General features: G+C 40.8%; 1 protein-coding gene across 1 annotated transcript; it reads left to right on the top strand.

Annotated features, from left to right (window-relative positions):
* The first annotated feature begins 45774 nt into the window (after window positions 1-45774).
* CPXM2 (carboxypeptidase X, M14 family member 2) lies at window positions 45775-124804 on the top strand. Its single transcript, XM_064464346.1, has 13 exons — window positions 45775-46607; window positions 73041-73150; window positions 80419-80558; window positions 94893-94977; window positions 95502-95652; window positions 104238-104326; window positions 109462-109585; window positions 111076-111272; window positions 112138-112317; window positions 113315-113612; window positions 117567-117706; window positions 118222-118321; window positions 124212-124804. Exons 1-13 carry the CDS (start codon window positions 46280-46282, stop codon window positions 124463-124465), a joined length of 2196 nt encoding a protein of 731 aa, XP_064320416.1. The 5' UTR covers window positions 45775-46279; the 3' UTR covers window positions 124466-124804.
* Window positions 124805-126630: the final 1826 nt, after the last annotated feature.

Below are 126630 nucleotides of genomic sequence, written 5' to 3'. Positions count from 1 at the left end.
CGTTCCTATGCTTGACAAGCCTTTTGGTGAAGAAAGTTTTCCTAATATCCAAACTAAACCTCCCCTGGTGCAACTCAAGGCTGTTTCCTAATAATTATATGACTTGGAGAAACTATGTTGGGTTGACTGGGAAGGTATCAGCTGAGCTCACTGCAGACATGGCTTTTGTTGCATGCTGCACTGGGAGATTTAACCTCAGAGTCAGGAGGGGTGGGGACGGGATCTGCAGAAATGTGGGTTCCTCATCTCCCTCTGCTCAGCTCATACAACAGAGTCCAACATTTAGGCTTGGGAAGGAGCAAACTATATTAAAGGGAATAGAACAATCATTGAGGGGGAAGGACTAAAATAAGAACAGGAGCTACTTGACTGGATTAAGAGTCTAAAAGAGAGGATAAACACTGCATTTATCGCTAAGAAGAGAAAAGGGTTGGCATTAGGAGATTTCTCAGGTATCCCCCATCCTTGCATGCAGGCTGTAGATGGGAGGACACATATAAGGGCAGGACTCTGGTCCAGGGGGTGTGTGACAGATGGCAAAAATATAATATGCCTTTTACTTTAGCCTCTGTTTGTAGGAACCACATTGGTGATTTTAAGTGGTGGGGCGTGATGCTGCTGATGGACGCAGCGTGGGGCAGGAGCAGAGAGGTGGGGTGCAGCACGGCGCTTGCCGAAACCCAGCAGCCTGCAGCGTTTGCACGGTGCCACCCCATCCCCTCCAGCTGCAGCTTTGAGGGGTTACCAGGCGTTTATTTTCCAGGGGTATAAGACCAGAAAAAATGAGGTGTGATTAGGCCAGCAGCAGACCACAAGAGGGCAGGGCATATCTGGAACTGCAGCTGCAGCTGGCTGGGCTGGTGGTGTGAATGGTCAGCCCCAGCTCTGCTGCCCTGCAGCACAGCCACCGGGAAGAACACCTGGGAGACAGCAAATGAAACCCAGGGGAAAAGGAGGGGCATGTCTGATGGTGACTGCAGCCAGGTGGGCAAAGCCTGCCGCTCTGGCTCGCAGCCTGCGAGAGGTGTGCTCACAAAAAGCTTTTATCAGAGATTTCCCCAGAACTGCACCGAGTAGTGGAGGGAAAACAGTTCTGATGCTACATAACACAAATGTATACATAACTTCATAACTCCTATATAACTCAACATAACCCAGTGTAGCTCATACATAACTCTTCCACAACACAAAGAGCACTAGGAGACTTAGGCAAGAAGACCTAAACATGCCCAGCAGTACAATTTACACAGAGCGTGGCATTGGCATCGTGATCCTCCTTCTGTCTCCTGGATGAGCCTACCAGGACTGCTGTAGCCTTGCACCTTCAAATTCACTCTGATCCATGCTGATGAATACAACCTCAGTCCAACTAATAAGGTGTTTGAGGGTACCGAATAAAAATCCCACGTCCTTATTGTGACTGTCAAACATAAGCCCAACTTCTATGAATGTATTATTTCAGTGCCTTACTTGGTTTTCCTGTGGCATGATCTATCAGGAAAAGGCTATATGAATGATTCATCCCCACTGTAAAATCCTTCTGACAGTTGCACACTAAGCAGTCAGATCGGTATTTATTGCATCATTAAACAGTATTTGTGAAGTTCTCTATTGCCTCACAGTGATATTACCAAACTGAGTAGTGCTGAAGCATCTTTTGCTTCAGTAGTACTATGAAAATATGAAAAAAAGTTTCTGAGATTGAAAAAAAATGCCTTATATTTAAATAACACCTTCCAAAGAGGTGCATATGAGTCAGTCCTTGACGGTGCTATGTCATACAGCCCAGTGTGAATCCTGGAACATTTGTTCCCAGCTCAAAGCCAAGTGTGCCTGATGTCTGGCCTGATCCAACAGTTAATATATGTCTTTCAGAAACTGGGTTACAAAATGTGTTTCATTTCAGCAGGTGGTGCTGCAGAGCAGTCCTGTCCTTCTAAATTGGCTGAGCTTTTGTAATACTGTATTTGAGAAGTACTGAATTTATACACTTAAATTAAGCTGATTTTAAATAGTTTTCCTTTCTTCTACGTGTGCTACAGGAGTATGTATTACTTAATGAACACCCTGGCAGGTACATGTTGCTGTGTAATTAAAGGCTGGGAGGCTGAAGGCAGCACAGCATGAATTAAGGCAGGTATTTGAAACAGAACAATTCGGCAAGCAATCAAAATCCTGAGCTTGTGAAGCCAGAAGGTTCAAAGCACTTGGACCGGCATAAGCGTACTAACATGAGTATGATAAAACCTCAGGAAGCAAAAGCCGTAGGTGTCCAGCACTGCGGGAGGCAGGATTTGCTGAAGTTAACTGCTGGCAGAGCCAGGAAATTGGGAATTTTAACACTGTGAAGTTCAGGACTGAAGTGCTGGAGAACTGGAGAAGTCGGGACAGAGAGAGATGAAAGACTCCAAGCACAACCCTAGCAGGGGTGGGGGTAAGTTGATTTATTTCAGAGAAACTGTGGCTTGTGCCAGAGTGATTTGGTCCTCCAGCTGTAAAGGGAACCAACTACCGAGAAGTGTTCACTGTTCACTATTGACTTGGCAGGTATCTAAGAAATTTTAGACTGCAAATCTACAATTTGTAGTGCCCTCGGCTGTGGGTGTTTAAAAATCTGTTCCTGCTCTTAGGACCACTTTTTTGAAAAGTTGCGTATTCTTCATTGTTCACATTTTCTTTACTGTCAAGAACGTTGCATCAGGGATTTGCCCCAGACAATAAAATACCCAGCTTGCAGTTGTAGTCATCAAACCTAAAGGAAAGGAACATGATCTTGCAGCTAACGCCCTCCCTTGGGACTCAGAAGATTTTAATGACCTTGTCTTCCCGAGGCCCCCATCAGACCTTGAGGAAACCTCTAACAAGGCAGTCCTGGGCTCACCTTGCTTGCCCTTGAGACTGGCAAATATCAGGAGGCAAATCAGCCACATTGGCTGGGCATTATGCCTAAACGGATATTCCCCCTGAGAGGAAAAGATTGCCAAAAGTTCCTTGTCTCATGAGGTAACCTGGCACTGGAAGAAAAATAGAAGGCTACTTAGAAAACCCAGCCTGTGGATGGGCAGAAGACCACATGTCGCTCCTGGTGGGAAGAGTGAAGGACTGTCCTAGAGAGGTTGACAGGGCTTGTGTACAGGCATGGGAAGAAATTCCTCTGCTGCACGGAACCAGCCTGGTATTTGCTTGACTGGTTGCTTCAAAAGGACAAGGCAAAGGGGAATACGAGGAATGTAACTGATTAGAATAAGTAGCTTGAACAATATTGTGAGATTTTCAAGACAAAGCTTTGTGAAGGTAGCCAGAAACTGCTTGTCTCTAAGGCCAAGAACCAAGAAAATACTGGGTTATTTTTTTGTATTTTTGTTTTCCCTTTTTTTTGATTTTCTATACTTTGAAACATGCACAATTTTCAGGATGTGTAATTTTTCATGCTTCTCCCTATAGCCATCCCCTATCCTTTTTTTCCTGATAAACAGTTAGCTAGATCCTCAGTGAATTTCACAAACAGGGGCCTGCTATCTTGGGGCTATGGCAAAAGAGAGGGGAAATTTCTGTATTCATAGGTCAGAAGACCAGAAATCTATAGATTACACAAAACTCTGACACTGTTTCCATTTCCACAGCAAATACTGAGTTCCAGGCTTTTACATAGCATAGTTAGTGCTGTGTTACGGCATCAGTTACCAGTGCCACATCTGAAGTTGCATCTTTGCAATATTCACATAGGTACTTTGCAATATTCACATAGATACAGGAGCTTTCAGCATTACCTCACGCAGTCTTTTAGGAGGCTTTCCAAATGACATGATATTACAATATCTACCATGTGCTTAAGAAGAAAAAACCTCTTAATTTACTAGAGGATTTTATAACATATTTTCAGTCTTATCATGAAGAAATACCACGTTTTTATTTAGCCTCATTCAGGCCTGGTTTTCCTAACCTGTTTGTCCTACTTTCCCCCAGAGTAACTGATTTCTAGACACATGCTGCAGATTTTCTGCTCTGCAGCTCACACAAGTCCCCAGAATAAGCTGAGCTGGTTCCTGGTTATCCTCACAGCACTTTCACACTAGCCCGGTTTTAATGAGCAGATGTAACACAAATAACACGGGCTCAGGTTTGCAGGTTAGGCTGATGCAAATACTCGCACTACACCTTTCTTCAAGATGCCACTTGAAGAATTCATCAATATAATGAATATCCCCTAAATAAAGTGTAAATTGTCTTTAAACACAAACCCAAGACTACTGAGCTGAAAGGTGGATGTGAATGCTCCTGACAGTGCCAGCATGATCACAAGAGCCAAGCTGGATGCCCGGACAGGGACCTGGAGCCGCTACCTCACAGCACATTTTGATGTCAAAGTCTTTTTCTGCACTCTGTAACACATCAGGAAGAATAACAAAATACAAATATTTTTCCCCTGAATTACAATGCTTCAAAGTTATTCCATGTTTAGGATATGGAGAATGTATACATTGAGATACAAGCCCAGAGAATATTAACCAAGAAAAGCATCTCTGAGTGAGTCACAATAGGAAACTTAAATGCCTAAAATGTACATGTAGTTATGTTCATTGCAGTTTAAAAATCATTTCACATGCTTAAAGTTAATTTTAATAGGACTGTAAGGGGCAGCAACACTTATTTCCAGCATCTATCATCACATTTTTGTGATTTATTGAATAGATTTGGGAAAACAGTCGTTTTCAGATTGTTCCAGCATGGAAATCAGGTGAAACCCACCCCTGCAGACTGGAGCTGAAGCCCTGCACTCCCCTCTGCATTGCAGTGATACGGTTTGCATGTGGGAACCCTTTGCCTTCATGAAGTGTGCGAGGCAGTCCCAGGGAAGTGCAAAACCACCCTGCATCCTCCTGTGTGATGGGTGTCATGCTCCCTGGCGAGGGATGGAAATGAGGGAAGAGGTATTACTTTCAGGCTGCTCCTCTAATACAGGCAGTTCCTTTTCTGCACATTTTTTCTCAGTGAAGGAAAAATCCATTTGGCTGGCTACTTGTCCTGCTTTTGCATTTGCAGGCTTTATGGCACTTGTGTGATGGGCGGTTGGGTTTCAAGGCACTCTTAAAAGCAGCGGCAGATACAGATCACACCACCAGTCAATCCCATCTTGGATCTTAACCACGTTAGCTGCCACCATGCAGCCACAGCTGAGACTCACGGACCTTGAGCTGATTTTTTCCTCCCCATTGGCACATGCTGCTCCAGTTAAACACTTGCCACCCACCATCCTCACCAGCAGGGAGAGAAGTGGGACCTGGGGACAGGAAGGGCTGAGTGGAGCTGAGGGGCTCCTCATCCACTGTCCCCTCCCTAGCCCAAACGTGAGCTGGTTCTTGCTCTAATGATCCCAGCCTGGGGAAAGGTAGAGTAGCAGGAAGGTTTCCCATAGCAGTGAGTTGTGAAGTTGCTTTAGAGCAGGGCTCTATGCAGACAGAACTCCAACTCAGCTGGTTGGCAGCCCCTGTAGTAAGGATTTTGTTGCTTGATCTGAGGCCAGTATTAGTGGGGACTTAACGAAGTGAGGCCCTCTCACTGTTACTCCTCTCTTTGGAGCAAGGGGGAAGCAAGGAAAACTAAAGCAGAGTATCTGTCAGGGGCTGTGTGGGACCTAACAGCAAATCTGTGATTTCTGTTTCAGTACATTCACCTGCTATCTGTTGCTGATTATTGTGTCCAGATCAACCTGCAGAGAAGCATAGTTCTGCTAATTCAAAGGATTTCTTACTGGCTAAGGATTAAGCAAAAATTCAGTCAAAATCACAAGACAGTATTTCAATGGCAACCACTTGAAGTTTCAGTCTGAAAATAAAGACTACAAAAAATAACACTGCAGGCTTTGCACTGAAAAATGAAAATATGTACTGCAGTCACAATAAAACAAGGAAAAAGAAGATTCCTCTATATGCCTGTTATTGCTTAACCCCACCTGGCAACTCAGCCCCATGCAGCCGCTCGCTCACTCCCCCACGGTGGGATGGGGGAGAGAATCAGAAGACGAAATGTGAGAAAACCCATGGGTTGAGATAAAAGCAGTTTAATAAGCAAAGCAAACCACGGAATCCCTTCCCTCCTCCCCTCGGGCAGGTGAATGCTCAGCCATCCCCAGGACAGCAGGGCTCCATCACTCCTAATGGAAACTGGGGAAGACAAACGCCATCACTCTGTATATTCCCCCCCTTCCTTCTTCTTCCCCCAGCTCTATGTGATGAGCATGACGCCATGTGGTTTGGGACAGCCCTGGGGTCAGTTGGGGTCAACTGTGCTGGCCGTGTGCCCTCCCAACCCCTTGTGCCCTCCCAGCCTACTTGTTGCTGGGGTTTTGGGAGAAGCAGAAGAGACCCTGACTCCATGTAAACCCTGCTCAGCAATAACTAAGACATCCCTGAATTATCAACCCTGTTTCCAGCACAAATCCAAACCGTAGCCCCATTCTAGTTATTATGAAGAAAATTAACTCTATCCTAGCCCAAAGCAGCACAATTCCACCCCTACAGACATGAGGAGTAGTGAAGTGCCAGGATCTGCAGAGTCTCCTCTGCCCCTTCTGAGCACAGGTCGGTAACACCCAGCAGGCAGAACCAGAGGGTGGGTTGCCAAGTTCTAGGAGCAGGACTTCTCCATGATTGTCAGCCTGGGTGTTATGTATGCACATGTCCTGTGTTGGGTAAGAGACACTGCTGCTGCATTGCTTCACATCAGCATGGACACCCCTCCTGAAGATAGACCCCAGATGTGCACCACAGGGTACGTGGGCTGGCTGCACAGGGACAGCAGGAGGAGGTGGGGCAGTGCCAAAGTCATCTGTGGAGAGAACAACAGAAGCTCCTGGGAAGCTCTCCAAAGCTCTGACCTGGGCCTCCTCTGGGTATTTCTTTTAGTGAAAAGAGATTTTCTTTCTTCTCTACTAATGTGCGAGGGTGGGACATTATGAAGCCTGCTCCCTTGGTCTGCAGGGACCTGGTTGGTTCTTTGCAGGTGTTTCCCCGGTGGTGGTCCCACCACGCGCTGGGGAAGGTCACAGCTCAGCAGGTCCTGAGGAAACAGATATGCATCCAACACATCTGTTGGCAGCCGTCTGGTGAGTGGGAAGGCATTTGGCTGTTGCTGGAGGGGCATTTTTCACAGCAGAAACTTGTTCTTATCAGTCAGCAAATCCAAACAGAAAGTGTGGGTTGCTGTTTCGGCCATGTGAGTCGATAGGCTGAAATGGCCTAGTTTTAATAGAAGAGGCACTTTTAGGTGAAATGTTGAATCTTCTCAACCCCAGGAAAACATGTCTCATCAAAATTTTATATGGCCTTGGGATCTTTGTGCTTTATAAACAAGGCATTTCCAGATGCATAAATGAGAAAGGAGTGGACTATCACAAATTGCTCATCTGGGGAAAAAAATAAATGAAGAAAGAAAAGTTCAGGAACTTACTTAAAATATATATGGAAATCTATATACATGTTTGGGAGTTTTATCCAACAGCAATACTGTTGCTCTTGCAGGGACCTAGAGTAACTGGGAATTTCCCACATTGTTCCTTCTCTCTTCCTGGGGCACTTCTGAGTTGTAGTCCTGAATGTGTTGCTGGAATAGATGGTGTAGTGTGGGGGGTATAAATCACCTTGGATGGGGTTTAAGGGACCCTTCTGAGCTAAACATCCATCTATACAGCTGCCTTGTACTACATGGGACAGGGCTTGATGACACAAGTGGTCCCTTCCAGCTTCTCATTAAAAAAAAAACAGTGAAAGAAAAGTTTGTTGTTCTAAGGCTCTTTTTAATTGCCATGAGGAAGCACTCATATAGTAAAGAGATTATTATCAGTCATAATACTGTAATGCTAAAAGGAGGTTTGATATCTTTGTACTTATCATCTGCCTCCTTAGTGAAAAATAACATGCTTTCCTTTACATGAAAAATAAAGCAAAAATTACTATTTATGCTGAGTTTTTCTGCAGTCAAACTATACAGAAAGTAATTTTCCAAAACTATAAAATTTATTTCAAGTCTTTAAGGAAAGAATAAAATATATTTGTGCTGGTGTTGCTAAAGTACTCTTTAATATGCCACGTTAATTCCCATGCGTGCTTTTCCATCCTTTCTGGATATCCTTGCAATGATTCAGATTGCCTTCTTTATTGTGTTTTGCTATTGTTCATAGCCAGGGGTGCTAAGGAAGGAGTAAGGCCCTGCAGTGCTTGTTGTTGTGCTAACACAGAGTGGTAGAGGCAGCCTCTGCTGAGGGTGTCCCATAGCCTCTACACACACACACACACACTCATACACACAAACACACACGTGGGCTGATGCTGGCATTTACTAACTTCTGAGGCTTTTTAATCACAGTGCTGTTCCAGTATGGGTTTGGGTATCATATAGCCATATTATCCTTGGCAGGCAGTTGTACAATGGTCCTGATCAAAAGAACACTGCAAGTTTTGGAAGGAAATGTCTTCCTTTTAGAAGAACAAGCTCCTTGACTCCTTTGGATAACCCCCTCCTAGCATCTACCAGTGCGAGGTTGCTCCCCTCTTTGGCTCGGCTCTCATAGTATTTAACAAGTACGGTTGTTCTTCTGGCAGCAATACTGCAATTTTCAGAGCCTCTGCTATACTGTACCCCATACAGCTACTTAGTGAACCTGGAAGTTATGGAGTGCAGAACACCAGGGAAATGCTTGGAAATGTGCTTGCTTGGGAAGGCTGGGTGAGGTTTCCATGTCCAGCTTCCTCCAAATGCCACTTGTCATCTGAAAAAGTTCTGATCAGGTTATTAAATCACTCTGATGCTAATGTGCTCCAGGTGGTCCTGCACTGCTGGGAGCTGACATGTGTTTCATCAAGGAGGGACACAGCAGTAAGTGCTTATGAAATGGAAACACAGCAAAGGCTGACAGTTGTCATTTGTTCAACAAGCAGAATGGTCAGCGCTCATTATAATGCACCACCACACCTCTGATGCAATCCCTGAACCCCAAACATATTGTTCAGTGCCAGCAATCATCTGTATCCTTTGGCAGTCTAAGCCCTTCAGATTTGTAGGGATGTTGTATGGAGTAAGAAGAGATTAAGAAACCCCTGGCCCAGGCTGGCTCATCAGAAGGAAGCCACAGATATTTGTGATTGAGAAAGCTAAGGCCTATTGTTAAATGTTTTGGGTTTTTTTTACTCTGAGTTTTTGACTAAAATTTTCAAAGGCATGTAGCTACTGAGGAGGACTTCCAAGAAGTCCCAGGCAGGATATAGAACTGTGTTTCCCATGGGTGGAGTAGTCCTAGGATGCAAAGAGATCCAACAGAGAGTAAAAAGAGCTTTCTGACGCCAAGTGTGGAGCACTTCAACCTTTCTCCTGAACATAGCCCATGGCAGGCAACTCTGGCTGGTCGAATGTTGGCTGAAGGATAAGGAGATAGAAACAGGCAGTAAGTGGGCAGGTGTGTTATGCTCTTCCCTGGGCCTTTCCTTCTGCAGGGCTGGGGGTTGGTCCTTCAGCCAGAGCACAAGTGATGCCCTGGGGAGGGTCAGACACCCCATGACCTCCTTCCCCTTCCCACACTATATCCGTACCTCATCCCAGAGTCTGGTATAGATTATACAGCCAGCATGGAGATCAGAGCACTTCCAGTAGTCAAAAATGTATTTTATGGCAATGTCACCACCCAAATATAAATTGTCTTAACAGAGGAAGTTATCAGCCATGAGTATCTGTGACCAAAGGCCTTTTTAAGATCCAAAATATTCTGAGTTAGCCACTATAGATAAGGGAACAAAAAATATCTGTCCTTTTCTCTGGCCTGATGTTAGCTGACAATTTTAATAAATTTCTTGCTGAAGCTTCTGCACCTCAGCAGCATGCCTGTGCTAGTGTGGGCTTGGCACCCTGGCCATTTAGCTGGTGCATATACTCATGGTAAATAAAGCCCCCTGCACACCCCTCCCCATTTTCTGACCTTGCAGTACAGCTCAGTTGACGTGGATACACCACAGCTGAAGGGCTCAACACCTTAGGGCTGAGAGATGAGGGTAAGTAAAGCTTCCCCTACCCTTTTTTTAAAATGGTAGATTAAAAATTATTGAATTGAATCCCTTTTGTGTGGGAGATCATCTCTTGTAAAAGCAATTCCCGTTGTAAATATCTGGATAATAGAATACAGAATACCAACATACCTAGTATCTCCTCCATTTAACAGCATATGAACAGCATAATTTTAATGGCAAGTTCATTATGACAGTTCCTCTTCTCTTGTAAACCTCATACCACAGCCCTAAATACTGAGCTATCTTTTCAGCCACTAAATTCCCCCCTCCCTTTCTTAAAGTATCAGAAATGTCTGTTTGAGAGAATGAACGTCCAAATGTTTTCCAACTGTTTCACTGCATTTGTCAGCTTGCTGGTTAAAAGTATTTGAAGCCAGTATTTGTTTCAGTCACACTGGAAATTTGTTTTCCATCAGTTTCTCTCTGCTTATTTCTGGCATTTCATCTACTAAATTGAAACTACATTTCTCAGTCTGTTTGTTAGGAGTTGTTTTTTTGGCTTCAAACTGTACACTAACTAGCTACCGTAACTAAGTGCTATACAAACTATTGTACTAAAACTAAAAATGAACCATTTGTTCATTAAACTGTCTTTAGAATGGGCGAAATTTGCAAGCCAAGGGATAATTTTCTACTGAAATCTCACTGTTTGAGGAAATTTGCCACTGTTTCTGTCTTTATAAGCATTATAGCCAGGTTTAAATTTTCCTTTTATAAGGAATAAGGTTTTTCCACGTCAGTATTGCCTCATTTGGATTTGGTCTTGTTTCTATTCAACTCTGAATTCTCCTCAAATTATTTGAGACCCACTATGTTTTTAGCTTAATTGTGACTGTGTTCCGTTTGATACCATTTCCGAATATCACAGTCATCATTATAATTATGCCTTTCATCCTCAGTGCACTAGTCATTAGTGGGAGGAGTTATACATAAGTATTATGCCAAACAAGTATTTTTCAGATGTCAAACTGCAGCAGCAATAGGTCTGCACATCACCTCAGCGTGCAACCTAGGTGCAAGCACTGTGCCAGCTTCTGGGTCTTCTGAGAGGGAAAAAGAATAGCACTTCACCACAACTCTGCACGTTCTGCATCTTGAGATTTATCGATCCAACTTTGTCCTTTAATAATCCTGTTTTTCATCTACTGTGCCTTTTCAGGTGAGGAGGAGTCAAGTTCTGCATCTGTTCAGTTTTTTGGGTAGTATTAACCATTAATAAGAGATTTGCACTTTTATTTTCCAGGGCAATTTATTGTACTGTATCTCCATGCTAAGTGATTGATAGGAAATCCGGTTTAATCCATTGCTTGTGGAAGAAAAATCCAACTAGAATTTTAACTAAATGAAGCAAATGTGAATTATTTTACTGCTTCTAAGTGGACTGCACACAGGTCCAAAGTAAAAAATGTCTTTGAAACTTGACTTGGCACTGCTGATACTAGACTGATTCTATTCATCTATCCAAAATACTGGATTTCATTGACAGTATCAAGTACAAGGCTAATGTCTCTTACTAATCCTCAGCTCCTAGCAGTGTCTGTTATCATACAACACCTCTGGGTTTGTGTGTGAAAACCCAGGAAAGCATCTTAACTTTTACAAAAGAGGTGTTTCAGCCAAAGCATCACTAGGACATGTCATTCTGTAAAGGTACTGCTTCAGACCTCTGACAGATGGCAGTTTTACTGGGCACTCTTGGATAAGGTTGGAGATCTTCACTCTTGGACCACGGTGTAGCTGCAATAAAACATAAAATCTCTAAAAAAATATTTGGTCACATAAGAAATACAGCACCTTCAGTTAATTCAGGTTTAATTAAAAGAAAAAATATTATATATTGCACGTGAACTGTTGCTAATCTCAGGTATGGAAAAATGTAAGTCCAATCCCATGAAATGTGAGATTAATTCAACATTTGGGGTTTTCCTGAAGCTTGCATTTCCCTGTTATCCACAGGTTTCCTATTTCATCCTCATGTTTGCCTTCCCAGCCATGTGGGCTAGAAATGAACTTCTTTTTAAAAGAAAGTTGAGACTCTTGCACATTAAATAAGTTTAGCTGATGGACCTCTAAAGAAAATATTCATTACCAGGAGACTTGTAATAACATCTCTCATCAATGGTATGGTGTGTGCAGTGTTGTTCTTCATGGGCTGGCTTCTTCGAGTGTTTGCTGTGCGTTGCTCTTGGGCGGTTAGCTGACCTCCTGCCCTCTTCCAGGGTCAAGGCAAACACTGGAAGCCTACACAGTGAACACAAGTCCGTGGATTAGCCTCATCATTGCTGGAGGCAAGTTGGTTACTCTACAGGTAGTGTTCCTCAAAAGTCAAATACTTGTATTCATCTATTTTCACAAGAGATTCTGCTTATGCTTTTGACCTTAAAACAATGCCTTTCTATACTTTTACCATGACAAACACTAAATAAATAAAAATGCATTTTTTGTTCTAACACCTGAGACTCTTAGGAAATATCAAATCTATGCTGAGTTAAAGGAGGAGGAACTGCAAACACAAGAAAATAGAGCAGGCCTTGAACCAATTAGCATCACATGTTTTAATTTATTATATTTATTACAGTTCTTATTAAAAAGCCAGCACTTTCCCAGTTACATAATGCTATCATTTTGTGATGGCAGGACTGGAACTGTCTTTATAAAATATGATATTGTTTTGGCTCATCATTCCAAGAACTTTTTCACTTTGCTTCTGCTAAGTCAAGCAAGCAGAATGAGGCTGATCCTGATAGTTTAAAGGGAAACAGGTACAAATTTTGTAAAATAATAGTTGGGTGCTAGTTGAACAGGTGAAATGAAACATACAGGAAGACATGGTCACAATTCCAGTTGCCATCATAGAACCCATTATAGAATGGTTGGAGTTGTGAGGGACCTTAAAGGTCATCTAGTTCCAACACCTTCCACTGGATCAGGTTGCTCAAAGCCCTGTGCAGCCTGGCCTCAAACACTTCCAGGGATGGGGCATCCACAACTTCTCTGAGTAACCTGTTCCAGCGCCTCACCACCCTCAGAGTGAAGAATCATGTTGCATTGGACACCATTGATAGAGAAAGTGGAACAAATACATAAATCAAACGACTTTACTGCTGTTCAGGGTCATGTCCAGAGACTGCAGCTGGTCTCTTCTTTGTATTTTATCTTGCTCCAAATTATGCAAGCTCTTCCCCTCTCTCAGCACAAGCAGGATATTTGCCAACATCAGCTGATGTCACTAACTAAAAACTCCCTGTGTTGTGGTTGAGGCTCTCAACAAGGTAATTTTCTCCAGGCTGCAAAGGTGTCAGCATGTCATCCTGAAGTGATAGCCTAGATTTCCCTCAGACTCTTAAAGTAACTTTCCATGCTCCAGATTATCAAAATGTAGGCCTGCAAAGCACCTTCTCAGCACTGGCCAGGGAGCTTAAATGGATTAAGCCTCAAACCTTAACCTTTATCACCCCTTGCTGCTGTCACAGGCCCATTCCCAGTCCCTTAAGGCAGTTTTCTGAAGGATGGTGGAGCTGGTGAGTGACTTGCTGAGAGTCTGAGAGGGGAATGCTTAGTTACCTATGTTGACATTGCTGAGCTGTTATCAATGTACATCCACGGATTTATGTCATCTAGAGATCAAGGCTTGGGATGTTCCCATATATTAAGAAAACAATACATCTCATTTTGATCTTGCCCTTCTCTTCTCCTTTCCTCCCACTCTTTTTTATTTATCCCAACCTCTTGTTGCAACTTCCCCTCCCCTTCTGACACCGTTTTACATAGTCAATTACATTATACTTATTTTTGGTACATATATCATCTCACCATACACATTTTCATACATGTTTCTATATAACATACAATTTCCATTTCTAAACCTTGACTTACATGAAGATTAAAAGGAATAAAGTCAGATGTTTGGTTAAAATTTTCAAAGTTTGATTTAAAAGTTAAAGGAAGAGTACAACTATTTAAAAAAGAGACAGGAAGAAACCACATTTCAATACATCATTCTGAAGCCTCCTGTCTCTTTGCCCTGCTTCATGGTTGAACTGTTTGTCAAGATCCTCTTCAAAATGGTCTTCTTGGATCTACTCTCTTTGCAGAGCTGGCATTTTACATCTGAAAACAAGCACAGAAACAGGAGTTTGAGTTCCTGTTGAATATAAGACCAATTCCACTGATTTTCATGGCATTACTTGAGCAATAAGCAACTGCTTGATATTATTTTTTTAAAAAAGGAAAATTCAGATCTAAAATCTGAATTGAGATCTCTTTTCCAATGAAAAATGCTTTCAATGTCTGATTCATTCTGCTTAATGCAGACCATGCTATACACTGAGTCCTTATTACTGAGAAATTTTTATTTACATCACCACAAAATCACAAATATCTGCAAATAGAGCACTTGAGGTTTTCTGCTGTTCAGGACAAGGACTACACCCACAATGGCCTGATTTTTGAGTATATGGTTTCTTGGCTGTATCATTCTAAGTTAGTTAAATAGAACAGCGGGGTTTTGAGGACATTGTCTCTGGAAATTCCTGTAATAGTTACTGCGGATTAGCACATAACATAATCACAGTCTTATAAGTGTTAATTGTTCTAAAAAGTAGAATAAAGATTATATTCCTGACACACAGCCAACTACAAAATTACCCTTTTATTAATGCTCTAACCTGAGAAGAAAAAAACTGTGACTCAAGACTCATTAGAACATTAAGAAATATAATAGGATCTTTTCTTCTTTTTGTTCCCTTTCCTTCAGTGATAATGATAATAATAATAACACCACAGGCCCTACGATTTATAAAATTGAATATATTCTCTTGGTTGCAACACAATGACCTTGCTTAGCTTGCCTGGACTCAACACTGCATTTTTTAATGTAAATTTTTATTAGCATTTAAGATTAATCATATTGTTCGGGTATTTTTTTTTTTTTGGGTAATCAGAAAATTGGATTAATTTTTCTTCTTTTCACATGAAAGCCCTCTCCAAAGGAAGTCAATGGGACACGTGTCACTGACTGCAGCTCTAACACCACCAAGTTCAGTACACGTTACCTATGTCATGTACCACACAGCACAGCTATGGCATGAGGACTTGGTAAATTCAGAGGTGGGCCAACAAGCTGCTCCAGGTCCCATGTCCTTGGGGACCCATGTCGTTGTACTGAGCACAAGGACAGAAGGATGCTGAGAAACACCATGGACCTGTTCCTCCCCACACAGCTGCATCTTCTGCTGGGGACTGCAGGGTGATGAGTGCAGTGGTCAAGCACAGGAAGACTTTCGGGCAGGTCATCACCTTGGCTCCACAAAACCTGCGCTCTGTGGGTACTGCATTGACCTCTTCTCAAGAAATCTTCACAAAGGTATTTCCTAGGCTGGACTAGGGGAATCAACAACGATCAGGATTCGAAGCCATACAGATTGAGGAGTGCTACTGAAATCTCTCTGCTGAGCTGATCTTGTTTGTTTTCCTTTACTTCACCTAAGAACATATCTGGATGTACTTTTGTTACTGGAACAACCTCTGGAAAGCATACAGTGATTGTAAGTAACAAAACATATTTTATTAATGCACTGTGGGTTATTACCAAGACATGATTGCAAATTTGGAAAAACCTGTTCTTATTTAAATATAATAAACAAGCTAGGTTTGAGATTTGCAAAAACTGTTTAATATTTCTGTCTCCAACTCTGAGTTTGTTCATGCTGATAAATATGAAGAATAACTTTATGGAAGTTGTACTGAAGAAAAAATGGGTGTAGGAGGAGAACTAAGGAAAGGAATCCGTAGCAGAAACCAGATCCTCGTGGAACAGGAAAAAGGAAGTATCTGCTGTAACTTGTATGGGAAATTTTTCTGTTGCACTGACATTTTGAGGCTCTAGTTGGGGGTGCTTTGAGAGTAAATATGTTTAAAAAAAGCAAAAGAGATTGTAGGGTCCTGACAAAACTAGATGTCAGCAGTTTGATTCATTACATCAAGTAATTCCTGCATGTAAACAGAAGCCCCCAAACCCACTCCCTACATACTACTGACAATGTTCACTGTTTTGTTTTGTCACCTGGATGAAAGTCATGTCATAGTTGTTTAAAAAAAAAAGATTCTTATTTCAGAAAACATATTCACCAGTAAGACACAAGAGACTAGCCTGTACAGCAGAGAATGCAACAACCTGAGATCAAGGGCCACCAAGATGATCAGAGGACTGGGAAGCTGCCATACGAGGATAGGCTGGGACAGCTGGGTTTGTTCAGCCTTGAGAAAAGGAGGCTCAGAGGGGATCTCATCACCGTGTACCAGTACTTAAGGGGCAGCTACAAAGGAGATGGAGACGCCCTTTTTACACAGAGTCCCATGGAGAGGACAAGGGGGAACAGACACAAGTTGCTCTTAGGGAGATTCTGATTGGACACGAGAGGAAAATTTTTCACACTGGGGACAGTCACCATTGGAATAACCTCCCCAGGGAAGGGGTTGACTCGGCCACGTTGGACATCTTCAAGACTCAGCTGGACAGGGTGCTGGGCCATCTTGTCTAGACTGTGGTCTTTCTAGAAGGGTTGGACTAGATGATCCCTAAGGTCCCTTCCTACCTGTGATTCTGTGATTCTGTGTGATTCTGTGATTCTGTAATCCTTACCCTGAGAATACATGGGTAAACAAAATAAATTTTTCTAACTTACAAAATATCTGCCTTCCTTGAACACATTGTATGATGAAGCCACAATGGTTTTACCTTTTAAAATATGAACAGAATTCATTAGGAAAAGAAGGAAAGGCTTCCATTTATGTTCCTTCTCTTGAGTCTGTCCTAGGGGTGTTATTTATTCTTTGTGTTGCTTCATCCACATCAACAGTGTTTGAATTCAGTGATACTTGCACACAAAATCTACCTACCTTTTCTAAGAACCTTAGATATTATGTCACAAATGTACTGGTGACATTTTCTTGGGGAGCCATGATATTTTTGCCTTTAAACTCTCCCTACTAATATCTGAATATTTAAATTCACATGCTCTTTGGGATCTGCTATATGCATTTCAGACACATCCTTTACCACTTAGTGCTGAGGGTAAAGAAGAAAAGACAAATCAGCCAGAAAATGTCCAACTCCTCCAAGAGAACAGTAAATAGGACAACTCAACTTCAATTACCCTCTTGCATCTTGGAAGCATTCTGAATACTTCTGGCTTGGAATTTTCCCAAAAAGTCAAAATTGTTCAGACACGCTAAGGAAAAAATAGAGAACAATCCATTTCATTTCTAACTGGGGCAGATCAGAAAACACTCTTGGCATTTATTTTTCTTGTCCAAATCTCAAACAATGTCCCTCAACTCTGTGTTTTGGTTTTGTGAGACTGAAGTCAGACAAAGAATAAAGAGCAGCCAAATATTGAATAAACATTTCTGAGGGATGGTGGCTGTGATAGCCGACCCATGATAACGCCCTGGCTTACTCTCTTTTTAAACTCAGTGGAAAACCTTTCATTACATAATAATTTTCTACAGGTTTTTAAAGAAGTGATTTACAGCCAATGAACACCAGCCTTTTACAATTCTATCAAAATTCTGTAGATTTAAAAGATGTCGTAGGTATTTTCCGATTAGCTGAAAAGAGAATCACTTGAATAATCTTTTTTCAAATTAAGATTTTTTACTAAAAATGGATGCTTCCATTAAAATATTTTCAGTTTTCTCTCTTTTTTTAAGATTGGCTCAATGCCTGTAAGGGCAACTCTGTGCTTGTGGGATGCATAGGCTATGGCCTGAGATGGAGTTCTGCCAGTTTATCATTCCAGTAAAGCACTTTCATTAGAATATAAGGGACAGGCAAGCAAAAAGAACTTTATTTTGATGTTTCTGAAAAGAAAACAAACCAACCAAACAGGTCACCCAGGCTGAAGAACAATGACCAGACTGAAGACACTAAAATTAAAGTAGGTTTCTCACCTGGCAAAAAGTCTAAGTTGGCAAAGATTTGCTCTCATCAGTTTGTATTCAAAGCACACTCACTGCTTTTTTTTGCAAAAAAGGCTGAGTGCTTTGCAGGTAGTAGGTTGAAGTCAGCACCTCACTAAGCCTTTTTCAATAGCTGTCTTTGCCACCATGTACTAAGAAGATGATTTTTGTTGCCAGAGAAAGCAGGAGACTGCTGTTCAAACACAGCGCTCTCAAAAGGCAGCTGCAACTCCTCACCCAGCAATTTCTTCCTTTGCTTATGAACCTGAGATTTACTCATTTTCTCCTTATTTAGTCATTGGAAAAATCTTCTGACTTACATAGTTAAGGCATTTTAATCAGAGGAATGGAGAGAGAAGAAAACAGAGGAAAGGAGAAAATTATTTTGCCTAACCCTTATTTATTCATTAATTGAGATAGAGGCTGCTAATTGCCTCACACATTCCTTCATGCCACATGTTTCAGCAAGATCACAGGCTCTCTCCCAAACCATGCCAAAGCATCAGTCAGCACAAACGATGTCAGCCCACATGGCCTCCCCCGCCACCATTGCCATCTCCACAGAGCTCCTGTGGTTGGACGAGTGGTAGGACAACGTGCCCAGCTTTATCCCCACAGCTTCGTTACACTTAGGGGGTCAAAAGTGAACATGCCATAGGTCTGAGAATTGCTTTGAGTGCATGTGGTGAAATTGGCAGGTCTCAGTTCATCACCCTGGTCTAATGGCACCAGAGAGGCAAGCTCCATCGAGGCACAGCATGGCACAGCTGACTCATAGTGACAACCACAGCAGCACAAGGTTGATGGTGAATGTAAAGGAAAATTTCCTGCACGTTGCAAAACTTGTGCCACTTTGACAAAAGTTGCTATTTTCTTTCACGTTGGCTGATGCTAGAGAGTCCCTGGAGGCTGCTGGGTCTCCAAGCTGGTGAGCTCATGATACTTTTAATAATCAGAAGATATTCCCATGTGGCTGGGCTGATAGACAGATTGACAGGATCTGCCTTCAGGGTAGAAATTGCTCTGAAACTGTAACAGCAGCACTGAGGGATTGATGTGGAGAGGTGCTGGGTTTTCTTGGCTCCCCCGGAGTCTTCAGGGGTAGGATTGCTCTGTGCTGTGCAGGATGAGAGCTGGGCAGAGAAACTGAGCTAGAAACAAACCCAGAGCTTCTATTCTTTGCTCTTTTCCAGGAAGCAAACCCTCTCAGCTGGGGACTTTTGCTGGAAGTTGTTCAATGCAATGGGATTATTTAATTTCTTTCTTTTTTTTTATTTTGTGTGTTTTGGGTGCTTTAAGTCAACTGGACCAGATTTCTGCCTGTTACAGCCACGGCAGTGCAGCTGCCACAACACAGCTCCGCAGTGACAGCCACCTTGGGGCTCAGGGCAGTGTCCTTTGGGTTTCTTCAAACCACCATGGGCTTCTAGGGGAACAGGGGAACCATCAGCCCTACTCAATTTCAGATGCTGCAAGAAGGGGGAGCCTGTGGTCTGCAGCCAGGGTGGCTCGTGACCACAGATTACAAGGCAGGAGGGACATTGCTGTCCTCTCCATCCCCTCGGTCTTTGTGTCCACCCCGGCTGCTGGAAGGAGAATCTTTCCTTTCCCCAATTTGTTCCTTCTAATTTTCACTGTTTTCAGCATGTGGATTTTACTGTTAATTTTATTGCTTCTTCAGCTATGCTGTTTTCTTCTTATCCCCTGAATTCCCTAAGCTTTACATCCTAGCGGGGTAGCTGTACACTTTGTTTATGCTGGTAAATTAAATTATATTCCTTAACCCCATTTGCATGGAAGATAAGTAGCAAAGCTGAAGAGAGGCGGTAAGTCAATCAATGAATTAACCTCCTGGTTAAGTGCCATAGCATGTGATAGGACAAATGCATCATGATCCCTCTTTGGTTTAGAAATGTAAATTTCAACAAGGGAGATTAGCACAGTTTATAATGTCCCAGAATGTTTGCCTTAAAAAATGATACCCCAGATGTTGGCCAGCAGACAAAGATTCAGCCTCCAGAGTCTCAACAATGTGCTTGCAACATGAAAAATGTGCTCTTATCAAGGAGTGGAGACTCCAGGCTCAGTATTGATTTAAATTTATGAGCATATTTCAAAGGCAGCAGAGGGTTTATTTAGTGCAGACGACTGGCTGAAAATAATATTTAGATTGCTTCCTAGGGCCAAGCAGGGAGGTGTATGTGTAAAATTGTACATATAAGGCTGTTCCCACGCTGTACCACCCCAAATCCTTCCATTCAAATGACAGAGAAGACAGATCACCCCTTAGCCTTGATGGAGCAGCTCTGGCACAGAAGCTTTTCTTTGAGTCCACCTGTCATATTGGGGAATTAGCTGTGGTGACAGCTGGAGTCTGGGCAACTCTTCAGTTTTGAATCTGGAAGGAGAGAAGATAGCTGATCCCTGGTGGCACCTAGATGAGCTTCTTGGTCATTAATGAGGGCTGAAGAGCATCCTATCCCTTTCCTTGCATTCTTAAAGAAGAGGCAGCTTATGAGAATGACTAGTGAGGATCAAAGATTTACTGTAAATGTCCCCGTTTCCCTGTGGATTGGCCAACTGTGGCAAGGAACTCTTTCCAAGGACACATTCTTAATTGCCCATCATGGATTGTCTCATGGCATCCTCTTCAGCAGGCTTACACCATTTATTTTAGCTGGATGTAAACTGCCTCACAGGTCAATGTGACAAGAAATTAGGCTAAAGCAAAACCTTCGGCTTGCAAAAAACCCCCTTAGTATTTTACTTAGTATTCATTGTACTGTCCCAGACTTTTTATTTCTATTTCAAAATGTGTTTTTAGGAAGGAAATCTAAATTTAAATGTTGATTGAAGCTTATACACTCTTACATACATGTTTAAAGCCTGAGAGAGATTTTAAGTTTTCTTTAAAAATTAGAACCTTCTTTTTCACTTTTCAAGATTGTCAGATACTGCTTTCCCCAAAGTCTTCAACTTTCTAGGTGTGTCTTATTTCTCACCATTAGTTGGCATATAGGTTTATCCATGACAAAATACTGGAGTTGAGTTCTCAAGGATTAATCTGACCATTTTTTTTCTCTTTGATTTGCATTTCAATGAATATATATATTGTTAGGATGCTTTTTAAACATCAGAAGCATTATATACATTTTAAAATGTACAAAGATGTGCACCTTGTTAAATATGATGACTAGAAGTCCAGATGTCTTAAACTCTGCCTTTTATAACATTCACACTGGACAAAATTTACAAAGGTCCCCTTGATATCTGAGCCTATCCAGGATAGACAACTCTAGGTGGAGTTTAATAACAACCTCACAAGTTTTCTTCCTTCACCCAGATAACTCAAAGGGAAAGAGAGAAACAAAAGATGGAAGTATAGAAGACAATGAATATAACTCTGAAATACAGAAACTATAAAAATAAATTACTAACGGAACAACCTAGCTAATAATTATATGGTCCTTAAAAACCATAAGGCAGTTTTCAGGAGCAGAATCTTGTCAGCTTTTAGAACGAGATTATTTTTACATTTAAGTGAGATTGAATTAGTCATTTTATAAAACTGGAGATCTGTAAAAAGGATAATAATTTAAAGGAATCCAGTTCCTACTGGAGTCTTCCTAGAGAAAAAATATCCACTCTGACCACAGTGAGAACACTAGCATCTACAAGGAAAACTGCCAGAAGGAGTCCAAAGCTAGAGCATATCCACTGCTGTACATCTGCCATTGACGTGCCTCAATATCCAAATAATGACATCCATCCCAAACCACAGGAAACTAACTATATCTAGAATTGAATTAAAATTAGAATTAAAACCCAGTAGTTTGAATTTTTAAAGACCTTAAAGAAAAAAAACATTTAGGGGGAAACATAAAGACACTGATTTGGTGTGCAAGAGTCACTTGCCAGGTAGCAAGGTGGAGAAGGAAATAGTAGTGAAAAGTAATACGGTAACAAAGAAAAATGTGGTGGATGATGCTGAGTTTGTACATAACTAAATGAAGAGTCCCTTACTCTTTGCCTTTTGTGAGACCTCAGAAAGTGAAGCTTATATTTGTAATCACTTTGCTTGTATTTACATTGCCGCACTTCTCACCACAAAGTTCTGCCTGAAACTTCATAGATTAAATGTTTCTCAACCCTTCTGCAACTCAGAAGCCATCGACTAAAATTTGTCTTCTGGTCTGAGTGGAAATCCATTGCTGCTTCACTAGAAAAGTTGAACTTAAATTCTATTTTGAGAGCTTGTACCTGTCCTATGTATGAGAAAAATTTCAACCATCTCCAGATACATCAGAGGCACTATGTGACAGAAAATAGTGGAGAAAATTAATGGTTTAGATCTACACTTAGATTCAACAGCTGGTGATTTAATCTAAATAAAAGCATTTGGAAAAGCAGAACATTCTGAGTAGAAGGGCCAATTACTTTTCTAAGTTTTTTTAGATTATTTTAATAATTAAACAAATATTTATTTTCATGACTTACAATTAGAAAAAAAAAATCTGGCTTCTTTCTAAAGGTGTATTTTCTCATTGCAAATGCATCTGTAGTTAATACAAATCAAAACCCCCACAAAATTCTTCATGGCAATCTAGGGGAGGTTTAGAGGGGCAAACAAATTGAGATTAAAGACATGGCATAAAAAGTTAAGCTTGTTAGTTAACAACTTCATAATAAAGGTCTTTGCTGCTCATAAGACTTTCATAAGCATGACAGGAAAATACAACAGCTCTGTGCAGTAGTAGGTACGAAGTGTCTGGCTTTTCAGTTGGGACCATTCTCCTAACCCATGAAGTGTTACAGCATAAAGACACTCCAAACTGAGCTATGCAGATATATGTATATTATATACTACACTCTGTTTTGCAGATAGATCTTGCAGAAAGAATTTCTCACTTAAAGGGAGACTAATTATATGACCTTTGTATTTTGAGGATCCATCTGGACAATTTTAATCACTCGGACAGCATGAATTGTTCTAGTCAGCTCTACTTAAAATCAGTTACAATGTGTAAGTGTATTTATCGTTAGCACAAGCCAGCAAAAAAGGCACCTTGACAGAAACATCCCAGTACATCCCAGTTCCCTCCCAGTACATCCCAGTACATCCAAGTTCCCTCCCAGTACATCCCAGTTCCCTCCTGTTTACACTGCATGCTATAATATTCATTAAGTTTTATCTTTTTCTTGATATTAATCATGAAATCAGGATACCAATCCTGATCAATACCTAGCAGCAGGGACAATGTTAGGACAAGCTGGAACTGAGAAGCAAAGCAACATATTTTCCAGTTTAAGAACACTAACTTCTATTGACTTTTTAAAAAACATTTTGTGGGATACGCTGTGCTCTTTCACACAGCTGTCCAGTGCCATAAACCTCTCCAGCATCCTTAGTGAAACCATCCTGTTACTCAGACCACAAAAGCCAAAAGAGCACAAAGGAGCCAGCACTGATGAGTGTAACTTCCAAAGGAGGCAAATACACTCTTTGAGGTCTGCTCTGAAGGAGCTAGAAAAGAGGGTTTTGCAGGGTCACCTGTCAGCTAAGATAGATCTAGGCATCCTCCAGCCTCTGAACTATACAAAAGCATCGCCTTTTGGTCCCCTTTGGACAGAGAAACACAGTCTGATGAGAAAGACAAAGAAGGAGATGGGATGCATAGAAGAGAGGCTTTGAATGGAGAAATTGCAGTTTGGATGACAACAGAAAAGGAAGAAGATGAAAGACATGAGTGGAAGTGTTATGAAATGTTTGTGCTACCTCCACTCTATGGAGATTTTATATGTAGCTGTGCATTTCACACAGTCATTAATAGTCACCAGACTCAGGAAAAAAGCTTTGTATGTCTTTTCATAGGCTTGCCAGCTGAAGAGACTGATAAGATCACTTATCCCCTTTCTAAACATAGAATGGATTAGGGATAACTTGATTATCTCCATAATTCACAAAGATGTTTTCAATGCAAACGAGAGACTCTCAGTCTTCATTAAGCGGAACAAACATAAAGTTTCTCATCATAAGGCATACCTTTTAGACTTTGAATTATGTATTACTTTTTAAAAGTTCTGCTTCTTTTCCTTTTCTTTGTAGAACTTACATTTTGCTATGGAACAGCTTACTCCTAATTCCCATTAAATAGAGGGCATCAAGCTACTTTTGAAGATCCTGGCTTAAGAGCTTACAGGTTTCACCAGTTACATTCCTCGTTTCACGTTTCTCCTCTGATACCTCACATTTGATAATATGGAGCTACCTCAGCCACATGGTCTGAGATTCATTGAATTATCACTGCTTAGCTTATTAAAATGTATAACAGGTACTGTGATGGCTACTGCTTAAGAATAGGCTATTACTGGTTTTCTGTTCCACTGCCCTGCCAATAGCTTTGTTCCTTATTCAAACACTGTAAGTGGTGAGGTGTAGAAGGCAAAAGCCTTTTACGCCATCAGAAATGCGAAGTAGCTTCATTCTTTTGTTCTGGAGCAGTTCAGTAAATTTCCCTAAAAGATTAACTTGGCTTCCCCATCCTTATACAGATAACAGATTTTACTGTTCGTTATCAGAGAAGCAAATACTTACACAGTATTGACTCACAGATAAGAAAAGGCCACAAAAGGACAATTACAATCTTTGGCATCATTGGGAGCCTCAGACAGAAACTCTTGCAATATTATGGCACTAACGATGTATATGGGTTTTAGGAAGCACAAGACAGGCAGGGCTGTATCTCCAGCCCAAGCAGATTGCATATCAAAATACTGAAATTGAGCTCAGCTCAGAAATGGCAGTTATCTCACCTTCTAGACATGGCAGATCCTTAGACCTGGTCTCATGTGATGCTTTTTCTTCCCAGATGAATCTAAAACCAAAGGGAACGTATTACACAATTCCGCTTGGACCACGGGTCATGAATCAAATGAATAGCTCATCCCTGAGCTTTTAGTAAAAGGGGGTTTTATATACATCATATTACCAGATGATTTTGCAAGAAGTCCTTTGTTATTTTCTTAAATATTAGTTCAGCCTCAAGAAAAAACAAGAAAACATTTGGAGACTTTATCATCATTATTTCAAGACCTAATTTTGATCCCCGTATCTGGAGCTGAACAAACATATTTCCCTTATTTATAACTCCATACGAAGATATTTCATCATCATGTAGATAAACTGACACAGAGCCAAAGAATCTCTACCTCTGCACATCTCTTCTGTTTTCTGCTTTTCTCATGAGAACATGTTGAGGCAAGACAATAAGAGATACAAATACCTGCTCTGAAAATTCATGCAGAGGTGATCTAAAAGGTTATTTCTTTGACGGCCCGTTGCCCTATTGATGTAAGAACTTTCCATAGCACATTACAAGGCTTTTGCCAACTCTGCTACAAAGATGGTGATCTCTAGTGGCTGTGGAGGCAGCACATCCTGGCCTCTGCAGAACCTGTGGGGTGGAATTCTCTGGGAATCACCCAGTTCTAGGTATGCGCATAAATATGGAGACACCAGCAGTAAAAGTTGGGCGTGAGGATTCCCTAGTATAGTGCATCAAACCTGTTCAAATCTAAAAAGATGAGCGCTTCCCCTTATTGAACTGTCAATTTTGATTTGATCCTCTTCAGCATCCAAACCTAAGACCAGAAATTCTTGTTACAGGCTTAGGGATATCTATGGTAGTAATAAAAATATTAACACATTGCTAATTTGAAATACATTATGATTTCATTTCCAGAGACAGACTTTGCTATCTGCTGGCGATAGACATGAGTGAAGCCGGTAGGTGGTTAAAAGCAGCATTTATGGGGTAAGTATTACCCAGGCCTTACACCCCTATTGCTGATCACATTGGAAAACATGCTGATGTAGCTGGGGCCTTAGAGAAATTTGAGTCCTGTATTCCTATAGGGGAAAATTAATTAAATAATTTTCTGCTTCAACAGCTGTAGGAAATGCTTAGATGTACCCTTTAATTTCCCTCATCAATCAGTTCAGATTGTTTTTAAATGGGGATCATAGGGGAACCATATGCTCAAAGATATTCTTAACACATTGTTCAGTGGAACAGAATTGAACTTGCTCCTTAGGAGGCTGATTTTTCACTGTAATGCTGTGTTCTGATTGAATTTCCTAGCAGTTGGTGGTCCGTTACATTGTACGACATGGGCCATTTCAGTGAACTCCAAAATAAAGTGGCAGAACAGCTCATCTCGCTTTCTTCTAACTGCTTAAAACATCTCCATATGCGAACGACAGCGCAAAGGTTTTGCAGCAAGCAGTGCTAAGGGTAGCTGATCAGATCAAAGCAGAAGATTGTTGTGAGATACTGTATTCATTATTTGAAGACAATCTTTCCGTTGTCACAAGACCCATAAATGTAGCTCGATCTGCCTTTTGCTCTTAAAGGGAGAAGGGGTCCTTCTTTCAGCAGGTCTCACCCCTCTGAGCACTCAACAAAGTCTGTGAGCTCCACCCTATCTTTCCCTTTAATCTGTAAAGTCCTCTTCTGTGGGGTTAAGCTCTGCAACATTTAGAATTTGAAGATCATATGGACAGGTCCTGCCTCGGATCCCTTTGTGTAGGAAAAAACCGTGTGCTTCCAAAAGGAGCAGTTAGCTCTGAAAAATTGCTGGCATTGAAATGCCCACAGTTGTTTTGAGAGAGAAATATTCATAGATGCCCATTTCTTCCCAGCTTTTTATTGCTTATGAGCAAGGCCCTTGGAAACAGAAGGGGAAGAACCTTTCAAGTCAATTGCAAAGTCTCCAGCTCTGTTCCCTAAAGCCACTCCTTCCTCTTGGGAAGGCTAAAGACCAGGGTAGATCTTCAGCCACCAGCTGGTTCAGCACCTCCAGCCATGAATGTTGCTCACAGGCGACAGCTCTGCAATACATCAGGAAGGTGCAAAGTGTGGTGTCACATTGTCTGCAATGAAATACCCCCGAATTGAAAATGTTCTCTTTTTCTGATACTATTTCTTTGTGTGAAAGCAGAGAAGGTGAGCCCAAGAACATATATGGAAAGAATCAGCAACAAAGGCAAAGTTTGTGTCCCAACTTAAGGCCAATAACTTGTTAATTTTTTTGTGAAATGCAGTTGCACCCTCTTGCCTGGGCAGAGCAGCCCAGGAGGGAAGGACAGCAATTCCCTTGCTCTTGCTCTTGAAAGGGAACAGGTTTCTGCATCAGTCTCAGCCCAATGAATGGTTGGAAGCTAAAAGGTGACGTTACCTTGAAGGAAGAGGAGAATGAACTGTCTTCAAGGCTAATGGAAAAGCTGGCACTATGCATTGTATGAACATAGCCTGGTTCTTCTTTCAGGGGTGTGTAAGTCAAGACTGAATTCATTCTGAAATAAAACATTATAAACTGGTGTATATAGAAGGAAAAATGGCAAGAGCACTGTTTCTTGTGCTAATGGCATGTGCTCTTTACAGCCTCTAGTAACAGCTCTCAGCATGGGAGATATTTTATATAACAATATCTGGTTACATAGTGCAAACAAAGCAACAATTTACACAAGGGCATGTGAAAAGGTTTGACATATGGTATTTATTTATTAATTTCAAAGAGCTGCCTGTATTTAGTTTTCATTCAAATAATCCTTATGTCCCATGAAGAAACCCCAGGTATAGGTTGTATGCATGATCAGATAATTTTGGTGTATTTAGGCATGATGCTGAGCTAAGGTAACCTCTAACTGGCAGACTCAGATTAAGCAGAGATTAATCACAATTTCCACACAGTACAGAGAGATCCAGCAATATTTTCTACAATAAATATCAGTAACAAGTTGAGAACTGAGAAAAAATTATCCTGACTCATAGAAAAGGATTATCCGCCAAATACATGCTATTTACTTTATTGTAAGAAACTTCTTGATATGACCTTAAGCATCAAACATGAATACCTAATTTTGATCTAGAAGTGGTGTGGAGTCTCCCATTAAGCAGGACCACTTTTTATTGTTAAGATAGAACATATATCAGAGCAATTCCTAATACTTGCCCTGCTGAGAGAAGATAAAATGTGCCTAATAATATAGAAGCCATATCCATGCCAGTCATCTGGCTGAGATCATGATGAAATCAGCCACCACAAGAGTATAAACTTTCTGCATCTACATGCACATCTGCTCATTTCTGCTCTTTTTGTCCAAGATCCTGAGGCACGAAGTGGCCTTGGGAATAAAAGACACATGACTAGGTAATGGTTGTTACTAAATTACAGGTCTTTAATGTCCATTTCATGCCCCTATGGGAAGAAAGTATAATTCTCCAGTGACCGAGAACCCCAAGTTAAGTGATTTCAACTACTTTACCCTGATTTCTCTCCACATCTTAAATTCAAGCCTCAGATGGTATAAGCAAACACTTTGTAAATGTATCAGGCTGGTGAACTTGTATACTAAAACCCAACCAAATGTGAAAATTTTGTGGATGACATTTCCATCCAAACACATTTCTAGAATACCAACATTTAAAACCTAAAAATTAGAACCATGTTATCCTCCATCCTCATCTTATGACATTTTCCATAGAGGAATGAGAAGCTGTAAATTTGGGATGGATTTTTGTGGTTATCCGTTTTGGTCTACTACAAAATACAGGCTAGAAAAGGAGTTTTACTGGGTTATTTCTACTACAAAATTAATAACTTTTAAATACATTCTCACTTCTTTATCACATCTGTCACCAGTTAAGTTGTTCCAATAAAGTTTAGCCTTGCCATTAAACATTCATTTCTGTTGTGCTTGTTGTTTGTTTTATCATTTGGTTTCAGCTACTAGAGCTGATAATTCTGTCACTTGCTGAGCCAAAAGAGCCCTCTGCTGTTGGAAGCTTACTTCTACCCAGGGAACTTCTAGCCCACAATCAAGTGTGTGGTCACACAGTGCAGAAAAACAGGGAATTTTTTGTTTTTGGAAAGCAGTATTTCTTGTGCTGGCATCTTCCTTGTGGCTCTGTTCTGAAACATTTCTAAAATTGCCAACAGTTCCGTGGGCTGGCATTGCAAACACGGGCGTTTCAATCGTGGTGAAATTCAAAAATACTTTCTCCCCTGTCTCTGTTTCTCAAATTTTTAAAGTCTCAGATTTCACCTTGAAATAGTTATTCTTGAAAACAACATAAGAAAAATGGCTCAAGTTGAGACATTGTCTTTAGTGGGAACTGAGCAGCCGCAAGTAAAGATGTGTACGTGACACTGTTCATTCTTACAGAGAGGGCACCTTTCTGCAGTGATGCTTTGGACTATATGTCAGAGCATAGTCACTCCATCCAGAGTGGAAGACATGAAGTTTTAAAAATGTAAGACGCTAGTGCCTGCAAATGTAGGCAAGGCTAGAAACAGTCTGAAGGCTGAAGCATTCTAATTTATTTTCATAGCTGTCATAAAAATATGGCTCTCATTAGAAGTGTGGAAATGGACCTTTAACAAAAGCTCTGCTTCTGCAAAGTGAAAGCAGTTTGCTGGCTGAAAACCTGGGTTTGTGTTCTTTGAATGGTAGCTATGAGAGCTATTTCTATTCTGGCTGCTGCCGCCCTCACCCTGACATCTGGGCCTGGGTCCCCTTGGGCTTTCCCTTGCGTCACCCAGCTGAATGCTCCATCCTGCTCTGGGGGCTTCCTGGGACTGAGTCGTGCAGAAAAATCCATGGTGAAGCTTCCGAGGGAGAAATGAGGAACCCTTCTGACAGGCAGAAGGAGTGGCACAGCCTGATCCATCCCTCTGCCCACCACAAGCATTAAGGGGCACATCAAGGAAGAGAAAAGAAGAATGGAGAGAGCGCGCTGCCTGCAGACGCATTGTTAAGGACAGTCTTTTTTTCCCTCCGTCAGCTTGGACAGCAAACTTACTCAGTGGAAGCCATGAATGGGTCACCTATTCCAGAAAACCTAGGCAGCCAGAATGAAATACTAATTTTATCCACACCAGATTTACAGCAATTTATACCTACGTGTGCTTCAGTCATGTATGATAGGTTCAAAGCAGCATGTCTGGTGTATGTAGCTGTGGCAGCACTGACGGGCCTCAGCGTGAGCCATGCTGGAGGCTGGGTAAATGAACTTGTATGGTCCTTGCAACTGCTTTTGTTATTAATAAAAATGGCCATTTATGTACAATCTCATTTAAATGGTTCCATCACACTTGAGATAATTTCAAGGAAATGTTCAAGAAGCTGAAAGTAAATAGGTTCACTTGAGCCATATAAGCTGACCTTGGTTCAGCCAGTGTCACTGGTGGCACTGCAGAAGTCTCTGTGGATCTCACCCTGTAGTGCCTCCTGCATTAACCAATGCCCAACTGTTGATCTGAACACTAGCCCGGTCACAAGATCTTCCTCTCCTTTTCCTGATGCTCAAAGGAAGGTTATAATCCATTGGTCCCAACTTTCACAGCATCTTAATTGTGCACATGTGATTAATTTTATTAGCGCTCTGGATGTTGTTAACAAATCCCAGTTTGATTCTCTAATTAGCCTGTTTTGTTAATTAATTAGGCTTTTATATCCATACTGTGAGAATGTTTTCTCTAATAACTTTTGTTCCAATTGGCCTAACTCATTGGATTCTGACAGAGAATATGGAGGCTGCAGAGATTTAAAGTTACCACTGATTTCCTTTCCCACATTCTTATTTTTATGAAATACAGATTACTGGTGCTCTGGGTAAGGAACAGCCCATCGCTTGAACAAACAGTGGAGAATTTATGTGGGGAGATACATCGTAAGTAGCTCGGTCACAATAAAACATTATTAATTGTAATTTTTATTGCACTGGGTCATTATGTAATATAAACTGTCATGGTTTCTGTTCTGGTTTTAAGACAGATATTTGGCCTGATCTTGGAATGCAGCTGATTCTTGGTGTCTGCCTACACGTAGCCCTGCTCAGCATGGCCCGTGGACTTCAGAGAAAATCAGCGAGGCTAATGCACCTGGGAGCTCCGAAGCATCACGTGGTGAACCCCCAGAGAGCAGAGGGCTGTACACAATAATGTCCTAATAGAAGAGAAAAAAAAAAAATCACAACTCATGGTTCCAATAACAAGAGGGAAAAGATGGAAACCTGGTGTTTAGCACTGCAAACCCTGAGCTGCCACCATTAATTGTTCCTGAAGTAGTCAGGAATAGCGAAATAGTCTGAAATAACTGACAGTGACTGCCCACAGCACATCTGCCCCAAAGCACACAGCGAGGTCATGGCAAAAGCTTGGCATTGTGATGGGCAGACAGCACTCTCAGGGAGGCCGTGAAAGCAGACAGGGTTTCACACTCCTGCAGCTATTCTCACAGGAAGATAGCTTCTAGGCTGTTCACCAGGCTGATTCACTGCCTGTCTCAGGGATATGGGAGCATTTTCTGGGCATCTTCTAAAAATTCCATTTACAGTTGAAATTAATCTATCAGCCCTGGGCTTGTTACAGGATACATGCTGGGGGGATCCAGGGACTCAAACAAGTCTGGACAGGAGGGATTGTTTTTAGAACAAGTGTCAGTATAATCAAGGAGCAAGAAACCCTCTAAAAGAGCGTCTGCCCATAGAGGAAGGGACACTCACAGCCTCTTACAAATGACCCAGGATCCCTATTTGTATTAAGCTCATTTGCATATTATATTTAAAGGTTGGCTTGGCTGTTGCTGCTGTTTATTTGGTATTATGTTCTGCATTTATTTAAAGGTGTCACTGTAGCAATTTGAGCTAATCCATTCTGACCACTATCATGTGATAGAAGTGTTAATCATTAACTGTCCAGAGCCATACAGAAAGAAGAATTAATTAATACTGTAGGCACCCACACATATCACCCTTTTATTAAGAAAAACTGCATGATGACATCAGCCTTTGAGAATGTCAACAGGCATTTTTAAGAGTTTCTGCTGCCTTTGTCTGCTCCTGTAAAGGGAGTTAAATATCCAGTTATAACAATTTTTTACCATCCAGAGCATGAGCCTATTCAGAATTAGCCTGAATTAATGATAAGTGTGGAGAAAGCAGAAGTTACACATCATTATCAGCTGCATGTTTTTCTGGACAAAAACAAATCCCTGACCTCATTTTTAAACCCTCATTAGCAGCACTTATTGTAAAGGAGGTCAGCCTGCTCTGCATCCAGCCCGCCGAGCCTGTCCCAGCAGACAGGGGCTGTGCTGCCCAGGGTACACCATCCATCAGGCTCAGGCAGCCAGTGGCTCTCACTGCACCACCCCTTCCTGATGCTGGGCAAAGGCTGAGCAATCTATCTTACATCTAAAGTGGCAGTGATCCATGGCCAGTACCTCTGAGAAATCAGCACTGACAAAGCCTACAAGTCCGCAAATGTTGTCGGTCCTCTTGTAATACTAACCCTAAATTCAGGGACTGCCAAGCTTTCAGAAATAACTTTTCCTTTCTCTTCTTTTTCTTTCTTGTATCCACCCCTTCCCTCTCCTGAGGTCTGTCAAAGAGCCTGCCTTTTGACAGCAGCCTTGATAATGTGATTTGCTGTCAGTCTATCTATGTGCTCCCACCCTCATCCATACTGTTTAGTACAGATGTGTTTCCTAATAAGCTGTATTATGTTATTATATATGGGGCATAAAATATACATTACAATAATAAATGTACATATATATAAAATACGTCCAGCATTATATAATTAAACTTTTGAGAACACTACACTTTGCCAGCTTTATAGCAACCGTATAAAACCACCAACTAATCCTATACCTTACTATGAAAACATGCATATAACACACGCTATACGCAGAAAGTTGTATTCTGAGTGTAACTCAAAAATCTCATGCCAAATTTCTCCATTAGGGAAATACCCTAAATCCAGTGAAAAGTATAAACATTCAGTTTTGCCTCGTTTGTTTTGGAAAGTACTTCTTATATGAATCAACTATTAATATAGCTGGCATCTTACCTGTTCTTTTTTCCTTTTGTGGCAGAGGAAAACCATGATTATGCTTTATCACCATTTTAGCCAGGAAATCTGCACTGAGATGAGACCTCAAAAGTCCAGTTAACAAGAGGGAGAGTCTTGCAATCCCTTTTATAAGCAAGATATCTGTAAAACTGCGAGTAGTTTACAAGTTGTAGGTTCTTCAAGAAATAATTTGGAGATCTGACTGCAACCAGGTGACATTATTTGAACACATGCCAAGATCTCTCCCACCCTCTCCTTGTTAGGATGGTGGAGCACCATTCGTAGCCAACATATTAATTAATCTTCCTAACATTAGTTTTCAAAAACAAAGTTATCTGGTAATACTGAATCTGTGTTCAGGATACAAATGTACGTGCAAGTACAAGTGAATACTGCTAGTAGCTGTTACCAGCTGCATAAAAATGAACTTTTTCCAAGGAGAATAAACAGAGAAAGTGAGTTACAGGAAGTTTAAGCAACATGGTCAGGTTCACAGCGTAAGTCAGTGCCACAGTTCAAAGCAACACTCAGCTCTGCTATTCCTCAGCTTTCTGTGCTCATGGCTGGACCACATGTCGTTGCTAGTGCAAAGAAACTAGACAAAGAGAAAATATGCAAGGAGCGCTTCTGTGCCTGGGAGAAAGGGAGAGACTTAGAGAAGAAGTTTTCCTCTCTCTTGGGCACTAAGTCTGATTTTGAAAGAGTGCAGAATAACTGCTTTTCTGTTTAAAAATGAACATGCACTTCTGATTCCCCAGAATTAATAGCTTTTGATATTTTATTTATAGAAGTACAATTACAGTCCACTCCAGAGAGACCAGAATCACCACTGTCCCATTTTAAACCTTTCTTTATAGAGCAGATATTTATTTTCTGACAAGGAAATGAAAGAGACTGACAGACTGGGCAGAAGGGTCTGTCTGTAAAGGCAGTATTACCTCAATAGACCGCTCTTGGGCTGATAATAAAACCTTCTGGTTTCATCCTATTTTAGCAAAACCAGCTATTGGAAAGATTTGAGGCGCTGGGAACACCAACACTGTAATAAATGGAGTAAGGAGCCACGTGAAATGATGGTACAGGCATTAAGGACCAAGCTGAAAAATAACTGGGTTGCCTGAAAGGGAATTGAGATAGAAATTCAGGGGGTTGTTAATTGATGTGGCCTGAAGAAAGTCTTTTTGGCCTGATGGAGCCCAGAGCTGGCTGCACGCCTCGGCACCACGGGGCTGCCTGACGGCAGGGCTGTTCCACCAGCGGCCGGGCTCCCCAGCACCGCTGACACGCAGAAGCGGGGCTCTGTAAACATCATCTCATTAGGGCTTTTTGAAAAGAAAATTGTTGTAGATTAGAACCAGGAATGATGCATAAGGTTTGCAGCCAGTGGACTTCACATTCCTGGCAGGTCACAGGAGGGATGAGGTTGTGCTTTGCATCTTAACCCTTGCACATGGTTCACCTCTCCTGCTGTTGCCTCAGTAGATGAGCAATAGCAATGTTATTTATACAGGAGTAAGTATTTAAATACTAGAAAGTTTAAATCAATAGCAACTGACACCCGCTTCTAATAATCTTAGAAATTTCAAGGATGTTTTCCCAGATTAATGATTATCTGGGGAATTTGGCTGGCTGTCTGGAATTTACTGCATCTTGCTTTGCCTTTCTCTACCCTACTGTTTTGTTTTAAGCTTCTGGTGTTTTCCAGGGCATTTCCAACATTGCCTTTTAAGTACTTTTTTTCTTTTGTGACAGTCTTAGACAAGTAGGCAGGAGGAATTTACACATGATTGGGCAAAATAACGAGAAAAAAATATTTTCCATTGCAATTACAAGGTTGGCCTCCTTATGTAAATTATTTATGGAAAAATACACTTAATACTGTTACCAAGATTTTCCAGGATAAAGGAAGATGAAGCTAGAGTTGCTGCACTGCAATCCATTAGTCTGGTATGTATGATGGATCACAGTTAGAAGTGAACCATGTAGAAAGTAGCTGTAAGTGGTCCTCCAGCTGACCTGAACTTCGGAAGCTAATTTTCCACTTCCAAGATACATCTGCTACAGCAGAAGAAAACTTTCTAGGCACATCATATCCTTCTTCCTTGCTGTGCTGGCCGTCAGGTGGCTTAGACACGGGTCACCATGCAGCCCTGGAGGCAGCAGGTGTTTGTGGATATAGGAAGGCTCATGACATGGAGCATTTTACACAGGAAAATATGACACTGGAAAACCCTTAGTTTGAGCAGATTCTTGAGTGTCTTGAGTAACTAACACTACCCTGCAGTGCATTGCTGAGACATGCGAAGAGGTGTACGGGCATGCAAGGGAGATGACCACTCATGAGCCTCATGCCCACCTGAGCATTCTCCTCCTCATAGATCAGAGTCCTTTGCCCATCTTCACAGGCTGCCAAGTGGCTCAGGACTTTTTCACCCTGCTCAAACAGTACTTACCAAGGTCTCGAAGCAAGAACCAAAATAATTGCAACTCTGGGATTAAAAAAGAAGTGGCTGACAGCTCAGCTCATTGTAAAAATTTGGGGAAGATCTGCTGCCAAAGACTGCATTCATATTAGTTTATGAAACCACTAACAAGGCATACTCACAGCTGTCAAAAAGCCTAGAAGTTCTTAGCTCAAACCTGAATTCCACATACGTCAACTTCATTGGTAGGACGGTGCGCTGGTTTTGGCTGAGAAGGGGTTAATTCTCCTCACCGTGGGGGCGGCTGCCTTTCCAGCTTCCCGCGCTCTGCCGCGTGGCGGGGGTGGGGGGGGGGCTGAGAGGGGCGGGGCCGTGGTGGGGGCGGCTGACCCCAACTGGCCAATGGCAGGTTCATTCCATACCACGTGACGCCATGACCAGTATATTGGGGGGGGGGGGGGGAGGGGGGGCAGTTGGCGGCTCGGGAGCGGTGCGGCACCCGGTTGGCGGGCGGTGAGCGGCTGCGGCGCGGGCGGTTCGTTCCCTCCCTTCGTTCCCTCCCTTCCCCCTTCCCCCGGGGCTTTGCGCCTCTCGTTGTTCTCCTTTACATTGCATTTCTGTTGTTGTTTCTTTTAATTATTAAACTGTTCTTATCCCAACCCACGAGCGTTACCCTTCTGATTCTCTCCCCCATCTACCGGTGGGGCAGTGAGCGAGCGGCTGTGTGGGGCTGAGCTGCCGGCTAAACCACGACAGACAGGTATTGCGGGTGAAGTTTCCTTTTACCTCTGCACTTAAGATGAATATTTGTGATTTAAATCAACTGTGCCTATAAAACTCCCTTCTGTTTGGTGATGTGTTGCCTACACGTCTGGAAGCTCACTGAGGAAGAGCTTTGGGCAGTTTGCCCTCCTCCCTTGCCAGTCAGCCTCGTGAGGAGTGTGGAAATCACACACCAGAAATGTTGGTGCAGAAATGGCAGCTTTGGACCATTGCTGTATCTCGCATGAAAAGAGCAGCAGTACCTCCCCTCTCCAGCCAGTGTGTTTTCCCCTATGACACAGTATTTCAGCCAGGGGCAGAGGGACCAGAGGACCCTTGCACCCTTTGGGAAAAGGGAGGCTGATGCAGAAATAAGAAAGAAGCCCCTAAGCTTGCAGCGAGCATCCTGGGGGGACATGAGGTACAGGTAGCATGTTATGGTTAGGGACCTGCTACACCGCTCAGACACATATGATGACCTTAAAGGTCTTTTCCAACCTAAGCAATTCTATGATTCTGTGGGCAGGCAAGAAGGATGCTGAGCATAATTTCTTCTGGATCTCTGTTCTATGTCCCCTATATAGCTCTTCTCTAATGACTTGATGCCTATGGCTGCTCACCGCAGTGAGTTCAGTTTTTCTTCATACCTCCTGCTCCCCTGTCCTGATTGAGTACATTTAGCTCTTGCACACCCCCAAATTGCTGTCTTGACAATAGGATTCACGTGCTTGGGTTGGCCTAAAGCTATCTATACTGAGAAATCAGACCAGCTAAACAAAAAATTGTTAAATTCACTGTGTAGTTTTCCATCTCTGGGGGTACCACTTTGGCCATGTTTTCACTATTCAGCCAATTTTTATACTATGTGAAAGGAATTAATTTGCCATCTTGATTTTTTCCATTCAGTTCAAATTAAATACATCAGGGATTTCAGCATGACTAGCGATGAGGACACTGCAGACCGACAGACATGTGGGGAGTTGAGCTGACAGACAGCTTGGTGACAGTGCAACACAATGGGACAGGCGTTTCCAAAGACCCTACCAAATAAACGTTCTTCCATGGGGCTTGAAGGGAGTATGAATTGATGGAAAATGATGCTTCTGTAACACCCTTGGCAGTTTGAATTTGTTAGAGATAATCCAGATGTATAGGAAGGGCATGACATTTTTTGTATAATCACAGTTTTCAGATGAGTGCTTGCGACTTCTACAATTCATAAAACATCATGACCTCATATGACTGTAATGTCATTTAAAATACATGTAAAGTACCCTTAAAACCTAATGCTGTCACTCAACATTAAATAATCAAAATATGTGAGTGCACGATAGAGTTCTCTGGAGAGAGAGGAGCTAAGTTTTCGTTTTTCCTCATTTGCTGGCAAAGAGGCCTTTGGTAACGTTCCCTGCAAATGATCTGGAGCCTCTTGTGAGTTTCTGCTGGGATTTTGTCTGAAGTGAATAAAATAAGGATGATTAATACATTTAAAAATGCTTGTTTGTACTGAGAAAAAGCATCAATAGAGTTTCAAATCACCTGTGAAACTAGATGGGAAAGGTAATGCCAGTGCAGGGTAACTTCTACATAAATATCAAGCTAACCTCAAGGCTCAGGTCTAGAGATGTCCCATTCCGCAGGTTGCCAGCCTTGCAGGAAGTCTCCTGAACTCATTCCAAAACTTCTGCAAATCTTCTGAGATTTCCCATGAAATGGAGCCCTGAGACTGTGGCCACTGGGAAACAGAAAGGAACAATGAATCAGAGCTGTGAAGACAGGGTTTAGTAGTAGAATTTGTGCTAAAATCTGAGAAAATGACACTGAAGATTTGTGGAGCCTGTGTGACTATGTAACACCTCACCATCTGGAGAAGCAACATGGTCCTGGCTGTGCCAGTCCCCTGGGCTCAGCCTCTCCCCCCATGCACTGTGGTCAATGCCATACGACATCATGGCCAAAGAGGAGGCCCATCCCAAGGCAAATGTGTAGGGACCATGAGCAGGAGAGGAAGAGAGGGTCATAAGCAATAACAGCACATAACAGCAGCCTTAAAAATGCCAGGAGAATTTTGAAATCGCTTTGTACCAGTTTTGTTATCAATCCAGTTACAGCAGTGAAAAAGAAATAACAAACTCACTTGTCTGGTTACTGTTGCAAAGGAGACAACAGTTCTTACTATTAGTCACAAGTGATTTCCTTTAAAAAATATTATTATTGTTATTATAATTATTTCTGAGATAAGTTGTTTAAGTCCTGCTGGATGCTTCTGGAAAGTGCTCTCTACTCAGCTGACAAGTTTATCTGGCCTCAAGTGAAGCCAAGGTATTTTACTTGGATCGCATTTGCCATAAGCACTATGAAGCAAGCAAACCCAACTGAACTGTGCTATGGGGTGGTTTTGGCTAAGTTTTAATATTTCTGAACTCCAATTCAGTAACCCAAATGTTAATGATATTCTTTATGATATAACTCAGTTGAAGTCAATAATATCTCTAACTGTGCTGACCCCATTAATGAGTGGGATATACAAGCACACTGTACGAAATAAACTCTGTCTTAGAGATCTTACAGTTTAAACATACAAAGGGGATTAAAAGGGGAGATGCTGGCCCCCAAAGGTCCCTTTCAACCTAAGCTATTCTGATTTTTGGACACTAAACACTTAAGACAGATTTAAAAATGCAAGGCAATTTTCACCATCCTGCTTCCTTGGCAGAATTAGCGCCAAGGTCCTACATGGAAAAATATATTAGTGCACTTCAAACAGTTGGGCATTTGTGATATGAGATGGCAAAAAGTTCTCTGGAACTTTATAATTTATGTTATGCCACATATTAGTAAACATCTGCATAGCCTTAAAGCTTCGCTGCATCTTTAAAGCCTATCACTTCATCTTTCAAACAGTTTTATCCAACATGCTGGCACAAGCCCTTTTTTAATGACCATAAGTCGAGTTCAAACAAGTTTATTACACAGCTGTGAAATTATATTGGCATATCCAGTAAGTAAGTTGGACATGAATCTTTGATGTCTTCTGTAAGACAAGTGAAAACTCATTTCAGAGCTTTTCTTTCCCATAAATTCTTGCATTTTCACTGTTTTCATAAGTGAATACATTATGGGAGGTACATCCAGCATATTGTCAAAAATATGTGGTTATGAAGATAAAAAGAATCAGCTCTTCCCACCTTCAAACAAATACATTAGCTATAAATAATGAAACTTCACTGAATTATATTGAATCTGTTTGGATTTGGATGTAAGCTATGCAGGGACATAGTTATCATATGGACGTATCACATTATGTATTTATTCACCCAAATGAATCACGCCATGAATACTACTTGCATCTGAAAGGAATAATTCCTTGCTATGCTGTCTTTAAAATGCAGTCCTTAAATACAGAAGTTTTAAGGACTACTCTCTGATGGCATTGCATTTTCTGGCTCTATTGCATTTAGCATGACAAATGCTACTGCATTTATGTATCATCTTCAGTTCCCAGCAGACTTTTGACCACAACTTCTCAGGCTACGCTTAGGCTGTGAACATTGAAGAAATCCCAGGAAAAATGGCCTTTGAGTAGGTTTCAGACAAACTCTGCATTGCATTTCCCTGCTGCTGCCTGGGATGTGTTAAACATACTGCTCACACTCCGCGTGGCACATGTACAGCAATTTTGGTCCAGGAAATACCAGACTGAAATGTGAGAGTCATTACTTTTTGAAATTCAAATGTTGGCAGGTAGGTGATGTCCATGGGAATTTGCTGGAAGTGGCTGTTTTCATACAAGTAAACCAAAAAGGACATTCCAACCACACATCACCCGCAGCCTGGTTGTGTGCACAGCCGGGGCATTTCATCCCATTTTCTCCAACTGTTCCATAAAAATCCTGCCATCCGGTAATCTCTGTTGTCCTAATGCTGGCTCAGTTTTACAGTTAAAATAAAATGCACATAAAATTTGCCCATTTTTGAACAATGCAAAAAACCCTCAACCTTAAACCATTGACTAATTACAGCTAGTTAAGCTGTAAGCATTGACTAATTAAGCTTACAGTCTTTCAAATGCAGATAAATCAACGAAAAATAAGTAGTATTAGGAAAAAAAATGATTAGTTCTGCCTTTTGTACTGCAGATCTTTTGTACTACAGATTTTTTAATCACAAGGCAGCCTCCCCAGTCCCTTTCCTAGTGATATTCTTGCTGGCATTGAACCAGCAGTGGCTGCCAAATGCCAGGGCAATGTGTTGTCAACATAAAATCTACAGGCATTCTGGGGCGGGAAGAAATGTAGTTCCCATCATAACGAAAAAAAAACCCCAAACAAAAAGCTATTGCATTCTTTGCAAAAATGCCAGAAATTCTTTTTGGCTTTGTTGATGTCACTGGTTAAAATTGTCTTTCTCAAAATGCTGTTTCTTCTCATCTGTTCAGCACGGAAGGAAAAGTAAAGAAAACTCTGGAAAAGAGTACGTAGAGATTTTTCATTTCTCCAGCAGAAATGGACTGATGCAGATGTATCTGATGTAAATATCCCTAAATAATAATAATGACGATGGGTGCAGTCTGCTCCACACGCAAAGCATTTCTGCCATGAACCGAGGCATCACCTAAGATGATGACTTTGGGATGCTCAAAAAATGAAGATCCCACAATTCCATTTCTTGCTAAGAAAAGGGTTCATATGGTGAAAATGATATCATAGCACAGGGAGAGAACAAGGAACTTTTGTTTCCATGGCAATCTGAGCTCCTTCTTCAGGCACAAGCACAAAGGCAATATGCTGAATGATTATCTGAAGGTCATGTTGTTCTTACCAGAAAAGTTAGAGCGAATACACCTGGCTGACTTCCCCAGTCAGAATGCATGCTGCATCTCTAACCAGCTAAAATAGGCAACTGCTAAAGGAAATAATTGCCTTCATTAATGTCATCTGTTTATTTTAAAATCTGTTTTCCTAAAGGAAACAGCAGCCTGCTCATGAGGGAGGGGAACATAACTGGCTGTTCTTTAGACTCACTCATATTTTGTATCATTATTTGATATGCTCAGAGACAAATGTTAAGATCCCATGTATTCTTGGCATCCCTCACCTGGTAAAACAACGACATTCCCTTTAAAGTCAAATGCCTCTTAAAAATGAGTAAAATGTCTCCATATGAGAGCTTGATTTTGTTTCCAGCCATTTTTTGCAGGAAGAGCCACTTTTTCAAGGATCTGCCTGATCAACAAGTGCAAACAGGCTTTTAAATGCGTGGATGTCCCAGGGATGCGTGCAGTGTACACAGGCGAGCAGAAGGACAGCTAGCTGGTATCTGGCTCTGGTACATATGTCAGAAACAGGCATCTGAGATACATAAATGTTAAATGCAGTTTACTTTGTATTTCCCAATGTCAGTTTTAGGTTTCCATCTCCTCTGAGATTGTTTGACCTTGCTGACAACAGGGGTAAATGCTTTGCGCGGAAAAGAAACTGACAGTTTAAAAAGTGTAATTCTATTTTCTTGCTCTGTTCTGTTCTCCATGATTTACTGCAGACCTGAAGTACAAAGGAACAAAAACTTTACTGGTGTTTGGAAGGAAAGTTATTTTTAGTGTTGTTTTGTTGCCAAGGCATATAGAAACCTTATGTGCTACCTCAGAAAGTTACCGTGAAATGGCAATGCAAGAGGGATGCCTATTTCTTCATCTTTTCTTTCCAACCACAAAGCTTTTCTCCAATTAAGAAACGATGCACATATTCCAAAGGAGAAGTTGCAGGAGTCACCAAGCGATTTGAAGTTGAATTAAGCATAAATGTGCGATCATCTGTGCCGTAATATAAATACAAATAAAGATCTTGAAAGGACGGTGGTACACATACAACTCTGCCTCTCTTCAGTAAAAATGCATTACTGAATCTGAACTTTGTGAAGCTACAGTTGTTGATGACCAGATAGGGAGAAACAAGGCTGCAGAGGTGGTAGGGGAAGAGCGTGACACACAGAGCCTGGTTCTCCCAAACACAAACCACTAGTTCCACTGAAGTCATATATTGTTAAAATGGTATATGTGAAATAAAAGCTGGGAAACACCATCCTGAGGCATAAAAAGGGCAGGAAAGGGTGGCTCATGTGTGCCCTCCAGCTGCTGGCACGTGAGCATCTCCAGTTCTCGGGGGTGACACGGGGACTGGTCCAGCTAAAGACAACTTTTTGCCTGCAGCTAGGGGTGAGGGGGAGCTAGGAGTGCCTCTTTTCCAGGGGTATTGAAACTGGCTCAGAATACAGGCTTAAGAAGTGTTAATTCAGCTTAGAGGGTAAAGCATCATCTTTCAAATAAAGACTTCTTAGGAACAGAGGGGGAAAGCCCTGCTTGTTTGCAGATAACAGCATGTTCTCTTTCACTTCAGCAGGACAAAGAGTTAAAGCAACATGTAGAATGATTTACACATTATCGCAGGCATCGCTCCAGGAGGGAAGGATAATGCTAGTTACAGTTGTTCTACAAAAATATTAGTTTGCTTTATCTCCTTCCTCATCGACTGCAAGTTTTTAAAAGCTATTGTGATACTTCACAGGCAAAAATAAGGAACAGCTTTAGGCCAAAAACATCTGAGCCTTCAGTGAACTTAATACTCCCGTGCCACTCTAAGGAGAAGAAACATCTTTCCTGTACGTTGTATGTTGCTAAGATGCTGATGGAGGCAAAAAAATGGTAAAAACATCTTAGGGTGAGGAAGACCAAAATGTGGCCTAGAGATAGAATTTTTGTGGTGCCAGCAGGCTGGATGCATGCACACCCCAAAACCAGAGGTGGGTCTGGAAGGAGCAGCAGTGCATCCCCACCCATACCCACAGAAAGTATGAAAATTCAAGATAAAATAATATAGGGAAGCTGGTTATTGACACAGGTCAAGACCCAGGAATAGATATTGATAGGTGTGTTTGGGTGAATAAATGTTAAGGTATGTACACACGGAGAGAAAACAGTTATTTGTGGTGACTGTGGGAGGTGCAGGAGTAGGTATGGCACTGCCTGGGGCTCTGCAAAGTTCTTGCCTGCAGAAGTGGAGGTGTGCGAGCAAACCTGTCTCTTGATGTGTCCTACAGGGTACATCGTCGTGGCTGACTGCGAATTCCTCACCAAGCGTCTCTTCTGGCTCGGGTGACCCAGAGGCACGCCCAGGCATGGCTGCTGTTTCCAGCAATGTGCAAGCTCAAGTGGTGGCCTTTCACCTCAGATGACTCGGTGAGGAGGCCCTTGCAGGGACTCTCAGCTAACTACAGTGCATGGAAACGTCACCGAGACCTTCACTGCTTTCATGCAATTGCTTGTAATCTGCCAGCAAATTCAGAAATTATTAGGAGTGAGATGAACCACTGCTGGCACATGAATTGGTCCCTAATTTTAACACTGACACCTCACTTTTAAACAGCATAAACATACAGCAATGAGATGCTAGATACATGAATAATAAGGTATGGTGATGGGTGATCTGGGTAACATTTGGGTGGATGTTTGTGCCACTTAAATGTATTTTTTTTACATGTATTAAAATAAGTACAGGTCTGATATTGGCAGAGGATTTTTGCTGCTATGCTATAGGCAGCTACAGCCATGCATCTACATGTGTACAGCTGCTATGCCTGCTTACCTATTAAAGAGGTCCAAATCCAATATGATGCATAACCTATTATGTACAATACATATATAATACATATTATATATATATGATAAATTTTTTAAAAGCCCACACACTATTCTCTTTCTAGAAAAGGTATTGTATGGGAGAGAAAATACATTATGTTTACATACATGCATTATTGAAACATACACATGTAAATTTGCTTTAAGCAAATAATGTAAAATTTCGCCAAATTGCATTCCTCAGGTCTTTAATTAATGTATACTTAACTCTGTATTTTATGAAAACACATATTGTTATGCCTGGAAATGTAAATCCTCTTCTGTTTTTACATATCTTTCTTTGACCACTGCAAAGAGTTAAAGAATAATTTGCAGCTATAGCTCCTTTAGTTACCGAAAAATAGGTCGTTAATGATGTCATGGAAAAGTCTATTTTTCTGTTACTTCTCTAGGTATGTGTCGACAATATTTGCCAAAGAATGACTGTGCTGCAAACAGTAACAAAATTATACACATTTTCTGTAGTTTGTGCTCTCCCCTCAGAAGTTAGGACCAAGGGGGGGGAGAGGAGAGGATACTTCGGAAAGGGAAAACAAGGTAAGAACATCTGTGAAATTGCTAAGATGGGCTATCCAGGATATTCAGCCTGCCTCTAAATACAGAGAACAAGCAGTCTGCTTTATGCACCATATCCAGTGGGTCTTAGCTCCCACGCTGCACCCCGTCACTGCACACTCTGTACCAAAGGCAACAAAGTCTTCTATTCCAGATAAAACTATCTGAAAAGTTTGATAGGAACCAGTTTTCCATTAAAGGATTAAAACCAAAATTCTATTTCAGTAAAGCAGTGATAAAGCAAAGTATCTTTTATTTTAGTTTTAGAAAATGAAAATTCCTATCTGTAAAATAGAAAATGTCATAGTTCTCAGATTTAAAAAAAATGTAAAACTGAAGAAAGAAAATAGATTAGCTAGTGAAAGCATATTTTAATTTGTCTGAAAGGAAGGACAACAGACAATATCATGACTAAATTGCTTTTGAGATAGTGGCTAAGAAATCAAGGATGATCATTAAATATAGAGGACTGGATCACCCACAACCTGCAAACCAAATATACCAGAAGATATAGGTACTGAGATATGAGATATGAAATTCTGCTTATTATGGTATTAAAGTTATGAGAAACACATGTGAAATGTGATTGCAAAGGCAGAGTAAAGAGTGGGGTAACAGATGTAATACTTTCTCTTAGATGACTGGACAAAGGCAAGAAATACAATATACATGATGAAAATATAAGCTGGTATTTTCAACACGGGAGCAAGGATTCATATTTCATGCGAGCCAACTGCTGCACATTTCCTTCAGCACTGAAGGTTATTTTAGAGGTATGAAAAAGATTTTATTCTCAGACAAATTGATTCCGTTAACGACACAGGGTTGCATGTGTGCAGCTGCTAGCACAATGCATCCTAATCTGTTTAGAAGATGTTTCAGAGATGACAAAAGTCAGGATTATTCCAAAAAGATTGAGAAAAAAGGCCACTGATGAAACACGTCCTTCTTGGTTTTCAGCTGGGTTGAGTCCAAGGAGCTCCCATATACCCTAGGAGAAACCTCTTATAAATTAGCACGTGATATGTGTTGAGTTATATTAGTTATATATAACTAATTTATAGTTTATATGTATATAAATATATGTATAAACTACAAGAAGTTATATATAAACTATATGTAAGATATATATATATAAACTAATATAAACAATGGAGGCTGAGATCAGCGCTGGAGAGGGACCCTACATTTGTAAAAGCTAAAAAGAAAAAAAAACATGAAAGGGAATATATCACAACATATATGGGATGAGGATTATTTGCCACGGACCCACATCACATGTGTCTTCATGTATGCCCCGAGTCAAAGCACCCGCAGATGAACCCTGCCAGATGCAGGCAGGGTTCATTCCTGGCTCTGTGTGCCCACCCACATCTGCACAGCATCTTCTGGGGGAGGGAAACTCTTTCGTACACTGGCTGGGAGGCAAAGGCTGGCTGCCAAGTTTACTTTTCTTTGAATAAATGCTCTCTTGGATTAGCTGTGTGCGGGAGGACTAAAGAAACTGTTAGGGGATTTAGCTGAAACCGTCTTGTAACTCTGTTTTTGGAAGAAAGCAGCAACAACAAAAAAATGAAAGGCAGGAGAGGAAAAACAGCAAGCTAACCGCGCTGGAGATCCCACCTGCCAAATGCCGGCGGAGCAGAGAGCTTGTCCGTCTGTCTGGCTGGTGAGCCCGACGATCACATGCATCCCCGTCCTGCCCCCTCCCTCCGCAGCCCTCCGTCCCGCTGCGCTCCTTGCAACTTTTGCAAAACTAGCCCAAAGCGGAGACATTTTCCATGGGCAGGCTCCTTTAGCCCTCTGCGTCTCCTGGAGGGGGGTTGCCAGCTGCCAAGGCTCTCTGTTTTCCCTGTTTCCAAATAAAGTTCTGGGACTTGCAGAGGAGATTTCTGCACAAGCAAACGATAATGATTGCCCTTGGCAAGAAAGGCTCATGTTCTTCTCAACTCTGCCTCGCGCTCTGCGCCTTTGGGCTGGTAATGCTGGGGGATGTGTCCCGGGCTGTACCCATGGATGACCAGGATTACTACCTGCAGGAGATTAGCAACAGGGATCATTATTATTCCTTTCCATATCCTGGTGAAGAGTTTTTTCCTTTCACGGAGCAACCTGGAGAGGAAGGACCTGTCCGTGCTGCAGAGACAGAGGAGCACCCAGGGTTCAAACCAAGCAGGAAAGAGTTAAAACCGAAGAAAAGCAACAAAAAAGGAAAATCCATTCTTGAAACTCCACCAGGTAACTTTCCACCTCCTCCTCCAGAGCTTGGAGTCTGCTGAATCTCATGCTGACTGTGACTTTTAGCATTAATGAATATCCAGTTAATAGCAGTCTTGGTAATAATAAAAATAAATGTGCTCATAGTGATGATGACAACACATTAATTTTTAGAATCCCACAGAACAGATCTACGGAACTTTTATAGGCTTTTTAACCCTTTCATCATCCAGTAAACATATTTCAGAGTGGTAATGTGTTAATTATGCTGCACTCTAGCAAATATATGGACTTTTCCTTCTTAATTACACTTGGCACCTGGCTTGCTGTTAAAGCTGCTGTTCTATAAGCAAAAGAAGAGGGACAAATTCCATAGTAAAAGCTGACTGTATGTGGTGACACCTTACTTCATCCTTTGTCATTTTAATCTAAGAGAGGCTCCTGAATTAATTTTACTTATAAACCTGTGAATTTATTTGAGATTTAACTTTAAAGCCCTCCAGAGGAAGATACACGAACAAAAATCTTCCTGCAAAAGCCTAAGCCATAACAAGGTCAATTCAATTACTGACCTGTAAAATAAAGAAATTAAACAGGAACAAAAATACCTTATAATAAAAAAGGCCACCCTTAATTCCATTTTCTATTTTCTGCATTCAATTGGACAAAAACATGCAGTTATTAAAGTTTGCAGAAACTTGATCAGCTTTTACCATCCAGTTGCTCCCATTAAGAATTAATTGCACCACCCTGAAAGAAGAGTAATTTTCTTCTGCATTTCCTAAATGCATAGCAGGTACTTCACTGGTTTGGGACACTTTGGAGTGAGTTTGGCCCACATGATGAACTTTAAAGTTGTAAAATTTGGGGCCAAATCCCACTCCCCTACAGCTGAACTTCCCTTTACTTCGGAAGGAAACTTTTAATGTTAACAGCTGGAACATACGGCACAAAGGTTGCAATTTAGAGCAATTAATAGGTGCAATACAATAAAACAGAGGATCAAGGGTTGTAGAGTGTTACTAACTTTCTCACATCTAGCAGATAGTAAAAAAACTATTTTCAATTTAATGTTAACACTAACAGAAATTAATTAGCCTTTGATTAGCTTTGATGTGAGCTTTTCCAGTAATTAAGAGTGATAAGAAAAACCTTTTCTGAAATCTGGAAAATGGTTTGTGGGGCAGGCAGTCTGGATTGCCGGTGTAACTCAAGGCTGAAATCACAGATGACAGCAAATATACCTTGTCCAGGGGAGCAGGGACCCAGACATCTGTGCCCTTGGCTCTGCCAGAGCCAGGCAGCAGCTTCCCAAGCAGAAGGTACTGCTGTCTAGGTTTATTACCTAACCATTGGGAACACATGGATTTTTAAAGCTACCTGATTAGGTACCAGGCTTTTTCTTCTTCAGTGTTGTGGAAACAATACAGATTTCCAGCCTATAGTGGGATGTTCTGCAGTTCAGCTCTGCTTTTGCCTTCCTCATCAGCTTTTTCTCAATTTCCCCAGCACCATGGCTTCACACATACTCCACCAACCATGGAGCACCATGACAGCGATGAGGACAGCATCCAAACTGTGAGGGCAGTGTCCATTTGTCTTTACAGAGAGGAATCTTCCTTGTTCCCCACCCACTGCGCTGAGCACCTTACAGGTGCAAAGAAGGCAGCAGCCATACCAATAGCTACCTGCATCATTGTGGAGCACTCATCCCCTCCAGAACTGCTTTGGTTCATACACTGCACTCACAGCAGTAAAAAATTCAAACTATATTACACTGATGACCTACCAGGGAGGATACTGAGTCTGAATTTGGTCATTTCCTAAGAATGTTTGATCTTACAAATGGAATCACATTCATTTTTCTATACAGGAAATTGTGGAATTAGAAAGGAAAAAAAAAAGACCTCCTCAAACCTTCCCCAGAAAACACTCCATTGTGTGCCAACCAATTCACTTATGCAAGTCTCATCTAGTTTACTGCTTTTTGCTTTCAACCCTACCTGGCTCTCTGAGTCCACAGAGTTATTCTATTTCTGCATTCAGTCAGAAGGGGTCCTTCCTCAGCCTTCTCCTCTTCCTCGGCATAGCCAAGCACAAGGTCAAGGGGAGCATGGGAAAGGCTTGTGATGCACCACCAAAAGCAGCTGGAAATAGCTCAGTCCCTCCTTGCACAGGAGGCACGCACTCTTTTGACACAGCTGAGCTGCCAAGCTCCAAGCTTTCACCAGCCACGTGCAATAAGAGGTTTTAAAGGCTATGAGCTTTTAAAAAAGTAGCAAGAGGTACAACAAACAACTGATTCCCTCCACCAAACTTTCACTCCTTGCCCCAGTGCATGGAGACTTGACACCAACTCAACAAACTGGCCCTTAGACTTACTTTAATATGGGAAAATGCAGTGTATTTCCTTAGGAGCAGCTGAACTATTTTAACTGAAATAGCCATAATAAGCCCTAAGGCAAACACCCAGCAAAGAGAATGGTTACCATTTGTTAAAGACGCAAGGGAAAACAGGAGGTTTTTAGCAGGAAGTGTCAGGCAATTTTAACTGCAGACAGTGTTAAAAGTTCTCGCTATAATATTTGAAATTTCTCCTTTCTCCTCTGCCAAAGGCAGGGAAGGGCCAGGTCCTGCCAGTGCAGTGACTCCAGTGCTTAGTGCCATGTCACCATGTCACCGGGGATTGGTTTGAAATGAAGATTGAAAATCTGATCCCTCACTGAGGTGTCTGAATAATAATATATAATTTCTCACATTTGGCCTGTTAAGAGGACAGCTAGAAATAATAATAGCAGTTGCCAGACAGATATCCATTAATAGTAACTATAAAACTGGCTGGGTAAGTATGTGTGTCATGTACATATGTATACATTTAAGTGTTTATACATATATCTGGAACTGGAATGAATTTATTGGACACGCGGTAAATACAAAAATTTGATTTTTGTGAGGCTCACTGGCAGCCGGGCATGCGGGATTAATTAATTGTAACAAACAATAGCCTGGCTGGGAGCTGGGATGAAGAAAGCAGAGGACTGGGAATGTGTGATCTGCCCTTTGGCTGAGCAGCTGGTACTGATCAGCCCTAGCTTTGAATCAAAGCTGAAATCAAACATAGCAGTCTGAAGGACACAGCACATAACAGATGACATGGACTCGATTTATTTAAGCTAATAACTGAAGGTGGTGAGAATATAGATCTTTTCAATCTGTGAAATATTAATGTAGAAAGAAATCCTACTGATACCAGTGGGGTTGCAGTGGTTTTTTTTTTTTAAAGGAAGTATTATTAGAATCAATATTTGCAAATACTCAGTTGAAATATCAGTCTGCCTCCTTGCCCTTTAAATGACTCATAAATAAAGTGGTACTAGGTCATCCTTGGAAGGTAAACAGTTGGATTGACAGGCTTCTGTATATACATATTTCTATTTTCTAATTCCATCCTTGTTTGTTTAGGCCTCTATCCAAAGCCCATTCAAATCAGTGGAAAGACTCTTGTTAATGTCAATGTTTTTCTTTTATGAGGCCTTTAATAGAGTTTAATATATGCTGTCTCAGCTATCATCTGTGGGGCAGACCCCTATAAAAGCTTTGGGGGTCTGTCTGCGTACACTGAATGGTTTCTGGGGCTGAGGTCCCCACGAACACTGCTCAGTGTTGCACATTGTTCTGGGTCATGACTGAACAGTTCCCTCTGTCAATCCTATTGTGTCCAAATCTGCCACAATTAAATTTGTAATTATTGGATTTGATTTATGAAACTTATACTTGTTATAGTAGTTCTTCTTCTGGCCATACCTCAATTCTTGCTGCCTTTACAAAATAAAGGAGTGATGTTTATTTACATGGCAGTGCTCAGAAAGGGTTTTAGTGCACATCTATCTTATATTTCACAGGTCTTTCAGTGTCTGATCTCTGTGCAATCCAGCGGACATGTCTGTGTAGTAGTCATGATTTCCTTTGTCTTATCTGCTGCTTTCCCCAGGGTTGATGAAACTCTTCAGATGCATCACTGTTTACTTGCCCCATATTTAGGTTTTTTGTCTAATGTTGCCGTCTGTTCAACAATGTAATTCTTAAGGGTTTGGGTTTGTCTCTTTTTTAAATTTATGTAGTGCACAGGAATCTGTTGGATGGGTCGGGATATCATCGGACCAGGTGTCTGAGGAGGAGTCAGCAAGGGAAGGCAGAAAAGGGATAAAATGGCCAATGCAAGAAACCATGAAAACTATTTTGCAGAAAGAATTTGAATGTATAAAAATAGACTGACAGTCTACTAATTGAGGCATTTATCAAGATATGAGATAATGAAGGCTTGGAGAGAGATCAATGAGTGAGTAAGGAGGAAAAGCTGAATCATAGAGATGTTACTCAGGAAAAACTGTAAAGATTTTGTTGCAAAACGGTGAAGAAGACCTGAAGAGAGTATGAAGTTAAAAACATGACAAGTTTATGGTGTTACTGGCATTTGAGTGGTGGATTTGTTCACTAGGAAGAAGATAGGAGAGAGTGATATATAAGACATTGAACTGATAGCTGAAAGCACTTAAGAAGAGGTCACCAAGATACACCAGGTTTCCAGCTAGAACAGGAGGAAACATAGAAGGAAAAGGTAGCCTGTGAATCAGCATGGCCTGCCAAAATTGTGGTTTTGGATGGGATTAGATAGAGCAGAGATGGAAAGATGGGAGATTGAAAATAGTCAGGCAGGCTGAAGGTGGACCTAGAGAGCTGGGCAGAAGTCTAGGAGTAGGGGCAGTCATCAAAGTCAAAGTTTTCCAAAGACATTTGAAGTCCAGCATGTTGGACTTTGCTGGCACATTGAAGATGGGGTAATGCCTCAGAGCTCTGGCTAGGAAGAAGTCATTAGAAACATTGACAAGGTGCCTTTGAGTGGAACAAAAGGGCTGAAAGCCAGATGGGGTGGGTGACTGGCGTGGGTCTGGCAAGGAGCAGATCCAGCAGTGGCTTTCAGCAGCGTGTCTGGGAACTTAGAGTGAAGTTGTGAAGGGAAATGGGGCAGGAGCTGGAAATACAAAGAGATTTAGGGAGAACAGGAAACAGACTTTTGGGTTAGGGAACCGAATCAGAGGGTAGAATGAAGCTTGGGGGATGGCTGTGTGCATGGGCTGGTATTTAAGTGAAGGCTATTAAGTGATAAATGACTCATATAGTAACCAAGAAGAAATAAGCACAGAATTACCCATATTCTGAGTAATTACCAGCACTGTTGTTTTCTAGCCCATTGGTATCCTCTCCCTTAAACCTTGTAGATGGCTTCTATTCCTGAGAAGCCCAGAGAAAGTGGAGCATGCCTGTGACCTAGAATGTAGATTGTAATTTTAAAGCTTTTGTTTAAACTTCTTATCCTATCAACTTTTAAGAACGAGCTCATTGGCCCTAGGTGCACATCCCATGAATTTTAATATGACCTGTATCATGTCCTAATTGCCAGATGTGACAAGCAAAGATGAAAACATATGGCTTGTAATGAGCTTTCTTTCATCTACCAGCTTATATTTTCTCCCCAGCACTTCTACAAATAAGTAGAATAATGAAATATAAAATAGCTATTCCATTTAAAAGCCAATTCTTTAAAGAATGTTACAGCAAAAGAGGACAAAAGGTGACTAAGAATGAATCATGAGCAATGCCCTCAAAATTGGCCAAACCTTTTTGATTCATCTTTCCTTATCCATGGCTTCAATGAATAATGTAACATGAGAAACAAAAAATAGAATAAACACATTTGATTATGCTAGAGAAAACCGTTTTCTACGATAATTCTCCTAACAGTCTTCTCTGAATTCAAACTAATTTTTAAGGTGAGAAAAAATACCTCTTTAAAAAAGGGATGATTTCACTGAATAGTTTTTAGTAGTATGAACCTGAGTGTAGACTTGTTCCTGAAGTGCCAGCATATTACCAGTCCCTCATTATTTGAATTCATTCTTGGTTTTTAATATTATCCTCTGTTCAGTGAGCTGGCTAGACAGGTCAATCTGATGGTTCACAATCAAATGTCACTTATTCCTTTTGGTTTTGGAATGAAAACTTCTGTCAGTTACATGAACTTAGACTCTACCAAAAAGATGAAGCAGTGGAAAGTGTGGTGCAGAAGAAGCACTTTCTTGAATTTTCAATGTTTGCACCTTTTCTTTCTGTGATTTTTGAGCTGTGCCCAATTCATTGTCTATGTAAAAAGCAGATCACCAAAACATTTTTTGTCTGGACATAGAGTTGAGATTTGATTGTCATATTCACACATAGTGTTGTGCTTATATTAATTATTATATGTTTTATTTATTATTTATTATATATATAATTATTTTTGTTGTGCTTAACACAAGTGGTTGTGCTTATATTATTTTTATGCAAAGGATGCATCAGATCTGGTCTTCTCGCCAGACGGCTGGTGAGGTGGTGTCTTGTGGTGCTGCGTGTTCTATAAAGCAAGACTTTTTGAAATAAACATATAAATATGTGCCTTTAAAATTAGGTTTTCAGGAACTCAGGGAAAACAGGAACAAGCAAAGCTCTGATGTAGCTGAAATTATTAGCATTTTAAAATCCAGTGATTACACATGCAAAACACTCCATAGCCTTTACTCAGCTCAAACAGCCACCAAGAGAAAACAGGGGTGATAGGAATAATCACTCATGTTAGAAGATGACAATCACTTTTAATCTTTCTGTCCCTGGGACCTACCTTAATGGACAATTTGGTCCTATTTGATTCAATAGGCCATGAAGCAAAGGCAGTATTTGAGTTTCCTTCATTTGTGTGTGGGATTTTCAGGGATGGTCATGGCCATCATATCTATGCAGTTACATCTCCAATGTAGAAGTTACTTCTCAGTAACCTGCTGGAACATGCTATCCATGCCCAGGCAAGAATAAAGTGCATGGACAATGGAATAAGGGTATTTAGAGGGCACTGTGGCCAGCCCCGAGACGGATATCTAACACTGCTGCCGTCTGATTATTTTTTGTGATGGGAACTTTTTTTCCTGAGACATAGATGATGCTGATCACAAAGCACCACAGCTACCTCTTTCAAGGGCTTGCCTAGCTTCTGTGGAAACCTTCCTCTGGCTATTTCTGTTGACTTCAAAAGGTGTTTTGTGGGGTTTCTACATATCTGACCAAGTAATGAAAAACAGCTACATTAAACTGTTAGTAAAATACACTGCAATATTAATTCATTACTTCTGATGCAAATGCATTTCTAATTTCCTTGTAGCACAGCAAAAGAAACACTTAGGATTCCATTCCCCAGTTGTTTTATCATCCCAGTGTGGTGAAGAACAGGGTAACCTGTGTGTCTGCTATGTGCTGGAATGGCTGGAGCACCATCAGAGAGGAGCAAGGCATTTTATTCTTTGCGCAGTCACCAGGCAGTGTTAAATCAACTTGACAGGTGTAAAAGGAAAATTGTTTCTCTTTTCTACCCATAGCTAAAATTGGCAACAAAAAAAAGGTGAGAAAAACAAGAAGGGAATGAAGAGATGCCAGATGGTGACTGTCAGAGTCAGAGTGCCTATGAAGATACCAGAGGAAGTATGTGGGGATCATTTAATGCATCTTTGGAGTCCTTGGGTTTAGCTGATAATCTCTCTAGCCCTGTTTGAATTAAATTACAAAGGATAGTCTGGTGAGTCTGCTGATAGATATCTAAGCCCTCTTTTGGACATAAAATAGTTCCCTTCTGGTGGGTAACATGCACTGGCAAGCATGGACTTGTACCATGTTATTATAGGTTAAATAGAGATGAGGAAAGATTTCATTCCATATTTCCACGGTAATCTACATCATTGTTCTAAATAAAAAGAGGCTTTAAAGTGACTTTCTGATTCTGGAGGGTTGTTTAAAGGAGCTGTCTTAAAAATGGGAACCAGGCCAAATACACTGTAAAGTATATTTTACAAGAATGCCTTGTAAAAAATTACATGAGATAGATACTACTGATATGTCAGAGCTGGAGGAACACATTTTACTCTTGGTTTAGGAATAGTGAATGATTTTCTATTCCAATACATGAGTGAACCCCAAACCTGCATTTCATGGTCTGTGTGGGGCTGCAGTGAACTGCATCCACTGGGGTTTGATACTGCAGAAAACCACAAAAAGGTTGGCAAGCTTCAGCAGAGCGTAGTGACTTCCAGTAACTATTGCTCATGGGTAAACTCTAATATCTGATTTAGTAGTGAAAGCACCCAGATACAGTATTAATCCTCTGTTTACTTGTGGTTATTTATGGTATAGGAATTATTTACAGTACAGGTCTGTAAATAATAGTAAATAATACAGTTCTACACCTGCTTTCAAACATTAGCAGGATGCTAATGCTGCTGCATCCAACAGTCCGAACAAGGAATGTAATAAAAGTTGTTCTATATGTAAATTAAACATAGCTCAGGTACTGGCAGCTTACACTTCCTTTTACTTTTTTTCTGCTACACAGTGTACCTACTCTGTAGTTTCTAGCTACCAACATGGAAAATATTACTTTCAAAGTGAATAGCGTAGCTGATTAATTTAGCTCTTTTTTTTTTTTTTTTTTTTTTGGTTATTCACTTAAAGATCTATTTGGGGGTTTATCTTTCTTTTTCATTAGCATGAATTGCCTGACAGACTTCTTGTATGACTATACGTCAGCCTTGGGCTGCTTGTGTATTATGTGAGGTATGTACACAGCAATAGTAGTATTCTGCCATAATCAACGTGACTCCCAAGGACCAAGTTCAACTAACAACACAACTTAAATTTTCATGAAGTCAATATTAAAGGGTTAAGTGCATTTTTAGAGTTGTAAACTTCTAAAAATACAGGAGTTTTGAAAGAGTTGTGGTCTTATGCTCAAGATGACAGATTAGAATCTAAGAGAGAAGCTCCTGTTCTTAGGAATATGGCCACAGCTAGTTACCATTTTGGTAGTGGTGATTGAAACTGTAGTTGATCTTTCTCTATTCCACCCATTGTGGGTTAATACAAATATCAAAATAATCATCAGGGCAGGATTTATTATCCCCTAGCCCTTCAGCTGGAGAATCACGCTCATCTATCTTTGTTCTCCAAACGTCCTTCTGAGCTTTATGAAAAGAGGAGTATCTCCGGCAGTGTGGGCTGAGAGCACCTGTGTGCCTCGGTAGCTTGATGTTCAGCAACTTCCCCTGCGAGGTGTGCGTTCACATCAGCAATGAGAGTGCCTTAGCCATCTGGGCAAATGCCTGACGTCAGATAAAGGGAAACACCCTGTTCCGTTGCCACGTCTGGTGGCCGTGTTTCACCCAGAGCCTGGAGTGTTGGACAAGTTCACAGTGTACTGATCTGTTCCGGAGATGTGGACAGACAAACGCTCAGTTTTGAATCCTAGTACATGGCATCTTCACCATCCAGAAAGAGACACTACTGGATACGCTAGGTACAGCATTCAGCTTTTCTATAATGGGACTTGGTTGGTTTAAGCACCAGAGTCCTGTATTCAGCTTGTTCTTATTTCTTTTGGACCTCAACAGCTCATCCAGACAATGGCTAACAGAGCTTCCTAAATCTGATTTCCTTTCTAGATTATGGGGTTGAATGCTTCCTGTAGATCATTTCTTCCTCACACTCCCACACGTCATAAATTCAGTAGTTTTCTTGTCATTTCCCTTCTTTTTGGCTCTACAAGGTTGATCCTCCTGGCTGGGGCCGAAAGCGGAACCTGAGGGGGAACCCCAAAAGTCCCTGCTTGAGTTCCAGAGTATTCTCTGGCCTACAGAGGGGGTCAAGAGGCCTGAAGTCTCCATTTTCCCCAATTTGCCTTTTACCTGTTTCCTCATATGAACTTTAGAAAGCAAAGGTGTCTCCCATTTCCAAGGGAGTTATGTTTGACAAGAGAGTACAGAGTGAGAATAAGTATCTCCTTCCTCTAACACATCCAAGATTTACTGTAAACTGCCCAAGTGCATTAATCATCACAGTGTACTGGGAGACCGTGTTGTTTGCAATGGGAGCAACTGAAAAACCTCTTTCTCATTCTTTCCCAGAAATCAGAGTATTTTTATGTTCTCCTCTTCCAAGATACAATGTTTTATGGTGACAGGTTTATGGCTCCTCTCTACTGTCAGCGTTCACCTAAAACATCTGTCAAATGAAGGGAAAAGTTCAAAGTACCTTAGATGATCCGACCTCAAAACTGGATGTAAGGATTCCCTACCACCACGATTATGACCAGCCCTTATGCCAGATTTGGCTTCAACACACTCTTTTTTCCCCAAGAGAATCTGCAATAGTGTAATGAGTTTGCCCCATACACATGACAGAGAATGTCTGAACATAGGACCAGACTACAACCCTCCCAAAGATTCATCATAAGCTTAAAGCAGAAATTTTCATTTCAGCCAACCAACCTTTCACATGCGATTGTCTAAAAGTAGAACTTAAAACTTCAGCCTTTGACAAGATGATTTTTCTCTTTTTCCTCCTAACTGCTTATGCACGGAGAAGTTAAAGAGAACATTTCAGAAACAGTTAGAATGATGTTTGCCATCACAACCTGGTTGACAAGTACCTAACCCCAAAGGATACAGCCAGTTTTATCCCACAGAGTATTTAAACCTCACTGCCTTTACATTATTTAAATTCCAAGCAAAAATTCCAATACTCTGCTAAAAGTATGTCTGGGTTATATACAGCCTATACACACAGCTGGAGAGAAGGCTGGAATTTCCCAGGGTAAGTCCGGACTCGGATCTGCTCCAGGACACAGGTGACACAAGAGCGTGGGGACATGTACCGTCTGCAGTGCATGCCACTGGGGCTGGAGGCTTCCCCTAAGGCGAGGCAATAGCTCTTATGCTGCTGGTGAATAGAGGGCTGGGAGAGGAGAGGAGAGGAGAGGAGAGGAGAGGAGAGGAGAGGAGAGGAGAGGAGAGGAGAGGAGAGGAGAGGAGAGGAGAGGAGAGGAGAGGAGAGGCGAGGAGAGGAGAGGAGAGGCGAGGCGAGGAGAGGCGAGGAGAGGTGAGGAGAGGCGAGGCGAGGCGAGGAGGGGAGAGGAGAGGAGAGGAGAGGAGAGGAGAGGAGAGGAGAGGAGAGGAGAGGAGAGGAGAGGAGAGGAGAGGAGAGGAGAGGAGAGGAGAGGAGAGGAGAGGAGAGGAGAGGAGAGGAGAGGAGAGGAGAGGAGAGGAGAGGAGAGGAGAGGAGAGGAGAGGAGAGGAGAGGAGAGGAGAGGAGAGGAGAGGAGAGGAGAGGCGAGGAGGGGAGAGGCGAGGAGAGGAGAGGAGAGGAGAGGAGAGGAGAGGAGAGGAGAGGAGAGGAGAGGAGAGGAGAGGAGAGGAGAGGAGAGGAGAGGAGAGGAGAGGAGAGGAGAGGAGAGGAGAGGCGAGGAGAGGCGAGGAGAGGAGAGGCGAGGAGAGGAGAGGCGAGGAGAGGAGAGGAGAGGCGAGGCGAGGCGAGGCGAGGAGAGGCGAGGAGAGGCGAGGAGAGGCGAGGAGAGGAGAGGCGAGGAGAGGAGAGGAGAGGAGAGGAGAGGAGAGGAGAGGAGAGGAGAGGAGAGGAGAGGAGAGGAGAGGAGAGGAGAGGAGAGGAGAGGAGAGGAGAGGAGAGGAGAGGAGAGGAGAGGAGAGGAGAGGAGAGGAGAGGAGTAGCCACAGCCACCAGGGTCCAGCACATACCCCAGCTAAGATAAAAATTGCTTACAGCTTTTTTGGCAGGTATTTTTTTCCTCAGGCTTCTCTGGATGCCTTTGGATCCCAGCAGAGGACTGCAGTCCAAAATTCTTGCAGGATCCTCAGATGAGTGTCTGGCATCTGGTCCAGTTCATTTGCATCAGGTATTTCATTAGATATATGTAAGTAGCAAAAAGAGGCCCCCAAAAAATCTTGTTTCCATCTTGTAGTGGAACAGATGATTGGGAGATCATATATAGAGGCAAAAAGCTGTAAGTCTTCTTCCAGAGACCCTTGAAAATGCTGACGAAGTGAGCCCAGGTATGGCAAAGGCCCAGAGATAGGTAGGATGCATGAGGCTCAGAGAATAAAAATGGATAAATTCCTCAGCTGCCAAACTTGCAGCCCAGGAGGAATGAGGGTTGAGGTATCTGGTCACTGATATCACGAGGTATAGCATCTGTTCTCTGCCTGAATGACTGAATTCTTTATTTAAAAAGAGAAGAAAATATGAAGAGTAATACACTGTTGATCTAACTTTTCTGCAAAACTACTGCTTTTGCTTGGGATCTGAAGACACTTCTAGAAAAGAGAAAAAAAAAAAAAAAAGGATGATGTCTGTCTGCAAGCAATAGTTCAAGTCCACCGTGAACTAAGAGCAAAGTTCTCAACCAGTAGATGAAGGCATGCAGTGTTATTTTAAACTATTACATGAAAAGGGGGGAAAAAAAGTCTTGTAGGTCTACTTTCAAAATAATCCAAATCATGATGAAGGCTAGTAGCATGTGGAATACAAAATATTGCAGACACATCTGAATTGTTTGATATTGCTAATATGCAAACGGAAAATAGGTACTTGGGGTTTTTGATGCTTGAATACTAGTCAAACGGCAATCGTACTGACTGATTGAGTAAGGGCCCCTACATTCTTACAAGAGGAATAGAATGGGAAACTTTTCAAAATATGATAAAAAATGCAAGCATGGAGTTATGTGGCTAAAATGCCACAGAGTTCTTTGAGAAAGTGGAAAGAAAATAGCACAAATTATTCCTCTGAAAAACCATTCCATATTTCTGTTCATTAATCCTGAATCAGATTTTTTTCCTCCCAATTAGGAAGTTGAAAAATGGGGGTGGGAAGGGTGGGGAGCGGGGCAGGGATGGGGGAATTTTGCTTCAGGGAAGCTTGCCTTGAACCTTTCTCTATTCCACCTCTTTTCAAGTGCAGGGTACTTTTGCTTACTAAATACCCCCAGCTCTGGTGGGTGGGAAGGAGAATGGGCTCTCCAAGGCAACAGCCGTATTAATAATAAGTCCCAAATCATAGCCTGCACTTTTCACATTAGCGCATTCATGTTTTGCAGTGGAGACAAGGGCTCTGTTGGTGCCAACATGGGCTATTGCTAGCACGGCACTAACCTCATGGGGCAAGTAGTGTAAATTAAGGTTAATTTGAATGCTTTCCTGGGCAGTTCTCTTGGGGTCCACAGGCTGGCAAGTGCATTGCCTTCAGTTCAGGTCTTTGGGCTTTCAGACTTGAGCGAGCATACACACATGCAATTTTAAACTCACTAATAACTCACATTTTGTATCATTTAAAGCTTCTGACACACTTTGCTTTGAATCAGTGAAACCTCCTGCATGCTAAGTGTTTAGCCTGTGATTATGAGCTTTTGCTGGACCAGGGCTAAATTGTTAAACAAAGCAGAAAAGATGTTTAGACAGAATGAATTTTGGGAATCTTTTGTGGGCTGCATAAAGCTGCAAGATCGTAGGAAGCTGGAATAAGGAGGAAGGACCTCTGAACACTCAGTCATTTGAGTTGGAGAAGTGCCCACCCTTTGAGATGTTTGTCTGAACCTTGCTTGAACTGTTTCAGTTCCTTCACTCTGTAAGTTGGAGCTGGAGCTTCATAAGACCTTCCCTGCTGAACCTCCAGTTCTTCCCTCCGATCAGATTAGAAAATCAAGAGCCATGGTATTTTTAGCATTTCTCTTTCTGTGGGCAGGAACCTCAGAGGCTGAAATACTGAGTGCTCAAAATTTAAAAGATATTCACTGAGCTTTTAAAACCACAGAAGCCTGGTGCTTGCTTGGTCTGGGGGCATTTTTTAAAATTATTGGTTTTAGTTCCCTAAATTGGCTTTTCCATGACTAGCTTGAGGGCAGGTAGCAAGGGGGAAGTAAAATGGATGGACTATGGTATGTGCCATTGCCTTTTTGCTAATGAACATCTGAAAGCTAAAAAGTCATCTGGAAATTGAAATCCTTTGGGAACTTGAGCAAAAGCTCTTGGGAAGCACAGCTGGTGAAATGTGGGAAAAGGAGACCCTGACTGCAGAGCGAGAATGTGTTTTCTGAGTTCCTTACAAATCCTGCCTTTTCCAGAAATTACTTTAGGGAATAATTAATTGCCTGTGCAAGCTGAGCTTTGTGCTTAGATTTCTTCATCGATGGTGCATTTTCCAGTGGAATTCCTGCACTGCCCTGGGGTTTGTGTCCCCACAGGGAGACCAAGCACTGGTCACAGACCTGTTCCCAAGGGAAGCATCCCTCCTGCACCCCTCCCTGTACCCCAGCAATTCCAATCCTCTGATCTTTAGCCTTTTTCCATTATTTTCCCCCTTTTTTTTCCTTTTTCTTTCTTTCTTTTTTTTTTTTTTTTAATAAGGCTAGTCACATTTCAATCCAGGCCAAGGTTGATTTTTGCAAATCTTAGGGATTTAATTGTTTCCTGAAGTTTTACTTCCTTTTGCTTTGAAGTCTAAAATACTCTGCTTTCAGGGTGCTTCTCGAGGGTGCAACAGCTTGGACATAGGGTGTTTTAAAGGAAAGAAGAAAGATCTGTTATATGAGTTCCTAAATGTTTTGCTTTTCAGGACTTCTGGGTATATCCAAAGAACCTCCAATTATTTTCTATGTGCACTTGGCCAACTTTTCATCCCTTAACTAGAACAGTCTTCCACTGTTTGGGACTTTAAATGTATTAGCCACTTCTGACTTTTTAGCACTGTCTTAGAGCAGCGCTTGAATCATCAACCAGGCAATTAGAAAATCAGAAGTCCATCAAAAAGAATATTTAAATGAAAAGCAAACAAGCCAATGAAACTTATTTTTTCTTCTGCTGTGCTCTGGAAAATACAAACTGACTCCTTTTTCAGGTCTGCGAAGGGGCACAAAGTTTGAGTTCGGGTTAATTGTAACCACACAACTTTCTTTTGAAATCATTGTCTGAGCAATAGCTCCAGGCACTACAGTGACTTCTATGCTTTATAAGAAGTGTTTGTTTTTATTCATTCCTCTTATTATTTCATATGAAATAATAACAACAGATGTGATTTTAGAAAATGTATAAAAGTCTAAACTCACTGCTAGAGCAGACGCACCAGGTCTCTATAAAAACTGAGACTTACAATTTATAAAGGTTTTAAAACCAAGTTGGATTGATTTTAGGTATTTCCTGTCACAGGCTCTCTATATAGGTCAAGTATTTAGCCCAGATGTGCAACCTGGAGGAGGGCTAGGCAGCCACTGAGACCAGCCTGTGCAGGGTGATGCCTCACAAATAGACTCTGAAGCTTGAGCGGTTGCTCCCACCCCCTCAGTGATGTTCCCTCGTCATGGGCAGCACAGTTACTGCTGCGAGAGGAGGGGTGTTAATTGCAAGGGGTATAAGCACAGCTGGGTGCTGGGGTATGGTGGTTGACTTGGCAATCTCTGCTGAAGTTGTCAGCTTGCCTTTGAGGGTCTTGTTGCTTGTGCGTGGAGGTGTGTTTGCAAGATGTGGTTGTCTACATGAAGAAGAGGCAATTTTTAATGTCAATTCTGATTAGCAGCATATTCTTTGGAAAGATTTAAAATTGGCAAAGATAGTTTTTCACAAAGCAGCAGGGGAGGAATGACTCTCAGAAAGATGACCCAGTACTAGGTCTCACCGCAGATACAGGCTACTTCTATTCTACATTCTATTGGTAAATGTGTATTTTCAGTTTTAATCATGAAAAAATGAAAGATGGTATTTCAGCTCACACCTAAGGTGACTAATGACTGTCTGCTGCCTAAAGGCATAGCTCATACTACTTCATCATGCTGCCTCTGAAGTTTGCTGGCTCCCATCAAGAGCTAAGTCAGAAAGCTAAACAGCTTACTAGGAAACCCAAAACTGAAGAGCAAAGTGATTCTCTCTTCATCCCTGATTTACTTGTGTTAGGCTTTGGACTGCTTCATGAAAGGAAGCTAACGCATCTGTTTCGATATCATACACCAGGTTTTGCACCTTATAGAAAAGTAAAAGAAATACAGTTTGGTCTCTGCTAGAGCCAAACTTGATTAAAAGTTGAATAATGTTAAGTAGTGCTGACCGGGAAGTGGCTGATTTCAGTCTTTCTCAAGTGTAAATTTAGTTCTTAGGAATGGAGGTAACTATAGTAGTGGCGATAAAATTTAATGGCTCGTCAGTACTAATGAGACCTCCTTCACAATCTCTCAAGTTTTTGCTGCTCTATGTGTGTGGGCTTCCTGCGTGTGCAAGGGGGAGTGCAAAGGTGAAAACTGGGTCATATCAGAGTGGTGCCACCTATTTCAGGGAAATTAGGTGGTTTTAGAGAACTGCTGAAGCTGTTCATGTGTATTTCACCACTAGGGCTACTATAGCCCCTGGTATATAATTCTGATCCTCCTGTTAGAGCGTATACAGCTGCTTTCCTATGTCCTCCCACTTGGATACTTCACTTGTGCAGCCTGGGATCCCTGTTTTGTTCCAAAAGGGTAGCTCTGCTGCAAAATCCTTAAAGCTGACAGAATTCATGGTAGGTGCATGTTTCCAGGGCCCAGAGTTATGGAAAATTTCTAGGTTATGTATGTTTAAGGAATTTCCTGACTATGCTGTCACTCTACAACTGCATAGTGAATGTGCTATACCTAACTATGGATATATTTATTTCTGTATAAAGTTGCTACTACAGCTTTCATAGAGGGGGAGGAAAATAATTGCACCATAAGCCAATTTTATACTCAAACAACTGTTTTTATGCAGCTGTCCTATTTTTGGTAAAATACACTTAAATGGAATTGTTAAAGTGGTTAAACTTTAGCACTTTAAAGGTGTCTCATTTATAGGGCCAGGGTAGTATCTTAAGATAGTAGCTATTTTCTGTCTTGATTTTCTATTTGTTAATAGTATTCCAAGTTTCAGTGTTTATTTTTAATGGCTACAATTAACGTTCTTATTGTAGAACCTTTGGTCTTGCAGTACACCTCAGTGATTCAATATTTTAAGCTATTTCTGGCACGAACACGTTGGACAGATATGCGTTTTTAATGGTAATTTTAGTCCTATATCCAGCCATTGTGCGAGCACTCTGCCTCCATCGTTTGGCTAAGTCTATTTGTTTGGCTCTGGAGAAAAAAGGATTGTTCTCATTTTTGATGGCTGTATTCAGTTTTGTGGCTTTAGCTGGAATTACAAAAAGTCTTCATCCTGTGCTTCAGAAAAACATCAGAGGAGATATTTTAAAATTAATAGCACAGAAGCCAGCCTTAGTCAAAACTCATAATAAAAAGTTGAGAACTGATATGATATTTTTCAGGCTGTATTTTTTTAGGTCATTAAAGGGAGTGAAATGTCTTTTTCAGAGCAACTAAACACACATATTCCTTTGTAGAGGGAGTAGAGGATTTGTCAGGTTTGGGTACAACTGAGGGGGTACCTTGTACTACCAACCTCTGGAAACCTTTCCTGGGGCTATGCCTACAGTGATACTTAATGTCCCCGTATGCTGATGATCTGCACTGAATACATCTTGTACTGGCATAATTCCTTTTGTTAATGGCCTGGATGCCATGACCAGGATTGCAATATGATTCCCACCCTGTCCTTTCCCATGTCAGCTCAGCAAGGTGGTGTTCTCACGGGCAGCGAGGCAGAAACTCTGCCATCCCTGCCTGCACCTCCCTTTTCTCTGCCTTTCTCTTCTTCTAAAGAGGTGTGGGGAAAGAGAGGTGAAGCCAGATGAAGACATGCAAGAGCTATGGAAAATGTTTCCATACCTACCCACCTTTTCACCTGGAGGAGTCTGTTTCCTGCAGGCATGTATGGGTATGGTTGCTTCTTCTCCCTGAGCATAAGGACCACAGGCACCAAAAAACAGAGCCAGGAGGAAAAATGGAAAATGCTTCTTGTGCCCAAGCATGCTAATTTTGTACATGTGGGATCAGGCTCCTTTTTTGTCCATGTCATAAATCGCGTCATCTCCTACGCAGGCTGTATGATGGCAGCAGTAGGCAGCTCAGGGAATATCTATGGTATCTGGAGTTTAGATGAGCCTCCTGAGTCTGAAATCTTGGCCAGAAAACTCCCAGAGAACAGGCTTTCTGGAAATTCCTGCTTCCAGCTGTGCCAGGAATAATAGAAGCTCTTCCTGCTAAATGTGCTGTTTTGTTGCATCTAGAACCAGCCGCAACCTGGGTTTGTGAGGGAACAAATATGAGAAAAGTAATGAAAGAAAAAAAAGTATACTTTCTGAATCTCAGAAATGTTTGGTTTCACGTCACACCCGACCTAAAGGATCAAGATAATTCTTATTTTATTCTTTATGTGTCTTTAATTGCTGAAATTTCCCTCAACTCAAGCAGGAAAAGAGACACTTTTACCCTTGCATAGTCTGTATCCTGCAACTTCTCAAGTAACTGTTGTTCCCGATCCTGCCGGCTGGTGCACAGTGTTCAGGTGGTGTAAAGAAAGCACGGGAGTGTTCGGTGTCTTTGCACCGCAGGAGGGCTCTGTGTGTCACTGGTATGGTGAGGACACAACTCTGGTGGCCTTGAAACCACCTCAGGGCTTTCACTCTTGTCTGCTGCCACTGACTCCAGTGGACACCTTCCCTGTCCAGGACTGGCCTTGTGCCATCAGGCAGGAGCTATTTGCAACCTCTCTGTGACTACCTCCTTTCCTAAAGAGTGAGTTCAATATTTGAAGCATGGGTAGTGTGGGACACATGAAAAACCATTGCAGCAAATCTTCTGCTGAGACTACTAGCAGGGAAAGGAATGTGTTTACCTGGAAGACAAAGCAGTGCCTAGCAAGCAAGCTAGGATTAAAAAGTACCTCCCTCTACCACAGGCTACAAGGCTGTCAAAACACAGCTCCTTGGTCCAGAGGCAGCCACTGAAGAAGGTGGTTGCAAAGAAGAGGCATATCTGATCATCAAAAGCGGCCCTGAGCTATCAGATGAGTAACATTTGTGGGACCCTCACTCGGGCTTTGCCCTCACCTAGAGCCCATAAAATTGTTCCTCCGGATTTAAGGAGGATTTGTGTCTGACCTCTAACAGAGCTGGGTTTTGTGGCTTCTAACCTAAAGTGTTTGTGGCTTTTTTTTTTAATCTTCAACAGCAACCATAAGGATAAAAGTATGTTGCAGTGCTGTGATAAATATTGCTCTTTCCCTCTGAGAGAAGTCCCTGACGTCTTAAACCCCCATGCAGTATTTGTTGCTTGTCCTAGAAAAATATACAGCTTTGATGCAACATTAGAGAACAATTAATGTTGTCTTAGGACAGAAAATTTTGGCATCAATTTAATCCTTTATTTGATATATGATCTGGGACTGTAATTCAGTTCTTTAACTTCTATATAGGGGATTTGTTGTAAGTGCACATTGCTTGCTTTGTTCTTTTATTGCCCTGGGAATGGGTTTATAAGAAACAGCAAATAAAAGCAAACTGTGTGTGCTCGAAGAACCTTCACCTGCCTGTACTGCTTCAATTAATCTGGGGTGCATGGTGGACTGAATTCAGGCCAGAAAAGAAACTAGTATGTATTGCTAGCAACACTTTGGACATGAGCAAAGTCAGAAAACCACTCAGACTGAAATGCATGGACCTGTTTCCAGGGAAAAGCTGGGCCACACCAAGTATAGAGTGTGATTCATGAACATCTGTGGAAATTTCACACTTCCACAATCATATTGTCAAAACAGCAAAATTTAGCTAGACCACGCTTCCCCCACAAATGTCCTGAGACTGTAAATATAACAAATTATTTAGAAATCAGAGAACTTTGTTCTGTTTAACTCAGCCCCCACAAAGGCTGTCCGTCACAGCAAAGCAATCAAAAGATATTTTCATCAAATAGCAGGTCAGCAGAAATGTGTTTTTACTGTTATTTCACCTTCCAGGTTCACTGCAGAATTAAAATTCTTTGCAGACCTGTGACCTAAGCATTAGTTGTGACAAGGGACTTAGCCAGAGTTTCCATTAAAAGCTTCTGCTGTTGGGAGATGAATTATCAAACATACTTTTCATAGGAAAATTTCTAAAGTTAGCTATAAGGGTAAAATTTATTATATTGAACTCATTAAGATTTTTTGCCCAAGACGATAAATATCTAGAATAGTATTAATAGTATAATAACTGTTAAAGCCTTCATCCCCCGAAATATATGTTTGATTTTGTGCTTAACTTACCTATATCATAGCTTCACAGATTTGCACCTTCTTCGTTAACTATATGTTTAAGTGTTTTTCTTAAACAAGGGCTAAATCCTGCATCTACCCTGGGACAGCGCAGAAGAAGAAACAGGGAATCAAAACCTTAAACTAAACCTGTTTTATGACATGGGATTTTGCCATGAGACACCTGACCATACTCTTTTGGCAAGATATGTGTTGATTCCCCAGAGAACAAGGTCTCCAGAGAAGGGCTGAGTCTATGGCCAAATCTGATAAGCAAATGTGTATACAGAAAGAAGAAACTGGTATTAATTATAGTGATAGGTTGTTACTAAAAACAGAAATAACACCCTAGAGCACATTGTGCTGGCTCCATACCTGCTCTCCTAACAGTGACAGATCATCTCTGTTGCTGTAGGTGCCACTGTCATTCCCCGACTTGGGCAAACTCTGGCCACACTAAGACCAAGATATGCAATGTGGTTTTGACCCTCTAAACTGACCCACATGATTTTTAAAGATACTTCAATGTCTGTTGTTGCTGCTGAATGCAATGATAACTTGGGATGTGCTGCATTACTGAAAATCATACTGGCAGTGTACGTTTTGATGGAAAATGCACAACTTAAATCAGTTACAACGGAAGGGTGAAGAGGTCTTCATAGTTATCAGAGTGATGTTGTTCTGTTGACTTTGGTGGTGCAAGCTCAAGTCCCAAATGCAAAGCTACAGATATCAACAGCAACAACAAAACATCATGGCACTAAAACCATTCTTTGCATAGAGAAAATTCTGTGTTAACTCACCATCAACACTACATTGACCTCCTGTTGTCTTCTGTGAACTGCTGTATCTCTGTAGTGTAGCATTCTTTCTCCCCAAACAAATGTTTTGAAGTACACAGGGGTTCTTATGTATTTAAAAATTACAAAGCTCCTGGAGCTAAAACACATTTAGAATCATAAAAAATAAATAGTCAGAGTACATTATGCCTCCAAATGTCAAGGAGGCTGTCAGCCTGCACGAGGCTGATGTTTCTCCATTTCTAGATCTGAGCATCACTGTGCATGAGGAGTTAGACAAGAACAGACTTGCGGGAGTTTAAAAGGATTATAGGTATGGCTTGTAAAAATATAAGTGAAAAGGAAACATGATGCTTCATTTTTCTCTCCATTTGAAATACTGAACATATTCCTAAATTGATGGAAAATATTCTTTAAATAAAACAATACTATGTCTCTTATGCCCCCGAAAGAACAGTTCAGGATGGCTCCCTAAATGCATCTTTATTAGATACAAAAGCTATAAAGACAATCTGTGCTTATCTGACAATCTTTATTTAGACCAGAAGAAGATAAAATAAAGAAATAATTTTGGCAATAAAGATGAACAGAATTGTTTTCCTTGCCCTGCTGATACATATATCTTCTACTTATGGAATTAATGTGTTTCTAAGAATGCCTGCCAATACAGTTTTACCATAAAGAACAGCAATATTGCAGCAGAGCACTATAATTATACTGCAGGTGTAAAGACAGCTGAGCTGCAGAAGGTAGTTCTTTTGACCAGTTTCAGTGGAAGATGCTGCATCAGTAGGGCACAGCCATCACGAGGCTGAAACTGCCTTCAAACCTGGGCTGATATCCTTGCACAGAGCCGTGTTGAGATTGCAAGTTGAGTTGATGTTGGCTTGAGAAGGGAGCTCAGTAGCTCTTTTGGGCTGTGCTCTCAGTATAGGCAAGCCCTAAACTGTAGCTGGTAAGTTCAGATTTCAAAAGATGAGGTTATGACTGAAGTAATTCTCAAGTGTTTCCCCCTCCTGACTTCAAGGGACAGGCCATTGCAAACAGTGTTGAAGTATCAGAAATGCCTTGCTGCCCTTAGCTGGGATACAATCATCTGTCTGGCTAGCAGACACGTAACTGAAAATAAAGGACACTGAGATACAGCCATTTAACTTTGCTAATAGGAAAGCTATTTTGAAATGGAAACCTCACAAGAGCACTGTTCAAGATACAAATGTTATTAAGTCTGAATCCAAGCCCCATCTCTTTTTAAGTCTTAGAATCAATTAATTTGATCCAGACATCTTATTAATGGCTTGGTTCTAAAGTGAATACTTATTCATGTTTGCAAATCGTGGTTGGCTATGGGCCAGGAAGAGAGACATGTCCATAACTCAGCCTCTTCCCTGCACTTGCAAGCTTAACGCTTGCCTTTTGGTCACTCAAAACATAAATATTCTAGCTGCATTTTGTTAGTAAGTTGTTACGTACGTAGTACATAGATTTAAATGCCTTTCAAAGCCATAGTTGAATTTCTTGTATTTTATAATGATTAATTTTTCAATGAGTTAAAGAAATAACCAAATAACTATGTTATTGCCAGTTCAATCTATACGGTATGAACTGCTCTGATTATTCATGCTACCCAATTTCTGTAGCTGCTGCAGGGGTTTTTCAAACCAGCATGGGGAATACAAAATCATTAAGACAGACTTACTGATTGTGTGGCAATTTTCATTGTTATCTGGAAGATTTCTTAAAGTTAAATACTCTATATTAAACAACACTTTAAAAAGTACAGTCTCTATGAATGCTATAAATCAGTTTCTTTTCCTGTATGTTTTTCAAAAATAGGTTGTCTTGGTGATCTCTAGTAGCTTGAGGAAGCAAGGGGGGACACACATCAACAAAATAATTTCTCTAAAATTAAATTCATGGTATGACTCAGGGATTTTTTTCAGTAGTGAAATGGCAACTTTAGGTGGATTGTGTTATATTATATCAGTAACTTGGAGTTAATCAGATGAGGCTATACTGAAAAATTTGCCCACACCAACTCTGTACATTACAGGTTGACGTTTTGGTCTAATATGCTCCTTTTTTCACCCCTTTATTGGCACTGGAATTCATATGCATGTGGAAAAAAAAAATTCCTAAAGTGTTAATAGTCAAATATTATGGCTATAAATAGAAGACATAATTTCATTTAAAAGCAAAATCGAAGGTCTTCTCTTGTGGAAACCAGCACAAATTCTGTATATCAAAGCTACTGCAAACAATAGATTTGATGACTCCAAGAATATCACCCCCGTGCAGAGCGGCACAGACACAAACATCTAAAGGTCAACGGTCTTATACGGAGAATCCTGCTGCTCTGTTCCAGGTTTGGGATGGTCACTGGAGAAAGTGGGGCCAACTGTGAAAGGAACACTTTTCATTAATTTTCAGTCAAGTATTGGAGCAAAATACTTGATTTTTTCTTACCAAGTTAAAGTAAAAAATATCTTTATATGATTTGGTAAGTTAAAGAAGTCACAGCTTAAAGTCTTCCAGAGAAAGCAAGTTGAGTGTTCTCCTACTAAATAACAGTAAACAAAAAAATAAATGCCTGGATACTATTGAATTGATGGTAAAGATCCTAATGATTTCACTTGAAATATCGTAAGGCTTGAGCACACTGAGAAAGGACAGCATATTGTCAACAACATACTGCACAGTTTTCATCAAAGGTATCTGTTCTGCATATCGTAGATAGCTCCTGCCTGCTCTTAGAGCCTAATCTTGCTTTCGTTGAAAACTCCTGTTAAATTGAGCATTTCATAATATTGGCCTGTTAATCTGGTGCATTCACAGACAATACAAATAATTAATCCTTGAAAAATAGAGAGCAGTCAGGCATGTTTAACTGAGATCCATCTGAACACTTTTGAGTCTGCTATTAGGCTTCTGTTTCTCTAGAAACAGAGATAACACACACAAATACGTGCAGGCAATTTTGTCAGCCTGTGAATACCCATCCTGCAGTCTAAGAAATCCTTCCCGAAATCCACAGGCAACCCAATAATACTGCAGTTTTATAGTAAATGAGTAACATTTCAGTCTGCATAAAACAAACCCCACTTCTTGTACTTATTCAGACAGGGGTATGTCACTCCAGGTAACTACAGCCAGGTCTGACAGGCAGCTGCCAGGCTCAAAAATAGTGCCTTTCCTACAGGTTTCATGACAATAGGTCTCTGCAGAGAAGAGAGTGACGGCGAGGAAGGGGACTGCAGATCTGCAGGACCGCAGTGCGTGGAGCAGCGATGTGCTGATTGTCCTCAGGGCAGCTCTGTAAGCCTTCGCTCCTGCTGGTAGCAGAGAACGGGCTGAGAAACACCATCTGGAAGAGACCGAGCTTCAGTGGATCCATTGCTGATGGAGCTGTCTGCTCCTTTAGTGGAAAATTTTCTACTTTTTTGTTAACTCCTAGCAGTACCTGCAGATTGCCCCTTAGCCTTGTTAAGTGCAGTAAAAACATCAAATTAAATGATATTTTATGAACTGAGTATGTAAAACCAGCTTGGTTTTAGTTCCAGCTCAGACCTGGCACAGGTACATCTGGGTGGCTTTTGAGTGTCTGGGAATGGTGAGACTGTTCACAGAGTGAAATATACCGAAGTATGCAGGGTTATGCGTTTGCAGGGTTATGCCATGAGGTTGTTTTCCAAACCTGTCTTGAGGACTGAACTTGTTAGAGAAAGACATGCAGTTCCCAGCTATATAATTTACTCCCAGTAGAGATCTGTCAGAGCCTGAGACTTCTGCCAGTTGGAGTACGATGAAAGATGAAACACTCTATAAGGAAATGCAATTAAAACCATCAGCCAATGAAACGAAAATCATCTGAGCTACTCCTTCCTCTATCTTTCCTTAAACATGCTGTCTCTTCTCTGTTTGGGGTAATTAGATTGAAAACTCTTCGAAGTGAGGAACTGTCTATATTTTGTCTCTTGTGTAAGACTAAAATCACTGTTGGTATTTTAGAAAATATATTGTTATTTAGCATTTGTCTTTACTGCCTGTGATGGAGGCATTTGGCCCTGGATTTGTGTGAGCACTTCCCTAAGAATGAACAAAGAAGTACTGGTGTGAATTGACAGCACATAGTTTTTCCTGAGGGATTTTAGGTTGTTAGGAGCTAAGGAGGAGCACAGGAAATCTCATACATTTTGCCAGTTTGTGCATAGTAATGCAAAGCTACACTTGAAAGTTAGACAGGTCAGGATGAGATTCTCAGTTACGTACCCTCATGACGTTTTGGTGAGTGATTAAAAATATATATGTCTGGGGGATACAGGTACAGAGTGGGGGTGAGCTCTGACAACAGCAACAGGTTGCTCGCTCTCTCCAGCAACTGTGGCACAAGGGAGACCAGAATTCCAGCTGGCCGGCAGGTGGTGAGGAGGATGGTTTGGGGATTGGAAATGTGGCCTGGGCTCCATGGCTGGTGCTCGGCTCCTGTCGCTGTCGCAGCCGGTTGTGCAAGCTGCAGCAAACAAACCTCCCACACTTGACTGCAGAAAAAATCTGTCCTCTATCCAAACCCAGAAGTTTGGAGGTTTACCAGAAGTATCAGGTAAACCCAGATACGCCCACGGCAGTGCAAAACCTAGTCTAACCTAACAAGTACCTGATCTAAATAATGAGTATGACACTTTCCAATTCCAGCTGGCGCTGGCTTCGGGGTCTCTAAATTGTGCTCTGTTGTATAATTTAGGTGCTCCTAAAGTCTCTCTCTGTGCTTTTGTTCACCTGTGAAACACTGAGAGTGGGTCTTCCCCACCTCACTGTGGTATTTTGAGGATAAATATGCTAGGCATTGTAAGGGACTTAAATACTGTGGTTGGCTGGGGTCATTTTAGAGCAGAATATTTTTCTGATAATAATGAAATAGACTCTCCAACATCTTATCTTCCAAAGCCAGAGCTCCAGGCTGTAGCTTGCTGCGTTGCTGGCTAGCTGCTAAAGTAATGGCATCTGCTTTTCTTCAAGGCTTTGCACAATTTAGAGCTTAGAGAGATGGCCTCATGTTTCAAAATTGCCCTCTTTGTGCTTAGTCATTACCTCTGCAGAGCTCTGTTGTCCGGCCTCCCAGACCTCTGTAACAGATGCTGTTGTGCAATGTGAGGGACTGTGATTGAAGTTTCCAGGACAGATTTTAATTAGAAACATAACTTCATACAGTAGCTTGGAGTGACTGAGAGAGTGTGTGTGTGTGTGTTGTGTGTGTGTGTGTGTGTGTCTGTGTGCGCACGCGTGTGTGTGTGCGTGCGTGAAAACAAGAGATGAAAATACCAAAAAGAGAGAAAAGTGCCAGATCCTCAGCCAGTGTAAATCAGCATTGCTTCATTGATTTTATGAGAGCTGCCATTTCTTATTGACTTCAGTGGTACTGTCCTCATTTATACCAGCTGAGGACCCCAGCCAGGTTGGCACATGTGAAATCCAGAAACTTTGAATACTTACTGGTTTTGTTTTTGGTTTTGTTTTAATTAAACTTTAATCAATCTTTTGTTTTGTAGATTGCCCTCCACTTGGTCTAGAGACATTAAAAATTACTGACTTCCAGCTCCATGCCTCTACAGCAAAGCGGTATGGCCTTGGGGCCCACAGAGGAAGGCTTAATATTCAGGTAACATCAATTTTTCTGCTAAGTGGGAGAATGGCTTACGGTTGTACTTTTATATAAAGAGAGCCAATAGATGGTTATCGGTTCTGACTACTTTGTCAGCTCATGTAATTCAAATGAAGGAGAAACACCGGAATTATAGAAGTGAATAAGGTTGATGGATAACCTTTAGATTCATGGGGCTTAGTTAGAAAAAACTCCAAACTTAGTGTGCTGAGGGTGCAAATCCAAACAGACCTCTGTGAGCAAGCAAAGGTGGAGGCAGCCCAGAACTGCTCCCTTCCCAGCTCCCTCAGCAATCAGCCTGGAAGGAAGCTCACACTGCAAGTTGTTTTTTTGTTGTTTGCCTGTAGTTAATGACAATAGTTAACTGAAGGAGTGGTTTTAAGTCAAGTACTTGCCCTAAGGCAGCTTTTCAGAGGCAATGATTGTGGTACCAAAAAAGGCTCCGGTTCAGAAATCCCTAGCATACAATCTGGTTTAGATTCTTTTAATTACTATTAAAGTGCTTAGGTACTTTGCAGGACCAACTTCTATTTTCACATTTCTTGTGCTTCTGTTTTTCACTTTATTAGTGTTATTTTCTGAATTACATTATTTTCTAGTGTAAAAATATTACTTTTGCATAAAAAGTACATTTAAAACTTAAAAGTCATAAACAGGATACTAGCACCAGGTCAACAGTGGAAAATCTCTGAAGTTTAATTCATTTATTAGCTACCTTTCATTATTAGACCCTCCATTAGATTTTTTTTTTCCCTCCAGCTAAAGGAGTTTGCTAGCTAATGAACTAAGGCTGAGTCTAGGAAGGATGAGCTTTAATCAGCAGCTCAATTTCAGGTGGTGCCCACTGTGGTATAATGGTGGGCAGCTGCTGGGAGGAGGAACCACTCTTGATTAAAATCCCATGCTGCAGCTACTCCCCTTTCTTCGGCTTCCTCTGGTGCCACTGCACAAACAGCTCTGTGAGCTTCTCTATGGAGGACACACTCTGCCTCCCTTTTTTTATTGTTTGTTAAATGAATAAACTTTGGTCCAAAAGCTCAGTGAACCACTTTGCCGTGCAGCCATGCAGAGCCAGCTGGAGGTGAGTGGCAGGAGCCTGTGGGCAGTGAGGAGGTCGGATCAGGCTCTTCCTTTCTAAGCCAGTGTGCAGGTACAAGTGGTTGGGTGCAATGGGAGGTTTCACCTGCAGCCTTTAGAGTTAATTCCTTTTGAGATCTGAGTGAGGTGGGTTGCTTTGTAGTCTCTGCTAAGAGAAAAAAGAAACCCTCATGAACACAAAAATAATATGCAGATGATGTTCAGATGGGTTCCATAGGAATGTTTAATTATTTTATTACAGTTTTGTTTATATAGTGGTATAAGACCGAGGACTGTGATGCAAACTTCTACATTCTTTGTTGGTTGTGGTTCCTCATTTTTCATGCTGGTGTTTAAAAGTCCAATTTATTGAAACACAAGAATGACCATAGTGGTTTAGACCAGGAGTCCATCTAGTCAGGTGTCCTGTCATCACCAGTAATGTTACATTAAATTAATTAGAGAAGCATAAGAGTCTTATGTATGGATGACTTTTTCCCTAAGTATAGTCCAGAGTCTCCAGCAGAAGCCAAGGGGACAGCCTTTTGCTGGGAAGCAAACAGAAGCGAGACACACTCAGTTCTTCCTTCCCAAAAGCTCCTGGGGCTCAGGTTAGATTAAGTGGGTTTCTTTGAGTGTCCTGTCCCTTAGACCTCAGGACCTGCACCTCTCCCATCCCACCTCCACCTGCTGGGTAGCTGCCGTGCCTGGGCCCTGCTGGTTATAACCATAATGCTTCTGCCAGTTCCATGGCAGCTGTTTCTTCTGTATTTCTTGTGAGAATAAGGTCCCCACCTCTGCAGTGCAGGGGCTGTTGCCCCCTCCCTGGAGAGCTGTGCAGAGTCTCAAGTGAAAGGATCTTCTGTCCTGTGCAAATTGGGTTTTTATTCTTCTTTGTAAAAAGGATGGAGCCTTTTTTTGCTGTGAACAAAGACTTCACAATGTCATGTTTCTTCTTGATGCAAACTTTCATGTTGTCATTTTCTTGAGCTGTAGGAGTTCTGCATGGATTGATTCACCTTATTATCCAAAAGCTGGTGTTCCTCGTTTCTGGTTTAGGGGCTTACCTGATCCCAGAGCTGGGGAGGCTCATACACAAATAACCCAACAACACTGGGCTTATAGCAAGGTGAATCACAGAATGTCCTGAGCTGGAGGGGAACCACAAGGACCATTTAGTCCAACACAGGACAACCCCAAATTCACACCGTGTCTCTGGGGGCCTTGTCCAAGTGCAGCTTGAATATCGCCAGGCTGGTGCTGTGATGCCTCCCTGGGGAGCCTGTTCCAGGGCTCCACCACCCTCTGGCGGAAGAGACTTTCCCTAATAGCCAACCTAAATCTAAAGTGACTTCTCTGTCTTACTCCTCTCATTTAAATGTAGCTCTTTTTCTCTGCTACAACTTTACCTCTAATAAAGATTTCTAGTAATCCTTAAATCAAAAGCTTTTACCCTGCTAAAAGCTTATCTGTATACTATAGGAACAGTAATTCCCTGAACCCCTTGACCACTTAGAGTTACCACTATGACTGGCAGTGTCAAAAGTATGGGCTTGCACTTATTTTCCTAGATACTGCTTCCCTTGGGATTAGCTTAAAATTAATAGCACTTTAAATTTTTTCAAAGCCACTAAGATTTTGTACATGTCTTCCCTGTCAATTGGGTTTCATGCTTAATTTTACTTCTGAATTTCAGTAGTATTTTAAAGATATATGCTTATAACCAAGAGTAGGTGCTGCAGAGGACTGATGTGTCATATGGATAATGAGGTCCCTGGTGATTTCTCTTTGCAGCTCAAAAGGGAGGGCTGCGGCAGGCTGGGGAAAGGCAAAAGGCACTGGTATTTAAGCAGCTGTGTTTTTATGCTGTTTAGTACTGTATGTGGAGAAAAACACTTGGTCCAAGTAAGAGAGATTCTGAGAGGCCAACGTGCTGCTCAAGTTTCACAAGAGCTCTGTGCTATATGTATGTTGATGAGCAATTTTACGGGCTGCTGCCCTTGTTGCATGGGCTGGGTATCACCACAGTGCCATCAGGTTATTTGTGCCATGATTGTGCTTCTCCCTGAAATAAGACAAAATCTGCTCTCTGCTCAACCTCGTCACCTGGCACAGTGTCAGCTGAGAACCTTAGGGCTCACCCTGGTTGGCACTACCTCAATTCAATGGGAATTCACAGAATAATTAAGTTTTTCAAAGGCTTCTGAGGGTTATTTTTTTCTGTTTAGATGATTTGGAGCATGTGACATTAATCAGGCAGCATATGCTTTATCCCAAAGAGGGACAGATTTAGCAGGACTGGATAAGACCTTCTAGGATCTGCTTCTCTTGTGACCTGGCGCTGTGTGGGACCCAATTTTGCTCCCAGTCACATATGAATGTGGTGATTAAGCTGGGACCTCTTGAGGGCAGGAGCAATGCTACTAGAGCCCTGTATATTGGAGATCTAGCCTACAACAGCAATTCTGGCACAACCAGTAGTAATTTAACAGCATCAGGGAAAATCACAGCATAAAATAATATTCATGGAGGTGCTCTGCCCTCATGGGTAAAAATCATTAGTATTTGTCGCTTGTACAATAATGAACAGTGATTAAAACCTGAAATAATTAGTCAAATTATGTTTCTTCCCCCTTCCTCATTTTCCTGGTTGGAGAAATCCAAACAACACTGAAGATTGATCAAGTAATGCAATTATGTGTATGCAAATAAGCAGGATGTATTGCTTTTTGTCTTTTCAGTTCTTTGTTTCACTAGTTTGTTTTGAAAAACTCCATTATCAAAACACAAGTAAAAGAGAAAATTATTGAAGTTCTACCTTCAGCCTGTGTGCTTTAGTTCTTGTCTTCTCTACTGTCAGTGGTTGCTATGAATACTTGTGATGAGTAATGTTTTTTTTCCTCCCAAACTTCCTATGGTAAAATAATGTTTGCGATCACTCTGCTGTGAATGGAGAAGAGTTTAAGGAGAAGTGGTTTGATATTAGCTATATTTTTACTGCTGCTCCAGCTGTCTTGTGGCAGAAGTCTGAAATTTCTTTCTTCATTTGAATACATTTAGGCAGTAATAGCTCTCTCCTCATTACAGAATAAGGCTTTTGGAACCGTGATAACATGGGCAAGTGTTTATTCTGTCATGCACATGTCTAACTCAGAAAGTAATATGAATTAAAATCAGAAGTCATATAATTTGTATTTGAATTGTAACCTTTTGATTACCCTTCATCTTAGCCTCTTGGTTCATAATAAGTAGTTGGTTTATTTGAATTAGTTTTCAACATTCATGTTTATAGATAATTTAGGAGTGGCAGAGGAAAAAAGTCCCTTTTCCTATATCAAAAAGATATTTTTTCATAAGATGCTGCATATTGAGAAATGTTTTTTGGATTTAGCCACAAGTGAAATATAAGCTGGGTTAGACTTTGAGCTATTCCTGAAAATTCAGTGAAGGAAAAAATGGTTTGCTTAAGACCTAGTCATTACTTGCAGTTTTGATTAGCTTCTTCACTCTCCTGCTTATGAAGATAATGTGTTTAAAATGTGTAGCTTAAAGGTATGTATGTCATAACTCGAATACATTATCTCATTAATTCAATATACAGTTTTTAAATTCAAGTAAACATCTTACGGAGAAAACGGTATCTTAATCTATATTCTTTGATTAAATATTTTATGATAATTGTTCTCATCTTTCAGTAATGAAAATATTTCCAGATAATTTTCCAAAGAAATTTAGTTGCGATTTTAACTACTAAATATTTGATTGAGCTTATAAGGGATTTTATAGAAACAATATTTTGAAGTTGGCATATGGGCAACTTCAAAACCTCAAGCACCTTAGGAAAAAATACAGACTTGAAGCTAGAAAAGACACGTTTCAACACAAATTTATTGGAACTATTTTCCTTTGGAAATATTTCTAATAAGAACTTCTCATTGATTAAATTCTTCTTTTTTCTTTCAAGTAGTACTCTGTGATAGTTATACACAGGCACCTGCTTCTTTTTACCTAGTAAAAATATTCCTTTAGCTTCAGAGAAGCTGATGTCAGGAAATAAGAGAGCAGGAAGAAGTAGCAACAGTTTCTTTTTTTCTTTTGTGCTCTCCTTGCCACTATTTAAACCACAGCATTTTAAACTGTGCAGAACTGTAAGCATGTCCTTTAGACTCCCCGAATTTGATATACAACATAAGCACATGCTTAGCTTGAAGTCCTGCTGGAACCATTGAGATGTGAGGATTTGAGTATGCAATTTAGGGGTTTTTTTTTTGCCTTTTTTTTTTTGCAAAGAAGCTTTTTTCTCTCCTCTGCTTCCCTCTTCTCACTGTAATGCAGAGGAGAGCTTTACACCCTGATGAGCATCACGCCAATGCGAAATATCCTCAGTCTGAATGAGGACCAAGGATGCCAGCTGAAGCAATGAGAGATACGGATACTTAGTCTGCAGAAATTGGGGGAGTTTCATCAGTGTGAAGGGGATTAGCATGATGCTGGTTCAAGGTGCTCTGCAGATCTTAATGCTTCCTGGCAAGCATTAGTTTTAAACCCTAAGGCTACTTCAAATTCCATCTTATTTTAAAATGCATTGAAACCTTTTCTTCAAAAAGGTTATAACTCAGGTCAGTGATCATATTTGTATTCTCATGTTTTCCTGTTGTTCAGTTCTCCTTGAAGAATTTATCTTCCATTGTTAATAGAGCTTTTCCTCTATCTTGTACCTTGACTTTTATACAATCTTCATTTTAAAATATCAAAGTTATTATGTAAAAGTATGTGGTTTAATGTACATTTGGTAGATGAAGGAAAGCAAGTAATTTTTAAGCTGCCCTATCTCAGATTTGAATACCAGAGAAAACAAGAAGATTTAGGAATTTAGGAATAAATTAAATTGTTTTGCAACACTTCATTCAGCAGCCACCAGACTCGCACTGGGAAAAGGGATTAACAACTGCTGCCTCCGTCTGTGAATCAGACCCACCCAATGCCCATTTTGGTAGAAACTATCTGTAAAAATGGAAATAGATGGACCTGTCAATCTCTGCCATTGTAACCCAGCTATAACTGTAATATCTGTTAATATTGCTCAGTGGGAAGCTGAAGGATAATTCAGGAAACTTAACTGATAGTTGTATTTTTGGGTTCTTCATTTATGTTTTGTATATATATAAACACCAACTGAAAAGACACCACCGAACAGATAATAACTGTATACCAGAGCTTTAAGATCTGTCTTTAATGTGAACTTACAAAGATTTCCAGACTCTTCATTTACATTTGGGAAACATTTAAGGATATTCATTCTTTGAATTGCATGGATGGCAATGATAAATCCACATTGAACGCAGATGAAATGCCATAAAAATACACATAGCCTGAGAGAACCATATGGAAAAGCTTCTGTGCTCTCTATGGCAGGAGCCAGCTTGGTGCCAAACATTTCCTGGGCTTTAGTAATAAGATAAATATCTGAAGACCTCAAATGCTATGTTTCTTTAGATGCTATTTCAGTTGTATTTAGAATACAGCTAGCTCAAAATACCTTGCAGCTATTTCTTTGAAAAAGTTGGGAAGATTGTGGCGTTCTTGCCAACATAAATTGGGATGTAGATTGGTATGCAAATTGGAGTACAGTTTGGCATTCCTAAATTTTTTGACCTTTGATATTAATTTGCTTAAGGCTTGGTTATCCCTAGTGAAGAAAATTAATAATTCTGGGATTGAAAATGGGTGGGAAATGGTATTACTGTTTCCAAATGCTCTAAGCTCGCCTTTGATGCTTCCAGCGGAAAGATTATTCCAGCACTGACCATTACTGACATGGGTTGGAGATAGCTTTTTAGGACTTTCATAACTCTGAAGACCACGTGGATAAAGCTCTGGATAAAGGCTCTGTCAGGCCACAGAGACAGGTGGACTGAACTGAAGCTCTGTTCATGCTCTCTCACTCTAACTTAAGTTAATATGTAATGGTTCTTAGTTCCTGAAGGTACAATTTCCCTCCCTGCTTTGAGTAAAAATATTTTGGTTGCTCCATATAGCTGTTGAGAATGGCTCTGTTTTAAGACCCCTGAGACTATCAAAGGAGTAAGTGGAATGAATAATGACTTCATGTTTTCTTTTCTTTTTCCCATGAAAGACCTTCAGGTTTTTGGTTCTGATTTATGAAGACAGTTTTGCCTTCTTTTCAGGCAGGTGTTAACGAAAATGATTTTTATGATGGTGCTTGGTGTGCAGGAAGAAATGACCCATATCAGTGGATTGAAGTCGATGCTCGAAGGCTAACAAAATTCACTGGGGTCATCACACAAGGAAGAAACTCTCTCTGGTCGTAAGTACATGCTTGCTTTTCTCCATGAGATTCTGAGCTTTCAGGCCAAGGAATTCATGTTATATTGTGGTTTGTGTTTTGGAGGAAAAAAAGAGAATGGAAGTGCTGTGTGACGTCAAGTAGTTGAATGGAGGAACAGTAAAAGACAAAGAAAGACAAGGTGCGTTTATATGGCATAAAATACAGGTTTTAAGGTAGGAAACGTCTGTAGTCATTATCTACATCTGGCAAAGGAAGCACCACTGTTACCTCAGATTATATGCCTTTACACTCACCTTGTCAGATTTGCTTGTGTTAAACTTCCTAATTCTTTTCCAATATTTAACTTGATTAGTTTATCACCTTAAAGAATAAGCAGTGATCTTTGAGATTTCCTAATACATAGACAATGACCGAATAATTGGTAAAATTCCAAAACAACATCATTTTTAAATGAGCAGTTAAAGCAAATTTTATATCTATACTTTTTTGTTGCATGGAGGAATTTGTAATATAATCAAAACCCACACAGTATGTGTTGACTAGGACTGCAGTGTTTGGTAGCAGGCATGTTGTGCTGTGTTTATGGATCCTAGGAAGACTCCATGCAGTTCAAAGCTCTTGGGAAGGAGTGCTTGCCACATATAAGGCAGCTGCCCTGCTGCATTGGTCTAAGGAGGCAATCCAGCCACGTGTACCCCAGGAACTCAGTTCTGGCCAGATAGTGCTGCCCACTTCCAACACGGAAAGTGTTTGTGAGCTTACTGTTTTTGTTACAGGTGAGTAGATGCTCAGGGGACTGGAGCATCTCCCTTATGAGGAAAGGCTGAGAGACCTGGATTGGTTCAGCCTGGAGAAGAGAAGGCTGAGGGGGGATCTCATCAATGCTTATAAATATCTAAAGGGTGGGTGTCAGGAGGATGGGGCTGGGCTCTTTTCAGTGGTGCCCAATGACAGGCCAAGGGGAAATGGGCACAAGTTGGAACACAGGAAGGAAGTTCCACCTGAACATGAGGACAAACCCCTTCCCTGTGCGGGTGCCAGAGCAGGGGCACAGGCTGCCCAGAGAGGCTGTGGGGTCCCTTCCCTGGAGACATTCACCCCCCGCCTGGACGCGGCCCTGTGCCCCTGCTCTGGGGGTGCCTACTCAAGCAGGGGGTGGGACGGGGTGATCTCCAGAGGTCCCTTCCAGCCCCTGCCATTCTGGGATTCTCTGATATGGCACTGGGAAATAATGATTTTGCACAGACTTGTGTGCATTTAGTCCTTTGTAATCTGCTTCTGAGTGTAGGTGTCCAGATTGCTCTGTGATACAGCCAGTGTGGATGGGGTGACAATTATGTACCAGGAGAACAGCAATCAGCTGGCATAAAGAGGAACTGGAGGAGACGATGTCATTTTCCCAGCCCCAACTCCAACCTTTACAGTGTTTGTTCAATCTCTTTAATTTCTCATTGGGTGTCACAGCCTTATGTTAGCAGACAATCCCACTTGTGCTGCTAGACCTTGTGACCAAGTATGCAGGAGATGCACATGCTGAGAACTGTTCTGGCCAGATCTCTCACTTAAGAAAATGAGTGTCATATAATAAAAGGCAAACCAGGAAAAAATACCACTACAGCTAAGAAAAAAGAAAAATAGCTTTTTCCTTCTATAGTTTAATTTTCTGGGTTTCTTTTTTTGTTTCGTTTAACATTGCTTTGAGAGTAGGAGCCTATTTGGCAATAAGGTTTCTATATTTATTCCTCATTGTTCTGTGTTAGGTAGATAATTACTGTAGCAAAGTCTTATTCTTTTCTATATTCATACTCTTGACATCACTGTTCATATTGACACCAGTGCTGCACTGCTTTGTCTTGTCGTACTGCTATTTTTAGTTCAGCTATGTTGTGAGCTTACAGCAGGACTTGGCACTCTATTTATAGATGGTATTCATGGTCCTCTTTTTTTTTTGTTGGCTGTTTTTTAGATTACTCAATCTTGCTTCTGCCCTCTTCCCCCCATGAAGAGTTGGTGAGCAGATCTCTGAGGGTCTGCAGTAGGAGCAGGGCTGGTGCTGGGAGAGCAGGTCCAGGCTCCTCCTGGATTGTTACTCAGATTTGCAGAGAAGCAGGCACATTTCTCCTTCATAGCAGCAAAGATGGCTTCAACTTCGACCAGCTGCACTGTGGGGCAGGCTAATGTCTCCTGGAAAATATGTCCTGTAAGATTGAGCTCTACCCAATGGAGGGCCATGGAGGTGGGGAGAAATAGTCCCATGAAGGGGTCATCTCCTTCCCTACTCCAGCTTGCACACAGGGGACTCCCATGAAGGTGGCTTTTCTTGTAGAGTGTGGCCTCCATCTCACTTGATACAGCCTTGCTTGTGGGACTGCCTTTTCTGGAGTTCACATCACTTTCTCTCTCCCCTCATCAGATTGAACAGATAAAATCAGTGAAGTTATTTGTGTGCCCTGCTTCTGCATGTGTATGTCCTTAGATTTTAAAAATAACTTGGTACTCCCTGAGGTACCAAAGTAGATGCTCATGCTTTCAAAAGAGTTTAGACTGATGTATGCAGCACTCATGTGAGCAAAGAGTTGTGTCCTGGGGTTTCCAGAGTCTGAGTGCCTGGGAACACCATACCCAGGAAGACGGCAGATGCTGCTTTCTGAATTAATCGTGTTGTTGCATGATTGCCATGAAAGGTGATGATCTCAGTGTGGCTTTCTACCCCAATTCCTCCAGCAGTCAAGAAAGTGAGAGGAAAGGAATAAACAGGAAATCCTGGTGTGGAGAAGAGCTACGCAAATGGAAATTTAATTCAGACAAGAGTAGAGACTCTGAACTTGGAGCAGATGTTGCCTTAGGGTGGCGTTCAGAGGCACTGATGGACGCTTTGGTACTTGTGGCAAACTCAGGAGACAACGACCTGACCATAGTAGTCAGGGTTGCATGCACTGATTTGGCTTTGGTAAGCCAGCCCAGGAGAAACAGGCTGGTAGGACTTTTATTGGTGTGGGCAGGTTTTTTTGCAACCGGTTTCCTATAATGAGCACTGGAAGCAAAGGAGACTCATTAGCTTCTTTCTCTTATACTTAGTGCTTGACTGTGATTCATATCATAAACAGTCGTCTTTGATATGAAAGTTTGTACGAGAAGATGCCATTCTGTTACCTGAGGCACCTTCCCAACTTCATGAAGTTATGTGACAAGAATGTGGTGCTTTCATAACTAATAGAAACATATGTTGAAGAACATGGTATTTCAGGTAAGAGAGCCAAAAATCCCCACCCTCTGATCTGTGTTGTATTAGAATCAAAAGCCTGCCAAGCTTGAGAGCCAAGGTAAGATTTTTATTTAAGCATTGGAGACTTTCCCTGTGTTATATATATATATATAAAAAAATCAAGACACTAGGATATATGCTACATTTACCAATGCTTTTATGTGATAGTGATAAAGAATCAGAAAAGCAACCTTTTTTTTCTTCCTTTTTCCTCTTTGTATTGAACAAGAAACTTCAGCAAAGTGGAAACATTTACTTAACTGAAAGTATTCTCTGAGCTTCTGCCTAGATCAGATTTGTACCTTTCCTGGTCCCTTTAGCTTCCTGCTGCTGTCTCAATGAGGACAAATAAAATTACAAGGGAGGGCAAGCAAGGACACCCTGCTGAATCCTGCAGCCAGTAACTCGGTAACTGCCCCTCATTGCAGGGCTGCAACAGCTGAGTTACTGGCAGTCTGGTCTTCGATTTTGCTTGTATTTCTGACGCTGTAGCCAGGGCTAGTATTCTGGTGGTGGAAGCAACCATTTACACCTCTATAGCAGCACTGGCAGCTGTAGTCTGGTTTTGCTGATGGCCCACTCCATCCAGAGACAGTCTATTCACATCTAGACTTGCTTATAGGTTTTATGCAGCTTTGTAGGCAACACTGAGCTGAAGGTCACACCTGACACAGTGCAAAGAACAACAAAAAAATATGCATGGGGTTGTCACTTTCTGTATGCTGGCAGGAGCTGCTTCGCCTCAGTTATTCCTTTCCCAATCTCACCTGGAAAGTTGCTATTTCTTGTCTGTCGTCCCCTGTGGGCTGTGGCTCTGCTTGCCTGTCTCGGGCTCTTGTGTGCAGAAGCCAAGGTGCAGAAACAGCTCTTGAAAGCACAGGTGACCTGTCTAGGGAAAGAGGGAATCCATGCTTGGCTAGTAATGAATACCTGAATTGTTTAATCATTTCTGTTGTAAGGAAAAACACTTCCGAGTCGAAATTTGTGCTGAAACTGCCTGGCTGGGAATTCTATGAGAGTCATGTGGAGCCAAATCTTTCTGCTTTCCTGTTTTCCAAAGTGAAAAAACGCTTTGAATTAAAACTTCTGAATTTGAGGAGCCTTTCATTTTACCATCTCGGCAAGTGTGTGGACTCAGGGGCTGTTGCTGTTTAGGCACCTCTGGCTTTCTTGGGAAACCTGAAATCATGGCAAAGTGCTCTTTTACCATTGTAAATGGCAAACTCTGCTTAGATTATCCAGAAGATCTGCAGATGTTGAATTTCACAGATAAAGTGGGGCCCAGCTGCAAGAACCAGGACTTACTTTTGGTTTTTACACTGAAGATATCCAAAACTTAGAAGTGCCACAAGTGATGGTTGATATGCATAAAAGCTAACACCTTGAGAGTGGGCAGAATATCAGTTCCTTTGTATGAACTGAGAACAGCTGGAGATCAGTGTCTCTGGGCAGTTATGACACTGTTTCACTAGGAATATCTGGTAGTTGATACAGACACCAGTGACATCTCTTTGCAGAGCTGTTTTGTTTGCCTTCTCAGGCTAGAGAAAGTTGTGTGAGTGACCTTTTAGAAAGGCATGTGACATCCTTCTCGGAGAGGTGGATGGTGCCAAAGCTGGGCTTCAAGAGGGCTTATGGCTGAATATTTGGGGAAGAAAAACAGTATGTCATGTTTGATATTGCTGCCAATGCATCTTTCAGTTTTATGAACCAAGTATCTTTAAACAACAGCTCAAGGCTGTTGAGTGGGACACTGGAAGCATCACTGTGGAATTGTGCCAAATATTTAAAGCAATGATGTGATGTTTTGAAATATGCGCTCTCTTGACAGAGGGGAAGAGAAATTTAATCACCCTTAGCAGTTTGGCAAGAATCTAAAAAACATAGGAATATGTTTCCCACAACCCAAACAATCTTTTGATAATTCAGCATCTTAATTTTGTACTAAGAAAACCCACATGACTAAATAGTCTCCATGTGTACTGACTGTAATATAAAGCTTCAGACTGTTTCAGTGCAGAGGATGTTCTGATTTTTTTGGAAGAGGATGCAATGTCTCAGTGAGTAAGATGTATTTGTGACTTGATGTATTTTATTAAAATTAATCTTTCAACCATGTTAAATTATGCACCCTCACTGCATGTCATGAAATAACAAAATGACAAAAGTAATAAAAAGCATGGATGAAATAATCTGTGCAGAATGCTCAAATTCCAAAGCAAAATTCTGAAATATTTAGAAAAAATCAAAACAGACTTACTTCCAAGTATGTTTTCTTTAAGACCTTTCAGTCTCACAAAAAAAATTGAAGATTTTTTGCTTTTATGCAAGATATTTGTCTTTAAGGAAAAAAAAAAAAGGTCTGATTTAGGTAGAGGTTAGTCTGTGCCTTGCAAACCTGCAACAGAACTTAAAAGACTAGTTGGTTGGAGGAAAGAGTGACTCAATTTTGTTGCTGGCTGGAAGAACTAATGACAAGACTTATTCATATTGCTTGCTTCCAAACTGACCTATTTTTAAACTGGTCATTTTTGTTTATCACTGTTGAAGTTATGTTTTAATTAGAAGCTAGTGTAGACACCACTACATGCTCCCTACTGTGTCACCTGTTTGACTTCCTGGTGCTACTCTGTAGGGTTAGCAAATAATGAATATCCAGCAGATTTGATCTTGTGTCTGATCATGCCATTGCTAAATACAAAATACTTATAATTGAATAGGGGAATAATTTTGCAATTTTCTATAGTACACCCTCATCCCCCACCTGCTTTGTGTGCAATGTAGCCCTTCATGACCCCCCAGCATCCCTTCTGACCAGCTGTCCTTAGGGAACTGTAGGTCTGTATCAAGCTGGGTACTTTCCAGAGGTATAGTTGAGGATAAATTTAAGTCAGTGCAGTTTCCTTGCTTCTAACTTTGGTGGTACAATACAACTTCTGTTCTTTCTTTAGTCACAAAATGAATGTGTTGCCCCAAATTTTGATTTATTGCCATACTCACTGGCTGTTTGTCAGGAGCTGAGGTTTGCTTTCATGGACAGTCTATATGTGAGGATTGCAAGGTGGTAAACTTCCTTGCCTGCAAGAGGGTGAAAATCCTTGCTTTTCCCCCAGTTGATCAACCATTTATGGTATTAAGACCATGTCTCAATAGGAAGATTGGTTTCATTAAGAGATAATCACATCAGCATCCTCAGTATTCCAATGATAAGAGTATAAAGAGCACTGATAGTCCATTCAGTGTAATTGCATTAGCATTTGGGACTGTAGAGTGGTTACTCATAGATATTTGAGTTGTTTCTACAGATGCCTAAGAAAACAGAATCTTGCCCTGTACACCAGAAGGGAGCACACACAACAGCACAATTCTGCTTTTGAAAGCATAGTAGAATAAACTATAAATCCTGTCCAGCTCACAAGGACAACGGACATACGTGGCATTGACTTTCAAAGTAGTACTGCCTACCCCCATGCAGGGGCTGTGAAAACACACCCTGATGGAACCTGAGCAAATTCAATGAAAATGTCTCAATATTTTATCCAAATCATGTAATAAAATAAGCAGCTGCTGTGTACGGACTTGACTTGTTGTGGTGCATCAAATCAGTGCAAACCACTATTTGCCCTGACTGGGTGACAGGACTGCAGAGATTATTACAGTTTCCCCAAAGTCAGACTCTCATAGAGTGAATTGTTCCAAATCCACTGAAATCATATCAGGTATATTGATGGGAGTTACAAAACAACCTGAATTCAGTGTAGAAAAAGCTCCCTTGATATATTAATGTCACTAGTTGCATATTATACTAGTGTTTATGATTGGTTTTCTTAAGTTATGTTTTCCATTAACTCTGGCTTGGTGGAGCTGTCTCGTGGGCTTTCAGCTGTTGCAGCGCTGAGAGTCAGCCTTTGGCAGCTTCAGCCTTGAGTGTCCTCCATCTGTTTGCTTAACTTCAATCCCTGTGCCATGTTAATCTTCCACCTCGATTCCTTTGGCCTACACAGGATTTTGGTATGGCGTTCATCACTGCTGATGACACTCACCGTCCGCTGCTGGCACTGGGGAGCTGGGTTTGTGACCACTCAGATGATCCTGTGTAGGTGGAGTTCTGACACCCAGAAATGTAGTAATACTTTCACAAGTTTGACAAAAATGTCAAAACTGATGATGTTCTGTTGTGGATGTGATTTGTTATGGTGCTCTTGCTCTAGTTACGGCTCTCTTGCCAAAGACTCAGAGACTCAGCATGCAGCACCCAGAGGGAGCAGGTCACTGCCATCCACACAAGGAGGGGTCCTGCCTGGTTAACCACCACTTTGCCCTGGGAAAGGGTGCTGTTGTGTGGAGAGAACCTGCTTTACACAGTGAGGCTCCCTGGGGATGTTCAGAAGACTAAGGAAAGCATTTTAACCTCTGTGGATGGGACTACAATGAGCAGTTTGAAATCAAACGAGCTGAAGCCTTTAGGAAGAGGGTATATCAAATGAATACAGGCATCTGCTGCAACAGATTACTCACGCTTATTAATCGCAGCCTTGATTTGCATATTTTGCATGCGCATCATGATTTTTTGCAATGAGAATGATTGGGGGGGTGTTACCTAGGGGATGTCAGGCAGCTGCTTCTGTTCCCTGCACCCGTGCCCTGCGCAGCCCTCCCAAGTCAGCATCCCTTCTGCACGCACCAAGTGGCACTTGGCCACATCTTTGTGTGCCCTTATTAGATGTGAGCTCCTTCAGCATTACTTTAAATATGCTCACAGCTGTGCACACAAATGGCAGTATTTGCTGGTTACTGTCAGAGTTTTTCATTTTCTATTTCTTTAATATTCACAGGAAAGAGACAAAAAGGCAGAGCGAGGCAGTGCCCACATAGTTCAGGTTTTCCTCCTCAAATACATGACCAATTTACAAAGGTGCAATACACACAAACAGAAATAGAAAATTAAAAATGTCACAAAAGGAGGTCTCACAGCACAGGAATCACAGCTTGGTTGTGTTTAGCAGATATAGAAGATATGAAAGGGGAAAGTCTGGTGTAGGAAGAATTTCAGAAACACTTTTTGCAAAGAGTGGCCCGAAATGACAGGTGTTAAGACAGTAAAATCTTTGGGGCATACCCCACACAGGAGGCCTGGCACCTTCAGGTGTTACAGTCTGAATGTCCAACAGCAAAAGTGAAGACCCATAGCTGGCACTGGCAAGGTCAGAAAGTCAGAGAGTAAAATCTTGTGAAAAGCTGGCTGTAAGTGGCAGCCGTTGGGTGGGAAATGCTTTTGCAACCCCAACTCCTCCTCACTGAGAAGAGAGCTTTGGAAAATCTGTGCTTAATTCATTCTGAGCAAGCGAAATTCTGGCCCTGAGCTTTTCTTTGTAGGGCCTCTGAAGAGGCAGGTTTCACAGCAGTATATTCATTTAAGTCAGCTAGAAGCAATTTCAAAAATTAAACATTCAAATATTTCAATTATTTAAAAAAATACCCTTGCTTGCTAGTCAAGCTTCAGCTCTTAAATCATACTTATTTTAATTAGGTTGCAAAGCTTGCTGGGCTACTTGTTGTTAGCCTGAGCACTTTTTGACTTGGATTGTTTTTGAAACTGTTGCGCAGTGGGTGATTTTATCAGCATAAATATTATTATAGAATATTAATATTAATGGGTTTATATTTAATTGCATGAAACTACAAATTACTTTTTCAAGCAGAAAGCCATTTAGTTGCCAGCGTGATGATTCTGTTGCATGAGTACCATTTAATCTAAGGCTTGCCTAGCATTGTTTGATATAGAGATTCTACTATTTGAAGTATTTTTGTTTGTCAGTTCATATATTATTGGAGGATACATATTTGTGTGCCTGTCTGATTCTATTTTCTATTAATTTTAGGGTTTTGTAGGATAGATAAGTTAGAATAATATGGTCAGCTGGAGCCAGGGCCATTGTAGATGACGCTAACCTGAACCCTGCCAGTGTTTGCTAGTGTCATCCTCCACATCTCTGCCACTGTGGGCCTGAGCTTCTGCTGACCGACACCTGCCAACCTTCCTCGTTTATCTCAAATCATGTGGGGTTTTAGTGATGTGGAAAAGCATCCTTAGAGACACAGGGTAAGAGTATCGGATTTATTTCACTTGTTGCTTATTCAGCTTTACATAATTAAGAAGCTTGGCCTTAAAATACTACAAGCAGCAGATGCTGTTCAAACAAAATAAAACCATATCCAAATAGTCAGAAGTCTCAGTATGTGCCAGCTGAAGGCCAGGCAGCCAAAGCCCTGGCATCCCTCCACTGCTTCTCCTTTAGCACTTGCTGTGTGTTGTGCTGAGTCGGGATTCATCTATATGGCTAATACACATAAAGAAAAGTAAGAAAATTACATTGGAGAAGGCAAGGTGGAAAGATGTTTAGTTGTTCTGGTGCTGCCATGATGTCTTTCCCTGTGCTCAGAAGCCTGATGATCTGGGTAGATAAGGAAGCGCCGATTCTCTGGACAAGAACCTGCCAAGGCTGTAGGATATTGGCTTTTAATTCTCTGCTTTGATCCAGGTTTCCTCTCTGTCCCTGGTCAAGTCACTTAATCCCTCAGCTTCTCTTTTTTTTTTTTTGATGGGAATGGACAAGCTGGACACTTCCATGCATCACTGGAAAATGAATTTAAATCAAAGATGTTCAAATAAGCCTTGTCTAAAGCTAATGCATTGCAGACAATAAACAACTAAGCAATAATCTTAAAAATCCACCTTATTAAGTGAATTTTAATCAGATTTTGATTTTTGCATTTACTTTCTGAGAAGTTAATTGATTAATGTTGGTAATAGATATTTAGATTTTTCAGACAGGTTTCTCCCAAAGAGATAAGGCTGGCATAAATTTTAAGAAGGATTATTAATGGGAAACACCAAATCCAAGAGATTCCTATCCAATCTGTATCTCATGATCCTTTTCTAGCATTGATGAAATCTGTGAGGCAGTCATGTAAGTAGCACTTTGTGCTAGAGCATGATGAACTAGAGATAACCTTGAATACTTTTGAAGATACTGTCACGCAATAACTTCTGTATTGCCTAGCTTCCTGCCAAGAAAGAGCACGATAATTAATGCACTCTGTCCTGAATGTTGGCACAGGACTTTCCCTGAATTATGTCTCCTTGACTCTATAAAATCAACAAATATCTGAGCAATACAATAGTAGGTCCAGGGAGGTTTTATAGAGTGAATTGAGAACTTCTCTAAAACAGCAGTAGGGACATCCTAAGTACTGTAAAGCTTTATAGCTTGCTTTCAGCTTTCCTTAGCATTATTGTTCAATGCTGAGGGGCCCCGAAAAGATTTGATGTGATGTGCTGCAGAAATTAATGTCTGCAAATCCCAGACCCAATGAGGTGGATCTTCCTGTCACCAGGTAACAACACAAAGCGGATGACATTCCCTAATACTTCTAGCACAAGACTGCTTTAGCTGCTGTGTTTATGTGGTGGATTTGCCTGAAAGCTCTAGATTTCTGCACCTACATGAATAAGCTGAGCACCACGTATGTGTTAACTCTTAAGTTCCAGGAAGCACTGTACTTTCTGTAAACAGACTGGCTGTTGATTTGAGCATGTGTAACACATCCATCTGCTTCCTGGAAGCATCAGACCTCCTGTGCTGCACATGTGTAGAAAATGTGCAGCTTTTGAGAAGATTTAGTACGTGAATGCTCTTCTGCTGGTCTGTATCTGTAGAACTATCTGGGATTTAAAGATACTTAGCAGCCTGCTCAGAAGCCCTGTGCTTCTGCTAGTTTTCAAGATATTCTGAAGGTATGAATGCATGCAGTGTTCCACTTCCCCACCACAGGGAATGTGATTTCAAGGCGGTAGATGCCATTTCTGAGGGGAGTCTGAATTTACAGAATTCTTAATATCAGCAGAAGCTGTTTTTCTTAGGACATTGGAAAAAAAAACGGAAAGAATTTAAGTCCCTAGAGGAGGTTTTGAATTTGGTGCAGTGGAAGAAGAATCTGGTCACCTGTGCATTTGTTGAGATGCTGAATAAAGGTACCAAAGTGGGTGATTATGCAGTACAGGCAAGCACAGTTAATAGGATGTGGTGTGTGACCTAAAATATTATACTGATTTATCTCCTTCCATGACACTCTGTAGTCCTTCTATACTGCAAATGTACAAGACTGGTTGTGGTCCCATTGGTATTTTAATTGGCAGGCTGCCTCTGAAAAGCGTGTTACTTGTCACTCAAGATGGAGTATGCATATTGCTGATTAGTATACATTTTCTTTTGGGAGAAGTTTGAACTTTTGTAACTGTAGGGAGTGAGAAAATTAAAATATGGTAAATAAAAGTCTAGATGGGAAGATTTAGTGTAACAGTACCTTTTTCTTATGCCACTAAAATAATGTGGTTCTTTTAAAAACTGTCTATATGTGCCATGGTGTTCTTACAATTACACAGAATGGCCACTGTTACCTTGTTTTCATGCGGTTGTGATATTCTGTTTGAAATTTTTTTTTCAGGTGTAGAGTAATGAACATGGATGTATTGTGTTTGTCCTCCTAATCTTATTTGTGCAGCTGTAAAAAAATTCTGTAATACTTCAGAAGCGATGATGCCTTTTTGGCTTGTAACATTGCTTCCTTTGGTCATTTACACTGATTTTGAAAAACAGCTAAGAATATACTAAAATCAAACAAAAAACCCAACCAAGCACCCCTCCAAAACCCCCACACCACCATCTGATGTGCACTGACTGTGCATGTTACCACCGCTGCTCCTGTTCAAACCCATGAGTTTTGCTTTCAAATTTGACTTCTTTTTCAATCTGAAAAAGTTATTTTTTCCCTTCCTGGAGTTTTGATGTTGGCCATTTCCAAAATTCCTAATTTCGGTCTTTCCTAGATGTAAATCTGCCTGCCTTCAAATCATGACCACAGTGAAATCTTCTGGTGCAAGTGCCAGGTTATTGCAGAAGCTGAAGGAAGAAAGTAAAGTAGTAGAAACTTTAATTCACCGAAGCCACTGTGTATTTTGTTGTATATCATTTTGTAGCCACAAAGACTTGAGATGACAGCATGGCACTTCACAGATCTCTGGCAAGTCCCCCACCCCAGGAGATCTTCCACTGACAGGCAGACAGTATTTTGAAGTAGTGTGATAGATGTACAGGTGATAGATGTGTTCATCTTTTCAATGCAATAATAACAAATTCAGTCTGTTGGCAATAGTCAAGGTTTTCCCATTTAAAAATAACCTGAATAGCAATAACTATTCCTTGAAGAGGACCACTGAAAGATTTGCAAAGGACTGGTTTAAGTGTGTAAATAGAGCTGGGTGTGTTCAGTCATTTTTTCAAAAATCACATGATATATCAGCTTTGACTTCTGGGGGTATGAGTATGAATCATACAGAAATGCTCTTCTAAATCCTACTAAACACTTACCTAACCTTTGGTTTTAGGTGCCATTGTAAGTCTGGACATAAGCTTGAATCCTTTGTGTAAGTGGGACCACTGTTACTCAGAAAATGACATAGCAGATAGAAATCTAAAGTTATAATTTTCTGCTGCCATGTGTTGACTTAGGCGTTATTTGAAGGTCACTGTTTTGCAAAAGATGAAGCTGGGAGAACTTGTGCTGATCTTATGGCTGATGAATTTGCTCTTGTTCTGCCCCTGCCCTTCTTTTGGTCTCCACTAAAGGCCTGACTGTCAGTGAACGATAAAGGCTAGTTTGTCCTGTTAAACATAAGCACAGTGAAGTCAAAGTGTGTGTTCATAGGTAGTTTGCTAATTTTATTTGTTGATTGTAAAAGAAAGAACAACAAAGTCGCATTTGTATGGGTGCAGTAAAAGGGGAAGCTTTTCTTAGGTGTGTCTGTCCTTCCAGGTACTCCCTTATCTCCAATCCATATGCTCTGATGCTTCTCCCATAGCTGCCCAAATTGATGCCATTCTTCTTTCTAGGCCCAGGAGCTTTCCTTACTCTGGTTTCACTCCCCCCAGTCTGACTGTGTAGCTTAGCTAAGAACCCATGTTCAAGAGTGACTGCTCTAGAGGACTCCTGGTTATGCGTGATCAGTTTAGATACATGAAAACAGAATTTAATCATCCTGGACTGACTTTATGGTATGAAGATTCCTTCAAGCCACAACTCTCCTCTAAGTCACTGCCTATGGAAACAAGGAAGGTGTTAGGGGAAAAAATTACTGCTGCCCTTTCAGACCAACAAATATGGCAGGAGAGTCAGGGCATTGCCTTCCCAATAGCTGTATGTTTATTACCATGGGAAAAGCCTGGACAGTGTAAAAGCTACATAGCTCTAACTCTACTCAGAACATAGGAAGGAGCATCTTACTTCTCCTTGTACTCTTCTTTAGCTGAATACAGACAAGACATAATTTAAGTACAAATGAGAATTTTGCTTTTTTAGATTAAAGGGGATTTTGCTGTAAATCAGGTAACAGACCACTAGAAAGATGAGATTGATCTAGATATTAGATCTTTCTAGATATAGAAAGAAGATTGATCTAGATATTGCAGTAGTGCACTAGTACTGTGATCAGTCGGACTCTGCTGTGCAGAGACAGAATTGTCTCTTTGTTCCTATATATTGCTAATAAATACAAGAATGACTTCAGGCTCCAGTCATTCTTGTATTGGAAGAAATGGAAATTTTGCTGGTTGAAATTAATGGACTTCTCATCCTAGAGGGTTTTTTTCATCCCCTCTGATAATAACAGCAGAAATAATAAATGTTCTGTAGCTGAAAAAGGTAAGATTTTTGAATGCTGGATGCTTCTGTTCTAGATAAGCCATTTATCCTGAAATCTGCATGTAAAAGGAAAGGAGAGCAGTAATCCCTCACCTCCTAGAATCCCAGAATATTATTTTGTTGTTTTTTTGCTTCTGTGCACTAAGCTTTTTTAATTGTCTGTTGAGTCTAGATTTGCATGTCACTTTTTCAGCCAAGTGTTGACATGACTTTGCCAACTGGGATTTCCATTGCTAGCAGTCTTACAAGCTTTATTACATCAAACAAAATTTGCAGTCATTCTAAGTTATTAAAAAATAACTTAGATACTCTTTGTCTTTTTTAAGGAGTAACTGGGTGACCTCTTACAGAGTATTGGTGAGCAATGACAGTCACGCATGGACTGCTGTCAGAAATGAATCTGGAGATGTGGTGAGTATCATGAAACATGTTTTATGAATAAAAGCAGAGTTGGGAAAGTGGGGGCTGTCCATGAGAAGTTTTAATTTGTCAGACTAGTCAGTGTAAGACTACAAGGCAATATCTCTGTGAACCCCCCAATCTGAAAAGCAAATCACATAATACAGAGAGGGACCCAGAATATCCTATATGGCAAATCTACACGTGTCTGTCTATGGATGTGAATGCCACCCTGGCAGTGGTCTTGCCTATGATGAGATACATGTCTTGCTCTATGGCCCATGCAAGGGTTAGCATTAGTCTGATGATCCCTGAGGTGCCCATGAGGTGCCTATTGCCAGACAGAGGGTGTGGAGCTCCAACTCCTTTGCTCCCCTCTGAGGGGCATGGGAAGATTGTGCTCTTTGAAGAGCAGTCCTGGTCTGAGCTACCATCAGCCTGGGGCTGTACCAGGTAACTTTGCTTCTATTGCCAAAAGTGCTAAAAGGCTTTTTGAAAAACTCATCTTGCCATTTTCCTCTGTTTGGCCTGCCTAGATTTTTGAAGGAAACAGTGAGAAAGAGATCCCAGTTCTCAATATGTTGCCAGTGCCTCTGGTTGCACGTTATATCCGTATAAACCCTCGGTCCTGGTTTGAAGAAGGTAGCATCTGTATGAGACTGGAAATCTTAGGGTGTCCTTTGCCAGGTAAGAGTCTTTCTCAATTGATCTTGACATGGCTCCTTGTGCCAAGACTTGGAAATTTTATTTCCTTGGGATATCTTTGCTTTTGATATAACACCTGTCTTCAGTGAGTAGAGTTATGCAAAAAGAAACAAAAGTATCTGCCCAGACACATGGACAATATCAGGATAACTCTTCAAATGCAATGACATAGTACCTATATTTGCCTTTATTAATAAAACAAGATTGCATGGATGATCTAACAAGGTTTTCCCTGTTCTTTGGGCTGAAGTGCAGTGCAATTAATCTTACCGAGTGTCCATGTACCAGGCATGCAAAAGTGTTACATATTGGGACAGTCACTTGCAGATGTCTTAAGATTCTAAGGAAAGAAAGGACCATTATAATGATGTAGTCTGAATTTAAATTTTTCTTTTTGTTTTCATTGTACAGGCCATAGGACTTCCCTGAATTAATTTGAAGGCAAATACTGTGACTGAACTAGTGCTTATCTTGTAGGGGGGAAGGAGGGTAGTTGGGCATGTAAAAGAATTTCTACCAAATTTCAAGTGTTATCAAATCCAGCATGAAATTCAACAAGAGCAAGTGCAAGGTCCTGCATGTGGGTAAGAACAACACCCCACACCTGTACAGGCTGGGGGCTGAACTACTGGAAAGCAGCTCCGTTGAGAACTCCCTGGAAGTCCTGGTGGGCAGCGAGGTGACCCTGAGCCAGCACCGGGCCCTTGGGGCCAAGAAGGCCAACAATATCCTGGGGTGCAATAAAAGGAGTGTGGCCAGCAGGGCGAGGGAGGTTATCCTCCCCCTCTACTCCAACTTAGTGAGGCCACATCTGAAGTGCTGCGTCCAGTTTTGGGTCCCCCAGTTTAAGAAGGACAGGGAATTGCTCAACAAGTCCAGTGCAGAGCTGCCAAGATTCTCGGGGCTGGAGCATCTCCCTTGTGAGGAAAGGCTGAGAGACCTGGATTGGTTCAGCCTGGAGAAGAGAAGGCTGAGGGGGGATCTCATCAATGCTTATAAATATCTGAAGGGTGGGTGTCAGGATGATGGGGCTGGGCTCTTTTCAGTGGTGCCCAATGACAGGCCAAGGGGAAATGGGCACAAGTTGGAACACAGGAAGGAAGTTCCACCTGAACATGAGGACAAACCCCTTCCCTGTGCGGGTGCCAGAGCAGGGGCACAGGCTGCCCAGAGAGGCTGTGGGGTCCCTTCCCTGGAGACATTCACCCCCCGCCTGGACGCGGCCCTGTGCCCCTGCTCTGGGGGTGCCTGCTCAAGCAGGGGGTGGGGAGGGATGAGCTCCAGAGGTGCCTTCCAACCCCTGGGATTCTGGGATCTCTGGTTAAGTCTCAGGTGAAGGTCCTATCCTTGGTAAAGACTGGGAAAAACACAACCTATTGTTTAGCACAAGCTTCAGTTGTTAGCTGTTTCTTTTATCATATGAATGCAAAATACAATTAGGGTTTATCAAAACAGTGAATACAAAGTAAAACCTTACACAAGGCCACTTAAAAAACAAAAAGGTATTTGATGCTGCAAAACATGGCAAAGCTGTGTTGCTTTTAAGTGCCTTGTAAATAGTCTCAGGGTGAATTTGTCTTTATATATGTGTGTATGAATATAAATATTTGAAAAACAGTCTGTTCACACCTTTTTGAAGCTGCCCACTACTCATTCCACATCCCTCATCTGGTGTTTTTCTTTTTTTTCTCTTTGATCTTAAATTCGGACAACTTGGGGATAGCGCTTTGCATTTTTTGCAGGGGGCTATGAATACTATTTTCAGAAATACTAGGGACTGAAAGACAACTGCTTTTCCAGAGCCTATCATTACTGCTTTAACTGTTTCTTCTGCTGTTCAGAGACTTGCTTGCTTCCAATTCCACTGTTGATGAAGGGTCTTCACATTGCAAGCAGATGTAGCCTGACTTTTGTCATTTAGGTGTTTAAATACTGATGGAAAAACCCAATCTGGGGCATGGAAGGGATAATTCTCTGATGAAAAGAAATATGGAACAAGTATTGTCGTGAAACTTTGTAGGTGTATTGCCATGGAGCAACGAAAGTTAGCAGCACTTAGACAACTGCTTTTCTGGGGGAAACAAATACATCCTGGACTTGAATGGCACTGACGAGGGTGTCCTGTGTACATGGATATTGATGTTTTCAGTAGGATTCTGATTTATTTCAACTGTAGTTTTAGACAACTCCAGCTCTGTGGGCTGCTTGTATACCACTGTAGCTTTTAGCCTGAAGGGGCAATTCCAGAGCCAGTATTTCCCCTCAGCTCTTGAAAGGGCTGTTGAGGAGCAGTGGTGTATCCCAAATTCCTGTGCAGGTTTGCAGAGAATCCACAATCTGTAACACAGGGTGTAAGGCTGAAGCGAAAACATGGTTTTCATCACCATTGTGACTTTAGTGAAATGCATGGAGGTCTCCAGGGAATAACAAAGACACTCAAATTATTTTGGAGAGTAATTTGTAGGGAAAGTCTCACAATCCTTTTCAGTTCCATAAACCTGTACTTAAAGAGGAAAGAGCAAAAATGTCAATATTTGGAAAGGTGATTTTTAAGTGCAGCAGGTATTTACACCGGATTTTTATTGGATATACACCTATACAGGGCCAGATGCTGCTTTGCAGCATTAGCATTTCTTCACCCTTCAGTGTCACAGGGCTGTATCAGTGGGTGAAGGTGTTATGGGGGTAAGAACATATCTGCACTTCCACCACTGTTGCAATGATTGGTGGTGTGGCTTATTGCAGGTCTTGGATTGGCACAGAAACAGCATCAGTTCTTCGTGGTAGTCATTTATTGAGTTAATTGCCTGCAGTGGCTGATTCAGTTTATTCTTGAAAGAAAATACCAGAATCATTCATTGAGAAACACAATGGGAATGGGGTATGTTTATTCAAAATGTAATTGGACTGAAAGAACTAATAGGTTTTGATAAGCTGCTGACCCGTCTTTTTAGCTCAGAAAGAACTGACGTTTCTTTCTTCTAGCTCATATTATTCATTGCATGCAAGGTGCTCAAAACAAAGCTGTTCCCAGGTTGCAGAGGCCTTTCCATGCATGTTTTCTTCCTGTGGGACATAACTTATTTCTTGCAGTTCCCTGTAACTGGATTCCTCACCCTTTATTGGTGTCATCTTACTCATTCCAAGTTAGCTAACCGATTGGTTTGGCCATGGGTCCAGCATCTTTGATAGCGCTGCTCTAACACATTGTATTGACTGTGTGACTAGAAATCAAGGGTTCTTTTCTGACACAGGTTTCCTCCATAAAACAGAGCAAGGGTCCTAAAGTCATCAAAATCAGGAGGTGGAGCCCTGTCAGTTGACACACCTCTATCCTTTCCAAAGCCCAAAGGGCCACAAAAGAAGTTACGCAATGCTCAGTTTCCTTGAATACCTGGTGTGTTTTTTATTATATTTGCACCCTGAACGTGCATGTGCAAGAAATCAAGTTGTCAGGAGGAGTGGTTTGGTCATGTTTTAGAGTTCCCACACACCATGTCCTCCTGAGGCGATGACAGTGCACAGGCAAATGGGGTGTAGAGAAGTACCCCAAGGAAAAAAAAGTGGGGCTGAAGGAAAGTAAGCTATTTTTCATGACAGTGAATTTCTTTTCATGTCTTCTAAACTTGTATTGTTAGGTTTTATGTTTTTATTAATCCCTGAATAAATTATTTTCATTCAGTCTGTGCTCTATATCAGCTTTCCATCCTGTAGGCTTACAAGGGAGGGGTAAGAAAGGAATAACAGATAAAGAAGAAACCTGAATAAGATATTAATATTCTAGGGAAGCACTGGTAGAATGTGAAGGAAATGGTTAAAGACAGCTAGGGCCCATTTCTGTGGGCAGGGTTCTGTCAATAAAACCTGCTTCGTGTGCTAGGTGCACTAAAATTTTGACAACTATGTCAGTACCATCTTTCAGGCAACAGAAGTGATTTGCTGTTTCACCAAGGAAAAAACCACTTAGCTGTGGAGGAAAGATGCCAAAAAATCCTACATAGAGCAGAGGATCAGTGCTGCCATTTCTCATTGGGGAAAAAGAGGACAAAAGCGCCAGCATTTAATTCCCACTCCAGTTTCCAAAAATGTTAGTGTTTACATAGATGTAGACTGACACACGCAATCTTTTGCAGCTGCCTCAGAGGGGCTCAGGTACTTTCCTTGCCCGTTCTTTCTCAAACTTAAGGAAAATCAAAAAGAAACTGCATATGACCAGAGTACCCAGAGATAGGAGAAAGGAAATTAGCTGAGCTCTTCATGCATTTATTTATACTGTAGAGTATTCAAGGCAATAGGCAATTATCTTAATGGAATAAATTTGTGATTAAATTTAATTTTTAATAATTCTTATATAGAAGACTATCATTGGTATCATGATTATACCATCACTTTCAACCCAAGATAAAAGATGATCTGCTCTTTAATGGAGTACTGTGTTTTGCAGTGGATGCATCATTCAGCTCTATTTTCATTGCTTGTCTCTTCTTGCCAGTCTACCTGGTTAAGCCTGGGGGTGTGCTCATTTTGTATAAAACTGTGACCTTATACAACTATCTTTGGTTATAAACAATCATGTATACAGCAGTACTAAATTCAGTGAACTACTTGTCAGAGTAAATTTTTGCTTAGCGTGACAGTCTGTCCTTGTGTTCTGCTTTTATCATTGCAAAGCTAAAACTTAATCTTGGGCAATTTAAAACATTTTTGAGAGTTTACCTGAGCAAAGACTGAATAAAAAAGTAACTAATAATTCTCCTGGGAAAAGCCAATGAATTATGTTCCTCCATAATCATCCAGACAGATGTGTAACATCCCCCAGCAATGCAGTGGGTGTCATTAAAATGTTTTCTTTCATATTTTATTTGTAAAATGAAGTGTATATTATTCTGAAGAAGTATTGACAATCCTCAGAATTACCATTATTATCAGAATCAAACTGTAGGAAATCATTAGAAAGATTAAATGTTGGTAGAAAACCTTTAAGAAGCAACTGCTGCAGGTTAAGAGTTTGGGTTTTCTCTTACCCATTATTATAATTCATTATGCTTAACTGGAATTAGTTGTTTGGTATTTGACTAGACATCAACATATATAGAAAAGAATCCATCTCTAGTTGAAGAACATTACTTCATTCCTGATTTGATGTGTGATGTTAATGCTCATGACTGCCATGAAATAGATCATGTGGAAAAAACCTTAAAATCATCTGATATGTCTGCTAGCAGATTTTTTCAAGATTACATGTGTGCTGCCCATGACTTGTTCAGTTCTGTGAGGACAAGTCAAATTAACTTATATTACATAGGAATTTAAAAAATTAGTCATTTGCAAAAGGCACATTGATTTTAAGGCAGTCTAAAGGATTTAGACTAGAATATTCTTTGTATTAAAAACTCATCTAAATCACTTGGATCGAATACTTTATCTCATCCATTTGGAGCACCACACGAGCACCACTTCTGAGCTTGCGAGCTCCGTCGGTATGGTACCACATAACTCACTGCAGGACTTCTGTGAGAATGAAGCATATGAACGTATCGTGTTGGGACGGGTGCAAGCTTTACTTAGTAAATGACAGCATTTTGATAATATTGTTTTGCAAGTGTTGATTTCATCTTCAAGTCATTATGAAGCTCACTTTGTACCTTTCCAGTGTCAGAACATTGAAAACTGAAGGAGGGAAAAAAAGACCAGCACACATTGTTGCTAGTGGCATAATAACTGGAAACCCACTGAAAGCATCAGGACTCCATTGTTTGAGGTGCTGTGTAGAGCTGTGTCATAACAGAAAATCCCTTCTATGTGTCGGCTGCTGAGCAATTGGTCATCTCTGGGACTTTTTATGGGCAGATGCTAGAACTCTCATGCTGGAAAGTACTTGGGCATTTTAGAGCTTCCTAATCACTTGTCCATCCTTACAAAGAACAGAATTATGAGGGTAACAAGCTACTTCAACCTGCAAACTTAATTAACTCTACTGGTAATGTAAAGATAGGTTAGTGGTAGAAAAAAACTAATCTATTCCTCTGTATAAATGGGAGTGCAACACTTTTGCAGGATCTTTTCTCCTTGGGAGAAACAGAGACTGTCTGAGGTAGTGCCATGAATAAATGAGTGTATTTCAATTCTAATTCTTCTGTGGTTTGAGTTTTAGTCCCTTATTCTCTGTTTTATTAAAGAAGAAAATTTTTGCCAAAGTGGACTTACCAGCTATGCACAAGACTCCTGTGCCTTTCTACATTTTAGCTTTTAATTTTCTAATCTGTATTCTTGCTGCAGCAGAAATCCAGTGATCCAAGCAGACTCACAGTAGAGCCTGGCAAAATACAAGTGTTAATCCTTTAGGGAGCTGTCAAATAGTGCACTGTGTTTGAGGAAGGACCAGAGATACAATCACTCGCACTGTACAGGTTTTTTTTTAAGTTTCCAGCAACTCTACAGCATTCACAGTCATTCCCATGATATTAACGTTTGATGTACGGAAAAAGTGCCAGACTTTGAAAGGAATGGGATTAAAGTATTAGGAAAAACTATCGCTTGCTGTATATTTTGGCTCGTGGTGATAGAGAAAGCCTTTAACCTCCTGGCAGCTTTATGATGTTTATTTTTATATTTTTACAACAGAGGGATATTTTTACAATGGTGAAGACAGTCTGTGTGACATTAAACACATTGTCTCTTTCTAGAAGTGGCTTTTTTATGATTTCCATTTCTCAGTCATCAATATATTTATGAATAATTTCTACAAATTAACATGGGTTGACCTTTAAAGGCTTGGCATTCCAGTGTCATCTGCAGAGTTAGTGCAGCGTCATTGCCCTCAGTGGACTTGCATCAATTTAGCCTGCGGTTAGGTTGGAAACAAGACCTGAAAATGCAGGTGAATTGTGTGAAACTTAACCCTCTCGGTTCTTAAAAACAAATTTTTTTTTAATAAGCAAAGAAATCTTGTTCCCTCACCTCGTTAGGCTCTAATTCAAATCCAGTTCCAGGTTGTCTTGTTATAGAAGACGATCTCACTGGGAAGGGCAGATTGCATTGAATAACCAGATTTAGTTGAAGCAAGATGTTCTTTTGACATTTTTCAGTCATATTTGTAGAGCAGTTGTCAACTGACCTTCCAGTATTTCTGCTGCAGATTAGGGAATAGAAGTGGAGACAAGCATGTGAAAGAAGAGGAATTAAGTGGTAGAGAACACGGGTAATGTTACAGTGAAGCTTAATGCAACTTGCATATTTCATTTAATAAATAACTTGAATAGTTCAAATTTTGCTTTCCTTCCACATAGAAAAAAACCCAAATACTTTTAGAATTTTATAGGAAGAACAAATCTGAGAGTTTAGAGGTTTTAATGTCAGAAGTATTGAGACTTAAGAAAATATTAACTTATAAGCTATTTTTAAGTGATTTGAGTTTTCCATAATTTCATTGTTTGTTCTTGTAGGATAGTATCCATATATTCTTCCTACTAACAATTATGCGGGTTTTTTCCCCCCCAAAAATCACAACTGATAGGTGATTCTGTTTAAAAACACTGTTTTTCTTCTCTAGAGACAGTGTCTTTTGGCTGTGTCACAATAAGACAGGATGATATTTAGGCTTTCATATTTGATTTTTTCCCCAATAATTTAAAACCAAATGAAGATGATTTTTTGTGAAGATAAACAATTTTTCATAGCAGCCTGACAGTCAGTGGTTTGACAAATGATTACTCAAAATTCTAGACATCCCAGGTATGGCAAATTAAGGAATGTGTCTGATGTTTTCCAGATAGACTTGTTTCTAAAAATAAACCATAATAGATTAGGCTAGGGGCACATGTATCAGAAATATAAAGCTGAGCCCTAACAGTCTTGGCCTGGTTTTTTTTCCAGGTGAATGGCCTGGAAGATCAAGGGAACAAAGGTTTTTGTTCTATCCACATATTCTCCTTTGATACTTTAAAACACACAAGCTATAAATTATATCCCTATAGAAATGAATATGCTAATTTAAAAGTAACAAAGACCTCGGACTTCCACAAAAAGTGTTCAGGAAAATAATCAGGAAGGTTTAATATGCACAGTAGATCTTTTCTGTATTTTGCAAGCAGCACATAGGCTCTGAAAACACTCATTAAGAAAACTAAAATGTAATTCCTTGTAACAATAAATTAATCAGGTAGACACAAAACATTTACTGGGGCTTTTTCCTCTTATGTGTTTTTTATTCCACCCCTTTATCTTTCAACTGACTCATAATTTTCCAGTGTCTTTTGCCCTCCTCCGTAGCCTTAGGATGCCCTTCTGCTTTTCTGTGAAGTTTAGTTGTTCATGCAGAGTAGCTGTCTAGCAAGCTGATGCCTGCTGCCGCCTTGCTTCTGTTTGGATCTATATGAGCTGATTTGTGCAGCAATTAGAAATATTTCAAATTTGTTGTTTCTTTGAGTTTTGCTTTTAAAAATCTGTTTTAAACACACATGTGACAGTGGAATTCAGATTTCCATGTTCCTTGCATGCATTATGGCTAAGCGTCTTTATATTTGAAATTCATAAGCACATGAAAATTCTTTTCTTTCTTTTCTCAGACCCAAACAATTATTACCACAGAAGAAATGAAATGACAACCACAGATAATCTTGACTTTAAGCATCACAACTACAAGGAAATGAGGCAGGTAGGCAACAAGGATGGTGTGTGACCTGGATATGTAGGGTGGATGGGTGTGGGCATTTGAGCTCTTATGGAATCTGAATTCTACCCATTAAAAATATTATTAAATGGTGTCTCCAATCTATCTTAAATTTTTTTTCTGTTTTAATCTATTAACAGCAACAATCTCTTAAAATCCCAAAGTCTTAATTTGTACATCATTTATTCTTAAACAGTGGGAGTACACAACAGAGGGAATATTTACATATAACGTACCACAATTTTTCTTCCATGTGTATTTGAGTGATGAAAGGTTTCTCCTTTCAAATTTGACCCTGAGTCAGCCACCAGAATTCCCCTATATTTCAGTAGCTTTGGATAATCAGAATAAAATTTTAAAATAAATAATATTATAAAAGAGCCAAAAAATTCTGTTAGTATAATTTAAAATCTACCAGTCTTGTTAATATCTTGTTCCTTTCACTTCAAAAAGGCAACCTAGTAGTTTTTGTTATTGTTGTTGGTTTTAATTGTGTTTGTATCACCACAGACACAGGTGTGGGTTGTGCTAAGGAATATTTCTGCCTGCTTTCTCTTCAAAATCAAAGATAATATGTTTGGACTTGAAGTGTGTGAATCATTTGCTGTGTGCTGAATTTTCAGTGTATTTATACTGTATGAATCACCGTTCATATTTATTGAGCAATTGTGTACTGAGTCACACGTTTATTTTGATAGAGATTTCATGGCCTATATTTCTTAGTGCAAAGACTAGACAAGTAGAAACTCGATTGGCATAATTACTGCCAAGAACAACAAAATAAAGTGTATTCTAGATTCTCATTGCAGAAAGACAGATTGGTCAAGTTAGAAATATATATATTTGGAAAAAAAAAAACCGCTTTAAACCAGAATGTTTTTCTGCATTTGATAATAGCAGAAAAGTTGCAGCTGTGGCCAGGAGCTGGTCAGTTGTGAACTGTCTGACTATGCTCTCCCAAGTTCTGGTTTTCTGTATGTCAAAATACTTAATATGTTTAGAGCTTATTGGATTCTAATTTCGGGGTGCTGGTGGTAGGAAGAAGATTGTGGGTTGGATTTGCAATATGTCTTATATCCCCCAAACTATTCTTCGGACTTTCTTTCCTGAGTGTAAAATAAAACAATAATTGTCAGTTTCCAGAGTAAAATAATTTTATTAAAAGATACTATGCATTATTTATCAGTTTTGTTAGCTACTTCACTGCTAACCATCTCAGAAAAACACTGTTATTTATCACAAACTCTGAAGAAAGAGGAGGAGAGTGTGTTCCCTGGGCTGTGTTTCAGAAGCATTACATTGCAATATGTCAAGTATTTGTGAGAGGGAGGGGTTTTCTCAGTGTCAGATTATTTTAATAACACTCTCTGTTTAGGAAGACTGATTTTATAATACCAATTTTTTCTCTTAAAAGAGCGTTAAAGATTCTTCTTTCAGTCAATGGGAACACTTGCTGTATCTCGTATGCAGAAGTAAGGATTGTATTACGGTCCAAAAATATTTACATGATGTATTCATGATGTGTAGAAAGCTGTTAAAATAACTGATATATATCCCCAGAAATAGTCTGAGATGGACATTTGAGTGCAATTTTGTCATGGAAATAGACTGAAGTAGCTAACCCGGATTATATCTTTCTTGGGAAATAGAAGTGTTAATTGTGAAATCCATTTAACTGGATGTGACTCTCATGCTTTGGACAAGCCAGACTCCAAGCACCCCTGAAGTTTTGTGTTGCTTTTCATGGCCATCTGTGTTTATGAAGTGATGTAATGATAATGCAGAAAGTTGAAGAGCAGTTACCAGTTGAACAAGTTTATTAGAGGGTGAAACAACCAAATGAGTTGTTTCGTTGTTGTGAGCTGTTGTTTCGCCCTTCTAGAAGACAGGAGTGATACCCAGCAAACATCCCTGGCCGCATGCAACACCAGCTTGACAGACTCTATCTGACAGTCTCCAAGCTCAGGGAGGAGGTAGGTTCTGGTTTGGCCTGCAGCAGAATAAGAAATATGGAGATCTCCACAGAGGATAAGGACTAGCCCCCACCCGAAAGACACTGAGAGCCCTTTTGCCTCCTTTAAGCGTAGATGACACTTAGACCTACATTTAATACACCTTTTCTGCAAAATAGAGGAATTGGACCTTCAGATATCAGCTTTGTGAGGCTTCTTCAAAGACTGCATGCTGCCTTTTTTCTAGGGCACTAATAGGGTAAATAATTGGTAGTGACAAACAAATGGGAACTGTCAAATAAGAACTGCTAGTGAATGTAATTGTGGAAGTGTTTTACAGTCCTGAGGGTTGTTAATAAAACCCTGACTGGCTGTTATCATCAATTGTCTTTGACAGTTCGTACAAAGCACAAAGGAAACACTGTGATATTTCAGGTGACCTGTTGTTCTGTTTGTAGGAAATGGGTATGAGAAAAGAAAATACAAAATATATTCATTTTTTGTATCGTACTTACATATAAATATTTAACTACATTATTACAACCATGCTGTCTATGTGAAGTCTACTACAGAGGCCTTAATTTAGGAAAGGTTCTTTGTTTGACTGAGAAAGTAATCACATGTTTGCAATTAAAGAGATGATGGGGAGTTTACTGAGGCCAATACAAATATTTCCATGCCTTGTAATATACTTTGAAGTTGGTTCTAGGCATTTTTCTCACTAGTAATGAACTTTTAACATACTTTTAACTGCTTTCCTAGATCAGTGCTCAGGGTATCGTGTGCCCACTGCAGTTCCAGGCACGTTAGGAAACCTTCTGCCCTGCAGCTTGATTTCAGAGACAATTCTGAGAAACAGGCTCATCTTTGCTATTTCACATCCTGGGGAGCTGCATAGGTGCAGCGATACATCAGCAGGGAGGGGCCTTCCTCCAGTCTGAAGAGGAATTAGTAAACGCAGAGCTGAGACAGTAACATTATTTATACATTACAGAAAGTGGGTTTTAGCCCACTAAAATAGACCTTAATGCATTATCTGTACTCATTGGCAGAGTGAAAAAAAATATATTTTTCTCTATTGGAGAAAAACGCAGTATGTGATCCAATAATAATTCATTTCATCCTCTTGTCAGTAGAACATGGAGCTATAATCCCCACACAATAGACCTTGGATAAGTTTTGGTCTTTGGGGCTCTAGTAAGAGGTCCATAGCTCCATATCCGTTGACAGTATTTTTGGTTCATTATGAGTGGGTTTGGATGTGGTAGCTCTTGACCATGGAGATTTAAGGCAGTCTGCCTCAAAAAATTGGGAATCAACATGCTTGGTTTAAACACTAGAAAATATAAAACAGTGTCCTCTGACTTCACATACGTGTTTCAGCTGGAACAAATGATGACGTATGCCCTTACGGATATGGCCCAGAACATCAAAAAGAGTTCCATGGAAATAGCTGGGAGCCCATAATACCAGCACACTCATGATGATGGCAGTGGTGAAAAAAAAATAGATATGAAACTAGACAATACACTGACTGTATTTTTCAGATGAGTGCTGAATTTAGATTTGCAAAAGAAATTGTTCCCTACATGTATAAAACCAACCTGTAGGATGAACAAAAGTACAAAAATAGCATCTTTTCATTCCCTTTGCAACAAGATTATAAATAGAAGTGAAGCCTTTTATGAAAGGAATTTTAATGATGTTCTTCCCAATGTGAATTGTGTTTCTGCTTAGATTTCTTAGATCTGCTAAATGGTGGCATGGGAATCGGACATATCTAATTATTACATTTTTTAAATTATCAGCCTTGTAATCATCCAATATTATTTCTAAATTAACACTATATGAGCAAAGAGGTTTTTTATGCTACAATATTTCTTCAATAACGTATGCAGTCTTGTTTATGAAAAGATTGTCTAATTAATAGTCTCTAGGGTTCCAATTGACAGTAAAACCCTCATTTCTTTAATGCCTTCTGATGAAAAAAATGAAGACAGATAAATTTGCGTCATGTAAAGCTATTTGCAATAACTTCTAATTAATAATAAATAAATTTTCAGTCTTGTTTGTAAATTTTAACATTCAGCTGAAATGTCACAGTAGTGTTTGTAGGACGGTTTAGACTCCAGATATCCTTATCTGGATGACGTCTGTGTAGGTCCATTGGTTTAAACAGAACTGTTCCCTTAACCATGACCTTCCCTATTATATTTTGACTATGTCATGCAATATCTGCAAGAACAATGAACAGAATAGATTTTGATGATAGGAACGTCTTTAGATCATCTTTTGTCATTTCCTCTTTTAATTAATTTTTTTTTCTGGAACTTGATAAGCAAAGTCTGAGGAATCTGTTATTTACTGAAGGAGCGTATCCTCCTGTGTTCATGGAATCATTCAGATTATATTTGTCTCACTATTTTGGCCACTTCAATGCTGCCTTTACTAATAATTTATCCATGTGAGATTTCACATTGTAAATCAAGAAGGGTGGGCTCAGTTTCTACCTCAGCAGAGGCGGGTGTAATCAGAATTAATTGGGAAAACTGTGTTTAAATGGATGGTATCAGTCTCTCTCAGTTTGTTTTGAATTAAGTTGCTGCTGCATAGGGCAAGGCAGAGAGACATCTCCTTTACTGGCCAGAGAGTGTCTGTCAGAGTGTGTCTGTGGCAACCTTTAATGTGTATGCATTGCCATGCCACTGACAGCCTGGGTCACCTCAGGTCACTCAGTTACAGTAAATCACAGAGGCTGTAGAGCAAAGTGCTAAGATGGCCAATTGTCCTCCACTGCACAAGGTTTTGCAGATGTGTTTGTTGTATCACAGTAATGTTTTTGTTCATTTTATTCTTATTGGACCTTGCCCTCAAGTCCTTAGTTTTGCGATAATGTTACAAATACTCCTCATGTAAGAAAGATCTTGAACCTCACCTACGCTGTGGTGTTTCTGCAGACAGTATTCAGCTTGTTCCAGCTGAACAAATATTATGTTGTGTGATAGTAGAGCTGTAGTTCATGAATTAAACATAAGGCTTTTACAACTAAGAAATAATCAGAAAAGAAAATGAAGAGGTTTTGCCACAACCAGTTTGGAATGAAATAATTACTAATGGGTATATTTTGACTCTGCATTGTCTAACCATATGTCATTTTTTTGTTGGCAGTTAATGAAAACTGTGAATAAAATGTGCCCGAATATCACAAGAATTTACAATATTGGAAAAAGCAACCAAGGACTAAAGCTGTATGCTGTGGAGATTTCTGACAACCCAGGAGAACACGAAGTTGGTTAGGATTTAGTCTAACTAAATCTGTTGAAGGGTGCTGGGATTTGGCCTTTTAATTTTTTTTATCCTCATTCTCTGTATCTGCAATAATTATCACTGATGGAATTATATTCACAGCAGCAAAGATTTCAAATGTATGTGGGAGGAAATTCAGTGCTAAATTGGGAAGAGGAGGGTGAGCACAAATAGAAGGCATTTTGAATCAGGGATCAAATTCTTTAATGATAATAAGTTTTATTCTTTACAACAACAAAATAAAAGTGATTTTTGGTACAGGTGAATGGGTTTTAGTTGTGGGGATTTATGTAGCTTTGGATAGAAACTTACCTTTTTTATATTGAGTGAATGCATCGCAAGCAAGGACAGGTAAAATCTCCCTAATCATCTTTCACTGATGAGTATTGGGGCACAATTTCCTACAGTGATATAATTCTTTAGAACAGAAACTCATTCAGTCTTTGTCCTTCTGTGGAAAAAAATAAAGATCTCACTATGATAGTGTCTGGGGCGGCTCTTGGAATAAAAGTGTCTTGTGCTTTGCCATGTCCATAAATACCTTAATACGTGTTCATCCCACCCAAGGAAGAATGCTGCGACGTGCTCCTAAGACATCTCTCTGCTTTGCTATAAAGAATGGAGCACAATAGATGTAATCTCTCAGTAGTCTTGGGGCTGACCTTAGCCTGCAGTCTCTGAATCTCAGATGTTAATACCAGATTAATTCATCTACTCTGCCTTGCCCACTCACCTGTTTTTGAGAGTTCTGCAGTGTCATGGTTTTAGCTGGGATAGATGCAGAATGCATGCAGGGAGTGTATCACGGGCCAAACTGGGAGGGTGGATCCAGCCAGCAGCCAGAGCTTGGCCTGCTGTCGTCTGTCCTGTCAATGTTTGCAAGTGTTATTCATACAAAGGACAACTAAATTATGGGCCTTTTTTTTAATAGCTGGAACGCTTCCCAATCACCTCTGAAGTATTTTGTAGCTGAGTGCAAGTATTGTGGTATTCAGTATAACCTTGAAAAATATATGTGAACCTGTTTTTTTGATTAGTGAAGGAGAAGGAGTGTGTGAACTCAGAGATCAACAGTGTACAGTTACTGACTGTTCTTTTAAAAGCCTTAACATCTGTCCCAAAGAGCTACCAGCAATGTATTTTTCACATTATTTTTAGACTATCAGACCTTTTAAAATCTACCTGTAGCATGCTGAAATTGTGAGTATCATTAAAAATCTGTTTAATGGAAAATGGGTTTGGAGGTTTTACACAGTGGCTTTAGACATCAATGGCACATAAGCCTGTTCTTCTAAAATAGCAACAGAAAGTAATTATCTGTTTCTGTACAGTTACATTCTCACCTATCATTTTTTTCAGTTAAGGCATTTCTCCAGCTCTCCTTAAGTGGAATGTTGCTGATTGACATCAATTAAATTTGGCCAGGTATTTGATTTGCTGCTCTGACTATGCTTCTGCCCCCTGTGTTTTCAACAGGGGAACCAGAATTCCGGTACATTGCAGGAGCTCATGGGAACGAAGTCCTTGGGCGTGAGCTAATCCTTTTGCTAATGCAGTTCATGTGTCAGGAATACCTGGCTGGGAACCCACGCATTGTACATCTCATTGAGGACACCAGAATCCACCTCCTCCCCTCAATCAACCCGGATGGATATGACAAGGCATATAAAGCGGTAACATGATTATGAACATATCAAGGAATTGTTTTTGGTTTATTAGGTTAATGAAACATGCTCCTGTTGTCATTTTTTTTTTCAAAAATCATATTTTACAAGCAATCAAAATAAATTAAAAAATAAACATGTTAAAGCAAACATAAACTACTGAAATATCTCACCCAGAACAAAAGCTGAGAGAAACAGTATTCTATGTGACATTGGCTAACAGGAAGAGGTGTATGGAAAGGAGGGTCACAAAAGACCGCCAGAACAAGCCATACTGAGGTACAGAGACCAATGGGAACACCGTTATGGAAAATAGAAAATTCATGCAGTCTGTTTCTCGTGACAAACCAAGCTAAGCACGTGAAAATTTGCATTCCTCCACTGCTGAAATTCAATAGTACATCTTTAAGGAGAGCACAATGTGTTGGGCATTGTAATAATTCAGTCTGGAAGAAGACAGGCACCAGGAGGAAAAATTGCAGGGGCTGGTCAAATGCACTGGAAAATCTTCCAGGGCAGTCTGTAGAAGACTGGAATACAGAAGTCGCACCGACAGCTGCGGAAGGGAATATGTGCCATTTCCATTGCAACCCAGGGGAAAACCAGTCTTAAATAGAAACCTTGAAAACAAACCAGAACATTTTGGTTAACCCCAAGTAATTTTTCATGGGTTTCAAGGTTTCATGTAAAATGAAAAAAAAGCCAATTATTCATTTCAGTTAACTAAATAATTCATCCTTCCATTTCTCTGTATAAAATTACCTCTGACACATCCCCAAACACTTGGCTGAGAGCTCACAGGTTGTCATACTCTGAACATTTATCTTTTTTTTTTCTTTTTTTTTTTTCTTTTTTTTTTTTTTTTAAATCTAAGGGTTCAGAATTAGGTGGCTGGTCTTTAGGACGATGGACTCAGGATGGCATTGACATCAACAATAATTTCCCTGATTTAAACTCTTTGCTGTGGGAGTCTGAAGATCAGAAGAAGAGTAAAAGAAAAGTTCCAAACCATCACATCCCAATCCCTGACTGGTACCTGTCTGAAAATGCCACCGTGAGTAAGACCAGAGGGAGGGGAACACAAAGGCGGGGGGGGGAGGGTGTGTTTGAAAAAAGTGAGCTTTACAACATTTCTCAAGAAATAAGTGACTTTTAGGTGAAGTTACATACCTGGTCTGAGCTATTTTTCTAGGCTTCCTTGCTAGTAAATAGGAATAAAAATATACCACAAAAGTACCATTCACCCCTGTATTTTAGAGGCAGCCCTTGGGAAGGAAACTGCTTCCCGGAGGATCTTCTTTTCCCTGGGCTATTGTGAGAACCTGCAAGATTTGATACCCAACTTTTAGACAGCAACAGGTAGACAAAGAGAAACCCACTGGAGGGCTCAGTCCTGCGACTCAGGCTTCTCCCTAGTTTTGCAGTGCAGATGAGCTCTCTGCAAACTCAGTCACCATACAGATATCTCCTGGGTTTTCTTGACGTTCTTGTTTGAAATAACACAGCAGACAGTGAGGAGTATGCAGAACCAATGTAGTGGCTTATGCTAAAGTCATTTATTGGAACACAGTGCCAAAAATTTAACTTTTTTTTGTATGGCCTTTTAAATATAATGGCAACTATTTATAGTGGCTGAGAATCGCTTACTTGGAGGGGAAGGCACTTAACTGTGGCAGTTCTGTGGGCTTTTGAAATATTTGTGTTTAAAATCCATTATTTAGAAAATTAATTTCAGCCAGTGGTAGGGGGAGCCGTGTCATGGTCTGACATCTCTGTTGCTGCTCTCAGCCTCACTCTACATAGATGTTCCTGCTGTGTAAATTACTAACATTAAGGTTTTGTTAGTTTTTATGGGCTGTTGGTGACCTCCCAAACATGGCTGGCAGGCACCGTAATTTAAAGAAGCCCTTCTCCTTGGCCACATCTCTTGTGCTGGCTACTCGCTCCCTGCTAAGAACCTCGCAGCAGTACTCCTGCGTCTGGCCTACCTTTGAAGGAATACTATCGAATTTCACAGGTTGACTCAAAGCTGCTGTTTCTTCTTCTCCCAGGTGGCAGTGGAGACACGGGCAATAATAGCATGGATGGAAAAAATTCCTTTTGTGCTGGGTGGCAATTTGCAGGGAGGAGAGCTGGTGGTGGCGTACCCCTACGATATGGTGAGATCCGTGTGGAAAACCCAGGATTACACACCTACCCCAGACGACCATGTCTTTCGCTGGCTTGCGTATTCTTATGCCTCCACTCATCGCCTGATGACAGATGCAAGAAGGAGAGCGTGTCACACAGAGGATTTCCAAAAGGAGGATGGCACTGTTAACGGAGCCTCCTGGCATACTGTGGCTGGAAGTAAGTGTCTGTAGAAACTGCAGTTAACATTGCCTTGCTAAATATGATAATGCCGTCACTGCCTGGTGTACATTGCAGTGATGGTGGTGGTAAAACACATGCACTAAGAGGAGAATTCCCCTGTGTGAAAGTCCGTTCGTTCCATTTCATCAGGTTTCAGAGGTTGAAGGAGACTCTGTCACTAATACCTGGTGACCATTTCGTTTACTACTGAGGTTTTCAAAAGTACACATGCAATATATTAGTTTTATAGATTCTGTACATTCAAGATGGTTTGTCAGGACAAAACGAACCCTGTCTGAACCATTACTGGGGGGAACCTGTCAGCCTTTGCCATCTCAGAGGATGCCAACAGGAAAATGCTGCCGAACAGCAGTGCTAACCAGTGCCAGAGCCGAAGCAGCGACTCCCAAACCACCGTGGGAGCCTGGGAAGAGACTCCAGTGGCCCTTGGATGGGAAAATCATTATTTTGGCCTCCTGCTCGCTGAACTCAGCCACAGATCAGCCCCCACTCACGTTCACTTTGAGTTGTAAGTCATGCCATAAAAAGCTGCTGCTTGCCTGCTACCATCTTATTTTTAAAAGACCTGGACACGCTTACACTTAAACTTAGCATAGGCTCCATAGGCATTTCTGCTGCCAGAATGAATTGCAGATTGCATCATTCACCATATGCCCAAGCCCGTCATCACGTCAAGCAGCACAAAGGGGAAGCCATGTCCTGTAGTGCAGACAAAGCATCAATTTCTAGGAAAGCCCGATTACAGGCACTTTTTTAACAGCAACAGGCACAGTTATCTCTTTGGGTGTGCACTTCGAGCAGACTTGGAACAGGCACTCTGCTGATTCATCACAGTTCTGCTCAAAATCTTTGGTTTTTATAAGTACATCAGTTAGACAATGTATTCTGTGAAATTAACAACTGAGCTGCGCATCTGCCTTCACGTGAACAGCAATAGGAACGACTATGGCAGTAATGGCAAACAGATGCAAGTGAGCGTTGGCGCAGACCACGTTTTGTGGGAGCTGGATCTTGTTTGTAACTTGCAGGTATTTTCACTACAAAAACATTTCTAGATTTTGGACACAGCTTTTATGGCTTTTACATTGGCCCATGTAAAGTTAATGCTGGCCAGCCTTTAAAGGCTAGAGCCAAGAATTAACTTTTCAAATATTTTTTCAGGAGGTCAAAAAGTGCTGGGTGAATTCAGGCGGGTAAGATTGAACTGCTTAGATCACAAGGCCAATGCCTGACTACATTTCTATGCATTTCTGCAAATTCTAAAAAGATAAAACCTCTGAATTCTAACTTGACTGCTTAATTAGCTAATTTATGAGTATAATTTTCCTAAATGCTATAACAAACATGATTATGAATCGATCCAGAAAAGATGGCATTGGCCATGTCACCAACAGCTGTCGCACTAAGTTACATTAAGTAATGATGTACAATATAGACACTGAATAGTATCTTGATTTCTTAGTAACAGTTGCATCCTGGATTTGGTTCATCTCATTTGTTTTATTGCTTTATGATTTTTCGCATTATACTTTACATCCTGCTCTCTTCCATTATAATAAGACTTCTGAGATTGTCTTTAAGAAAAATACTAGAATATTGCTTTTGGTACTTTACCCTTTGGACTCCAGACTAAACCTCAAAGGATGCAATTTCCATTTGAGCTCAGTCTCCAACCTGCAGGATGGTTTTAGAGCTCTTCTCTACAAAGACAAATGGAAGAGAGTGATTTTTATTGCAGATATATATGTATGCATGTGTATATACATGTATTGCAGCTGATAGTTAGCCAATGATACCTTGCATTGTAAAGGGTCTAAATATGATTCTAGATTTGGAGACAGATTTCCCCTATGACATTTCACTCTATAATTCCATGACTGTATAGATGTATAGCTGACTTTTTTTTTTTTTCTGTTTATTTACCTTTTAGATCAATTTCTTCTCCTAAACCCCTGCTTGTTTAATATCTGACCTGAAGGGTGACACCCCAATATATTGCTTGCAGAAAGTTGCCCCACCTTTCCTTTGGTGTGGGTGGCACCTCCTGGCTGTAGCACAACTTGAAGCTGCCTATCCTCTCCTTCCTCATCCACCTGCTGCCTGGCCTCGCAGTGATCACGCATATAAACCTTTCACTGCTTGTGGCATGGGAAAATTTGTAAGGGATTTTTCTAATGCCTTTTCAGTGCCAAAGAGTCCCTAGATAAGTATGTGCACCACGGATATCTTTCATGGATATCAAACACCTCTGTATGCCTTTGAAACCCAGCCATCCTATCTCCTGCACATATTTTGGACTGCAATGAATGCAAGTTCTTCAGCAATTTTACATAGAATATTTCTGTGCTGGGTGAACCGCACAAAGGCAAAGAGCAGATGAATTTCATTTTGTTTCCAGTGTTTTCAAGGCTGGATTTGCATGTTTCAGACACTACACAGAGTTGCTTTTGGCAATGTTAACCCATTTTCTTAAATACATGTATTAAAACTGAGCAATTACTGTGCATTGCAAAACATTTCACAATATATTGATCAGGATGCAAGGCATTATGTGAGGGGAAATAACTGTGGCTGCTTCTCAGAAGGGAAGCACATTTATGCAGAGTAGCATATGCCACTGTCTGATATTTAGGCTTTCCTCATCAACAAAAGTGAAATGCTTAACATCTGTATTATATAATCCTCCTGCTCTGCATCCAGAAGGCACTGAGGGCCCGTTAAATACTTGACTATTGCTCTATGGTGATTGGACGGCACTGGGGGTGGGGGTTAGCTCTTTTCAATCAGAAGCACTTGGTGAATGCATTTCCTGCTAATCTTTGCCATTTAAAATATAACAATTAGTGACCACTGATAAAGTTTTTTTCAATAATAATATTATTTTATTAGAAATGCAGGTGGAATAAGAAACAAAGCTCACATCATTTCTTCCTCTAGTGTTCATGTACAGTATCATGTTATCTGTGTGATTGTGGAGAACTAAGAAATGGAATTTCCCAAAGGAAAAATAATGAGAAACAAGAGAGAAAGCTAGAGAATGGAAATGTTTGTGATCTGTATCTAAAAACATTCTGCCCTCAGTGCTCAGGGCCTTTGCAAAGGTCACAGCACTCTCTGTAATGTAGACTTAAACTGCAGCTCCTCAGAGGTCAGAGGCACTGAGGTTCCTGGGTTTTGATTAGGACATATTTTTAATGGAAATCCCTATTGCAGAGCAGCGGAGCAGATTCCAGTCCTCTGCAAAGCCAAAATAGAGAAAACCCAGAAGACATATTTCCATTACTTACAAGACAACAGACAACATATATAACTTAAAAGAATTATTACTACCTTGATTTTTCTGGCTCTCCTATCATTTAGATGACTTACGTGGGAAAACATTTAGACTGAGAAACCAATTGTTCTGATAAATCATTTTTACATGACAGTGGCTGAGTGCCCATTACTCTCTGTCCTGGCTTTTAGGGTTGTATAAATTTGGTTAAGGGCGTGCCCCCATTTTCTTCATCAATACCATAAAAACTTTATCTGGAATGTGTTTCAAGTTGTTTGCTTGTTTTCTGCTAAATCTCTCTTTCATTTAAGTTTTGTGGTGGCAGAAGGACACTGCTCTTTGCAGCAAAGGAATTGGGGATGTGGTGTTGGGCTGACCCAGTGGCCCGCGCTGCCGTGCCACAGTCTTGTGTCCTCTGTTTTGAATGTGTTGATGGGACGCTGTCTTTAGAAAGCCTTGTTCTGTTAAATGTACAGCTCTGATGCTACTCTGGTGCATTTCTAAAAAACCTTTTTTTCTGCCAGGTCTGCAGACTGAGCTAGAAAAATACCCGGTTTCTGTTTAAATAAGTTATATTACTTTGCATAAAATAATCAGATCTGATTAATAGATTAAAAGAGGATTAAAATTGTTTCTTTTTTACCTCCTATTGACAGGCATAAATGACTTCAGTTATCTGCACACAAACTGCTTTGAGCTTTCCATCTACGTTGGCTGTGACAAGTATCCCCACGAGAGCGAGCTACCCGAAGAATGGGAGAACAACCGCGAGTCCCTGATTGTCTTTATGGAACAGGTATTCCACAGAAGAATAACATGATGACTCCTTTCAGATTGAAAGGGAGTTTAAGGTTTCTGATCTTTTTCTTGCATCACTAATTACATGATTATTGGTGTTTGTGGTAGAAACCTCACCTATACGCAATACTGGCGTATCGCTTCAGCCAGGCTTTTTTAACTTAAGAGGACAAAATAACGAAGCTTGTTAAAATTTGACACGAGGGCAAAGCTTGCTAGAAATGACAGCCAGAAAAACCCAAAACCTTACGCCTGCTGCTTTGTCTGCTTGTTTTATTTTTCTCTTGAATTTGCCTCAGGAATCCTAACAGAATTTGTAAGCTGATTCAGAAGTAGCTAATGTCTGGAAGGCTGGTACTGGGTTAATAATGATATTTCAAAGTTGTGTGAACCATAAAGTAGGAATAGAATGCACTTAATTCACATACGGAATTAATTATTTGTTCTGTCTCTCTAATGGTAGTACTTTTCACTGCTGTGCAATATATATTCATATGTTTATTCTCTCAATAGGTCCATCGAGGCATCAAAGGCATAGTAAAAGATGTGCATGGAAAGGGAATCCCCAATGCAGTTATTTCAGTAGAAGGTGTTAACCATGACATTCGCACAGGTAAAAAATAAAAACATGAGTGCAAACAAGGAAGTTTAAGGTCTAAAAACAAAATACAGAAACTCATTGCAACTTTGAACTCTTTTCTGAGAAAAGCCAGCAGATAGTGCACAGTCCAAGGAGGGTGTTGCAGGACTGGCTCGTGAGGAGGGAGTCACTTATTTCCATGAGGCAGCTGCGTAGACAAGAACAGAACTGTGGCTTTCCTCTGTGCCCCTCTTCCTCTTTCCACCTCTTCTAAAGTAGCGAGCAAATAGCCTTTCACTTGCCCAAAATCAATAGCCTGAGTAAGGCTGTGTCTAAAGAATTCTTATTGCTCCTTTTCTCATGTAAAGGTAGTGCAAATCTAACCCAGAATAATTACAGTGTTGAAAAACAAGGGTGTAGGTAATGCCTTGGTCTGGGCAAAGAGTGTTTCTCTGGCTATTAACAGTTATGGGATTGTGAAAGTGTTGGAGATGTGATCTAGAGCTGCGCCCAGAGGAGGAACAGCTGTTGCAGGGAAAGGGGAATTCCACAACCTGAAGAGTCTTCTGCAAAACATCACATCTTTATAAAAGATCATTGAATGGGGCTCAGTAGAGACACTCCAGGTGAATTTCAGCCCAGAGAATTACTTTTCAACATGTATAGTTTAAAAAAAAACAACATAAATGGCGCTTTGCCTTGTTAGCACAGTCTCGATCTATACCCAGACACAGATACGTAGACTCAGAGTAAACTCTAAGCCTGTTTAATGGCCTGGAAAGTAGTTATGGCACTAAGTAAAAACTGCTTTAAGCAGACTCTAGCCAATTACAGGATTAATAGTAACACCTGAAAATTGTTGTTGGCAGGTAGTGGGCGGGACTGTGTCCAATGGCCGTTGTGTTTGTGTAGGTACTGTACCATGATTTAAGACACGCAGTCATCTTAAATGGAGAAGCAGAGGGGATATAGCAAGGAGAGGAGCATGCAGAAAGAAATAGCAAAACAAGCTGTCAGCAGGAGTTTTTAGTGATTGCACTCAAAGTGCTGGCTGCAAGAGGTTAACAAGGTTTCTCTTGGATGTCTATGGAAAAGTAACATCATGGTGAATAATCAGACAAATCATATTGGTGCATACTCTAGATTTGGTTCAATATTAGAAGCAGGAACACTAATTTAATGTATTTTTCACATCCTGACTGGCATTCAGGGCCTTTCATTTGCTGCCACTCTCACATGCTTTGCCACTGAGATACAGTATGGCATGCTTTGACATGTAAACTGATTTCAGGCTATGGAATAACACAGAGCTTTAGCCAAGAGACTTCCAAACCTTTAATGTTTGCTACAGTAGACTATCTGAGCTAGATTATCTGAGAGAAATCCGAGTAGATTATCTAAGATAAATCTTGGAATATCTAATTTAGTTTATGATGAATTTTGTTTCAGTGCTACTGTCTCTCTGTTGTAAAACATGGAATGACAGATGTTTAATTAGGCAATAATGATTCTGCCTTATATATTTCAAAATGGGCCCACTGGGAAATGATACTAGGAATTAATGTAATCAGTTGTTTTTCCTTGTCTTGGAAGTCTTGGCAGTCTTGACAGACTGCCATAAACTGTAGGTTGTATTACTCTGTTAACAGAATTAATATATTGCTCTGGGTGAGGCCAAGTACATGCAATAGGTGATTAATCTCCAGCTCTCAGTCACTGGCTTGTCACATGAAAGAAAAATCAACAGTTTGAAGACAGCAAACATGCTGTCTTCATGGAGTCCTAGGAAATGAGTCCTAGTGGTGTGTGTAATAAATGTGCAAGATCCCAGAATCCACCTTGTAACGTTCGGGGAATATTGTAGCTCTATTTACATCTAGACTTAGAGCTGAGCTTCTGTGGTGCAAGGCCATCTGCACTTGTCAGGAAAAAGTACTTGGTTCAGTCTTTTTAATTCTTCTTTTTAATGAGACGTTTAAACTGACACTCTTGTTTGGAAATCACTTTGTAGATGGGAACATAAAAGTTCTAGCTTGTTCTATATTATACAGATAACAGTGTATGTCTCATTAGTCTTTGAAACTAGAGGATTTGTGCTGAAGCCAGAAAGCTAAAATGACACATATAACTCCAGAGAGAGAAGGCAAATTGTCAGCATTCTTCTTTCATTTATACCTTTTAAAATGAAAAAGGTATCCATTTAAACCTCTGAGTTGCCTTGATATAAAAAGTAGGAGAAGAATTATGGCCACTATCTCTATTCATATCGGTTTTGTTTAAAGTGAGCTAAGCTGTAAGGTATCTACTTTTTCTTTGGTACATTAATGTGGTCAACTACCCCGCAGAGCCAGACAAATGTCATCTGTAAAGGCCCTCTAATAACATTTACTTGTTTGAGAAAATGTCTCTGCTGCTTCTTGTGGACAAAAAAGTGCATGGAAAGCACTTTTTTTTAACTTTCTCTTGGACATACAATACATCTTATGGGAAGAGAGGGCTGCTGACACTAAGCTAACAATATTAATAGGCTAATTGAAGTCATTGATTCTGAGAATAAAAGCTTTGTTGAAAATTATTCCATTTTCTCTTGATGCAGATGTAGCTACTGATTAAGTCTGAGTGACTACATGTTGTTACAGTTAGATGTGGACTGTGCTCTACAAGATAACCTTTGTAAAAGAGTTCATCCATTGGATGCCCAAATGCACCTGGACACGTTTTTCCCCATGGTGCAAAGGCAGTTTTGTGGGTTGCTTCCTATAATTGCACTTTTTGAAAATCTCAAAGCAAATCTCGATAAAGAAATACACAGTTTCCTTCTTGTGAAATAGTTCTGTATTACAGCCTGTGCCAGACTCCAAAGGAGGATGCATATTTCTGTGTGATTTTCGCAATAAAGCATAATTAATTTAACTTCACACAATGTTCAGAGAAATTTTAATGAATATTTTAGAATCTTTCATATGATTTAAGTATACAGTATGTAACAAAACCCAAAGATTTTGAAGCAGCGTTTAGTAATATTCAATAACATAAGTCTAACTAAGCATAATTCTGGTATTATAACTCTAGCCTCATTCCTGGCTGTCTGTTCAGTAAAGAAAAGTTAAATTTTAGTTGCTACATGTATTGGGTGTGCAGGACTATGGCTAGCTTTCCTGGAGGTAACAGAGCATTAGCTTAGATTTTTATATTGTATTTATATTAGCAAAATTTTGTACATTTAAGTGTAAATATGACACTAAATTGTAGCAAAGGTCTGTCCTACCAGGCTCAAAGAGTGTTCCTTTTAATTGAAGTGTTTATGGAGCCATCTGACATGTTTAATTTATAATAATATTATCTTTGTATTTTACACATTGTTATTTTATCTAAGCAGACATGGCAATTCTTTTCCAGACCCAATAGGAGGAGATTGTCTGCCTCCAGCCTGCTTCCACTGGAGCCTATTCTTTTAGCAAACCTATTATTTACTAAATTTATCTGTTTTTAAAAATTCTGTTTCTCTTGCCATCTGCTCTGAAATTTTTACCTATTACATTTAATCTGTTTTTTTTTTTAAACAAACACAAAAACCTTTTAGTCTGGTATTAAATTCTGGGCAATGACAGCAGACAGATATACTAATGTCTACTTACTTGTAAATGCAAAGGAGGTAAAGTGCATCCTGCTAATAGTTTAATATCCAGCTTTGTAATAAGTTCCTGGTGGTGTGTGAATGTGTAGATGTTTTTCTGGCCTTGTGTGCGGGGTTGTGATGAACTGGCTATTAAATGTGTCAGAAAAATGTGGGTCAGTTTTGAAATCCAGGGACTAAAGCCAGCCTCTGAGTAGGGATGCGTTCACAGCCATGCACAGGGTGATACAGAGCCTTTTGCCAGCCCTCTAGTACTGCCAGAGCATTTACAGCTAAAAATGAGCCCTTAGGGATAAATTCAAAAAACCTGGGCAGCTTTGTGTTTTGATTAAGGTGCCAATGGACACAGTAGTAAGGGAGAACTGAATAAAGAGCTTCTCTGAGAGCCCTTCAGAAAAATGCCTGAGTCCTGAGAAACAGGATATGTGAACTTTATTCATCACACCAAGTGGGGTCAAACTGGCTGAAGAAAAGCCTGAGCAAGCTGTTGGGCAGGAACTAACCTGACTGGGTGTGCTACTTGCACACTATTTCACACTTGCATTCAGAGATGGCAATATCAGGGTATAATTGATATTGCTGTTTTGCTAACACTTGCTGTTTGCAAACACATTCATTGTTTTATCAAGCCCTAAATTAAAATCATGTTTCTCTAAACAGAGGCTAGCTGGTCTGATCTTTTCCCAGATGTAATATTTTTATCCAAATCCTCTTTAGTTTTTGCAATACCCTGCACTGCAAGCAACTCAAGGCTAGTTATAATAAGGTTGCCAGTTCTTATCAGTCTTAAAAAAAAATTGACCTCTTCATACAGGAGATGTTGCATTTCTATTTAGATTCAGCATTGCATATTTGAATATGCACTTTCATTCCATAGTGGGTTTTCCCTGGATAGAGTGCAAAGCTAATTTTAGATATTAGCGTTTCACCTTTTTCAGCCCACAGCTAAGCACGCTTTCTAGTTAAAATAATATTTAAAAAGAAGTCTAAAACTATCCTTATGTACGTATGGGTAACATGAGATCACATATGGGAAAAAAGAAGAAAACAAAGTCCTGATTCAACGAGGTGTTAAAATACTTCTTGCTTTATGCATGAGAGGTTTGGTGCATTACAGGAGCTCTCTTCATGCACTTACCAGGTAAGCGAGTGGTTATGAATCCTGATGAATTATAGTTAGTAGGAAAATTAGTGTAATAACACTCAATATAAGATTTTATGGAAGGGGATATTTGCTTAGATCTGTGAGTTGACATTATGCATTCACACTCTCTGCATATTAAGTAGCACTAAAATGCATGTGTCCAGGCTGTCCAACCAGCATCCTGAGTGTGATGTGGGTACTCCACCGGAGCTTCTCTTCCTTGGTAACTTAGAATTAGTTTGGGGAATGTCTTTTATACCCCTCAGGAATCACTAACAATTAGAAGGTGACCCTTTGGCTCAGGATCCTTTTTACTTCAATGGAGAGAAAACTTAGGCCAGGTTGAAGCCCATTGTAATTTTTTCATCATTTGGAAAATACGTTTCAGGTGTGTTTTGTGAGGTTGGCAGGATGAGGAGGGGTACGTGTGATGCTACTCTGCACTGGTACAGACTCACCTCGAGTGCTGTGGGCAGTGTTGGGCACCACAGGACATTAAGGGTATAAAGCTACTGGAGAGCGTCCAGAGAAGGGCCACAAAGTTGGTGAAGGGTTTAGAGGAGAAACTGTACAAGGAGGGGCTGAAGTCCCTGGGTTTGTTCAGCCTGGAGCAGAGGAGGCCGAGGGCAGCCCTCATGGCACTCTGCAGCTCCCTGCCGAGGGGAGGAGGAGGGGCAGGTGCTGATCTCTGCTCTCTGGTGACCAACGCCAGGCCCCGAGGGAACGGCAGGGAGATGTGCCAGGGGAGGGTTAGGCTGGGCATTAGGGAAAGGTCCTTCCCCCCGAGGGTGGTGGAGCCCTGGCACAGCCTCCCCAGGGAGGCATCACGGCACCAGCCTGGCAATATTCAAGCAGCACTTGGCCAAGGCCCTCAGAGACACGGTGTGAATTTGGTGTGTCCTGTGCAGGGACAGGAGTTGGACTTGATGATCCTTGTGGGTCCCTCCCAGCTCAGGGCATTCTGTGATTGTATGATTCTATGATGTGGGGCAGCCTCACTGACACCCCGCTGGTGGGAAGATGCAGGCTTGCTGCCTGTGCTGTCATCTTACCCATGTGCATCTATTTCTGTATTCTCATAAACATCAACTTCCTCAGGGAGAAAGGGCCTCTGTCCTGAAAACCATCTCTTTTCCTACCAGGAGCCGATGGGGATTACTGGCGTCTCCTCAACCCGGGGGAGTACGTGGTGGGTGTGAAGGCGGAGGGCTACACCGCCGCTACCAAGACCTGTGAAGTCGGCTACGACATGGGAGCTACCCAGTGTGACTTCACTATCTCCAAAACCAACCTGGCGAGAATCAAGGAGATCATGAAGAAGTTTGGGAAGCAGCCGATCAGCCTGTCCGTCCGGCGGCTCAGGCAGAGGGCTCGGCAGTGGCGGCAGCAGCGATAGACCTCAGCCCGGCAGCCCGCGGCATCCATGAGCTCTGCTTCTATCAGCCTGGCTGTAGTCGTAGTGAGAGTTACATAGCCCGTCTCTTCATACATATTTCTCTGCACGAGGCCTTTCTGTTAGTGGAGCTGGATGAGTAGTGGGGTTTCTCAGTTTGGCGAAAAATCAGAAACAAAAGTCAAGTTGAACCAAAATAAGCCCCATTTTGGGGGGAGAGGCAGGAAGAATGTAGAAAGATGTCTTGAGTTAATCTGGAGTGAAATTTTTTTGCTTGTTGGGTTATTTAATCCTTTGTAAATCTGTTTTCTTTAAAAATAGAAAAAAGAAAAAAGAGAGATACTTATAAAGAAGTGTTGTTTTGAATGAAAAACTGAAAAATGTTGCTTTTAAAGTATGAAAATGGTATATTTTTGAAATTCAAAAAAGTTTTTACACTCTTTACATTTTATTCTCATATAGGAGGAAAGCTGAGAGGGGACAACTTCTGTTGAATATCATTAAAATTTGTGTCAAAATTTCAGTCCCCTTTTCCCTGAAAGTCCACCTTTTGACAAGCACCATAATATTTTGGGAAAATACCTGACATGGATAACCCACCTTAGCTTTCCTGCTTGGGTTGTTTATATTTAAGGATATCTTGTGATTCCAGAGTTTAATGACAGGAATGGTTTTCTTCTCCAGCTTTTTAAGGCCATGTTTTTACTCCATGAACTAAAGCTAAGCAAAAAGGCATGGGATAAGAATCACTGCAGCACTGTGGCATGGCACCCCCTCTCTAACCTGGGAGAAGGACTTGAAACAAAGCTTTTTCTCGAAGATACAGCCAGTCATATCTTGCATATGAAAGGAGAGATTTGATCACTGGCATGTTCTTATTTCACAAACCCACTGACTTCACATTTTTTCTTGGTTTTGGCCTGCCTGTAATTGCCTTTTGTGCTTGTGCACACCTTGTGCCACTGTCTTCCATGACATGCAAGGGATTTTGTATTCCTCTGCGTGGTCTGCTCATCTTGCCACTGCAGCTGCTGCTACTTTTCTGGCCTCATGACTCTATGACAGCAGGATTTTTGCTTTATTGTTGGCTTTTAAGTAAAAAAACTGTACAGCAGGATAGTACTGAGGTTCAGGAAAGATGCAGATCATATCTAAGAATGAATGAAATAAACACTGGTCAAAATATCAGCTGGTGAAAATCAACTTTGCTCTGTTAGCTTCGATGTTGCAGCCTTAATTATACCAAATGAAGGGCCAGCTGTATGATTTTAGCCAGTCAAAAGTCTGCAGCTAAATAAACATCTCTCCATATGCTTGGTAGAAAGACTGCGGCACACACTTCCAAGTACAGTTCTGTTTAAAACATTTTAACTGCTATTACAATTTTTGCCTATTTGATATAATTCTTGGAAAAGACGATCACCAAAGTATCATTCAAAACAGAAAAATAAAGTGCAAGTAGAAAACTTACTGTAAAAATATCACATGCCCTCTGTATTAAATCTTTTTTCTTGTCAACAAATCTTGTAAACACATAAAAAGCAAAAGATTGCGGACTGAATTATATAATCGCGCACCCTTGCATAAATAGTTGTATTTTAAATTTCTTAGAGAATTCCAGCCCATGATTGTTCTGCAGATACCATTAAATAACAGCAATGCATTTGGCAGCAAGGGCTCAAAGAAAATACATACATAATTTTCTATAACTGAAATTATGGAACTCTGATTCCCAGTCAGCATCATTTAAATTAAATAACAGAAGTAAACAAATAATCCCATCATTGCATAGCATTTGGAATTATGTTTTAGTTATTTCACTCTGTTTGCCACCCTTAACATTCTATATGCAATATATTTTTGTATAGCAAATATAACAGCAACTTGTCAAGAAGGGGTTTTTTGGCAGCTGAGGAGGGATTAATGCTGTTTTGTGCAGGTCGCAATGTGAAATAGTTTTGGAACATGGAGCAATGACAGCAGACAATTTGTTAGCAGTTTAATTTGGCTTGTTCTTTGGCATATGTAGATATTGGGTTTTTTTTACCACCACCATAGATCAGGGCCATACACGATTTTTTGTGTTATGAACTAATGGAGTTCCCCGGGTGGCTTCTCTCTGGAGTTGCACGAAGGCTACCCAGTCAACTTGCTAGGATGGTTGGCAT

This window comes from Phalacrocorax carbo, chromosome 12 (genome assembly GCF_963921805.1).
Source record: "Phalacrocorax carbo chromosome 12, bPhaCar2.1, whole genome shotgun sequence".
NCBI lineage: Eukaryota > Metazoa > Chordata > Aves > Suliformes > Phalacrocoracidae > Phalacrocorax > Phalacrocorax carbo.
The sequence above is the reverse complement of the archived record's forward strand: the minus strand, read 5'-3'. Positions and strand labels throughout refer to the sequence as shown.

Coding starts and splice junctions, on each gene's coding strand:
- CPXM2 (XM_064464346.1), top strand. CDS start 46,280: ATGATTGCCCTTGGCAAGAAAGGCTCATGTTCTTCTCAACTCTGCCTC. Junction 46,608..73,040: donor CATTCTTGAAACTCCACCAG/GTAACTTTCCAC, acceptor TTTGTTTTGTAG/ATTGCCCTCCACTTGGTCTA. Junction 73,151..80,418: donor GAGGAAGGCTTAATATTCAG/GTAACATCAATT, acceptor CCTTCTTTTCAG/GCAGGTGTTAACGAAAATGA.